Source organism: Heloderma suspectum, chromosome 5 (assembly GCF_057233095.1).
Source record: "Heloderma suspectum isolate Gila_16-S chromosome 5, 16-S_ref, whole genome shotgun sequence".
In the NCBI taxonomy this organism is placed as follows: Eukaryota; Metazoa; Chordata; class Lepidosauria; order Squamata; family Helodermatidae; genus Heloderma; species Heloderma suspectum.
This window is the reverse complement of record NC_139462.1, coordinates 95,080,288-95,224,466: the sequence shown is the minus strand read 5'-3', so window position 1 is coordinate 95,224,466 and position 144,179 is coordinate 95,080,288. Positions and strand designations below refer to the sequence as shown.

Sequence of the window (144,179 nt, the reverse complement as noted above, 5' to 3'; positions counted from 1 at the left end):
TTTAATGTAAGCAAGAGTAAAGTGTGATGCACATTGGGGCAAAAAAATCCCAACTTCAAGGCTCTCTTCACACCTGGCACTTTATCCCACTACAAACAGGTCCTTTTGATTCCAGATCCTTTCTGGGATTTATACTGGCCCTGTATACAGGCATCGCTCATAGCGCGTCCCTCTGCTCTATGCCTTTTCATGGCTGGGCCAAGCTGCACGGAACAATCAGGACAGAAGGGGACTGCTGGCCCCCTCCCCTCCCCTCCCCTCATCATTGGTTCCTGTAACATGATTGATGGTTCCGCCCCATCTCTCCACTCCTCCATAGCAGGAGGGAAGTCACAAGCCCTTCTAGTGATCTGGATAGTGGGCTATGGGAGCAGGTCCCCTCCTTCCTCTGACTTTGTGGCAAGGGTGAGAGAGTCAATATTGCTTGCACTACTGAGTTTGAAGAGTATACCGATTTCTGGGTTCCCAACTACAGAAATAAGAAATCCACCAACAGACTTGTATACAGTCAATGCACCAAGCCATCCCTAGCAGCCCGCCCCGCCCCCAGGCAACCACTTCACAGAGGACACCTTCTTCATTAGACCCAGCTTGCTTCCCCCTGCCCTGCGCTGTTGTTGCCCTTCCCCCTTATTCTGGCTTCCCAATGAACCTGCAAGGTGGGTTAGGAAAAGAGATAGTGTTGGCTAAGTGGGAGGAAGTACTATGGAAAACCACCTCAGCATTACTGCCTTATCTAAAGCAACTCCACACACAAAAAAGAAACCATTAAAAATGACCATTCCAAGCTCTGCATGATGAATTTATTCAGGGGAGGAGAAAAGGCACTTTTAATACCCATTGAAATCCTAACTGTCAAGCCTTTCTCCTGCATGGCTGAGAAGGGAGACTCCTCCATCTACCCTGAGAGGAAAAAAGCCTATCAAAGGGGTGAGCAAAAGGAGGAAGAAGCAGTCAGTGAAGTGGAGAGGGAGGTTCAAAGTAAATGCATTGAAGGGGATGGGAGATCTTAAGTCTAAGTAGACTTACAGTGCACTCCTATGCATGCCTACTCAGAAGCAAGCCACAGAGATTTCACTAGCACTTACTCCCAGGAAAGGAAAGCCTTACAAGTAATGAGTTTACTCAAAAGTAAGCATTGCTGTGTTCAGGGGGATCTCGGAGACGCATTTGGGATGGTTAACCACTTTATTTTATTTATTTATTAATTTTATTTATTTATTATATTTATTTATATCCCGCCTTTTTCCCAATACTGGGACTCAAGGCGGCCTTACAACATTAAAACTTCTACAACTAAAACCTATGAATAGAAATATAAATACAACTGTACAAAAGTTAAAAATATAATTAAATCATCAATATTAAAATTGTAAAAACATTAAAACATTAAAAGACAACCACAACAACAAACATAATATCCATACATCACATTTTCACAGGTCCTGACTAGTTATACCCAAAGGCTTGCTGGAACAAAAAAGTTTTTGCATGCCTACGCAAACATATCAAGGAGGGTGCCACTCTCGCCTCCCTAGGAAGGGAGTTCCAGAGCCTTGGGGCAGCCACTGAGAAGGCCCTCTCCCGCGTTCCCACCAGGCATGCCTGTGATGATGGCGGGATGGCGAGAAGGGCTTCCCCTGAAGGTCTCAGGGCACAAGTAGGCTCATAAGGGAGAATATGGTCTTTCAGATAACCTGGACCCGAGCCGTATAGGGCTATAAAACACTTCACAGTTCAAGTGTCTGTATTGGAATGGGAGAGAGGCAGAAACCTTCACTGGAACCATGGTCAGTGACCTGCCCCCCCTGCCATCAATTTGTTGTCAAGACAATGTTATTCAACACCACCCAGCAGCACCACCTAGCTCATGCCCACATAAAGCGGGGAAAAGCACTAAAGGGAAAATATACAGGGGGAAAATGGCAATTTCAATCACAAGCACAGAAAATGCCACGTTTCCCCCGTTCTCAGATAAAACGGGAAGAGGGAGGGGAAGTTGTGAGATAGCAGCAGGAGAGCAGCGGTGTCATTTAAAGCTCCCATGAAAACCAGTGATTAAAGAAGAATGATCCTGCTAAAAAAACAAGGTGTGAAGAGAGCCCAAGTATAACCTGATGGGATCTGAGCTAGCAATGACCAACCAAGAAAGAAATCTTGGGGTTGTGGTAGACAGCTTGATGAAAATGTTAATCGCATGTGCAGCCACTGTAAAAAAGGAAAACTTCATGTTAGGCATAATTAGGAAGGGAATTGAGAACAAAACTGCCAATACCATACTGCCTTTATACAAATCTATCATGCGACCACACTTGGAATGCTGTGTACAGTTCTGGTTACCACATCTAAAAAAAGATATTGTGGAGCTGGAAAAAGTGCAGAAAAGGGCAACTACAATGATCAAGGGGCTGAAGCAACACCTCTATGAGGGAAGGTTACAACAGCTGGGATTGTTTTGCTTGGAAAAAAGGAGGGTAAGGGGAGACATGATAGAGGTGTACAAAATTATGCATGGTGTGGAGAATGTGGACAGGGAGACATTTTTTCTCCTTCTCTTATAGTACTAGAGACCCCATAATACTGGGGTCATCCCATGAAGCTGATTGGTGGGAGATTCAGGACAGATAAAAGAAAGTATTTCTTCACACAGTGCATAGCATAGTTAAACTATGGAATTTGCTACCACAAGATGTAGTGATGGCCACCAATTTGGATGGCTTTAAAAGGGGGTCAAAAAAATTCTTGGAGGAGAAGGCTACTAATGGCTACTAGTCCTGATGGCTCTGTGCTACCTCCAGTATCAGAGGCAGTATGCCTATGTACTCCAGTTGATGGGGAACATGGGTGGGAGGATGCTGTTGCTCTTGTGGCCTGCTTGTGGGTTCCCGGTTGACAGCTGGTTGGTCACTGTGTGAACAGAATGCTGGACTAGATGAACCCTTGGTCTGATCCAGCATAGCTCTTCATATGTTCTTATGTTTGTTGTTGTGTTAAAACCCCTAGTTGTTTTTCCCTCAACAGCCCAGAGTTCCAGGTTCCGATAGCATGGTGAACAACCCAGGAACATGGCAAAGCAGAAGCAGCCAAGCAGGTGTGAGCCAGCACGCTTACTCACTCCCAACTACTTGCAAACAACCCATGGTTAACAAATGGTGGTTTGTTTAATCATCCAACCTGGTCACTGTCTGCCTTTTCTGAATGTGCAGATCAACCCTTAGATTCTATTGAAAACCTATCAGGCAGGGCTAACATCACTACCATCTTGTACCACAGTGCTTAGTATGCTGCTGAAATAAAATGATATTGATTTTAACAATTGATACTACTACTCCAGTATAATCCTTACCTTCTGCTTCTTTTTGTAAACGTAAAACCATTTCTTCAATTTCATCCTTTACCTCTTCTTTTGGAGGCAGAATCCCCAACTCTCTTAATTTGTCATTCCATTCTGTATCTTCATTTGGATCCTTTTGAAATAGAAGCCGAAAATATCGCCAGGAGAGCTGCTGGTGCAACAATGCTTTTCTGCCCCTTCCTCCTCCTTAGAGTCCCTGAAAAGCCAGTTTTGAGGGGACCCTCTGGAATGGTATGGAATGTGATGGGGGGGGGCAGCAAGAGGACAGGGAAATCAGCAGAAACCAGAGGGGCATGATGAGCAAGCATCTCCCACTTGCACAAACACAAGTTTGGATCCAAGCCTCCGCTGAGTGACTAGGGGCACGTGCTTTGTATATACAAGGGTCCCAGTTTCAGTCCCCAGCATTTCCTGTCTGAAACCCTGGATTTCTTGTCTGAAATCTTTGCTGCTTCTCCTGGTTTGGCATGGGCAAGCAGGGACAGCTTTCCCTGGAAAAGACAGTGGTGGGAAAGATTTCGCCTAAATTTATGCTACCCAAACTCTAGGTGGAGTTTGGAATGCCCTCTTCTTGGAGGCCCAGTTGGCGCAGACATTGGTCCCATTTCGGCGACAAGTTAAAACATGGGTTTTTACCTAAGCCTTTGAGGGCTAACTGCATTCCCTAAAGTAGCACACTGCTTTAACTGTTTTATTGTTTTAGAGTTGAATTGGTATTAGATTGTTTAATGATTTAATATGTTTTTAGCTGTTTAAATTATGTATTATTTTATATGGTTTAAATTGATTTTATCTGTACGCTGCCCTGAGATCTTAACGATATAGGGCAGGATACAAATGTTATAAATAAATAAATAAATAAATAAATAAATACAATACAATACAATACAATACAATAGGTCTGTTTCCCACCTCCCAGCTGAGCAGTGCAGAGCAGAGAAAGCTGCTCCAGCTGGTCCAGGGACTACAGAAGCAAGCAAGCTCCCAGAGAGCGAGCGACCAGAGCGAGCGAACAGGGGGAGAAAACAGGAGTTGGCCAGGGGAGGTCAAGGGGGAGGCCTAACTTTTTTTTCCCTTGTAACACACTTCCACACCAGTGGGACTCCGCTTTTAACCTCTAGTGAGTAGAGGAGCAGGCACAGGCTAGTCTAGAACAATCAGAAAGCTAGACACAAAAACAGAATAGAGGCTATAGAAGGACAAGACTCTCCAGTGGTGGTGACCTGCAAGGTGTGTGCAATGTTTGTTTTCTTGCCTGAGAACAACATGGCCTACACCTGCAACAAGTGCAAGTTGATCACGCTGCTGGAAGAAAAAGTAAGTGGACTGGAGCGGCGACTGTCGACCCTCCAGGAAATAAGAGAACACGAAGAGTTCTTGGATAGAATGGGGGAACTTCTTCACTCGCAGCAAAGTGAAGACCAGAAGCTTGAAGAGCAACAGCAAGCTGAGGCAGAAGTGGGAAATGCTGAGGCGAGGAAAAATGGAGTAGAGGATACTCCTTGGAAAAGGGTGACAGGAGAAGAAGAACTAGACGCCACTCTGCATCAGTGGAAGCAGTGGAGCTGTGGAAATGATTCCAGATACTTGAGGATGAGACTGGAGGACAGCCTGCAGAGGAAGAATCACAGGGGAACCTGCATGAGAGTGAACAAGAGGCTGAAGGTCAGTCAAGCAGAGGCAATGAAACCCAGGCTTACAACAAGAAGAGGAGAAGAGTAGTAGCAGTGGGAGACTCCTTGTTGCGTGGGATCGAAACCCAAGTATATCGCGAAGACCTGTGGACTCACCAGGTCTCCCAGGAGGACAGATTAGAGATGTGACTGAAAGGTTGCCTGCACTCATAAAGCCCATTGACAGGTATCCCTTTCTTCCCATCCATGTGGGAACAAATGATACTGCCAAATGGAGCACCGAAGAAATCATGTCAGACTTTGAAGCCTTGGGAAGGAAACTCAAGAACTTTGGGGCTCAGATAGTTTTCTCATCCATCCTTCCAGTAGTTAGAAGAGGGCTAGAAAGGGAAAGAAAAATACTCCAGGTGAATGACTGGCTACGAAGGTGGTGCTGGCACAAAAGATTTGGATTCTGGGACCACGGGCTATACTTCCTAGAAGATGGGCTGTTGGCAAGGTACGAGTTGCACCTCACAAAGGATGGGAAGAATGTGTTTGGCAACAGCATGAAGAAATTCATCAGGAGGGCTTTAAACTGAACCCTACGGGGAAGGGAGACATAAAGTTGGGGTAACAATGGATGAAGGCTCATGCACTGCAACAGAGACAGCAGCTCTAATAGCGCCCAATAATAGTCTTCAGACACATGTAGGAAGAAAGCCAGACTACAAAGCACATGGTCCTCAATGTCTATATACTAATGCCCAGAGTATGGGAAACAAACAGAACAAACTTGAACTCTTAATACAAGAGGGAAATTATGACTTGATAGGTATAACGAAGACTGGAATACAGCAATTGAAGGATATAACTTGTTCAAGAAGAACAGGAGAAACAGAAAGGGAGGAGGGGTTGCACTGTATGTGAAAAATACATATCTCTGCACAGAAATACAGGAGGATGAGCTTGGTAGCCCCATCGAGAGCATCTGGATCAAAATAAATGGAGCAAAGAATAAAAGGAACCTGGTGGTCGGAGTCTACTACCGGCCACCCAATCAAGGAGAAGACGAGGATGAAACTTTTGAAAAGCAAATAGCCAATGTTTTAAGGAAGCATGATGTAGTAGTAATGGGGGACTTCAATTTCCCCAATATTTGTTGGGAGACAAATTCTGCAAAACATGGCCCCTCCAGGAAATTCCTGACTTGTGTGGCGGATAACTTCCTCCTACAGAAAGTAGAGGAAGGAACTAGAGGATCGGCTGTCCTTGACTTGAACCTAACCAACAGAGATGATTTAGTGGATAAAGTAGCAGTTACAGGAACTCTGGGGGAAAGCGATCATGTTGTAGTTCTTGGTTCTAAGGGAAGGGAAAGCCAAGTGTAGTCAAACGCGTACCCTGGATTTTAGGAAAGCTGATTTTAATAAACTCAGAACAATGATCAGTAAGGTCCCATGGCAAGCGACTCTAATGAGAAAAGGAGTCCAAGATGGGTGGGAGCTTTTAAAAAAGGAAATTCTCAAGGCACAATCACAAACAATTCCAACAAGAAGAAAAGGTGGAAGACAACAGAAGAAGCCAATGTGGCTTCACAAAAAGCTTAGAGATGACCTGAAAACAAAAAAGGACACATATAGGAAGTGGAAAGAAGGCCAAGCAACAAAGGAAGAGTACAGGCAAGTAGCACAGAATTGCAGGGATGGCGTCAGGAAGGCTAAAGCTGAGAACGAGCTGAGATTAGCGAGGGATGCTAAAAGCAACAAAAAGGCTGTCTTCAGCTACGTGCAAAGTAAAAGACAGAGGAAAGAAATGGTTGTTTAGCTATTAAGTAAGGATGGAAAAATTATAACAGATGACAAAGAAAAGGTAGAGGTACTCAATTCCTACTTTGGCTCAGTCTTCTCCAAAAAGAGGGTCTATGAGCCCCCTGGCAAAGGCGAAGTACAGGCTGAAGGGGCAGGATTGCAGCTTGAGATCGATAGGCACATGGTCAAGGAACACCTAATTACTTTGAATGAGTTCAAATTTCCAGGGCCAGATGAACTGCATCCTAGAGTAATAAAGGAACTGGCAGAAGAACTCTCAGAACCACTGTGTATTCTCTTTGAGCAATCATGGAGGACAGGGGAAGTGCCAGATGACTGGAGGAGGGCTAATGTTGTCCCTATCTTCAAAAAGGGTAAAAAGGAGGAACCTGGGAACTACAGACCAGTCAGTCTGACATCAATCCCTGGGAAAATTCTGGAGCAGATTATAAAGCAATCCAGCTGTAAGCACCTTGAAAACAATGCAGTGATTACTCGAAGCCAACATGGCTTTGTCAGGAAGAAATCCTGCCAGACGAATCTGATCTCATTTTTTGATCAAGTAACCTCCCTCGTGGACCGTGGGAATGCTGTAGACATCATATACCTCGACTTCAGCAAAGCTTTCGACAAAGTGCCCCATGATATCCTGATGAGCAAACTAGCTCAAAGTGGGCTAGATGAAACAACGATCCGGTGGATCCACAGTTGGCTACAGAATCGGACTCAAAGAGTGCTTATCAATGGGACGTTCTCCAGCTGGGGAGAGGTAACGAGTGGGGTACCGCAGGGCTCAGTCCTGGGCCCAGTGCTCTTCAACATTTGTATTAATGACTTGGAGGAGGAGGTGCAGGGAATGCTGATCAAATTTGCAGATGACACAAAATTGGGCAGGATAGCTAATACCTTGGAAGATAGAAACAAAATTCAAAGTGATCTGGATAGACTGGAGCGCTGGGCAGAAAACAACAGAATTACATTTAATAGGGATAAATGCCAAGTTCTGCACCTAGGAAAAAGAAACCAAATGCACAGTTACAAGATGGGGGATACGTAGCTCAACAACACTACAAGCGAGAAGCATCTTGGAATTGTTGTCGATCACAAGCTGAATATGAACCAACAAAGTGATGTGGCTGCAAAAAAGGCAAATGCCATTTTGGGCTGCATTAATAGAAGCATAGCTTCCAAATCCCGGGAAGTACTAGCTCCCCTCTACTCAGCACTGGTTAGGCCTCATCTGGAGTACTGTGTCCAGTTCTGGGCACCACATTTTAAGAAGGATGCAGACAAACTGGAGAGGGTTCAGAGGAGGGCAACAAAGATGATCAGGGGACTGGAAACAAAGCCCTATGAAGAGAGACTGAAAGAACTGGGCATGTTTAGCCTTGAGAAGAGAAGACTGAGGGGAGATACGATAGTGCTCTTCAAGTACTTGAAAGGTTGTCACAGAGAGGAAGGCCAGGAACTCTTATCGATCATCCCATACTGCAGGACATGGAATAATGGGCTCAAGTTACAGGAAGCCAGATTCTGGCTGAACATCAGGAAAAACTTCCTGACAGTTAGAGCAATACGACAATGGAACCAATTACCTAGGGAGGTGGTGGGCTCTCCCACACTGGAGGCATTCAAGACGAGACTGGACAGCCATCTGTCAGGGATGCTCTGACTTGGATTCCTGCATTGAGCAGGGGATTGGACTCGAAGGCCTTGTAGGCCCCTTTCAACACTACTATTCTATGATTCTATGATTCTAGGTGGTAACTAGGTAAAAGACACATCTTGCTTGACCAGGCTGTCGGTGCCCCTTCACCTTAGGCAGTTATTTGCTCCTATCCTACGGAGATAGATTTGCTACAGTTATCCCCTCTTGCAACATCCAGGTTAGATCACTGCAATGTGTCCTGCATTTCCATTGCAGTATTAGTGGTAGATAATAATGCAGGATTGTGCTCTTTTAACATACTTCTGGTAACTGTTTCCAAATGTCAAATCCTCTTCAGAAATTCTCAGTGAATTCAATTCCTCCCCTTACCTGCACTTTTTGCAACCATACCCAGAGGAAAGGCATAACAGGGGAGAACCATGGAAACGGAATGAGAAGCGCTTTCTGGTTATATCTGGATTTTAATAAAATCGCTTTGGTCCATCAGGGGCACACAAAGCAAGAAAAGCAGAACATACACTACCTGAAAACCCACTTTCATGGGTCATACAGCATTTGAAATCCCCATACTTCTGGGTTGGGTGGGCAGAGGAGAACTTAACATCATCAGCCCAGTAAGTGCTGCTCATCAAATGAGAGAGGCTTGTTCCTCACCTCTGTCCATGCTCCCCTGCTCAGGGAAGTTTACGGGAAGCTCTGAATTAAGCACCTATAGTTTACCCCACATCTCTTCCCTTTCATCCACCATTGGGATATTGTGAAAGATTAAATGATTCTGTGCTATTGTGAATGGGAAAAACAGGCTACATAATCTGAATGGGTGAAGCAGCTACTCCGGTATTGTGAATGCCTGAAATTGCACAACTGCGCTATTGTGAATAGAAAACACAAGCTACATACTGTGAATGGGTGAAGCAGTTACTCCACTATTTTGGATGCCTGAAATTGTGCAACTGCACTATTCTGAATGGGAAAAAGAGGCTAGATATTGTGAATGGGAAAGCAGCCCTACTGCAAAAGGGGAAAAAGAGGGAATGAGGGGAAATGAGGGGAGAAGGGGGCAGCCTCACCCCTTGACCAAGGCACTGCCAGGTCACAGCCAGGTCATAGAAATAGCCACACCCAAGATTTAATGTGTGGGGATGGGGGCACACAGCAGCGGAACTACGAGGGACCTGCATTTAAGGAAAAAAAGACACACTAAAAGAATTTTCTGAAAATCCTGTTCTAGAGGGAAGCTGTGGGGTTGCTGCAGATTGGTGGTAGATTGGTGGTAGCGTCATCTGTCACAAACAACCCTGATGTGCTGCCACTCCGCACTAAATTGGCTGTGTAGACTGGGCTTTGATGAATGTCATTGATTGGAATGCAACAGGCAAAAGAAGGGGGTGGGGAGACCCTTACTCACACCCTTCAATGCATGGATGGGCATGCACACTTTATGTGATACTAGCAGAAGAGGGCCTTCAAGATGATTAGAGAAAGGATGGGCTTGATGATGTGTCAGTACCTTCTGGATGCATGATTTTATGATATTGATTCATTACAGCAGTACAATTTGTTATTGTTAAATGGACTGAAAGGAGTAATTTAACTGATCATCTAACTAAAGCAGTCTTCCCCAATTTCTTGCCCTCCAGATGTTTCTGACTAAAACTCCCAGCATTCTTAAGTGTTGACCATGCTGGCTAGGGCTGAGTGGAGTTGCTAGAAAATAGTTTGGACACTACCTGTAATCTACAATCATTTCAGTCATTCTCCTTTGGAGAAATGTTATTTGTGAAGAAGAGTTTGCAGAAATTATGCAGCTAGTCAAAGCTCTAGTTAGGAGATAAATTAAATCAGAGGCAATTGCCTGTTTTTTGTCTCTTCAAATAAAAATTCATACGTCTTCTCTTGAATGCTGAAATCAGATTACTTTGAGATAAAATACGGCTTCCCATAACTAAAGGTGCAGTAGGCTTTAAAGATAAAAGCATAGCTGGGTATTTAAATCCTAGGATTTAGAAACTATTAAAGAGTCTTCAGTTAAGCGTGCACTGGAAACTATGTAGAAGAGCACGCAGGTGAGACAGTCTCAGCACTATCAAAGGAAACGTGTGGTTGACTGAATATGGTAGCTGAACAAACTCTGTGGATTGGATAACTATAAATGCAAATTAGACCTGCAACAAAATGGTGCAGTGTGGAGTGCTCCTGTTCAAGGTTCCAGCCAGCCATGCCCCCTTCCAGGTCACTCCATTCCCCCTCTCCCATTTCCCCCAGAAATACATCAGCATTCCATGCTCAGTGAACATGCTCAGTCCTCATTGGGCTATATTGGGTGAGGGGGATTCCTTCTCTTAAAAGAATTGTACTTCTACCATGGGGTTCCGAGCTTGCAAATATGTCCCTCGTGTGTGGATGGTGCCATTGTGACTACATGAGGATCGACATTCAGATAATAAGTTCACAATTTGTATATAGCTGGGGTGGGGATCCTCAAACTCAGGGGCCAAACCTGGCTCTCTTGGGGTCCCAAGCTGGCCCTCTGGGCTTCCCCAAAGTGCCACGATGCTTTCCCCAACCACCTATCTTTTGCTGGTTTTTCCAGCTTTTGTGCATTTTCCCCCATTCTAAAAGGTTGAAAAGCCTCTCCAAAAGTTTAGTTATTGGCAGCAAGCGCTTTTAGCTACCATACGCAGGTATTTCTTGTATTTTCAGCTCTGCCTCTTTTGCCTTTGGCCCCACCCATCCCTGGACTGTGGCCCCAGGAGCTTCTTCGAAACTGAATTTGGCCCTCAGGCTGAAGGAGGTTCCCAACCCTTGAGATACAGGATAAAAATATGTAAAGCCATATGATAACCTAGAGTCAAAGTAGAGTGGACATCCTGCATTTTAAGGAACTTTTAAACATCCATCCAGTCTAGCCTATGGCACATGTGCTTTTGTAGATATGGGTACTTGCATATTTCAATGAATTGAGCTTGTAGTGGTTACACTGCTCAATGTTTTCACTAAATTAACAATAATTGCAGCATATCTGCACCTCTTTCAAATCTCTAATTGTCACCCACCCAGGAATCCTGAATTTGTAATTATATGAATGGACTAGGGACTGCAATGGCCACTGCTGCTGGGAGCTGTCCCAATACACTATAAAAGTATTATTTTCCCAGAAAAGGTGCCGCCCTATTTGTCCTCTGTCAGCCCATATGAGTTGAGATGGCTTCTGGCTAAATGCAGACTGAATCCTCTGCAGCTGATGGAGGTGAAGGCGCACTGTAGGGTTCACCATGGTGCGAAAGGATACTGCCCAGTTTGCTGTCCCAAGACAGAGGACATGGTACACTTTTTAACGGAATGTAGAACTGAGGAAGCAATATCTTGAGCCCTTAACAGTTGGGTCCAGTAACAAATCTTCTCTAAGTATAACTCTATTATTACTGGCTGGTACAGATTACTATACGTCTTGCAGGACTGCCAAGTTTGTCCAATGGGTTTGGGAGAAATGAAAATTATTGACTGGCATAGAAAATTAAGCCTGCTAATATATTATAATAGGTTAATAAATATTGTCTAGACTTTATGAACTGTTTTAATAGTCCCCTATGAAATGTTTTAATTAGCTTTGTGATAATCGTCCTCCTTAATATTTCTTATTTTGGTGTCAGTTTTTGTTTAAGAGGGGCGTTTTATTATGTTTCTGTATGCGTATGGCCTGATTGGTTAATAAGCAATAAACTGAACTGAATGGACTAGGGATTTCTCTGACAGAAAATTCTCAATGTCCTGACCACAGTACAGTTCCCAGGATGAGGGAGACAGGGGAGCCAATATAATTAAACTAGTATAAAAACAGTGAAACTTTGCAGTGTAGATAATGTGCCCTATATCTGTTTAGGAATTTTAATTCCCACAAGGAATGTGTCACAAGGAATGTATTTGCAGAACCATTGTGGGTGGCCCAGCTGGGCCACCCATTGTTATGGTTGGCAACACCATGTTGCACTTTTTCTCATAGGGGCGAAAAGTCAGTTTTGGGGGCATAACTAAGCTCTCCATTGTCCAGTCTGCCCCAAATTTTGCATGCAGATACCTATGTAATTTTCTAGCAGATTAGCTAAGGTTGGGGCATGACGAAGCTTATTATGGGATGTTATATGGGAAAAGGGTTCATCCTTTGTGTAGGGCCTCATGGACAGAAGTTAAAGTTGCCTTTTGAGATATAGGTCCTTGGGGAATTCTTCTAGTGCATACACCATGGTAGAACTTTTTTTTTTGGAGTGTGAAAATTTGAGAAAAAGAGTGAAAAGGTGTGACCAACTGCCTGTTGTATGAAATGCGGATAGAAAGCTGTCAGATTTGCCAGGCTGGGAGATGGGCCAACTAGCTGGGAGGCTGAAATCCAGCAAGCTCCATCAAGGATTGGGATAGATATGAGGTTCCCTCCAAAAAAACCCATTTGTTTGTATCGAGGGAAGTCAGTTGGAGCCTTCTGAATGTTCTCACAGAGCTGTGGCATGCTGGCAGAGGGGGGTGGGATTTAAAGGGGCCCTCAGGAGCCCATAGCAGAGCAGCTTGGTCCAGGTCAATCAATCAAGGCAGGGCGATTAAAGGGCCTGTGCCTTGCCCCTGCAGAAGGGTGGTTGATCTGCACTTTTTGCTTCCTTGGTTGTTGTGACTGAATAAATAGGGGTTAAGGGAATGCATTTAAGTCTGTGTTGCCACATTTTGTAAAAATGTATTTGGGCTTGATGTGTGTGTGTGTGGGGGGGAGGGATTTACAAATTGATAAATGCTTACGTGTGTGTTTATATATAGTGCTTGGTGCGGGTGGATTCTGTCTTTAATATAAATCCTTTTCAATGCATGGCGCTGCAACTTAAGGTGACACTTATTCTACACATTGGCATTATTTGCTTGTGTGTGCCAAGTGCTCACTGAATTCAGTTGTATTTACTCCCATGCAAGCATGTGTGTGAGAGAGAGAGAAATAGGGTTTTTCCCGCCCCACTCCCTTACTTTCAGTGTTGGAGAAGCCAGTTCTACTAGAAATTGTTTTATCTGTACTGTTACTCTGCATACATTGGGGGGGGGAGGGGTTGATGGCTTGAACTGTTTGTAAATTTGGGCCTGAAATTCATTTTGTTTTGCTGTGTAATGCATCTGAGTCACACTGTGAGCATGTGGTTTTAAAAATCCCCTTTTTCCTTTTGGTGGTGCAAATTAATACATTGTTGTTGTTGTTCAGTCGTTAAGTCATGTCCGACTCTTCGTAACCCCATGGACGATAGCACGCCAGGCCTTCCTGTCCTGCGCTGTCTCCCGGGGCGTGCTCAAGTCCGTATTCATTGCATCGGTGATGCTATCTAGCCATCCCATCCTCTGCTGTCCCCTTCTCCTTTTGCCTTCAGTCTTTCCCAGCATCAGGGTCTTTTCCAGAGAGTTTTCTCTTCTCATTAGGTGGCCAAAATATTTGAGTTTCAGCTTCAGTATCTGTCCTTCCAATGAGCACTCAGGGTTGATTTCCTTTAGGATTGACTGATTGGACCTCCTTGCAGTCCAGGGCACTCGTAAGAGTCTTCTCCAGAACCACAGTTCGAAAGCATCAATTCTTTGGCGCTCAGCCTTCCGTATAGTCCAGCTCTCACAGCCATACGTTGAACTGGGAAAACCATAGCTTTGATTATACGAATCTTTGTCGGCAAGGTGATGTCTCTGCTTCTTACTATGATGTCTAGGTGTGCCATAGCTTTCCTCCCAAGGAGCAAGCGTCTTTTAATTTCATGGCTACAGTCACCATCTGCGGTGATCTTGGAGCACAAGAAAGTAAAATCTGTCACTGCTTCCATTTCTTCTCCTTCTATATGCCAGGAAGTGATGGGGCCAGATGCCATGATCTTCGTTTTTTTAATGTTGAGTTTCAAACCAGCTTTTGCACTCTCCACTTTCACCCTCAACAAGAGGCTCTTTAGATCCTCTTCGCTTTCTGCCATTAGGGTGATATCGTCTGTGTATCTGAGGTTGTTGATAATTCTCCTGGCACTCTTAATTCTGACCTGTGATTCATCCAACCCGACGTTTCTCGTGATGTACTCTGCATATAAATTAAATAAGCAGGGTGACAATATACAGCCTTGTCATACTCCTTTCCCAATTTTCAACCAATCAGTTGTTCCGTGTCTGGTTCTTACTGCTGCTTCTTGACTCTCGTACAGGTTTCTCAGGAGACAGGTAAGGTGGTCTGGTAATCCCATCTCTTTCAGAATTTGCCAGAGTTTGTTGTGATCCACACAAAGGCTTTAGCGTAGTCAATGAAGCAGAAATAGACGTTTTTCTGGAATTCTCTTGCTTTCTCCATGATCCAGCGAAAGTTGGTGATTTGATCTCTAGTTCCTCTGCCTCTTTGAAACCCCGCTTGTACTTCTGGTAGTTCTCGGTTCACATGCTGCTGAAGCCTAGCTTGTAGGATTTTGAGCATCACCTTGCTGGCATGTGAAATGAGCGCAATTGTGCGGTAGTTTGAACACTCTTTGGTGTTGCCCTTCTTTGGAATTGGAATGTAAACTGACCTTTTCCAGTCCTGTGGCCACTGTTGAGTGTTCCAAATTTGTTGGCATATTGAGTGCAGCACTTTAACGGCATCATCTTTTAGGATTTTAAATAGCTCAGCTGGAAGACTGTCATCTCCACTAGCTTTGTTAGTTTCCTAAGGAAACTAACAGTTAGTTTCCTAATGCTTCCTAAGGCCCACCTGACTTCACTCTCTAGGATATCCGGCTCAAGTTCAGTGACTGCACTATCATGGCTATCAGGGACATTAAGATCTTTCCTGTATAGTTCTTCTGTGTATTCTTTCCACCTCTTCTTAATCTCATCTGCTTCTGTTAGGTTCCTGCCTTCTTTGTCCTTTATCATGCCAGTCTTTGCACAAAACGTTCCCTTGATATCTCCGATTTTCTTGAAGAGATCTCTAGTCTTTCCCATTCTGTTGTTTTCCTCGATTTCTTTGCATTGTTCATTTAAGAAGGCCTTCTTGTCTCTCCTTGCTATTCTCTGGAACTCTGCATTCAGTTGGATATATCTTCCCCTTTCTCCCTTGCTTTTCGCTTCCCTTCTTTCCTCAGCTACTTGTAAAGCCTCCTCAGACAGCCATTTGGCTTTCTTGCATTTCTTTTTCTTTGGGATGGATTTCGTTGCTGCCTCCTGAACAATGTTACGGACCTCCATCCATAGTTCCTCAGGCACTCTGTCTATCAGGTTTAATCCCCCAAATCTATTCCTCCCCTCCACTGTATATGCATAAGGGATATGATTTAGGTCATACCTGGTTTAGTGGTTTTCCCTATGTTCTTCAATTTAAGCCGAAATTTTGCAATAAGAAGCTCATGATCTGAGCCACAGTTAGCTCCAGGTCTTATTTTTACTGACTGTATAGAGCTTCTCTATCTTTGGCTGCAAAGTACATAATCAATCTGAACCCTGGGATTATGTAACCCAAACCCTATGTTAGTTATTAACTCTTAATTGCCTGCTACCTCAGTTTGCCTGTGTGTGAAATGGGTTTCCTGGTCTCCCATCTCCCATTAATTTAAATCTTGGAGAAGTGGGCTTGTCTACAAATGCCTTTCTTGTGTTGTAAATTGGGGTATGTTTTTAAGCCACTCTAAAAAAAGAAGCAGCCTGCTCACTGTTGATTCTATGAACTTAGCATGCTGTGTTTCTGTAACCCAAACTCACTCTCTCTTGCAGTCATTGACTTTGTCTGCTGCCTTAGTTTGCCTGCATGTGAAATGGGATTCTTCCTCTCCCCTCACCCCGCATTACTTTCAATAAGTGGGCTCTGCCACAAACTGCTTTCTCTGTGTTGTTATTCTGGAAAAATATGGTGGTGGGTGGGTTTTGAAATATGTAGCAAAAGGCTTGTGTATACCAAAATAGGTGCCCTTAGGTCCACCTCCAGTGGCCCCCTTGGGTCCACCTCCAGTTAGATTGGCCACAAGCCTCCACTCCAACTGCACCCCCACCAGCCTAGAGTCCCCAACCAAGCTCCCCCAAGACCCTCTACCCCTAGTACAAGCCCCCACCCCTGATACCCATCCCTGACATGAGCCCTGACCCCAGACACCCATCCCTAGCATGAGCCCCTACCCAGCAGACTCAGACATGAGCTCCTCCCCAAATCGCTGTCCCCAGCCTGAAGCCCCCACCTCCAGGCCCAAGCCCTCACCCCCCGCGTGAACTATGTCTTGGAGGGGAAATCAATTGTGATTACAGTATTCTTCTGAGCAAACCCATTGTGTGGGGGTAGGCTGGTGTAACCCCATGGTCTAGGGGCTCCTTCACACTCAGCTTTTATCCTGGCATTGAGATTGCTTCTTCACAGAAGTTTGCTCTTTACAGGACACCGTGATCATTCAAGGCGTCTCCTGCACTAAATGCCCTTTGTTCCATTTTTAAATGGATCGTAGATAATGATCTATCAAATTACCCTGTTGTGTTCCGCTTCAGTTTCCTCCGGGAAAAGAGGAAAAGCAGCAAGAAGAGGAGCGAGATCAATGAAAGGTAATGGAAGACTCAGATATGGGGGGAAGGGGGTGGGGGAAAGGAAGCATGTGAAAAAGGGAGTCGTTTTGAGCCTGCATTTAAAACGGGAAGCAGAAAGCCCCACTTTAAATGCAGGATTTCAGGCTCGTGTAGAGGTGCCCTTAATGTGGGAAAATCTTTTACAACTCCAGTGTTGGTAAACACCAGCATCTCCATATCTTTCCTAACAAAACCTATGATATCGGTGGCAAAACCTATGGTGGTTTGTGAATTATGGTTGAACTGAACACACAAAAGCTGGGAAGTCATTTTTTTCAACCATAATGCCAGCTCCCTTTCAAACCACAATGCGCCTTGGGCAAAGGGACCAGCACACGTGTGGCAAGTGACAAAGGGCAGGAGCCCACTGGGATGCACATGTGGCTGTTGAACCAACAGAGCTCTGGGAACTCAGTCAACAGCCTGAGTGCTTGGACCTGTGAGATATTATGCATGCCAAGTCAGAGTTGCCCCCTCATGCCTGAGTGAAAACAGCTAGGGAAAACCAGAAGTACAGGGGCTAACAGTTTGGCACCTACAGCCTCCACCCCATATTCCACTTCCCATTTGTTCCACACACACACCCAACCTGTGCCACTATCAGCAGTGAAGGACATAACAGCTTGTGGCAGAGAGGAAGTTGGGATGTCATACCGGAATAGAGAGGAAAGCCAGTGCCCACCACAACACAACGTTAAGTTTGGCCTCCATTGGGCTGCAGCAGTACGGCAAGGTCAAACAGATCTCCCTCCGGCACAGCCTCCCCCCATTGTACCTGCCTATAGGGGTGCAGGAGTTAATTTCAGGCAGCTCCACTCACTAGCTACAATAGGTATCAGCTCATTGTTGATGTGAATAGGCTATCAGTGGCTGAAAATACATTTCTAGTGGCTGTTAATCCTGCAGCAGTGATTCAGCTCAATGAGAGGGGGGGCAAACTGTTAACCCTTGTGCTGCTGGTCACTGGCTCTCTCTTTATATCCCAACTTCCTCTCTGCTAGCCAGCACTCAGGCTGATAACCCCTTCGCTGCTACAGGACTATAGGCAGCTTGATCTTCAGGTACAGATGCAAACACCAAGAGATGCTTGATCAACATGAAATGAGGGGGCAAGCACTCAGGCTGTTGACTGATAGGCCAACATATGCCATACCACCCCACCTCTCTGACCTGCATGTTGGCTTGCTTGTGTGTAGCAAAGGCAAGCCCTTGTCATCTAGCTCGGTAGTACCCGTGAAAGATGAGGCCAGGTATGCATCCAGTTGGCCTGCTGAGTATGTAGATCAGCCAGCCAACTGCTTCAGAATATTGCTGTTCCGGAGAACATGTGGGAGGAGCTAACAGAATTACTACAAGATGCCAACTGCTGGCCAGAGCGTTCCATTTTCTTTGTAAATATCAAAGGCGAGTCTCAGTATGTGAAATTTAAGAAAAGTAGAAGTAGTTATATAAAAGCAATATAAAAATGAGTAAAGGTTGAATGGAATGAATTGTGCATGATGGTATTGCAGTCATGGTCATAGCAACCTCTTCCACATGTGTGATGAGTGTAATCGTTGAAGTTGCTCTTGATCTTTAAAATGAGAGATGTCATAGGGCCAAATCTTGCCTAGAAGTCCTTCCTGCAGCATGAAAACCTTTCCCAATTCCCTGAGATATGGTGGTATTTTGTAGTTACTTAGTGGAGAGAGAGAGAGAGAGAGAGAGAGAGAGAGAGAGAGACAGAATACATGTACAAAGGCACTTTATTGTAACTTTATGTATTCCACAGTTATGTCCCAGCACTGCTACTAGCCTTCTGGAGATCCCTAGCACAAATTAAACACTGAGTGATGACAAATGGCTTAATAAATTTGTTAGTCTTTTAAGATGCCACAGGGCTCTTATTTCTCTAGAATAAACTTGCACAGATACCCCGCTGGAATGAGTAGATTTAGCTCCATAACAAAATGATTATTGTTAGGTATGATTTCTAAATGTGATCTGTATTCCTGGCACCCGATTCTCCTCCTTGTAAGGTTTTACACTTCTAAATTTCATTGACTATAGTTCCATTGCTTTCCAACACAATATGCAAGATGGTCCCATTGATTCCATGTTAGATATTAGCATACTAATTATATTACAAAAACACTTAAACTATAATTGCAAATTGTAAGACCCAAACCATGAAAAGTATGACACTAAAAACAGAAAAAATCTCATTAAAATATTCTCATTAAAAACAATTCTCTACTGAGTGCCTTTATTTACACCAATAGAGCAGTAGGGGGAGAGAACTATATGTAGTAATACTACCATTTACAAGGTATTTTGCATGCAACTATCTAACACCAACTATATTTTGTTTAGAGTTTTATTACACACTGTTACAAAATCATAGCATGAGAGAATAGAATTATTTCAAGATGCTTCAAGAAAGAAACATTTTCACTTTAGATTGCAATCCTGTTCACACTTACTTGGGAGTAAGCCCTATTAAACTCAGTAGGACTAACTTGTGAGTAAGCATGCATAGGATTGCATTGCACTTATAAGAAATTTACACTGTGGATAAAATATCTAAAAAAAAAGAGTTTTACATATATTAAAGGACAGGATGCCCATCTTGTCTGCAATGCTGTGATGATTCTAGGTCCATGGATGAACAATTCTGAGGAAAAGAAAAAAAATATTTACATAATATGTAGCAAGTTACATAACATTATTTCAACTGTTCCCTTTTTTAAATTAAGGGTGCAATCCTATGCATGTTTAGACAGAAGTAAGTCCAGCTCCCAGCATTCCCCAGCCAGCTTGGCTGGTTGGGGAATGCTGGGAGTTGTAGGACTTATTTCTATCTAAACATGCATAGGGTTGCGTCCTAAGTGACTTAAAATTGTTACAAGCTTGCTAAAGGATAGAAACACTTTCAGTATTGGGTGATGAAGTCCATTTCAGAAGTCATTGTTTAGTTCGAATGCAGTGTCACAGAAGTGACCCTGTAACCTCCTGAAATTTCCTAAAAGAGCCTTTCTGCCATCAGAGGTGCAACCCACCCAACAGCAGTGTCTTGACTAGAAGTGGCTTCAGGTGTCTCAATTATCCCCTGATTAGCTGGTGCTGTTTGTGCATATGGAGGATCCAGCTCTGCCATCGGATGGAGAGGGCAAACCTCTCACCTCCTCCTAAACTATACCACCAATGTCAAAGAAGCTGTGGGTGAAGCCCGATGAGCCTGGAAAACCAAGAACCTTGAGGATACAGAGACCATTGGTTTTTGAACCCTGTGATCTCAGTCCCCAAACTATGTAACATTCACCCTTACCCTCAGGGTGCCTTCGTACAATCTGACCTATAATGCAGAAGGAGTAAGTTACTGTGAAATTTAATAGTCTGATTCTGAAAAATCATCGCAGTAGTAGTGCTGAGAGCATTACTGGCCCAATGTGATGCATGAGTCAAGTTGTACCATGGCATGGTGAATATTACTACTAAAATATTTCTAACTGTTTATAAGAGCCACTGTGATGGCTTTTACGTTATGGCTGAAACATAAATTGAACATTCTTCCATGTTAAGGAGTGATGGTGCCGTTCAGCATAATCAGCGCCATATTTTAACCCATGCTATATATCCCATACCTGATGGCACAACAGTACATCTTGTCAATGGTGACAATTTCCAGTGCATCACTTACTGACCCTGTTCTACCAGCATGATATTGCAGGTTACTCATGACTCATTCCATGCAATAGGTCATGATTTGAGATTAGCTAAGTAGTACCCAGGTTCCATTCTAAAACACTTGGCTGTCAGGATACTTTGGGTCTAAAGTTGTTGGTTTGTGCCTTATGGCAGTGAGTTACCTCAGATATCTCATTTGATCTAGGATATTGAGTAACCCATATCCATCTGCTTGTTGAAACTCTCGTCCAATAGGATACTTAGGTATAATTTTTCTTTTAAAAATTCATGTTGATTCCATGGTTAACCAAATCTTATTCATACAATTTTCCATTGTAAACGACAGCCCTATAGCTTCTCTTTGTAAAAATGTGGATTTTGGCATATTTGTGTAAATGTAAAACAGACTTTGGATATTCATTCTGAGTGAAAAATTAAGATGAATACCATTTTAACGAAAAGTAGCTGATCTCCTTCCATTGCGTGGCTGGAAAAGAAATGTCAGAGATGTAGTGAGTATCTTTCTGAATGCTTTTAAATAATTTGTACCCTTAAGGTGTAAGAAAACTTGATGTTGATTCCAAAATACTTAACCATTTCTGCAAATTGGTTACATAAGGAATCTGCTATGTTAGACATTGATGGTCAGCTTTGTCTCTTTCAGCATGAGCTGAAAGGAAAGCAGAAAAGGCTGAGTAGAATTCATACCTTGAATATCTGTGATCTATGTCTTAATTAGACCAGCACACAGACTGGAATGCTGGCTAGACATATATAAAATTAATGAACTATCTCTGGTTCATTGACCTAATACATGCAGAAGGATGTGTAGTGAAAAGGTAGGGGCCTCCAGCTGGAGCAGGAATAAGACAGGTGGATGATCCACTCACAGGTAGTCACAAGTAGTACAGCAGGAATTATCAGGTATGTGGTCGATTCTATCTACTCTCCTTGCTTATCATTGCTCTTTCAGCAAATGTTTCTGTCATGCTGGAAGAACAGCATTTCAGTACTGCACCCTCCCTCAAGAAGTCTTATTAGATCTGCCCTCCCAGCGAAGGGCTTTATTTGCTCAAATCCTCCCGCTCCAGCCCTGTATGTTCTGTCTACTGTGTGCGCGCATATATATATATATATATATATATATATGGTTGGATCCAGGCTCTTTCTTCCATTGATGGAAAGGCTCTACTCCTGGAATGTGCCTCTGCCAAATTTGGGGGGATCCTCCTGCACAACAGTTCATCCATTCAACAGAGTCCTCCGACACTGTGTATAGCATTTTCAGGGGGCTGAAGGGGTTGCCATAGAGAAAAGGGCCTGGGGAAGTCTACTTCCACCTGCCCAGTTGCTTGCGCCTACATCTGGATCCAACCCATAGTAAATAAGGAAGGGTTCTTGGTTCCATTTTTCACCAGCCAGACATTTCCATGAATGAAACGAAGTTACACACTTCAAGGAGAGACAACCATTGTTCTCAGGTTTTGATGTCAGATTGAATTGTCCTGCAGCTGCATATGAGAAAGCAAGAACATCCTAAATTTACTGCTGGCATTACAAATTCAAAGGTGGGTCATAAGGATGATACATTTGGTTGCATTATCTACCATCCCACTATTGGTGGCTGTAATTATAAACCAACCCAAAGACTGTTATTGAAGCAACGTTCTCCCAGCTGCATTTGCTGCAGTTTATTTTCTAATATACCAGTGAGTTTGAAACAAACAAAAATCTACATACCCTGAAGATAAAGTATCCCCTACTTTGAATTCCTCCAGGTATTTGAAGTTCTTCCTGAAAAGAGAATAGATTTCAAATAACACATACTTGAGTGGGCAGAGAGATATATTGCAACCCAACTTAAATATACATTAAAAATTCCATATGATTTGGGATAATTTTTTTAACCCAATATTCTGGAGTATGAAATGCTGGAAAATGAGGATTCTTGTACTACTTGCACAACTATGAACTTACTCAAATCTATGTACACTACCAAGTGTGGAATCAGATTGCAGAATGGGAATGATAATATATATGAGAGGTGGTGTGGTGTCGTGGCTCAGAGCGTGGGCTGTGAAGTTCAAATCTCCGTTTGGCCATGAACCCATTAAGTGGCCTTGGGAAAGTCACTATTGTATTATGGTCTAATTACATGCTACACCCAAACTACTGTAATGATACCACGATGGTCTGTTTTTGTAGAAAGCAACATGCCAGCCAGCCTATTTTCCTAGTTCGTAAAATGACATTAAACCAGAGTTTCCAGGTTTGGAACTCTGGTTTAATGGAAACCAGGATCTTTGGGCTGAAGCCCATGTGCAAGGAGAGGAGAGGAGGGGTGAGGAGGAGCACCCATCCACTATGCTCATTCCCAGCTTCATAAACCATGATTCATGAAGCCTTGAACAACTGTCTGAATGCAGCCAATGTCTGTGAAGCACTTTAAAGAAAAAATATTATATGAAGGCTAAAACAATTAGTACATCTAAATTCTTCGTATTCTTAACACATATTAACAGTATTGTTAATATGAACAGTATATAGATCAATGGAACCCTTTTTCAAATACACGTTCAGCTGTGAGAGCTTTGGGCAAATCACTGTCCCTCAGCTTAACCCTACCTACAATAAGCCAAGCTGCTTTGACGAACTGTATGAAACAAATACACATTCAAGAACAAGAATCAAGAATACAGATGGCACTTCAAGATGCATACTTCTCCCTGTGCCACCAATGCCAGACATGAAGAGGGGGGAAAGCGTCACTAGGAAAGAGCACAAAGGGTTTGACAGAATGGAAGAAACTGCTTAACACAGAATCAGATGCATAGGAATTCAAGCCAAATAAACAGGCACATGACGTAAAGTGAATGTTAAGAACTGGAAAATATATGAAATTGCCTTGTAGCAGGTCAGACTCTTTCTCTCTTTAGTCAAGTTGTCTACTATGGACTGACAGTGGCTTTCCAGGGTTTCAGGCAGAGGTCTTTCCCATCAACTGCATGCGAAGTATGTTCTCTACCACTGAGCTGTGGTCCCTCTCCCTTACTTTTACACATTTTTCCATGCTGTTGATTTTTAACATTTTCATATGTTATATTTATAATAGAAGTCTTCCCAACTTTGCAGAACGCCACAGAAGAATCACATGAGAATGGAAAGAACGTAATTCTTAGTATTTCAATAACTTCTGCTGCATTCACAGGCAAGAAAAAAGTTCAAATAAGCACAACATCATTAGAGCTTTTTTTGCCATACAGGTTCAGACATTGATCCTTCTATTATCCTTTGAACCATGTCACCTACATTTTCCACTTCCTTGTTGCGGTTGGTGTCATTTGGATTCTCTAACTATAACAAAAATATAAAACATCTGTGTAAATAAAATTGATGTGAAAAATCCTTCTGATATATTTTTCCAGCCTTATTGAAGCTTTTAGTTTCCCTCAAGATTTCATTTGGATTTTGCTTTATGTAAACTCCAGTGACAACTTAGGGCCAAATCAGATGCAGATTTGCTGCAGTTCAGATATTTAACCTACTTGACACATACGCTTTCTGAAACTTTGCCCTCCAGCAGCTATTAGCTCTGTGGGCTGGGTGGAGGAAGTAAGGTAAGACAGGAACCATGTCTATACTTTTATGCACTTCCCACCCCCACCCCTGTGAAGTTAATAGCAGCATTGGGGGTGGGATTTTCATCAGAATCGTGGCTGGGCAAGGAATGGTTAAACCTCTGCTCCTTGCATACTCTGGTCCTAATGAAGATCAGCCCCTCTGTGCCTGGTAACTTAAAAAACAAAAACAAACAAACAAACCCTAGACATGGTTACTAACCACATTATTAAAGTAACGTCTGGTTTGGCCCAAAGTATGGAGTCAGCAACACAGCACTTGTGGGTACCACAACACCACCAGACAACTCCCTAGGTACTGGCAAGACCCGCTGCCCCTATTTTGTATTCTTCCTTTCCCCTGAATGGGCCCCATGTCACAGCTGTTTTGTGGTGGTGCCCACAACAGTTTATCAGATTTCCAAATGTGCCCATAGGCCCAAAAAGGTTGGGGATGCCTGTCCTAAGTTAAAGAATGCCTCTATATTTAACTCAACAATTGTCCTGGATCTGAAAGCCCCTATCCCAATGAAAACCCTAGTTGGCTTTAAGTATGGTTAATGCTGTTAACTGCAGATAAGGTGCGGGGTGTGTATTAATTTTTCCCCAAGAGGGAAGGTAGAGTGGGGCATATGTTCCTGCAGGCTGAGGCTCCTAACCTCTTAATAATGGTTAACACTGACCCAGTGTTACATCAGCCCTCTGCAATATTAGTCCCAAGATTCCCAGAAGTTAAGAAGCACATAGCTGCAAAATCTTAAGCACTTTTACAAAGTTAGGGATATATTTCAAGCAAAAAGTGAAATTCAAATATTCATCGAATGCATTATGTAAAGGGCGTAAGAATGGATTTTTTGTTGTTGACGTGCTGAAGATTATGCTATAAAAAGATCTGACATCTTGAATTAATAATAGAATTTCAAATACATCTGAAATCTCTTACTATTTCCTAACAGTGCACTGCAGGTTCATTTATATTCAATTGTTAAAGCATCTCAACCATCTTGTCTGGATTCCATTTTATTCCTCTTTAGTCAGACAGATACAGAGGTCTTTACAGTTTCTGCTAAGCTATCTGCTATCTGCTTTTTATTTAACTGCTTCCAAACAAATGTTCAATAATCTCAGATTGTGATAGTGTTAAGTATGTAGGGCAGGTTACATCTTTTTCTTTCTAAAGTGGCAAAAGAAGTTCTGCAGTATTTATTAGTAGGTTACATGCAAATTCTTTGTTCTGATCTCTCTCTTTTTTTGCCCTTTAAGGCAAGTGATGAGGTGTTGGATAGTTCATCTTTAATTATCTTTTGAATACCTCAGAGGATAGACCTAACTGAATCTGATACTTCAAATGCAGAGGAAGAAGGAAAAAGTTATTCACAGAAAACACATTCTGAAGTTTAATCAAATGAGCAACATCTTAAACATCAGTAGAATATGGCATATTCTACCTGTTCTAATGCTCTTACGCCTTGGGAGGCCAGCTGGCTCTGGAGAAGAACTGCTGCAAAATCAACCCTGCTGAGTGGCCAATCCTGTTATTTCTGCCCACCCACCCCAACCTGGAAGACTGTCATCAACACCTTCTGAGCATGCTCCGAGCTGAGCTACTAGCAGAGGTGATTGTCACCCAACAGGCACTGCTTGGGAGAGTAGTGAGGGCGGGCCCATTTCTCTTTTCTTCTGCCTCTGTTTTAAGCTGTGGTGAGAAGGTAGGTTTGACATGGGGGCTTCTAGTGCCATGGTGTCCCCCAGTGTCATCTGCTTTTATTATATCATCATGTGCTGGTGTGGTATCAAGCACCAGTCCTTATTGATTCTGCATCTCTCACGACTGTGTTCTTGGTTCTGAGAGTTTAGTTACTCTTTACCTTGTCATTGATATTGATGCGGTCTTTAGGCTCATTGGGCACTTGTGAGGACTAATGTTAGGTCCTTTTGGCCTCATTTTAAACCCAGTGAGAGGCTCTACCTGGTTAGAGTGTCCTGGGATAGCCTAGTCCTATTCTTTTTGGCTCCTTCTGGCTCTAGGGTGGATTTGTTTGCTTTAATACATGTCCCAATTTTTTGTATATTGGATGCTGGGACTGGGAGTATAAGAGTGTATATTTTTGACTAAAGTATGTGTCATATGTTGTATTATCCCCTTGTTATTTATTGAAATGTCATGCTTCATGAAATGTTCCGAAATTTTAATTGGTACAGAATGACATCATTAGGAGAGTGATTGTTGTTGTTGTTCAGTCGTGTCTGACTCTTCGTGACCCCATGGACCATAGCACGCCAGGCCTTCCTATCCTGCGCTCTCTCCCAGAGTGTGCTCAAGTTCATATTCATTGCATCGGTGATGCTATCTAGCCATCTCATCCTCTGCCGTCCCCTTCTCCTTTTGCCTTCAGTCTTTCCCAGCATCAGGGTCTTTTCCAGAGAGTTTTCTCTTCGCATTAGGTGGCCAAAATATTTGAGCTTCAGCTTCAGTATCTGTCCTTCCAATGAGCACTCAGGGTTGATTTCCTTTAGGATGGACTGATTTGACCTCCTTGCAGTCCAGGGCACTCGTAAGAGTCTTCTCCAGCACCACAGTTCGAAAGCATCAATTCTTCGGCGCTCAGCCTTCCTTATAGTCCAGCTCTCACAGCCATACATTACTACTGGGAAAACCATAGCTTTGATTAGACGGACCTTTGTCGGCAAGGTGATGTCTCTGCTTCTTACTATGCTGTCTAGGTTGGCCATAGCTTTCCTCCCAAGGAGCAAGCATCTTTTAATTTCATAGCTACAGTCACCGTCTGCGGTGATCTTGGAGCACAAGAAAGTAAAATCTGTCACTGCTTCCATTTCTTCCCCTTCTATATGCCAGGAAGTGATGGGGCCAGATGCCATGATCTTCGTTTGTTTAATGTTGAGTTTCAAACCAGCTTTTGCACTCTCCTCTTTCACCCTCAACAAGAGGATCTTGAGATCCTCTTCACTTTCTGCCATTAGGGTGGTATCGTCTGCATATCGGAGGTTGTTGATAATTCTCCCAGCAATCTTAATTCCGACCTCTGATTCATCCAACCCGGCATTTCTCATGATGTACTCTGCATATAAGTTAAATAAGCAGGGTGACAATATGCAGCCTTGTCGTACTCCTTTCCCAATTTTGAACCAATCGGTTGTTCCATGTCTGGTTCTTACTGTTGCTTCTTGACCCTCGTACAGGTTTCTCAGGAGACAGGTAAGGTGGTCTGGTACTCCCATCACTTTAAGAATTTGCCACAGTTTGTTGTGATCCACACAATCAAAGGCTTTAGCGTAGTCAATGAAGCAGAAATAGACGTTTTTCTGGAATTCTCTTGCTTTCTCCATGATGCAGCGAATGTTGGCAATTTGATCTCTAGTTCCTCTGCCTCTTCGAAACCCAGCTTGTACTTCCGGTAGTTCTCGGTTCGCATACTGCTGAAGCCTAGCTTGTAGGATTTTGAGCATCACCTTGCTGGCATGTGAAATGAGCGCAATTGTGCGGTACTTTGAACACTCTTTGGCGTTGCCCTTCTTTGGAATTGGAATGTAAACTGACCTTTTCCAGTCTTGCGGCCATTGTTGAGTGTTCCAAATTTGTTGGCATATTGAATGCAGCACTTTAACAACATCATCTTTTAGGATTTTAAATAGCTCAGCTGGAATACGGTCATCTCCACTAGCTTTGTTGTTAGTAATGCTTCCTAAGGCCCACTTGACTTCACTTTCTAGGATGTCCGGCTCAAGTTCAGTGACCGCACTATCATGGCTATCAGGGACATTCAGGTCTTTCCTGTATAGTTCTTCTGTGTATTCTTTCCACCTCTTCTTAATCTCATCTGCTTCTGTTAGGTCCCTGCCTTCTTTGTCCTTTATCATGCCCGTCTTTGCACAAAACGTTCCCTTGATATCTCTGATTTTCTTGAAGAGATCTCTAGTCTTTCCCATTCTGTTGTTTTCCTCGATTTCTTTGCATTGTTCATATAAGAAGGCCTTCTTGTCTCTCCTTGCTATTCTCTGGAACTCTGCATTCAGTTGGATATATCTTCCCCTTTCTCCCTTGCTTTTCGCTTCCCTTCTTTCCTCAGCTACTTGTCAAGCCTCATCAGACAGCCACTTGGCTTTCTTGCATTTCTTTTTCTTTGGGATGGATTGAGTTGCTGCCTCCTGAACAATGTTACGGACCTCCATCCATAGTTCCTCAGGCACTCTGTCTATCAGGTCTAATCCCTGAAATCTATTCCTCACCTCCACTGTGTATTCATAAGGGATATGATTTAGGTCATACCTGAATGGTTTAGTGGTTTTCCCTACGTTCTTCAATTTAAGCCGAAATTTTGCAACAAGAAGCTCATGATCTGAGCCACAGTCAGCTCCAGGTCTTGTTTTTACTGACTGTATAGAGCTTCTCCATCTTTGGCTGCAAAGGATATAATCAATCTGATTTCGATATTGACCATCTGGTGATGTCCATGTGTAGAGTCGTCTCCTGTGCTGTTTGCTATGATCAGCGTGTTCTCTTGGCAAAATTCTATTAGCCTTTGTCCTGCTTCATTTTGTACACCAAGGCCATGCTTGCCTGTTATCCCGGTGATTTCTTGACTTCCTACTTTAGCATTCCAATCCCCTATGATGAAGAGGACATCTTTTTTTGGTGTTAGTTCTAGAAGGTGTTGTAGGTCTTCATAGAACCGATCAACCTCAGCTTCTTCGGCATCAGTGGTTGGGGCATAGACTTGAATTACTGTGATGTTGAATGGTTTGCCTTGGATTCGTACTGAGATCATTCTATCGTTTTTAAGATTGTACCCCAGTACTGCTTTTCCCACCTTTTTGTTGACTATGAGTGCTACTCCATTTCTTCTAAGGGATTCTTGCCCACAGTAGTAGATATGATGGTCACCTGAATTAAATTCGCCCATTCCTGTCCATTTTAGTTCGCTGATTCCCAAGATGTCGATGTTCAATCTTGCCATCTCATGTTTGACCACCTCCAACTTACCTTGATTCATTGATCTGACATTCCAGGTTCCTAAACAATATTGTTCTTTACAGCATCGGATTTTCTTTTCACCCCTCCTTGTGAACGTATCACAAGGAGAGTGATTGGACTTGGTTAACTGGAATATGTTACTCCACCTGTGTTGATTTTCACTGGCGACCTATTTGTTCCCAAGTTCAATTTAAGCTGTTAGTTTTAATCCTTAAAGTCCTAAGAGAGCAATCCTATCGGCCTTAGACAGCACCTGGGGGCTATAGGATATTTTGGTTTCCCAGATCCAAGGTCAGAGACAGCACTCCAACCTCTGAAGGGGGGAATCTGCACTCAGAACCACGCTGGCTGCCTTCTGAGGTCAGGAAACTGACCTCAGAAGGTAAGGAATGGGGGCGTTTTGGTGGGCGGGGAGGAGACAGGAGAGGCCAGGATATGAGCTGTCCTGAGGACTTCCCAGCCTCCTTCTCTCCCCCTCCAAAATGCCCCAGCTAGATAAAAAAGCCTGTCTAGTGAAAATACAGAGAAAGAGAACAGGGAGGCAAAGACTGTCTTTGCCATGCCTCCTGCTCTGCATTGGATGATCTAAGCCTCTGAGTTCAGAGGCATCTGATCTCTGAGGGCGTAAACAGTAGGATTGCGCCCTAAATGGCTTGGGACCTAGATACCTCAGAGACTGCCTTCTCCCATATGTATTGCCCTGTGCACCTCAGCCATGGCCATGCTCTGGGTGCCTCTGCCTAATTTTTATTGATTATAGTTTGTTTTGATATCATTTCAAAAGAGCTTCCTTTAGGAAAGAAAAAGCAAATATTAAAGTGAAGTGAGATTAAAAACAAAATGCCTTAATTATTATAGCAACCAATTGATAAGCATTCTTGTTCAGAAAATAAAAAATGAGAAACTTGAAAGAAATTTGATTTCTATGATTTAGTAATCATTTAATATGATTTAAATCAGCTTTTTGGGGGGCTGGAGATTTTAAATCAAGAAGAAAAACATGATTTTCAATCAGCTACTCTGGTTCCTTTACTTTTAAAAATGAAAGGAATTCCACTTTTCAATTACTGGATTTTTATGCATAAAATAATAGGGTTGAATACCTTATCAATGAAGAGCTGATTTTATGCAGCTATTGACTTGGAAGAACAGCTAAGGATAGATTTGTCAGTAATATATACTAAAGTTTTTTTTCACAATGAAGCCAATGGCCTTTAAAAAAATCTCTATCCAGTCCAATGCCCGATAGTATGCTATTGATTGTTCCCAGTGGACCCTGCAAAACTGCATCAGAGTCTCTTTCAAGTTAACATTTTGCTTCAAGAAAATCTGGTAACTATTCAACACTGTAGTAAATATGTCCAATTAGTGCAAGAAATTGAGAGGATACTGAAAAACAATTTCTTATATAAAAATCTGACAAAGGTTGCAGTTCTATACCCACTGACCTCGGAGGAAGCCTCATTGAAGAGACCAGGACTTACTTCTGCGTAAACATGTACAGGATTGCAATGTTAATTGATCTGATAACTATTAAAAGTGCACTGTCATGCTTAGATTGCATAAACCAATAAAAGGGAGGAGAAATGGCTCCCCTTGCCAAAAAAAGACACAAGTAATGCACCGGATAGTGGTAAAAACACAATAATATTGATAATTTATTTTTTATTTTTATTTTTTATTGCATTTATATCCCGCCTTTTTTCCTGTTGCAAGGAACCCAAGGCAGCTTACATGATCCTCCTCCTCTCCATTTTATCCTCACAACAACCCTGTGAGGTAGGTTGGGCTGAGAGTCTGTGACTGGCCCAAAGTCACCCAGTGAGCTTCCATGGCTGAGTGGGGACTAGAACCCAGATCGCTGGGCTCCCAGTCCAACACTCTAGCCACTACACCACACTGGCTCTCCTATTTAATCCTATTTAATGGTATTCTAAAATTTGCCAGTTGAGACTACCATTTCACCATGCCAGAAAAGGACTGTCTGTTCTCCTGGAATGTAATATGGTGAGATCCACTGCCCGTTTGTTGGTTTGGGAATGCCTAACACATAAGACTGGAGTGACCCAGCTAGGCTGCAAAACTGAACACATCAATGAGGAAGTAAGCCTAGTTACTGAACTAGGTAGGGCTTTCTCTGGCTTAAGCTTGTTTGGAGTTGGGTTATTACCGAGTTTTAAGAACAAAAGACGTTTCAGCTGAACCTTTCCTCTGAAGCTGTCCATAATGTTCCCAATTAATTAATTTATTTCTCTCATAACTGTAAATATGAAAAGAAAACCTGAAACAAAATGGAAAATTGGTACGAAAACCCATGTCCTTGTTTTTGCTTTTCCAAGTGTCAAGAGTGCTATGACAGGGTACTGATTTCCCACAAATTACACATTCAGGCAGAATTTTTATCATTGTTATCACTGTTGGTTCACCACTGCTAGCACCTGCCTCTTTTACCTGCCCATGGCATTCCTACATACTGGCAGGGATCAATCATGGGTGCAAGAGGGATAATTGTGTCTTGTGCAGCAGTGATGCCAGGATCATACATCTCATCCTATAAGCTACTGTGCTGATAGAGTGGCTGATAGGACTGGGCCTTTGGACAGTATTGTTAAGGTAATTAATTTCAGCCAGGATACCACAACACCTAGCTTAACCATTTAGAAGGAAAGACAGTACAGTTACTTATGTATACAAAGTTATCTATTATTAGATTTTCCCTTTCATGTAACTTTTTAAAATGCCATATATCAACATACACTTTAACTCTTCTGAAGAAAAGAAAAAGTATGCAAAATATCATACTTTCAAGAAATATGAAAAGTGCAGTAATGTGATGACATTGGGTTGGATCCAGACTAGGTGAGTCATGCTTTAGGCCCATTGAAACTAACAGCTCAAGTTAATCACAACTAACCTAAGTCCCATTGATTTCAGTGGAGCTAAGGCTGAAATCCTTAACACACTTACTAAAGAGTAAGCCCCACTGAACACAGTGGGACTTACCTTTTAGTAATTAAGCATAGGATTGCACTGCAAAGCATGATCCAACCCAGTAAAATGATCGAGGAAAAATAAATACGGCATGAGAGTTTTTTTAAAGGAAATAATAAGGCACATGAAGGGAATGCTAGTGTGCATAATTAAAAAGTTACATACGTCCACTTTGTATCTCTTCAGTCTCCTCTCATGCAGTTGAGGAATAAGTTGCAGCAAAGGATGCAGGACAGACGACTGAGAGGACATGAATATAGACACATGAACAACAATGAAATCCTGGCCTCAGGATGTGAAAACAAAACAAAACCCCTTTACTGTAGAACTGACTAATAAACAGAACATGCAAAGCAAAGGATGGAAGACACTTGATGGGGCAATATTTTTAGACATTTTCAGAGCTACTTCTGATGTTGCAGTTTCCTTCTTAGATGTATACACCTTAAGTCTCATTGTGTCAAATGTTCTCATGCCTGTTTTTGTTTGCTAGTTTGACACGGGTATGCATGCAGAACAGCTTCCAAGGGGATGCACTAACTGGAGAAGCCTGAGTGCTCACTGCTAAGGGCCATCTCCCATCTTGACCGCATAGGCATGAAATAAAAGAACTATCTTAGGAATATGGAAAAATCTTATGATCTCCGGACAAGAGAATTTCACAAACCTGGACCAGGAAGAACCAACAGCATAATCTGAAGTATCCAGGCATCACTCAGTCAAAAGGAAGAACATGTCTCACCTTTCACTAATCAAGGAGCAGTGCCCCTTTGATCCCATGCAACACCTTGTGATTTATATAACACTGTTGAGAAGATTTCCATAGTACAGGATACACACTACAAGGAAAAACCACAGGCTGAAGCTTCACAGTGAAGCCAAAATGTTTGACAACGAAGGCTTTGATCATCCAATATGCCACAACAGTTAGGAGACACACAGCCCCCGGGCAGCTTTTCATGGCTCTGTACTGCTAAAAAGCAGGGGTTAGTTTCTGACTACAATTGATACATCCATTCCTGGGTTTCTCAGTGCTTAGCTCCTATTCTTCATTCTTTAGTCTTTGCCTGCTTGCATTCTGCTCTGTTGCTTTCCCTCCTCAGGTTACCTCAAGGCTAAACTTCTGTTGTCCCACTGCTCAACTGCTAGCCAGAACAGGCCACTTTACAGGTGCTCCAATATGCAAGTAGAATTCTAGACGGGCCTGTTGGTGGTCAGGGTGTTTGATATCACTGAATTGCACTATACATACAGAAGAAATTTCTTGTTTCTCATTGATATTTTTATTTATATTTTTGTTAAAATGATGTAAAGCATTTCATGCAGCAAATGTGCACAAAGCAATGTAAACGTTATTCACAAAAGGTATTATTGCAGAATTGTCACCATTGTACCAGTGGGGCTCAAAGCAAAATACCAAAACTTAAAACAAATCCCATTGTTCAATAGTCCTATAATGAGGTAAGCACAGTTCTAATATCAAAAGATTTACACAGAATACTCAAATAGTATGAGAAATCAAAATCCCCCCCGCCTTATTTAGTGCACCTTTTTCCATTTCCTTGCATTCCTAGAGGTACATAAACATGATGGGGCTGTAATAAGATGGGCATCATAGAAATAAACCTCTATGGGAACTTGATTTCTTAGGTCACAAAGCAGCTATTAAGGTGCTTGGCAAATTCACAGCAGTTACGTTGCCTTTAGCTACAAGGTAGTATTTCTTTCTTGCTTTATGACATTCTAATATATTCATTCCATTGCCCATGATGACGTAAACAACAGCAGCAACAAATGTGGAACATCATATGTTATGAAACTAACATAAGCCAATACAAATAGCACCAGAGTTAGATGCATGACAAATGACACATATATATGTATGACAAATAATGGTATTTGGTGGACTTTAAAAGTAGGACCTGATTAAAACACTTGTTTTCCCTGTATGTTTATACATAGGATATTGGATGTATTATTTGTTTATGATGAAACCCAAAACAGAAATTAGCATAATCCTGAAGAAACATTATTACAGAATTTATCAATATTTGTAGCTTAAATCCATAATAAATATGAATCAGAATATCATTTTAGAGGAATAACACTGATTTAGATGGATATCCACCCTCAGTAAAACTTTAAGATTATCCCAGATATGACCTTAGTCAGTAGCAGAGATGGTTTTCACCCATTTCCTTCCTTTAAAAAAAAAAAAACATATATGCAAGTTTTCTTAAATGTTGTACTTTTGCCTTTGTCAGACTTAGGTGCAATCTGCTTTTTTAGTTAGACTATAACCAAGATTTTTTCATTAATGAGTTATATCTAAATAACTAATTAATGGATTATTATCTCTACTTGGAGGGGTTAAATGAAATCCTAATAATAATAAGAAGAAGTTGATTTTGGATACAAGTGTTTACTCACAGGGAAAGGGGCAGTTCAACTTACCAGAACATTTGAGTTGCCTGTGTCATGGGTCTTAGAATAATGAAATAAGAACTGTTCAAAGAAATTAAAAGTGGATTTTACTTTGAGACAGATTAATGTGTTATGACTTTCTACATAGGTATAAAACAATGAAACAGACAGATGGGAAAACTTACTCTTTTGGTGTTGTCCTTTTCATCGAACTCCTGTGGAAATAATTGGCACAGATATTTAACAACAGAGCATGGATCATTTGTGGAAACAAAACACAGTAGTACAGTACTTACTGTTGCTGTTTTTTAAATATGTTTGCAATTGTTGATTTGAAATTGGAATCCTAAGTACATATGAGTAATCCTCATTAAACTGAATGGGATTTACTTCTGAGTAAACATGGATTGGATTGCACCATTAATGCTATTGAGATGTTTTCTGTCTATTTCCTCTCCAACTGCTACATCATTTTATGCTTTTATTACTACAGCGTTCTCTATTTGCTCACTACATTTGGTTCAGAAGTCTGAATTTACATGGAATATGCCAGCTCCTTTGCATAGCCAAAACAATAGACTTAGACATGGTGTTTTGCAAAATATTTCTAGATTGTTAAGACACAATTTCATTTTAAGGATGCATTATTGAAACACAATACTCTATCTAATACACTGGCAATGTGTCACTGTGTCTTATACATCCCTTATTGATGTAGCCTGTTAAGGAAGTTTCACTTTCAGTTTCTGGCAGCATGCGATGGCTGGAAGATGGCATGTTTTCTCAGAGAATTGTACCACTTTTCATAATAACTACAAGGTAAAGTAGAATTATAATATGAAATGTTTCAGAAACCATTGTAAAATACATTTTGGAACAAAGAAAGATTTGGTGCTAGTAATTACTGGTTTGTACCTAAGGCTCTGAGTACTCCATTCTTAAAAACAAATAATAATCTTGTGCCAATGGTCACATTCACACAAAACCATGGTTTAGCATGATGTACATGAACAGGAATGAGCTGCAAGGAGCTTTGGATTCACATGCTCCCCTCTCCTCCTTCTGGGCAGCCAAAAGGAGGGGGGTTTTTTGGAAGCTTCCACTTCTAGTTAACCACAGCTCCCATTTCAGACAACACAGGAAGCTGTGATTAACCATGGTTAATTTAAACAAGCCAGCTTCAGAAACCATGGTTTGAAATTGGCTTATTTTAAACTAACTATAGAACTGTTGGCATATTTTAAACTACAGGGATAGAAACTTCTTTTTTAAAAACATGTAAGCTTAGATAGTCTGACTTGAGCAAAGTGGCCCAACTTCCCACTATCCTGTCACTTTTACCCAACAGAAGAATTACTGAATTTAAACATGAAGTAATACATTGATTCCCAACTACAAAACATGTATAGATTAGAAATCACCAATTCTGTTCTGTAATTTAGCACAGTTTCTGATCTAGAAGACTCTCCAGAGCAAGATGGCAGATGGCTTTACATCTGTACCATTTATCAGACCTTGAGCAGTAATTTTGCTAGTCTGTGGATGGCCTTGGAGCAATCCCTGCCAGGGAAGCACACAGCTGAGATAGTAATTGTATGTAATGCACTGCCCTATACAAGGTATGCAGGCAATCAAGTTTCAGAAATTTAGTATAATGCCATTACCTGAGCTTTCTGTAGAAGTTCCAGAACCATAAAGCAAAGATCTTCCAACACGTTAGATGACTAAAGGCAAGGAAACAGAGTCTCAGGCATGTGATTACTGAACTGATAACACCTTCCTTGACAAATTTGGATGTATCTGACCTTTTTATAATGGACTGACCTGAGGCGGAGTATCCCTGGCCAGGTAAGCAGAACACACATCATCTATCTGTAAAATATTGACAAGTGAGCAGAATTAGCAAGGAGCTGAACTGAAAATATAAAAGGAAGTTGAGCTTTATGTGAGCTTCCATCATTTTCAATGTTAAGATGACAGTCAATAAAGCTTAAGGGCCAGCAAACTTGATACCCCTTCCTGGAGAGGAGTTCCAGCCAGGTTTGTGATGTACTTTAAGGAAACAACTTAGGGCTGGCTCAAGCATTTTGGCACCAGCAACAGAAAATTTGGCAACACCAATTCATGTGTATTGGGGCCACCACTGTAAGCTTATAAGCTGATACCTGCTGCGCACTCCACATCTGAGAGGCCGCTTCTGTATTAAAATCTTAGGGCTAAATTAAACGTTCTTCAAATCGTGCATAACAGAGCTATGCATAATTGATTATTTACTTCAGTGTAAGCACATATGCCCAGATTTGGATCAGGACTATGGCACTCCAGGAGGTTTCCCCACTCCTGTTTTGTCCATCACCCACCCTGGGGGGGGGGGGGGTTAAAAAAAGAAAACCATCTCCATTGATTCCAATGGAGACATATTTTCTTTTTTTAACAACCCCCCCCAAGGAGGGGGTAGAAGTTCAGGATGAAAATGGGAGGGGTGAAAACTTAAAACCCCCTCTCAGAGCGCCACAGTCCCAATATGTCATAAATTACACTGAGTAAATAATCCAGTGAAGAGTGTTTAGTTTGGCCCTTAAGGTATGGTAGGAGGTTATTTGCCTGATGATGATCCCTCCCACCTTTCCTGATCTGAAACTGAGTTACTCACTGAAGCTTGTCCAATAGGCCTGTGCTGCCATCTTTAGGGGAGAATAAAACAGCATGAAACTGCTGAGGTAACACATCAAAATGTTCTACTGATACTTTGTGAACAGTCACTGTAGTGCAGAACCTCTTTCAGGCCAAGAAAAGCTTTTGGGGGCTGCATTCCAGTAGTGGATGGAGCCAAAGGCAAAAGGAGTGGCAGCAAAATACCACATTTTAGTTTAAAGCTCTTGCGGCCTGCAACTAAGAATTAGGATAGACATTCCAAGCTTTTACAATGGGGAAAAAACAGCCCCAAAGCCAGGAAACCACCAAACAATTGGTGGTTGGGAGAAAGGGGCATGGTCATCTGGGGAATCCTGGTGGGCCAGAACAGGACCCCAAAGAGCCAGATTTGGCCCTGGGCCTGAGGATCTGCACCCTGCTTTAACAAAATTATCACTGTCTGCATTTCTTGACTTCCATTCCCCTCTGATTTCACTGCTAACATTTTTTTTGTTCTCTCTACACCCTTGGGTATGTATATGTATATATCTGTTAACTCAAGATATCATGAAGTGCATCTGGTGAAGTGGGTTCTGAACCATGAAAAGTTATGCCATAATACATTTCTTAGTATTTAAGGTGCCACAAGGTTCTTCGTTATTCCTGAGGGGAGAACAATTGCTCCTTCCTCTGCTGTGCAATCTTTTCCGAAGGCATTGCTCCCACACCCCATAGATTTGCAGTGGCTATAGCACTTCTGCTTCCCCTAGCTCTTAACCATGTCCTTATGGTTATTAGCGGTTATGTATCCTGGGGGGGCGGTACTGTGGCTTAGTTATTGTTTTGAACCTTGGCAGCTCCTGTAGAGCTGGGAGTTGCAACAGCGGGTGGAGCTTCTGCTAAGTTCTTCACTTCTGTGTGTGATAAATAAAGAACAGTTGTGTTTGAGGCCCGCTGATTCTTACAGTCAGTCCCTCTACCTATACAACATTAGCACTCTCAGCACACTGCAAGCTTCCCTTCACAGCATCCTGATGCTGAATTGCAGAAACATCCCTTTGCAGAAGTCTATCAACAGATACGGGCAATAGGCTCTGTTTCTCCACGAGCACAACAGCATTGTCTGGTTTGTTCTATGATACAGAAAAACAACATATCTTGACTTCTTTATGCTTGTTCCTTTACATGTGATCATTTAATGGATATTGCCAACTTATTTTCAAACATTCAATACATTTTAGGGGCTAGATATAAATGAGAAACACACAAATGCACACAAAATTTGAAATTCTTGGGATATTAGCAAAAGCTTGTGGTCCACATCAATGTTTATATGGAGTGTTCAAAATAAATTGCTTATCCATGTCCTACAAGAATCTTTAATTGTTAATCCTACCTTTGTTATATAAACAATACAAATGGCACTGTCATACCAATGTCAAAACTAAATAATAACAAAACAAGGAACATAGGCATATTGCTCTCTACCTCATTCCACAACTGCAAGTTTTGTTCTCCTTGTAGAACATGGGATGCCATTGGTGCACCTGCAAATAAAAAGGAATTCCCTGTTTCAAAGCCATAAAAGTTGCTATTTATATTACTCATTACACAGAGATCTCTGTGTGTGACCATGCGAGTGAGAATAAATGAATATTGCAAATAAGAAAACAGTGCTATGATTTAACACATTAGCACCAAAAGCAACAGATGCTGCATACACAATAGCACTCCCATTGAACTCCATTGCAGACATCAGACACACTCCCCCCAAAACTGCAGCTACACAGTGAAATCAAACCAGAGTATGAGATCATGGTAGTATTTTTACAGAGTTCCCATTCATTTCAGTGGGGCTTGTACAAGAAATCTTAATGGATTATACCCATAATCACAATCCAGCAGAGCTATGTGAACCTGGCAGTGCTATCCCATGCATGTTCACCCAGAAGTAAGCCCCAGAGAATTCAATGAGACTTATTCCAGATAAGTGTGTATAGGACTGAAGCCTGAGTTCCACTGAATTCAATGGAACTTAAGCATTCCTGACCCTGTCCTGCATTGCAACACTCCTGATTATAAATTGTAAAACACTAATACTTGCTTTTTAACCACTGATCTTATCATGGCGACATTAAATCAAAATAAAATAAATGTTCTGCTTGTCTGCAATTTTTGCTGTTGCCTAAAAACGCAACGTTTAACTAGATGTATTTGGTGGCAGATTTTTTCTTCTAAATCTGTCCTGTCAAAAGGACTTTGTCCTTTTCTGAATTATACTTGGTCAGGTATTATTAACAACTATTTTGATGATCAGAGACACTAAATTTGTTGTTGTTCAGTCGTTCAGTCATATCCGACTCTTCATGACCCCATGGACCATAGCACGCCAGGCCTTCCTGTCCTGCGCTCTCTCCCGGAGTGTGCTCAAGTTCATATTCATTGCATTGGTGATGCTATCTAGCCACCTCATCCTCTGCCGTCCCCTTCTCCTTTTGCCTTCAGTCTTTCCCAGCATCAGAGTCTTTTCCAGGGAGTTTTCTCTTCGTGTTAGGTGGCCAAAATATTTGAGCTTCAGCTTCAGTATCTGTCCTTCCAATGAGCACTCAGGGTTGATTTCCTTTAGGATGGACTGATTTGACCTCCTTGCAGTCCAGGGGACTCGTAAGAGTCTTCTCCAGCACCACAGTTCGAAAGCATCAATTCTTCAGCGCTCAGCCTTCCTTATAGTCCAGCTCTCACAGCCATATGTTACTACTGGGAAAACCATAGCTCTGATTAGATGGACCTTTGTCAGCAAGGTGATGTCTCTGCTTCTTACTATGCTGTCTAGGTTTGCCATAGCTTTCCTCCCAAGGAGCAAGCGTCTTTTAATTTCATGGATACAGTCACCGTCTGCGGTGATCTTGGAGCCCAAGAAAATAAAATCTGTCACTGCTTCCATTTCTTCCCCTTCTATATGCCAGGAAGTGATGGGGCCAGATGCCATGATCTTCGTTTTTTTAATGTTGAGTTTCAAACCAGCTTTTGCACTCTCCTCTTTCACCCTCAACAAGAGGCTCTTTAGATCCTCTTCGCTATCTGCCATTAGAGACACTAAATGCCTATGCCTAAATAATATGTATTTTCACTTCTGTCTGTCTCTCTCTCTCTCTCTCTCTCTCTCTCTCACACACACACACACACACACCACTTTTGGGCACATTTTCAAAACAGTAAGATTTATCAGCCAGTCAGTTGAAAGGGATAGCTGAAATTTTGCTTATTTTTATACTGGGATATTTGAATCCACAGACTGTGAACATTTCTGCATGAGGCTTTTATTGTATGCTCATGATTGATCATTCAGAACTGGTCATTCATGGAAGTTTGTGGGTCCTTTACACGAAGTTGTTAACCTCCAGGGCATCTCCCATGCTTTCTGACCTTTATTCCATTTTTTTTAAAAAATGGAGATAATGCAGCAAGGAACGTTAATCTGCTATATCAGCTCCGTGTAATTGAGCAGTATAGTGGCTAGTGGCTGTATAATGAAACATATAGAACTTGCAGACAAAGGAAGTCCCCGAATCAAAATACGTGTCCACCCACATAAAGGAGAGGAGCTTAATCCCGCAAAGAATCCGGAAGCAAAAGCCCAGTAAAAGTACGGGATTTTAGGCTCATGTAGAAAAGCTCTGTATTCCCCTTGTGAATGGAAATGGTAAGTCAGAACTGCTTTCCTCACTGCCCTGGAAGGCTAAACAACAACACCATACACAGATATAACAAGCCACACTTGTGGTGACACAATTTTTATTCCGTGGTCCATCTGATATACAGTGAAGGTCAATTGGATGTTTGGCTACATAAAGAATGCAAGTATCTTGGTATAGTATGGTCCAGTTTCCCTTAAAACCAATGCACATGAGACCTCACCCTTGCCTAATTTCCCTCTGAAAGTTTGAGGTTGGCTTGCTTTTTTGTAAATCACTTCGGGACTCCTTTTGGTTGTGTGAAGCAATATATAAATTTAATTAACTAAACTTAAAGGATGATAGCTGCTAAGAAAGGGGAGTGCAGAGGTTCAGGGTGAAGACAGAAAAGAAGGGGAGGAAGAGAAGAAATAGTAACAGTTTAGAAGACATCTCTGATATATTGAGAGCTTGACATAGAATTAGAAAAAACAAAAAGGAAATGTTCTAAAAGTATAGGATTATTTCAAATTGTCACTAATTCCACTTAATTTTCAGTACTCTGATCATTAACCCTGTTAAATTCCACATAAAGTGAAAGGTAGACTTTGATTCAATGTATCCAACAAGAATACCCATGGCCTGTTTTAGGGTTATGTGAGGGTTGTTAATCCTCACATAACCCATGGGCCCCAGGTTCGGATGACATGACAAACTGCGGCTTGAATATTCAAAATGGCTGCCTGCATGTGCTGCAACCCACTGTGGCTTAAATAAGCCGCAGTGGGTTGTTGCACATGCGGGCAGCCATTTTGGCTGCCCACCAAATAAGCCGCAGTGGGCGGTTTGATTGTGCAGACCAGCCCATTGTCTCAGCAAATGCATGTACCCAAAACCACATTTGCTGAGATAATAAAAATGAAGCCGGGGTGGGGGCACCTGGAGAGCAGAATTAGGGGTAGGAGAGAGGAGGGCTTAATCCCTCCCTAGCAAGTCCTCCCCTGCAAATGTCCCCCTCCCCTCTGGCACTTTTCTCCAATCAGGGTTTGGAGCCCAATTAGGCAAAAAATGACAGCGGCCTAGAAGGCATTTGTGAGAAAAATTTAATGGGTGGGGGAAGGATTAACCTACTCTCCTGCCTGTTAATTATCCCCTGAAAATTGCTCCCCCTTCATTAGCATTACTAGGAAAATACAGAATTGGCAGCATCCAATTACACCCTTATTCTTAAAAACCACAGGCTTTATCCACTTGCTACCTAGGAATATAAAATCCAAGAAATGTGCATTCTGAAATAGCTTTCTAGGCAGAATAGCTCTCTATCAACAATAAAGTGTATTAACTATTTCTCATCATATCAGTGGGAGTATATGCAGGCTAACACGAAAAAATACCTAGATATAGGTATTTTAATTACAGTGAAATACTGGCCTGGTGCACATGTCACCCAGAATTTTTTAATTGCTGCCCAATCACTCCTGCTGCAGGAGTTCCTGTTTCACACATCATGGCAAACAACCCAGGGATGGAGAGTAACTGAAGTTAACACTGTTCCATATTAGCCTATGATGTCTATATTCTTTATTGCTATGCAGATCACTGTCTCATGCAAACATGCCTAAGGAATTCTTTAAAATTACCATTTATATAGTGCCATCACTGTATTCTGAATGTAAAATCTAGTGCAAATATTTATGCATTAATACCTTTTCAAACAATTATATTTGGGTATAAGAATTCTCTATGATTCAAATTGCCTACAGAAGCTACATGTTTCTTTTAAAATGTATTTTAGAAGATAGCTAGGTGCTTTCCCATCAGGAGGGGTATTTTAGAGAAAATGGCAGAATATATGTAAACAAGGTTCTTCATGGGTCTGGACTCTTATTGCCATTGTGGATATATACCTAATGCTAACTCATGTGGCAAGGGATCTTCACTGGCACTGAATCAGAAAAAAAATCTTCACAAAGATATATCTGGGATGTTTACAATATAATCCCACACATGTAAATCCCACCATGGCCAAGGGGCTTTCCCCCAGCAATATAGGATTGCAGCCTTAGTAGCTTTCAATGTTGCAAAGTGCACTCAAGTCCTAAAACGAAGGACAGAATGGAAACATTCCTTTATATTTTGGTGGCACATGATTTATACTGTGCTCTTATACAGCAGCTCTTGCTGACTGGACTAAGTTGAAAAAATTATACTGTAATTACCATTTCCCCTTTCTCTATGCTTATTTGGATGTTAAAGTAGGTTTTAAGTATGGGTATTTCTTGACTTTTGGAGTTATGTAGCAAGTAATAAAAGTTAATCTATGCTATATATGAAGCTTTCATGTAATTTTATTTTGTGCATGTTGACTGGTACTATCATGGACATACACAGTCAGTTTAAATCTCATTCAAGTCAACAGAATATATAAACAGCTGCATTAAGGATTACAGTCATAACCTTGTCACTATTCCCATACTTCTTTTGTAAACTCACTGAAACAGACATTTTTTCCTAACTTTAGTGTACACAATCCCTTTGAACCTCAATAGTAGTAGCAACAGCAGTAAGTTCTGTTTGGTACAGAAGACTTTTTCTCGTCCCTCCGCACCCCCCTCCCCGCTAGGGTCAGAGTTAAGAGACATCAAATAGAAATGGCAATTCCTTTTTCTCTAGGATGTTCTAATTATGTCCATTTAAATTAAAAGTGTTTATTTAAAAATTAAATGAAGTTAGTACTAGTAAACAGCAGCAACAGTAAATCTGTTTGGTACAGACTATTTTCCTCACTTTTGTTACACCAAATTCTGTAGCTGAAAGAGTAATACCACGTAACAGAAACTCTCCTACATTTACTTCAGATTAGTTAAATTGCCGTAGATACCATGTGTCTCATTTTAATTTATATTCTAAGCCTACCACCAGCACTGTACTGAATATTTGATTAATGTGGACCACTTTGAGAGACAAGTTTTATTCTGTAAAGTAGACTAAAATATAATGCATAAAAATGCTGGTTTTCTTTTCACAATCCATTCTGTTTTTTAGAGACATTCAACCCAACTCCAACTGTTTTTTGTAGGGAGTAAAACCTTTGCATTTGAGGTGACATTCGATGGCTGGAATTACACTGGAATGAGGCAGGATTTTAAAACCTTATGTTCTCCTTACAGTATGTTGGTAGATAGTAGCTGCCAGATTTGACATAGCCTTTGGGACCATTGGTAACCCGACTTAGTTGGTAACCCGACTTAGCTCCTTTTTAAGTCAAAAGACAAAAAAATGAATTAAAAAAGATAAAATCAATTGGAAATACAACATAGATAAAATGTCCTCTTTTGCAAGACCAAACTCAGTTGGTGTAAAATTATGCTAGCTTTTGAGTTTCACAGAACTCATTAGGCACAATTATAAGATAATTTCAGTTAAGAAACATTCACATAAGAAAATGTCAGGTTTTCATAAAGTAAACTGGATTCCAGCCTGGATCACCCACCCGCTTTTTTCCACTCACAACATTTCTGTGCCTCTCAACCGCTGCCTGACAAGCATCTATCTGCGTGGTAGGGGACAGCCATATATGGGGATGTCTGCATAACCTGTGGCTGTTAAAGGCACAGAGTTGTCTGTCAATAAAGAAAGGGGGGGAGGGGCTTACCGCAAGTGACTAAAAAGGTTTGCCTTGCTAATCGTGCTGGATGTATAAAGTTGGAAACGCTGAAAACGGAATATGGTTTTTATTTTAAAAACAAAACAACACAGAGCTAAGGAGGGAGGGCAAGAGAGAGCGAGAGCGCGCGCGCGCGTGTTGGAAGAAGGAAGCTACTACTGTGAGAAAGTCAGTGAACACAAGCATTTTACAGACGCCCGAAGAGAGCAAGGCAAGAAAGGTAACAGCCAGCGGAGACAGTGGATCTGCGGCCCTCGTGACAGAGCGGGCGACCCGTCACAGAAGCGAGCGCTTGGGCGGGTAAAGCACGCGCGGAGGGGAAGGGAGAGCCCCCCGGGAAGGGGGAGGAGGCGGGCAGAGCCCCTCTCGGCCCTTACCTTTGCACGAGCCCACCCAAAGGGCGAGGAGGAAGAGGAGCACGCCCCAGGGGGTTCCCGAGCCAGGCTGCAGCTTCCTCCGGCTTGGGTGGCAGGTGCTGCTGCTGCTGCTGCCGCCGCCGCCGCCGCCCTGGCCCAAAGCGGGCGGCGCTCTCCGGCAAGCGCTGGCCCTTTGCATGGCCAATTCGTGCGGCAGCGTTTCTTTCCTCAGCCTCGGCGCGCGCGCTTTTCCCGCCGCTCTGCTCCCGCCTTGAAATTCCCAGTCAGCGGAGCTCGCGCGCTTTTAAATCTCCCGGACCTGAGGAAGGCGGCGGCAGCCTGACTCAGGCAGGCCGCGTCATTCCCGCGCCCCCCGCGCGCAAGCTCCCCTCCCTCCGGTCCTTCTTCGGCAGCCGCTCCAGCAGCACACGTGCCCTTTGCCGGTGACTCAGGCTGGAGTAACAGACCCCTCCGCGATAATAGCCGCTCAACGGCTTACCCGAGAAGAGGTGGCCATTTTTCCAAGTAGACCTCCTAACTGAACCCGTGGCCGCGCCACCACGTGGTAGTAATAGCGGGTGGCCTGCAAGGTCCTCGCAAAAAGCACCTTACCAAGGCAGCTGCATCCCGTTGGAGACTCAGCGAAGGGGGGAGGGGATGGTGAAGTTCTTGTCTGGCCATGGGGGGAGCGGCTTCGCCATGAGGCACCCCGGACAGCGGAGGGGTGTGTGGGATGTGGCGACAGCAAGCACGTGAGAGAAGCTGGTTCCATCCATCTTTTCTATCCTGTCTGGCAACTCTCCGCTCTTGTCCACGCGCTCAGCGGAATGAGGGGGCAGAATGGGCTGCAAGCCTTTCAGGCTGCAAGTGGGCGATGCACATAGTTTTGGTGATCCTTTGAGTTGGCCTAATAAAGGTAACTACGCTATATGGATTTTGAAATTTTCTTATGGCTGCCTTTTGTTTTGTTTTGCTTTTCTTTTTATTATTTGCTGAGTCCCCCATGTAAAAAGTCTTTGCAAAAATAAAATAGCACATCAGGGAGAACTGTGAACTGTTCTGTTCCAGCCTGCTCCCTTCTGTGTTTTCTACTTGCAGGGAGATTTCTTTCCTGTAGGGGAGCGTTCAAAAATGTGATCTCTCCCTCCACCCCTATAACACCGGTTCAACTGAGGGGCCAACATACCTCCAAGGGCCTCGCACACTACTGAGCCGGTGCGCCAACGCAAGCAGCGTACTTGGCATGAGCTCATGGAGCGGTGACAAGAGTACTGGGCTCCAGGCCAAAGGGCTGCCTCTTCAAGGCTCTTCTCCACAGCGGGAGAGCGTCTGAGTGATGTAGTCAAGCTCAGGGAGCAGAAAAGGGCTCTTGTTGGTACAAGCTGTCGGCTTCCTGGGCGCTGTCCAGGGTCCTGAAAGAGCTACCGCTTAGTTTTCAGAAATCCTGCACTTGACCAAACCCAGTCGGTTTCCTGCCTCTCCTTTTCTTCTGCCCCAGGTTGCTTCCTGGACTTGCACTCCCCTGTCCTGCCTATAGGATCTGCTTTACCAGGACAGGACAGATACCGAGTATTACAGACAAAGATCAACTAAAACATAAAGCCGCTGTAGCAAAGCTTTGCACAGAAACATCATAAGGCTCCAAATTATATACTTTCCCCCATTCATTTCTAATGTATGTTGGAAAAGAAACTCACTTTAATAGTTAATAACTTTCTAGTGCAATTACATATTTTTATTCAAAGCTAGAAAAGGACAGATTTGTCTTTTTCTTGAACTTGGTTCACTTTTAACATAACAACCTGTCTTAATGCTTTAGGAATAATTTTAGAATAACTGAAACAATACAGGAAACAGTGAAACAATCCACAAGAAGAAAACTAGAAGAAGAGACGAAGACAAATAACAGAGAATACATACAGGAAGAAAAATACGTTAAAAAACTTACTCAGCAAAAAGGTAAATCAGTGTTCACAGTCTGCTGCTTCGTTCTTAGGCCTGATGTACCGAAGCATGTGTACCCCAGTTTATCATTACTTGATACCAAGGGCAATTTCCCAAGAAAGATATATGTAAATCTATGGGCAAAACATGTACACCACGTTGTGTGAAATTGCTACAAGTGTTTAATGCACTTATGCATGTGTGAAAGGCAGATTTTCATTTGTGGTCAAAGTAAAGGTCATGTTGTGACTTGACAGTGTTGCTGAATTAATTGTCTCATTTGATCATCCCTCCTGACACCACATTGGAATCACATCAGCATCTGTACCTGTCTTCAGTATACTTCCAACACTTCTTCCCAGTAACTTCATTTCCTATCTGCCCCTTTGCATTTCTAAATGTCTGCTCTTTTATTTTTCTCCATCTCCTACTAGAACTCTTCCCCGTGCTGGTCATTTTCTTCTTTACTACACTCTAAGGTGCAATCCTATGCATATTTACCTAGGAGTAAGCTCCATTTAATTAAATGGGACTTATGTCTGAGTAGACATGTCTAGAATGTTGCAGTAACTCTCCTTTTAGTCAATTCAGAATATCTCTCTTCAAATCTGAGATCCAGTTTCCTCCAGGAATTGCAAGTTCATGGGTCATAGTCTTAACTACACTAGCTCTCAATGGCTAGAGTGGGGGTAATTGTTGCTGTATCTGGCCTTGTTTAATTACTTCATGAAATTAATTTGTAGATCTTGCAGGGATAAAGCACATCCTAATATAAAGGGCATTTCCAGTTTTGGACTTCCTGACATTCATTCCTCTATATGCTGTCATGATAGATATGAACTTCTTTTGAATATTTATCTTCTGTCTATTCTGTTGCTTGAATAGACATCAACACCGGTACTAAAAGACATTAGCCTCTTCACACACTGTGTTTTAGGTGTACACTGAAAATTGTAAAGTGTCAAACATGTTTGAAAACACATGTACCAGACAGGTATACTCACCAGAAACTTAGGATTGGCTTCAGATCCTTATTGAATATACAGTTGCTGGCAACAGTGGGTCTGATGTTATGTGATATTTGAAATGGTCAGTCATTCCAGGACCTAAAGATATAATGGTACCAATAAGAAGAATGAATGTAAAATGTCTTTGAACCATCACTTTCTTACTATACTGATGAAAAGGACTTACAGGAGTTCTCTGCTAGTAAGCAGTGGGGAAGGAAGGTTTAATTCAGTGATGGCTCAATTCTTGTTATTATTGCTTATGTTATAAGCAATAATACTACCTGAGTAATATCTAGTACTACCTGAGATAGGAAAAGGAAGAGGGCTGGAGCAGACCATGGCAATGGCGTCAAGTGGACACAGTGCAATTTCTGCATATAAAGATGCTTAAACACCAATAGCCTTTCATCATTACACTTCTACAACTGAGAGAAACTGCTTTTCAAGTGGTTTTGCAAAAGTTTCCTGGGGTGCCCCAGAGCCAGTATCTCTGCCCATACTGAGCTCTGCCTGCCACATGCAGAAAGGCATAGTGTTTGGCTCAATAACTCTTCGGTTGTCCTGAAATTGGACCCACATATTTCTTGGCTTATACCAGGTCAGACTATTGTCCATCTAGCTCAGCACTGTATATTTTGACTAGCAGCAGCTCTGCAGAATCTCTAGCAAATATCTGTCACATCACCTCCTACCTGACCCTTTGACTCAGAGATGCCAGGGACTGAAACTTGGGAAAGACCTTCTGCATGCAAAGCATAAACTCCATCACTGAGATATATGTGATGATTTACCCAATGATTTGCAGTTCATAGTTCATGCACATAACCACTATGCTATACTAGCTCTTAAGAGAGAACTTAACATTGTCAAGGTTTTTCTTTTAAAAATTAAAAAAAAATGATTTCCCCCACTCTATTGGCTGTCTCTACCAAAACTGTACTCGTGACCACTTCCATTTTTGCTTTTTAACATGGAAATAGACAAGTATTTAGAAGCTGACAGCCTGAAGAATTGGTCATAAACTATAAGCCTTTCTTGCCCCATTTATACCGTAGAATGTTTCAGTTTTCCTCCCTCTTCATTAATTTTACACACAGACAAGTCGTAGAAGAAAATGATGCATTGGCTTTGTAAAGGTTTAATGACCACAAACAAAGTTACAGAGTTAAATTTAGTTGGAGACAGAACAGGAAATGGTGATTCCCAACACTGATGATCCCACACTCAGCTCTGCAGTTCCTCTGGGGCTGCACTAGAGGAAAGAGGGGAACTCATAACAAAGTATTCCTTTTGCCTTCTGAAAGGTATGGGAGAAGTCAAATATTCAATTTACCTGTCCAACTATTGTCCAATGAAACCTAGGTGCCATTTGAATGATGCTATATCAAACTCAGCTAAACAGCTGTAATTTCTGCCTCCTTCCATTGTGCCACTCACTGTTGTTGAGATTTTAACCAAGTAAATCCCAGCTTCTCAGAACTGTAAGTCTGTGAAGCTTGCATGTTTTGACAAGCACCACTTAACATCTAAAAATATATATACTCTCAGCTACACAACTGCCCAAACCTTTCTTGCTTAGCACAAGAAAGGACTACAAGAGACAGCTGCCAATCTTATATGCCCCCCTCTAATGGAAGCACAATATAGATACCCCATGGACCATAGAGTCGGACACGACTGAACGACTGAACAACAACAACAACTTTCCCAAGTCTCCTTCTTGATTTAGGTAGTTTACCTAATCTCTTTTTGTGCCTACTGCAGGCCTACAGATGTTCCCTAGAGGTACTAGCCTAAAAATGGTTTTAGTAGCCCATCTGTCCACATGTATCTATGTTAGTTATTTCTGGTATCTGTAGATAGCTTGAAAGAAAATAATAACCTACCCCCCAGTTTGCATAAGCCTAGTAATCTGGATGTGGTTTGTACTCACCACAGGTGACAAAATGAATGGCTATTTACAATCCTGACCTATATCATCTCACCATATGCTTTGAACTTCATTCATAAGCCTACTCCATTTCCTTAGTGGAATCCCTCACATGTCCAACAGCATGTTAAGGTGCTATTTGTGGGGGCGGGGGGGGGGATCTTCACAACAACGAAATGAGAATCATATTGGAGTATTACCCAGATTTTCATAGAATTGGCTTTGGTCTGTCAGGGACACAGGAAGCAAGAAAAACTGAGTGTACCATACCTTTAAAATCTGGTTTTCAGGGGGTCACACAGCTCTTCAAAGGAACATACTTCCAGGTGGGGTGGAGGGAGTAGAACTGAATGTCATCAGACTGGCAAGGATTGCTCATCCAATGAGAGAAACTTGTTTCCTGGCCCATGTCCAGGCTACTACATTATTATGAATGGAGAGCAACTAATTTTCCCCCATGTGTGCAGATTTCCCTGAAGGAGCCAAAATCCCCAATTGTCCATTGCAGCACCTGAAGCCTCCCTATTAGAGCATTCCACTCCACCCCAATTTTGCTGCATTCTAACAATCTGCTGCAGAGTTATTGCTCCCACCCCATTTTTCCCCATGTGCACATTTTTGCCTTGAAAAGCCAAAACCCCTGATTCTGAAGGCTGCCCCTGAGAGCAGCCCACTCACCCTAATTTTGCCCAATTCCAGCAAACTGTTTTGGAGTTCTAGCTTCCACACACACACACGCACCCTCTCCTTCTCTGGGCACTTCCTCCTTGCTCACAAATGCAGGCTCCACCTGAGACTTTGCCAGATAGGTACTGTGATAAAGCAGAGAATCAGCATCAGATAAGCAATTTTACATAACATCAAAGAAGCGACTTTACAAAGCATCAGGGAAATGATTTAACATAACATTGAAGAAGCAAAATAATAGGTCAAGGATGAGTCCCAGCCCTTTCAGATGTCTGACAGCTCAGATTCTGAGTCAGAGATAGAACTGCTAGATCAAAGCATGGGGGAGGGACCCTCCCTAGAGCACCTAGTTGCTGAGAGAGATTCCTCCGAAGGCCTTGACAAACAGATGAACCAGGCTCAGTCCCTGCCCCTCCCTCCACTGTGAGAACTCAAGTTTTGGAGGAGGAGGAGGAGGAGGAGGGGCATGACTTGAGAGATGCTAGGGCACGTCGCAAAGCTAAGCGGGAAAAGTTAGGGGCAGGGCTCAGAGGCGATGCCCAGATAGCCACTCTTGGAAGCCAACGTAGGAGGGACCCACCCTAAGGGAGGAGCATCAATGAGAAGCAAGGTTCATACCCAAACTGCCGGCAAAGTCTCTATGCCCTGGGTTCGTCTCCTCTGCTTAGAGATTGTTGATTAGTTGTTTAGGGCCTGAGGCAGACTGAGAGTTTCCTTGAATCTGCATTTGTTAGAGAAGCTAGTTTCTAGCAAAATAAAGTCATATTAGCCTGAAGCTTTGTCTATTGTGTGCTGATTGCAAAGGGAAAGGGAAAGGACTATCCATTCTGACATAATGCAAACTGAGGCTAATTGCTCCCACTGGAGAAAAGGAAGTGCAGGACAATTCTGAAGACTCAAGGGAGTGTTCTAGGGCTTTGATGTGTGAGAAAAGCAGGCGAGTTTCTGTAGTTACCTAGGTTACTGAAGACACAGCCACACCCATAAGAACACCCCATCATACAGAATTTAAAGTGGAGGGATGGGCACACAGCAGTTGAACCACAGGGGAAACAAAGAAAAACATTAGAGTAAAAGTACTCTGAAAAATGCAGCTTCCTCACAAGTAAGCTCTGGGGTGGCTGCAGACTGGCCATGACATCATGTGTCCCTAATGACTTTAAACCACAGCAGCATCGAAGAAAACCTCCCATGTAGATGGGCCCCAGGTCAGCTGTGGCTTAACCTACCCCCAGTTTGCATAAGCCTAGTAATCTGGATGTGATTTGTACTCACCACAGGTGACAAAATGAATGGCCATTTACAATCCTGACCTATATCATCTCACCATATGCTTTGAACTTCATTCATAAACCTACTCTATTTCCTTAGTGGAATCCCTCACATGTCCAACAGCATGTTAAGGTGCTATTTGTGTGTGTGGGGGGGGGATCTTCACAACAACGGAATGTATGAGCTGTAGGCACAGATAAAAGCCACAACGGCACAGATAAAAGTCTGTGGCATTTTCATCCACACATTTTTATTGCAGAGAAGGTTGAACCAGGGATTCAGCCTTCCCAGGTTCACACTGGTATGGCACATCTACACTGATTCCCACAAGCTGTCAATGAGGACATGTATTAGGTGTGCTTTACACCAAATCATATGCAGAAATAAACCATAGCCACCTTTGCAAAACACACACACACATGCACACCAAAACCCTGTGTTGTTAAAGTTGGCGTAAAAGAACCAACACATGCAGTAAATAAGGCAAAGAACAATGCAATACCTTTCTTTCTAAGTAAGCCAAGAAGGAATAATTGTTCTAAAGTTTGAATCATCTTGTACCACATACATAAGAAAACCACACGCAGGTTTTTAAAATGACAAGATCAAGTGGTTCGTCGTGTTTTTCTGCCCTTTGCAAGATGATTTGTAATAATCTTCAGAACTCCAGTAACCACAAAACTGTCACAGAGAGTGGGCAGATGCTTCTTGGTCTTGCTTTTGCCGTCTTTGTTTCTATCCTTGGCAGAATTTCATTGACAGGGCAGGCGCAACTCATTACTTCAAGGATTCTCAGGTTTCATAATAGTTCTCAAGGAAGTGAACACCTTGAAATGTCATGACCTTTTCTAGTAGAGGAAAAAAAATGCCACTAAAAAGGGTGGAAGGCACAAGGGTGGGGGCATGAGAGGGAATGAGAAAGGGAAGAAAGGGAAAGGTTTTTTTAAGACAGCAATTTTTCAGCGCAGCAACATATTTTTGCGTGGTTGTCACTGAAGCTATCAGGGAGCGGGAATGTTATAGGAAAAAATGTTTTAGAAATTGTTGGGCCTAGAAAAAACCACATAGCATTCCATATTTAACAAAATGTTGCTAAGAATTTGGATAGCATTCCCTTCTGCATGTTAAAAGAAAAAATATATTCTGCAGTCATAAAATTCTTATTGACTCTAATAGGGTCAGGATTTCACCTGAAGACATTTATGAAATATGGGGTTTCTCCACGACAATGGAAGGAGATGGAAGGAGAAGCCAATTATGGCTTACCCGGATTTTTCAAGGAGCTGGCTTTGGTCTGTGCAAGGCTCCATGAGCAACTGTATCACAGTCGCTTCACAGAACATACTTCTGGGTGGGGTGGGGGATTGGAGTGACCATCATCTGACTGGCAGGGGCTGCTCAACCAATAAGAGAGCTCCCACCCTCCAGGTTCTCCCCGCTTTCTCCTCTGATAAAATCCTGGGAGGTTTCCTCCCCTGTATCCACAGAAATCACTCTCTCTTTCTCCCCGCCCCCCCGCCCTGACAATCATGACAGGAACACCGTGTTCTATCTGCCCTGCTGCAATCAGAGCTTTGAAGCTTTGACCTTAAGGCTCTCTAAATGCATTATTTTGATTCATGGGAATCTCGGGAGTGCGAGACTCATTGACCACAGTGGGAGTTACTCCTGAGTAGACACACATATGTTTGTGATGGGAAAGACTGGGAGGGGAAATGGATGGGAAACCAGCCCCCTTTCTAACCCAATGCTGCGCAGGATCGGGATGATGGAAGGTGGGAGTAGCTACTTCCAAATGGCAATAAACCAAACAATGGAGAATTGTAGCTTCAAGAAAGCGCTTTACAGCCTTTTGGGAATTAGTGCTTTAAAATGTTCTATTTCAATTGTGTGGGGGATCGCTGTACATTCTAATGTGCACATTCAGTGGACAAGTCTCACTGACCACAATGGGAGTTACTCCTGAGTAGACACTACTTGGTTTGTGCAGGGATGGGCAACACACAGGAAACACCCCTTGACTGGGGTCAGGGTGAAAGGCACACCCCTGGGCAGGGCTAGCATACCCAAGGTCAATGCGGGGGTTGGGACACACAGCAACGATACTGGGGAGAACCTGACTTAAGGAAAAGAATCAGACTTTAAGCAGCCTTGGGAAATCCAGTCTTCTGTGATAACCTTTGGGGTGGCTGCTGGATGGCCACAATGTCATATATTCCTAATGACCTCCAAACACAGCCAGCTTGGAGTATACCGCTCATGGAGACAGCCCTATGGATAAAGTGCAATAAGTGGTCCATGAACCTCAAACCACTTACTTCAGAGTATTGTTATGGAACCCAAGAAATGAAGCTTATGTGTATTTACTCAGAATACTCCTATTGGAGTCAATGGGACTACACTGGAATAAGAGGATTGCTTTTGCAATGCAGCCTAAAGAGAGGAATTTTTAATAGTCATGGATCAAGGACTAGCAGTCTTATCAAAGGGGGGATGGGTGGGAACGTAATGGTTTACAGAGGACTATATATATATATATATATATATATATATACACATATACACACACACACATACATACATACTAGTAGAAACGAGGCTCAAATTAATAAGCAGGGCTGAAGATCTCTTCATCAGGCATTGCTCGTAAGTCAAGCACCCTTATCTTTTTCCTAATACAATAGTTGAAATGGATAGTTTCTTCTCTTGTTTTTTCCCCTCTAGCTTTTTATTCCTGCACATTTTTCTTCATTCCTATTAACAGATGCACCCAAAAAAGGAAACTTCCACCAATTTGTAACACTGATTGTCCACTCTTTTGAGGTGGTGCTTTCTAAATGGCACATTATCTTTGCATATTCTAATTATCTACCTTTCTGCCCTCCTGACCTTGCCCTCTCACACTGATATTTATTAAGCCTAGTTCTTAACTTCTCACAAACAGAAGGTGAGGTGGAAAACATGTGTCTGGCTTGTACCACTACTTCCGATTCAGAAGGCTGCTCACAGGACTGAATTTCCTCTTTTTTTTTTCTTTTTTTTTAAATCATCCACATGGAAAGCTAGATACCAAGAAGAAGGATTCTATCTCACTTTCTCTCTGACAGCTAGGGATCTTTTTAAAAATTAAAAACAGGGTTACTTTTCCCTCTCTTGTTTGTGAGAGATTGTAAGCCTTTAGGCAGGGACCTGTCTTTTTAGACATTCTCTCCATATCACTTAGTTTATTTAAGCACTATGTTGTTGCTGTTACTATTACTGCTACTACTAATAGATAAAGCAGTTGCAGAAAACTTGATGCTTTCTATGCTATAGCATACATAGAGTCTTTACAGCAGACATGATTGGATTTATACACAGCTGTCCACATCACTTCCTAAAACCATAATGTTCAGAGAACTGGCAAAGTTAAAGAAAAACCTTAAACTTCTAGGGGAGTGAGTGAAGTTGCAGACAGATGTTCAGGCTGTCATCTGTAAGAGGTGTAAATGAGCCATTGGTCTATCTGACAGGGGCTGGCTGTTGTCTTGTGTGCCCCAGCGGAATGAGGGAGCACATGCAATTTTGTAAATCCTAATGTCTCAGAGTGGTAAGTAGTAACAAGCTTGTGCATGCTCAGTGGATCAGCACAAAATTACAAGAGGGTGTCAGCTTTTGTGTGCAAGATCCACAAGTGAGGCAGACAACCCCTGCTGCACAGACTAATTTAAAAGTGGTGTGTGTGTTTTTTAAGTGTACTTCAACCCAAAACCAGATCTTATATATATATATATATATAGCGAGAGTAGCCCCTCCAAAAGACAGAAATTGCAACCTAAAATAATCAGTCATCTTTTATAAGTAGGAAGAGAGTATTATCCACTTGACCGTCTCTTAAAAATTTTCTGTAAGTGGTCTTTGCCTTGAAATTCATGATGAAAGCAGATTAAGGACCTTGCAAGCCACTACGAAGTTCTTCTGTTCAAGCTCCATTGAAATGAATGGGAGCTGCTCAAGAGCTGAGGTGGTGAAAATAATACACCACTTGTACTGAGCTTGACATTTCTATTCCATTCCCACTGTCTCCTGCTTAGCCCATTAGGAAATCAATGAAGACCGTCCATAGGCTAGAAATATATATGCTAAATAAGAGTATTGTATCCCTCAAAAAGAAAGAAAAATTTGAAGGTATACCCCCTGTGTGTTTAGATTGGGATATAGGACAAATACTGCTAATGGGCCTTCTGCTAAGGTCATTGTTCCTTTCCATAGACATGATGCATCCAGAGGAGCAGTGAACTGTGCTCTGAAGAGAAAAACAAATTATGTTCTGTCTGGTTATATCAGAGACTGCACAAACCTAGTTCATTATTTGTAAGCTTGATGTACCATATTGTGCTCTTGCATTCTTCACTGACAGCAATGTAGTTTTGTAAATTGCTGCAGTGCAACCCATTAAGAAAGTGTAGTGGAATGTCCCCAGTATTACTAGAAGCAAAAAATATTTATCCTTTATTCATAATCAGAGGACAGTGAGGGTGTGTGTGTGTCTGTGTGTGTGTGCGTGCATTTAATGGAATTAGCAGAAAAGGAGCTTAATTTTTAATCCCTAATCATAGTTACTCAGAAGTAAGTCCTACTGATTTCAGTAGACCTGTTTTTCCAAGAAAATGTATTTGGAATCAAGAGATTAAACATACCAACAAATAAGGTATTTTTAATACTGATTTAAAATGTTGGATTTTTCTTATTTCCAAACTGGGGTGGGGTAATGGTGCAAAATCCAGGAGGTAGTATCTTTTATAAGAACACCTTTTATTGGTAAGGAAAGATATACTGCAAGCTGCTTCAGTAAGCCTAATAAGTGAGGGTGAGGAAGGACGAAGGAAGAAAAGTATGAGCATCTTGCACGCTTTGTGTTTGCATTTCTATGGAAACTGCGCAAAAATGGCTTCTGACAGAGGGCTCCTTCACATGGCGCTTTTATCCTGCTATGGAGATTGCTTACTCATAGAAGTTTGCAGGTCCTGTACACGATGCAATCCTCCTCCAGGGCACCTCCTGCTCTTTGTGAGCTCTGTTGCGTTGTTTTCCATCATGATGAACGTCCGGCATTTTCCATCCTCCCACCATGGAGTTGATGCAAATGAGGGTATACTGCTTAAAGTTGCTTTATTGCAACTAAAACAACAGCACCACCTAGTGGCTTTGTAATGAAACACATAGACCTTATTGAGAAGATTCGTTTTTTTAAAAAGCCACATGGAAAGGACCCGATCTAATCCCACAAAGATTCTGGAAGTAGAAACCCTGGTAAATTGCAGGGTTTTTAGCCTTGTGTGATGAAGCCCTGAGTCCCCAGCTACCCAAACATATGGCAATAATATCCTTTTCTTAGTACCTCTGCATGTGGAATATCTCTATGTCAGTGCAGCCATATCAGTGAGGGATGGGCCCTAATGTTGCTGTGGGAATACCTCATGTGATGATGAAGTGGGAACTACAGATTAGTTCTACATATTTTAGTGCTGGTAGTGGGAAGAACACCTAAATGGAGACAATTTTCAAATGGTAGTACAAGTAACATGTAGACCAGACTTCTATCTTGAATGAAATAGAACTTTTGCATCTTTCCCAGTGGTGGAACAAGTTTCCACATCTCCCAGTTAGAGATGCGAAGGCCCAGAAAAATTCAGGGAAAAAACAGGGGGGGTTCCATTTTTTTCTGAGGACCATTTTTGTTCCCCCCCAAAAAAAAAAATTGGAAAAAATTGAACAGTTTTGGACTATGACATATAATTGGATTATGACATATTTTCTTTTAGAATTTAAGACAAAGTATTTATATATTGTTATCCAGCCTTTACTCCCCATAAAATTATTTATAAAACTATGTAATAGAAACACTTTTATAGAAAGACTAGAGATATAAAAAGTCTGGGAATAATGAAGCCATGGGGGAAAATGTTTTTTTAATCTTCTCTGTAAGATTCCCAGCATAGTTATTTCTTTCATTCCTTAGTAAAATTATTGATCTAGAGTATATTTCACTGATAGACACTTATGCTCACTTTTCCAGCATGTGAGTAGAGTCACCATTGTGCATTCTTTACAGTAAATGTGCATTCTTGACAGTTTGTGTTTTGTTCTATAGATTCCTGTGTTTCTGATGTTGAAAGCAGTCATTTAATGTAGTTCTAATCTATTCAGACAACAATTACAAATTTACTAACTGAGTTTATCTTTAAAAGTTTTAAACTAAGTCATACATACAATAACTTTAGGAACAGAAGGCTGCTTTATGTTCCTAAAGCAGCCCTCCCCAACATGGTGCCTTCTGGATGTTTTGGGGTGTCTCTTCAGGAGCGATTTATTGCATGCTTGTGATTGGCCACTCATAGAAGTTTACAGATCCTTTACACAATGCCGTCAACCTCCAGGACACCTTTTCCCATTTATCCTGCTTTCAGAAACATCCTAGATAAGCTGGAATATTTTTAAAAAGCGGGATGTTGGCAGTGTGAAATGCCAGCACAGTGCTATGAACTTGCAGAGGAAGGACTTCCCTAGCTTCAAACCACATGTCAGCCATATAATACCTGAGCACATTTCTTGATCAGAGGGAGAAGAGGGTAAAATGCCTCCCTGCAGTGAAGGGAGACAAATCTGATCCTCTACCCCACCAAGCTCAGAATCAATGTCCTCTGTTGATTCAGAGTACCCCATTAAGGTCAGTGGGGCTTATTCCCAAGTAAGTGTGCTGAGGATTGCAGATTTACAGGGTGATCTTATGTCTACTCAAAAGTAAGTCCCATTAACTTCAATGGGGCTTACATCCAAAGTGTGCCAAGGGTTGCAGACTTACAGCACAATCTTATGCCTACTCAGAAGTAAGCCATAGCTTTCCTGGGGGCTGCGAGGAAACAGTACAGCACAAGTTAAGCCACAAAAACAAAACTCCCCCGCCCGCTCCTTTGCACACATGCCAGGAAGGGAGGGTGGCACTCCCTCTGTTCAAACGATGTGTCTGCCTTGTAAATGAGCCCCTCCTAATCCCACAAAGAAAACGAAAGCAGAAAGCCCCATAAGGATGCGGGGGGGTTGCTAATGTAGAGACACCCTTGGACTTCAGTCCCCAGCATTTCTGACCATTGGCCACCTGATGCTGATAGGAGCTGAAGTCCAAAATATCTGGAGGTCACCAGGTTGGGGAAGGCTGTCTTAAAGCAACAAAGTGATTTTAGATCTGTAAAGAGTGGGGGGAGGGGGGAAATATTGCTTATTTTTCAAATTTTCCCAGATTTCCATTTTTTTTCAAACAGAAAAAATGGGAAAAAACCATGGTTTTTTTCCATGGCCTCCAAATTACCAGAAATTTTACATCTCTACTCCCATTATGGACAAACTGCTAAAATTCTATTTTGGACAAGGCAAAGAAGCACACAGAAAGGAAGCACAAGAAGACTAAAGTGCTGGTTTTAGGAATATCAGATGCTTCCTAATTAACTTGGTGACGTTTCAAGACGAGGTTGGACAGCCATTTGTCAGAGATGCTCTGACTTGGATTCCTGCATTGAACAGGGGGTTGGACTCGATGGCCTTGTAGGCCCCTTCCAACCCTACTATTCTATGATTCTATGATAAGTAGGTAAGACAGAGAGTGATTTTCCCAGGGCCCACCATAGATTGCTTTATTTATTTATTTATTTATTCAGTCAGTCAGTCAGTTTATAGACTGCTTACCATCATACCAAATCTAAAAAGATATATTGAAGTGGTTTACTTTATAGCTCAATGGGGATTTGAACTTTGGTGTTTTGACCTTGGTCTAATACTGTCCACTACATCACGCTGTTTCACTGTAATGAATCACTCACAAAAGATTTAATGCTTTAAACACATAAAAAGCAGTTATTTGGGAGGATTATAGATGACAGATGATCAAGGAACTGAAGACCTCAGTTCAGTGTATTATATTGTCCTTTGTATCCAGCAAAGTTTAATTCCCAGATGTGTGTTTTTAAAAATATTGTGCATGTATCTTCCAAGGATGAGAAAGAAAGGGGTAATTTGTGTGACCATCTTGATGTGGCAAGATGTGGGTTACTGTGTTTAAGTTGGCTTCTGAATTTGCAGGGAAATGGTTGTCAAACACTGGTGCTGCCAATAGCTGCATCCTTTACTACAGGTCTCATGATGGTTTGGGGTATGTGGCTGCTGAGTCTACGGTGCAACAGAATCACATTTTAAAGCATTCATATTTTCTTTCTGTATGTATGTATGTATGTATGTATGTATTTGATTTATTAGCCTGGGGGAACAAAGAGTGATCTAATTATTCATGCATCACCTAAACTGCAAAAAGATAAGAAAGCTAAAAAGTGTTTCCAGATCTCAAAAGTGAAAGGTTGATTTGACATCTGCTTTCCCGTGCTTTCAGGCTACCGAATTGCACATTATACAAAATTAACCTTTGCGGTTTAGCAGAGAGCAGTGGCTTTTGTAGGGTAGTGTAGTGTATGATATACAATATTCTAACTTGGCTGTGTTGGGAAAGTGTGTGTTAAAAAGTGATATATGGGGAGAAGAAATACTGTATGCCTTATAGTGTTGTGATATGACTACTGAAAGAGTGACCCTGTTCAGACACACACTGGGGCAGGGTGGTTAAGCTAACAATGCTGCAGGGTGGTTAGCACTAACCACTGCGAGAGCCTCTGCCACACATGCAGTTAACCATGGCCTGCAGCATGGTTAGCCTAACCACTCCCTAACCACCCTCCCTCCTGCAGTCCTCCAACCGCTCTGTCATGCATCCCAGCAGCCTCGGCAGTTCACGCAGCCATTAAAGGAGCAGGGCTGCTTGATGGCTGTTGGCAGCCATTTTCTTCTTTCTGATTCCATTACAGAAAAAAGCAATAAATAAATAAAAATGGCATAAAATTGTGCAAAAATTGCCATATTGCTAAAATGCACTTGTACATTTGCACAAATACCATATATCTGTAAAACACACATTATCCCTGTATATCGCTTAAACACACATTTGCACATGTGCACAAAATTGCTATAGCGCTATACGGGGATAATGCATGTTTCAGTGCTATACGGCAATTTTGCACAAATGCACATATGCACAAATGTACATTTTCACGATGCGGTGATTTTTGCACAATTTTACACTGCTTTAATTTATTTTTCATTTTTTTCTGTAACGGAATCAAAAAGAAAGAAGAAAATGGCCACCAACAGCCATCAGCAGCCTCGCTCCTGTACAGGCCATTTTAGGCTGCTCTTGCCACGGAGCTCTATGGAAGCGCTCCATTAACCATGGGGGCCTGTTCAGACATCTAACCATCTTGCAGCAGGTGGTTAGTGAGCGTGGTTTGTGCATGGTTAATAAACCACCATGGCTGGGTCTGACCCCTGTTCAGATGTCAAGCTAAGCCACCATGGTTAGCTGAAAAGTCCTAGCTGTCATGGCTTAGCGTGACGTCTGAACAGGCTCACTTAGTTGACTGTTTTGTACATTTGAAAGAATATTAATTCAGATTAGTTACTAGAAACAATGCGTAGATGTTTGGGTGCCGATATTAATTTGAAATAGGGGAATATGCTTGTTTGATTTCATGAGGGTATATTCAAATGCCTGTCTCCTATGTTCAACCTGAGAAAACATCCTCATGGGGAAAATATCCTACACTAGGGGAGGAAAGGAACTTGGCACAGGAATGCCAGTTTTGGTAACAGACCCATTTTGTGTGTAATGTGTAGTTAGCACTTCTTAGGAATAAAAGCCTAGAAGCATTTTGTTAAACATTACCTGTTTTGTTCACATCATATAAGAGAAACAACAACAAAGCCTTGTGATCCAAGACTATAATGACAATACAAATCAAGTTAATGGGATAAAATGCTAGTTATTCAAACTACTTACTGACCAGTTCTTATTCTCTCCTCTCAAAACTCACAAAGGTTGCCTGAAATGATCGTTTACAAATGTGCACACAATCCATGTAGTTTTTACACTTCCCATTTTGCTTGAGAAACTTTATCTGTGGTAATGGTTACACCATGGCCCTTCATAAGCTTTAAGGATCAGTTCTGGAAAATTAAAAGAAGCAATAATGACTTTGTTGTATATTTTGGAGTTGCTTTAGCAACTTCGCTAATGCTAAAGTACTTCCAGTTTTAGACGTTATGCTGTTATTGCAATCACAATATGACCCTAAATGACTCTAGCTAAGCCTCTAGAGATCAGCAGTGTCTGCTTTTGCAATACTTGTCTTGTTTGGCAAAAGTATTTTATGAAATGGCGTACAAGAGAATGACTAGCATATTGAACATAATTTATTTTAATCCCTTTTAACTCCCCCCTCCGTCTTCATGCAGGCAAAAGGTACAAAAACAATCAGCAGCACTGTGCCAAATATTTTGGGCCCTATCTACACAGGACATTTATTCTCATTCTACTGTGCCCTCCAGACGTTTGTGGCACATGATGTATACCCTCTCCATAGCAGGTACGGTTTTTCATGTTGTAAAACCCATTTTTTTGCAAACTCATTTTCTGATGGATTTTCCCGTCACAGCGGCTTCAGTGCAGTTTGGGAGTCTGTGTGACCTGAACTGCCTTTGGTGTGGGCTGGGAGGAGCAGTGCTGATTGGTGGAAGGGAAAGTTGTGGGGTGGGCAGCAGGAGGAGAGCAGAGGGCTAAACATGTCTACCCAGAAGTGACTCATAGACTTCAATTGCATTTTGCCAAGTACAGGAGCAGATGAGAATTCTTTTCCCTGTTGTTTTAAATATTCATGGAGCGCGGGAGTGGGCGGGGAGCAAGCCCTGTTGCTTTAAAACTGTTCTGTTGCAAACGTGTGCATAACTTCAACGATTATTGTGGTTGCATTGTTATATTGTGGCTTTAATGTTCTATATATTTTATATTGTTTTATTGTTTGCTGTTTGGTTTTAATTTTTGTGAACCACCCAGAGAGCTTCGGCTATTGGGCGGTATAGAAATGAAATGAATGAATGAATGAATGAATGAATGAATGAATAAATAAAGATTATTAAAGGGATCGCCCACAGATGACCCTTATCCCCACTGAGGAATGGTGGACAGGAACAATTAACAAATTTAACAGACAGTGTACTCCAGGACCAAAAAGGTATGCCACCCTCCCACTGGGTTTACAGCAGGGGAGCACGCACATCAGAAAAATCTTTGGTAGATTTCACATATTATTGGATTCCAGTTGGGAGCCTGTAATGCAAGGTTCACAAACATGGCCAGTCTTCTTCAAAGTGTAGTGCATGTGTGTGTATGTTTGTCTGTTGTGCACAGTATCAATTGGCCTATGAGTATGTTCATCTATGTACATCGTTTCAGTTGTCCTGGCTCTTGGAACTTCCCAAATTCCTCCACCTCTGTCTTTTGAGAAGGAATTTATATGACCTGCTTTTAACTTGCAGTAGCTTGAATGTTTCTTGTTTATAAATTGCAATGTCTTGATTGTTTCAGAGAGGCATTATAACATGGAAATTAAAGCTGTCAACCAATTAAAGAAGAAGGGTTGTTAGTGTGAAGGGTAAAGATGAGGCATACCCAAATTATGACCTGGAGGGTGCTCTCTTCTGCTCAGAGTTCCCAAAACCATTGCCCTAAAGGAAGTGTTGCCAGCCAGTGAAAAGAAGCTGCCTGATACTGAGACAGATCATTGGTCATGCAAGCCAAGAAATGTCTCCTCTGACGGGCAGCCGCTCTCTGGGGTCTCAGGTTGAGGCCTACGAGATCATCTGCAACCTGATCTTTTTAATGGGAGATGCCAGGGACTGAACCTAGCAGGGGTATTTCTGCCTGTAAAGAAGATACTCTACCACTGATCTATGAACCCTCCAGTAGGACACAGGCTGTCTCCTGGTGTCATGGATGTATGATATGGGGCTTTTCTACAAGAGACTTTTAATCTGCACCCGAGGCTTCTATTTCCAGATTCTTTGCGGGATTAAGATCAGCTCCTTTACACCTTTTTCTTTCTGGAGGTTTTCTTTCTCCGCCTTTCTATATGTTCCGTTACACAACTACTTTAGGTGGAACTTTAGTATAGCAGAATTGCACAAATACACAAAGCTTCTATAACACCATTGAGAAAAACATCAGACTGCCCTTGTTAGGGGGGAATAAATGTGACAATGGTTGCAAAGCATGGGAGAGGCTATGGGGGATGACAGTGTTGTGTAAAGGACCCACAAACCAGCATGAGTGAGGAATCGCGCATACACAATAAAAGCCTCATGTAGAAAGGCTCATGGTGTGGTGCAAGGCTTATTTGGGGGGCAGAACCTGGCACCTTTTTTTGAAGATATGTTTCCAGTACAAAGGAGTGTCCTTCTTGAAGGCTGTCTATTTTGAGAGTGGTTCTTTTGCCAAAACAAAGCTCTGTGCTGGATACAATGCTAAGGCATCCTGTAATGTATAGGAGATAGTTCTCTGGTTTTCTGATTTATTTGGGCTTTCATTATCCATTTTCTTATTTGTAGGTGTGTATTGCCAGTGTAGTGATGCCTTTCCTGCATTAAGCCTGCTTGAATGTGCTTTATTCCAATATAAACCTCACTCAGACAGACTTCCCCTAAGAATTACATTGTCCTGGTTCAGATGCCATGACTATCCAGGGCTTGTTTAAACCCTGCATAGTTGTGAACAAGCAGGAGTGAGCAGGTGTGCTGGCTCCTGGCTGCTCGATCACTCCCACTGAGCTAAACAACACAGGGATGCTTCATCCCTGGGTTGTTTACCGTGATGTCCAAACCCAGAATTGTGGGATTTGGGGGGAGAGACAACCCAGAGTTAGAACCCATCATTTGTTATGGGGTTTGAATTCTGGGTTGTCTCTTCCCCAACAACCCACAATTCCAGGTTTGGACATCATGCTAAACAATCCAGAATCGAAGCAATTAGGCTGGGAGCCGCCACCTTGGGTAGCTGTGCTGTCTGAATGTTGAGCTACACTGAAAATCCACCGGCAAATAAGGAACTGTTAGGGCACCTTGCAGTGCACTGGCCCAAGGCATATTTTGGCCTGCAACATCTAGATACTTATTTCTAGTTATATTCCCAGTGTAAAGGAATGTAATAGTGCACAGTTTGTGGTGCTATGGATGTGAGGTGGCTGAGAGAGCTTATTGGGGGATAGAAACATGTTTATCCAATCCCAGGTACATTCCATGAGGGAACTGGAATTCTGGTTCAGTAGCAGGAGCTAGTGGGGGACCAAAGAGACCATATGATGTTTCTGAGAAGGAAGATGGAGAGCTGCTGGGGGAGACAGATGCACATTTCACACATCTCTCTTTCATTTGTGCCTTCAGGTTTTTATTGAAATCGAAGACTGTTGGGATTTGACTATAGCTAGATCTATAGGAAGAGCAGTCGATCTGTCATTTCAGCAAGAGAACAAGGAGGCAAGCTGCTGGGAATGAAGGAGAAATGAAATGAAATGAAGAAGACAGAGCAATAAACAAAGGGCACAACGGACGTTCTGTTAGGGAAACCAGGCACTGAAACACATTGCTACAGGCAGCTGGAGAACACATCCCAGTCCACAGATCAGAGCTCAGCAAAACTCACTGGCTAGGAGGTGATAATACAGCAACTTATTATCCTTCTGCAGTAACCCTGATAAGTGTACCCTGCATACACATAGTATACATGTGCAAGGTGATAAATAAAATAGTCTATCTAGTACATATTGGTTTTAGATTTTTCACCCTTTGGTAATTTATTATTGCATTTTTATCCTACCTTCCTGCTGAGAAGGTCAGTGAGGTTTAGATGGTTCTTCTCCCCCACCCCACTCCACAACAACCCTGTGAGATAGGATAGGCTGAGAGAGAAAGTGACTTGGCCAAGATCATCCAGTGTGCTGTACAGCTGTATGGGATTTGAATCCAGGTTTCTCCACTCACAGTCCAAGGCTCTAACTACTACACTGCTCTTGGCTTATGATATATATGTCTGTGTATTTTATATTAGTTATTAGCTGCTTTAGGTGATGAAAAATGGGATAGAAATATGTGAGCGTACAAATATATACATGCATTACTTGTATGCCCACACATTTAAAGTAGTGATGCTGATTTTAAAGTTATGTGATGTCTCAAGGGGTGCTTTTTACTTCTGGAAGCACACTGTAAAAAGGAATTAAATTCCTTAAACTTGCTCTGCAAGAAGCTGTTTTGCAGGCTCAGTGGGAAAATATTAATAATTTGGTTTTGTATCATTATCTCTTCATCAGTGGCATTTTTTCTTGAGAGTAACATTACTGTAGCTTGAATGTGACTTCTTACTGCCCCAGCTCTCATAGAGCTTCAAATAAAAAGTGAGTGTTTTTCACATCTAGGGTTGTATCTAATGTTAGCCCTACTTAGAGTAGACACATTTAAATGAATGGGACTTAAACTAGTCATATATTTTATAAATTTCTATACCACCCATTGGCTGAAGCTCTCTGGGCAGTTTACAAAACAAAGTTTAAAACCATAAAATACAGTAACATAGTAAAACATAATATAAAACCATACATTTAAAACAGAATAAAACCAAAGTCACAACCAAGATAAAAGACAGCAGCAGTGCAAAGATCTAAAAACACACTAACACAGTGTTTAAAACTGAAGGGCTAAAAAGCTTGAGAAAATAAAAAAGGGTTTCACCTGGTATTGTAAAGACCACAATGACTAACTTGGCCCATTCATTTCAGTGTATCTGCTCTAAATAGGACTAACATTGGATACAATCCCTAGAAAATATTCGGGACGGTGGGGGAGGGGAATATATCTGACTTGCCCACTAGTCATCATACATATTTCCATTATCCATTTCCAGAGGAGTCACTGTAAGTCTGTTGCAGCAGAAACAACAAAGAGTCTTGTGGCACCTTAAAGACTTAGGATGGCATAAACGTTTGTGGACTACAGTCCATGAAAGCTTGCCATACTAAATGTGTTAATCTTTAAGGCAAGGTTCCCCAACACAGCATCCTTCAAAAGTTTTTTAATTTAAAAACTTCAAAAACATTAAAGCGTCAGATTCTCCTTCCCGTTCCTGAACCTGCCACTGATCAGCTGCTCGGTGAGCAAAAAGAGAAGGAAAGAGTCCCTTTCTGGCCCCACCCAATCTTCTTCCATCCACACAGACCTTTCCCCTTTACTCTCTCTGGGGTTCTTCATGCAGAGCTTTTATCCTGCTGTTGAGACTGCTCACTCACAGACGTTTGCGGGTCCTTTTCATGATGTCATCAATCTTCAGGGCACATCCAGAGGTATTTCCTGGTTATTCCATCTAAAAAAGATCCGGAAATAATGAACTATTTAAGTTGGGATGTTGCGCTATTAAAACAGCCACTAGATGGCACTGTTTCACTGAGTTCTATGGAACTTTGGAAATTAAAAGCTTCCCCTCTCAGCAATCACGTGGTTGCCACTGTAAACTTGGAACGGCTCCACAAGAGGACTGCAGGTTTTATCTGTCCACTCCCAGCCTTTAGCCTTGCTATTTCCGCCCTCTCAACCCCTTTTCTCACTATTTGTCTCCCTTTCCTGTCTCTAGCCTTCCTCTTTCTCTCCCTTCAAAGCCCCTAGCCTTGATCTTTCTCTCCCACTCACCCCTTTTCTTGCTGTTTCTAGCCTTGCTATTTCTCCCCCTCCCCCGCACTAGCTTTTAAACTCCCTGTTTATCTCCCCCTCCTAGCATCTAGCCTCGCTCTTTCTCATCCCTCTACCCCTTTCCTGTGCTATTTCCCCCCCTTCCCAGCCTCTAGCCTTGCTATTTCACTCCCCCCACCTCTTTTAACTAGTCAGCCCCCCATGGCAGCCATTATGTGAATAGCCACATCCTCCATGGGAACTGTTTTGTGGTGATGCCCACAGCAGTTTCTCAAATTCCCAAAAGTGCCCATGGGTCCAAAAAAGTTGGGAATCCCAGTTTAAGGTGCCACAAGATTCTTTGTTGTTTTTATACATATTTCAGAATACAGTATATCAAAATGTGACTATAGGAATAGCTTTTGGTAGCAAGCAAGGTGTATATGTTTTTAAGCCAATGTTCTCCATGGGCAGTGCTGACATTATCGTAGAACTTCAGACTTTTCCTGGTCTCTCCTCTTTACCAGGCAGGTATTGGTAGTTCATTTTCTTTTGCGCATAAGCCCCAATGGGAGAACTACTATACCCTCGTGCCACTCCAACTCAGTGGGATTTGTGCAAGAGATCTTCCTAGAAGATTGTACCCACCATCTTCATATCATTTCACTAGGAAGAACTGGGAAGTGTGAATTTGTAATTTCTGCTGCATTTCCATACAGATCAAGACAGAAAAAAGTATGACCGTCCTAGTCCATTTGGAAGCCCCAAGACCCCAGTATCTGCTGCTACCAAAAAAAGAGAGAGAGGAAAATGCTCCAGGAATGGGTTCTATAATTCCTGCTATAGAAGCTGTGTTTCTAGAGCATCCTAGGAAGCAGTCTTCAAGGGTTCCTGGCTTTCTAGGACACTATAGAGATTCTCTAGCAAAGAGACTTTTATGGCAGGAACCATAAAGCCCATTCCTAGAACATTTGTGTGTCTGTGTGTGTTGGGACAATTTTAATGCCTTCACTCTCAAAATACATTGCATTCTGTTCCATGTAGGATTACTGTTGTATCATTTAGGGAACTTAAAATTCAGCTTTGGAAGGCCATTGCTGACAGATCCCATATGCAGACAAAAATCAAAGGAGCTATAAAGAATGGGTGGCATGCAGACGACGTTAGTGTCATGTAATTCCTATTTAAATCAGCGGGACTTAAACCAGTCATGACTGACTTTTCACATTAGTTTCAGTTAGCTTAAGTACAGCCTTCTTAGACTGTGTTCAAGCTTATGCCTGTATTAGGACCAACCCAAATTCACAATGGCTTGGCTCCTGAAAAATGTTCACAGAAGGGGTTGGCCAGAAGTGGTTTTCCCACCTCTCTTGCTCCTTTAGCCCTTGTAAAGCCTCTCTGGAAGGTCAGGGGACCGTCGTGAAAGGGATGGGCTGCAGGACTGGGGGCTGAAGGGAAAGGGGGGATCTCCCAGAATTGAGCTGAAATAACAACTCCATGAGGATACAATGAGTGTGTAGAACTGGCTCTAACTATTGGAGTGGCATGTCTACAGGTTCTAACCATGGGGTGACCCACATTTTACTGCAGTCCTGCAGCCATTCCTACCCCCAGGTATTGCCCTCCGTGCATGGTGAAAAAAGTGGCTCCGCACAATCTATATGAAGCATGGGATCACTCTGAAACCTATTGTTAGTGCTGTGCTTTTTACGGATTTTAGGCCCGTTAGGCATGGGTTGCCGCATAAAGAGTCGCCTGTAATCCTGCACAGTTCTATCACAGCACATTACTCTGGGAAAGCTGAGACTAGTGACGTTGTTATTTTCCTTGCCAGCATGTCCTGCACTGAAATATGGGAGGGGGTGAGGCTAATTAGGTGTGGTTAAAGAAGGCTGAGACAACAAGATCATGTCCATAATACTAGCCAGACATCTGGCATTTACAGGAAAAACAGAGAAAAACATCTGGCATTGTTCTCTCTCTTACACCACTAGGGGGTGATAACACTCAGTTCCCAGAAGCTTTGAGTTGACTCCACCCAGAGCTACAATGTTAGATGGTTTTGCGACTGCATCTATCCTGAAGCCCTGTTTGGTAAAGCAGGGATTCTCAGCGCGTTGTAAGGTCCTCAATCTGTTCCATTATAGGAGGTGAGGTTTATCTTTTCACTTGTAATATTAGCCTTTTAGCTGTCACAAGGGCGTGGAGAATCCATTTACACTGACCATTTGTTAATTTCCACGAAGCAGGTAAATAATTTAAAAGAGCATATACATCAGTGAATATAAACTGTTCCAATACAATTTTTTTTCTGTGTTATAACCTCCCCGCAAAAAGAAACAACCACTGGACATGACCAAACATATGTTTAGAAGAACCATTAGCTGTATTGCACCACCAGCAATTAGATGTATTAGACAAGAGATGTTGTGATGCCCAATGGACATGAAGCAAAAGATTTTGCTGAATAAGAAGCAGCCTAAGATTCATAGATGCGAAAGGTGGGTGCCAAAGTGGTGACTCACTGATTCGGCATTTTATGATGGTGCCCACAGCAGTATCTCAAATTCTCAAATGCACCCATGGGTCCAAAATGGGGGTGGGGGGCCCTGTGGTAAAGCTTGTGCTACAGGGGGTTGTCGTGCTTTTGATCCCATCTGCGTTAACCCACAGCACTGTGATCAGTACCTTTATGGAGATGGCAAGGGAAGGGAAGAAAGGGGGGACACAACAACTTACTTTTAATCCAGCCTTCTGCAATGGCCATGTTGGATAGGGATGATGGGAGTTGTAGTCCGATACTTTTGGAGGGCATCAGGTTGGGGAATGCTGCTTTAGTCACAGAACTGCATCGCTTGATATGTAAAAGCTACTTCCTGACATTCTTTCCCCCTTTAGCATGACCAAGAAACCAGTTCCAGGAAGGGGCTACACAGACAGGAGCAAGTTCCATTCTTTATGGCTAGGATCACCAGGGGCAGGGGACAGGTTTGGACTCCATCCTAGTGCTATCCTTTCTATAGCACATAGTTAAACTATGGAATTTGCTACCACACCAATTTGGATGGCTCTAAGGCTCTCTTCACACCTGGCATTTTATCCCACTACAAACCGGTCCTTTTGGTTCCAGATCCTTTCCGGGATTTATACTGGCCCTGTATACAGGCATCTGTCATAGTGCATCCCTCTGTTCTATGCCTTTTCATGGCTGGGCCGAGCTGAGCTGCACGGAACAATCAGGACAGAAGGGGGCTGCCAGCCCTATGCCCCCTCCCCTCCCCTCCCCTCCCCTGATCATTGGTTCCTGTAACATGATTGATGGCGCTGCCTGTCCCTCCACTCCTCCACAGCAGGAGGGAAGTTGGAAGCCCTTCTAGTGATCTGGCTATGGGAGCTAGTTTCCTCCGACTTTGTGGTGAGGGAAAGAGAGTCTTCCCGGTGGCTTACCTTGAGGTTGCTGGTGCTGCTAGTCCTTCTCTACTAAATATGTCACTGTGCAATGGAATTTAATCAGTATATTTCTTGCACTTCTGAGTTTGAAGGGTATACCGATTTCCAGGTTCCCAACTACAGAAGTAAATCTACAAATGGACTTGTATACAGTCAATGTACCAAGCCATCCCTAGCAGCCCCCCACCAGGCCACTGCTTCATGGGTGACACCTTCTTCATTACACCCTGCTTGCTTCCCCCCCCCCCCGGCTTCCCAACAACCCTGTAAGGTGGGCTAGGAGAAGACAGTGGCTGGCCGGCTTCCCAATCATGCAGGCATGAGTGCAAGTCCATTCAATGGCTGTATGCACGTACATGCCAACCCTGTACAGATGTCTGCCCCACTTTCTTCCATGCCATCCTAGATGGTTGCCACTCAGAAGGCCTTGTGGCAATGACTGCAGTGGTTTGCAGTAGGTGGGAGGGAGTACTATGGAAAACCACCTCAGCATTACTGCCTTATCTAAAACAACTCCACACACACAAAAGAAACCATTAAAATGACCATTCCAAGCTCTGCATGATGAATTTATTCAGGGGAGGAGAAAAGGCACTTTTAATGCCTGTTGAAATCCTAACTGTCAAGCCTTTCTCCTGTGTGGCTGAGAAGGGAGACTCCCCCATCCACCCTGGGAGGAAAAAAGCCCATTAAACTGGTGAGCAAAAGGGAGAAAAAGCAATCAGTGAAGTCAATGGGAGGTTCCAAGTAAATGCATTGAAGGGGATGGAGACCTTAAGACTGCTGCTCTAAGTAGACTTATGGTGCACTCCTATGCATGCCTACTCAGAAGCACACAGATTTCAATGACACTCCCAGGAAATGAAAGGGTCAGGAGTATTTATCATGCCACAGCCTGAGTTCCACTTCACAATACGATCTACAAGTCATTTCAGCAAAACTCCATCTTTTAATGTTGATGTTCTTCCTGTTGCAGTTGGAACTGACACTGGCCTCTAAACAGTTTGAGGATTGCAGCAGTAAAGCACAAGGTTTGTGGAGAAAGAGAAGACGTCCCTGTGCCCTTTAAAAAACAAGTACAGCCTTATAGCCAATGAGTTTACTCAGAAGTAAGCATAGCTGTCTTCAGGGGGATCTCAGAGAAACATTTGGGATGGTTAACCACCATCAAGTCTGTGCATGTCTACTCAAAAGTAAGCCCTACTGATGTCAGTGAGACTTACTCTCAGGTAAATGTGTATACCATTGAAGGCAAGAATGCAACCGCCCACATACCCAGGGAAACACGTGCAGCAGCACCCGTAGTGGAATGGAGAGAGGCAGAAATGGTCACCGGAAGTGGTCATTGACCTTCTCCCACCTTCCCATCGATTTGTTGTCATGACAACATTATTCAACACCACCCAGCAACACACTCTAGCACATACCCACACAAAGTGGGACAAAGCACTGAAGTAGAAATACATCGGGAGGAAATGGTGATTTCAATTGCAAGCACAGAAAATGTCTGGGTTTTCCCCATTCTCAGATAACATGGGAAGAGGGAGGGGAAGTTGTGAGATAGCAGCAGGAGAGCAGCGGCATTGTTTAACGCTCCTGGGAAAACTAGTGATTAAAGAAGAACCATCATGCTAAAAAACCAAGGTATGAAGGTGGCCTTCATCTTCTGGAGTCTTTGTGGATTTACAATGGGCACAATACACATGCTTCCCCACTCCCCTTGTTTTTTCTGGTCCCTTTGTGGGCACATTCTATATGTTTCATTTATTCAGACAGTAGATTGGGCTGCAAGATTTCCAAAATACCGCGTGATTCTTGAGTTACACCACCTCTTTGATGTGGTTTTTGGCATGGCGTGGTGGGGTTACTGCATTTTTGGCAGTTTTTAGAATAGTGGAATAAACCTAAAAAACAACGAGATGGGCACCGGAAGTTGATGACATCATGAAAAGGACCCACGAACTTCTGTGAGTGAACAATCACCAACACACAATAAATGCCTTGTGTAAAAATTCCTATTGACACTAGACACAAGTGTTACCCTCACCTTTACATTGAAATCTTTTACAGCCAGTGCTATGAACAGAGGCGGCTTGCAACCTAGGAACAAGTTTTAAGAAATGTATCATCATCTCAAGTGTCACAGATTCACAGGTGAGCAGTCACATTCTCGGCACATAATGCAAGCTTAAGGAAAATAAAATGCGATGCCCTCAAATGTATGGAGTTCTTAAACCTTTGGCACAGGAGCCACATAACATTCACACATAATGTTAAGCCATGGTTTATTTATTGCATGGTTTGTTGCCCTACTCAGGATATGTCTGGCAGAAGACTGAACAGACTGTGGTTTGCTTTCTCATTCTCAGGGTTGCTTCCCCCCCACCTTCTATTTTGTCTGCTTCCTCCCTGTATCACAAATACCTTTGCACTGCTGTAGTGCTGGCATGTAGAATGGCTGGGTTATTTTTTTTTTTACTACTCTTACTTGCCACCTTTGTAGCCTGGTGAAACAACCCATGGAACAACGCAACCGCATTCGCAAGTAACAACAACCCATGGTTTAAACAACTCAGAGTTCACAACCTAACAAACTATGGGTTCTTTATAGTTAACAAACCATAGTTTGTTAGTGCATCCATTTTTACACATCATGACAACCCAGAATTTAACAACCCACACCATGGATTAGCATTATGTGCAGACCAGGCCGCTGACAGGGAGAACTGGTCAAACCTCAGCTTTCTTGCCCAGTTAACTTCCTTTGAACCAGGGCTTCACCACACAAAAAATGTTTCAATGCCAAATCTTAATCCTTGAATCAGTAAAGCAATAACATTTGAAGACTATGCATCTCAGCCTCTTGCATTTCCCTAATTCATAGCTCACTCGGATTTGCGGATAACAGACTCAGGAGGCAGGCTGTGTGGTTTAAACTCTGGCATGTTTCCTTTAGAAATAAAACACTGTGCTCCTTAACAAAGGAGGTTTCATGAACTCTTTGCCTCCTCTAGGAGGCTCACCAAATACTTTGAAACTGTGGCCCAAAAAACAGTGAGTGGACAAAACCTACCAAATGGGAGTGCAGGTTCAAACACTTCCAGTCTTCTCTAGTTTTTATCCACATGCTCCCTTGTGAGTAATTGTGATTAGGGCAACTTACATAAATAGCAAGTGGTGGCCAAAAGTAATAAACAAAGGAATTAACAATTTGAATGTGCCACCTAACTGTCATGTAGTCCCTAAAATGCTTTATAATTGGTTAGTAAGGATGACAAAAACAAGAGACTGAACACCAGGCTGCTGACACGCACACAGCATCTGGCTTCCAACGGCCTCATTATGAATGTGACAGGAACTTCAGAGCTTCTTGGAACAAACTGCACTTGAGCATTATTAAGTTTACTAGCAAAATGGACTATGTAATGGACTGTGTCACTGCTCTGTTTCATTGTTGCCTTTGCTGTTATGTTTTTAAGTTATTATTTTATATTGTTTTGTATTGCCTTAGACATTTCAGTGTGAACCGCTTAGAGATTTTATACTTCTATTACTTCTATTAAGTGGTATAGAAGTATTGAAAGAAAGAAAGAAAGAAAGAAAGAAAGAAAGAAAGAAAGAAAGAAAGAGCTAGCCATCCATCACGGTGGGTAGCGTGAGGAAGGGACGGCTTCTATATTGCACTCGTCTGGAGGAACTCTATTGGTGAAGGATGACAGTGTTGGCCTGGAGGGCAAGTTGTGCCCTCATCACAACTTGTACACAAGCGCACACACCTGATTCTACCCTTGCTTTATCTGTTACAACAGCAAAGGCAACAGTGATGGTTAAGATGATAAGAAGGTGGGAGAGTTGTTCTTCCGCCATCCCCTGCCTGTCCATAACTGTCCATTACCAAGCGCAGAATAAGGAGTGGACCAGGCCTGCTTTTTCAGATCTGGCCCAGACCCCTTTTACTCCAAATCAACCACAGCTTCCAGACCCAGAGAAGAAGGTAAGGAGCATTCCCCCACCTCAAGTTACAAGTCAGTGGAATGGGGACAGAGGTCACCTTTCCCCTTTGGAATCTGGGCTTCTTCACATGGAGCTTTTATCCTGCTATTGAGACTGCTCACTCACTGAAGTTTGCAGGCCCTTTAGATGATCTTGTTAACCTCCAGGGCGTCTCCTGCACTAAATGACCTTTATTCCGCTTGTAAATAGATTGGAGATAATGCACTATCAAATTACCCCGCTTGTGTTCCGCTTGAGTTCCCTCCGTGAAAAAGGAAAAGCTGCAAGAAGAAGAGTGAGATCAATGAAACATATGGAAGACTCAGATCAGGGGGGCGGGGGAAAGGAAGCATGTGTAAAGGGAGTCCGTCGTGATCCTGCATTTAGAATGGAAGTAGAAAGTCCCATTTTAAATGAGGGATTTTCAGCTAGTGTAGAGATGCTCTGTATGTCAGGAGCACCCTAGCAGCCTCTTTCAGTCTACTCCAATAGCTAACTCAAGACACAGACAAAAGGATTCTTTTCAAGGCTTTAATCCTTTTACAACTTAATTACTCTTTCAGATGCTAATCACCAGCGACTAAGCAATGAACAGCAGAGTAGCCTATGCTCCGGGTTAGGCAGTTGGTCCCCGTTTGAAGGAGAATCACTTGCAGACCCTGAACTTATGGGCTAGGGAGAGTTCCTCCCTCTTTCCCTTGGGTCCACAGGACATGACCATTGCTTGCGCGCCAAACGGGCGCTACGCCTCCTTTCCGCGCCTTCCATTGCTCGTTGCTCCCTGCGTCTGCGTTGAGCATCTAGTAAGCCCCCCTCCCACACTCTCTCACTGCCAGGGTCACTATCTATGTCAGGAATGCTGGCAGGAGAAATCTCTGCCAGCTGCTGTGCCTGTGAGGGATGAGCTGGCTCCTCTCCCACAGATTGCTGTTCCTCCTCAGAATCAGAACTGCTCTGGGGTTCTATGGGCTCAGTTTCCACCCTGACACTGTATCTCTGAGGGCAGAGTACTGGGGAAGAGGTTTAGAAATATGTGCCCTCCCATTGCCCACAGTCCTGGAGCTGCCTTTACAAGGGATCTTGCTGAGCCCCCTTCAAGGTGTCTGTGTTTGTGGTGGCCACCCACTGTTAGGGGTGGTGGGCAGGTTCTACTCCTACCCATTCTACCCCGCCCTTAGATAAACAGTGCTCTGCATGAGGAGCAGTTTAGGCACCCCTCTTCCCAAGGGTCAGTTTCACAGTTGCTAAATTATGTGGCTTGTGCAGGACTGCAAAACCTAGCAGTGTAACAGGGCCTCCTGCCACCCATGTAGATGAACATGTTAAAAGTTGTCTGGTTTTGGAACAGAACCATTTTGTTAATTATTGGAACCAAAGATATCATTGTTTATCAGTTCAATAGGATATTTTGGGATTTGCTATATGGTTTTCATTCTTTGTAATACAGGCAAGATGTTTGTATTTTGGCCTTTGAAAATAGTTGTAAATTAGAAGGTTATTCAGTTTTTAAATTGACCTCTTACAGCTTTCCGCTTGATGATGATCTCAAACTGAATACTGAAAAAAGAAACATACCTTAAAGCTAATCGTTGAACGCTCATTTTTGTGGTTAGTACCCAAACAACCTGTAGAACTTGGGGAAAAAGCTTAAAGATGCTTACTGCTTTTTTTTCATCCTAGCGGACTGCGGGCAGTACATTCAACTAACATTGAGCTGCTGAGTATGGTTCAGTGCCCCCTTCAGCTTGACACCCGGGGTGAACATTCAGTTCACCCAGTCGTAAGGCTGGCCCTGCCCCCCACAACAGCTTTGTCTCCAAGTGCAGTGTTTTTCACCATAGAAATAAATGGTAGTCATTCTCTTAGATAGGAGAAAGTACATAGAACATAAGAAGAGCCCTGCTGGATTAGACCAAGGGTCCATCTAGTCCAGCATTCTGTTCACACAGTGTGTAAAGGTAGGCAGGGCCACCGTGACTCTACTAGTCACAATTTACTCTCTGCAACCACCTCTTAAGACCCCCACACCTGAGACTTGGAGGAACTTCTAGCAGGTGCCCCAGCTAGATGTCCTGATAACACTGGCCAATACCACACTGGATTAACCCCTCCCCCCCGCCTGCCCTCCCGCCCCCGAAAAAATAGCAGCACAAAGGATTGAGGTAGATAATTTATTTACAAGTTGGGGGTAGGGGAATAGGGAAGAACTGAATGGTAAGAAAGATACAAATTCAAAAGACAAACCAGCAATTGGAAACCCAATACAGCTAAAAACAAGAAATCTGCTAACTGGCCTATGCTATTTACTGCGCCATAAGGGTCCCTTCTGTCATAAGCCACATCAGCCTGAACACCTCCTCTGGACTGGATGGAGAACCAAGGGCCCAGAACTGGGAATGCAGCCTAGTTTCATGCCATGCCCAGCTTGCTTTGGCCACTCTGCTCCCAGCAACTTTTGGATGCATAATTCACACCTTGCCAGCTGGGGTGACGCTTCACTCCTTTGTAGGCTGAAATAGTTCATGGCCTTGGGCTGCAAATAACAGCCCAGCTGAAAATCAACAGCCCTGAGATAAACCAGGCCCATCTTCCCCATCAGGTGTCACAAGGTTGCAGTGCCAGTACCCTCCCTCTGCAGAGCCCTTCTTGGACCAGCAATCTCCTGTCCTAAGGTATATAGCAATAAATTCCTCAACTAAAAGGCAGCACAACACACTTTTAATTCCTTACCCTCACTCCCAAGGCACAATGCAGGATGCACTTTGGTTCTTTGCACAGTTGGCAACCAGCTACCCACAGGAAACCCACAAGCAGGACATGAGTGCAACAGCACCCTCCTCCCCATGTTTCCCAGCAATGGTTGTACATAAGCATACTGCCTCTGGTACTGGAGGTAGCAAATAGCCATCAGGACTAGTAGCCATTGATAGCCTTATGCTCCATGAATTTGTCCATCCTCTTTGTGGCTGTCTTCACACCTTGCATTTTTAGCAGGATCATTCTTCTGTAATCACTGGTTTTCATGGGAGCTTTAAATGACACTGCTGCTCTCCTGCTGCTGTCTCACAACTCCCCCCCCCCCCGTTATCTGAGAACAGGGAAAACCTGGCATTTTCTGTGCTTGTGATCGAAATCGCCATTTCCCCCCCTGTGTATTTCCCCTTTAGTGCTTTTTCCTGCTTTGTGTGGTTGTGTGGTAGGGGGTGTTGCTGAGCAGTGTTGAATAACATTGCCATGACAACAAATTGGTGGGAGGGTGGGAGTTTCTGCCTCTCTCCCATTACAGGCCCTTGAACTGTAAAGCAGGAACCATCCCAAATGCTTCTCTGAGATCCCTCTGAACACAGCAATGCTTACTTCTGAGTAAACCCATTGGCTGTAAGGCTTTCCTTTCCTGGGAGCAAGTGCCACTGAAATCTGTGTGGCTGGTTTCTGAGTAGGCATGCATAGGACTGCACCATAAGTCTACTTAGAGTAGCAGTCTTAAGGTCTCTCATCCCCTTCAATGCATTTACTTTGAACCTCCCCCTCCCATTGACTTTACCAACGGCTTCTTCTCCCTTTTGCTCACCACTTCGATGGGCTTTTTTCCTCCCATGGTGGATTGGGGAATTCCCCAATCTCAGCCATGCAGGAGAAAGGCTTGACAGTTAGGATTTCAGTGGGTATTAAAAGTGCCTTTTCTCCTCCCCTGAATAAATTCATCATGCAGAGCTTGGAATGGTCCCTCTTAATAGTTTCCTTTTTGTGTGTGGAGTTGTTTTAGATAAGGCAGTAATGCTGAGGTAGTTCTCCATAGTACTCTGTCCCAACTAGCCAGCCACTACCTCTTCTCCTAGCCCACCTTGCAGGGTCGTTTGGAAGCCAGAATAAGGGGGAAGAGCAACAACAGCACGGGGGTGGCGGCGGGGGAGATTGCCAGCCACTACCTCTTCTCCTAGCCCACCTTGCAGGGTTGTTGGGAAACCAGAATAAGGGGGAAGAGCAACAGCGCAGGGTGGTGGGAAGCAAGCCGGGTCTAATGAAGAAGGTGTCACCCATGAAGCAGTGGCCGGGGGTGGGGCTGCTAGGGATGGCTTGGTGCACTGACTGTATGCAAGTCTGTTTGTGGATTTCTTACTACTGTAGTTGGGAACCCAGAAATCAGTATACCCTTCGAACTCAGTAGTGCAAGCAATATAGTACATTTAATTCCATCACACACTGACATATTTAGCAGACAAGGACTAGCAGCGCCAGCAACCTCATCATCTGCTATTGCAGCAGTCGGGGTAAGCCACTGAGAAGACTCTCTCTCCCTCGCCACAGAGTCGGAGGAAGGAGGGGGGCGGGGGACCAGTTCCCATAGCCCACTATCCTGGTCACTAGAAGGGCTCCCAACTTCCCTCCTGCTATGGAGGAGTGGAGGGATGGGCGGAGCCATCAATCATGTTACAGGAACCAATGATCAGGGGAGGGGAGGAGGCAAGGGGCCAGCTTCTGTCCTGATTTTTACATGCAGCCATGAAAAGGAATACAGCGGAGGGAAACGCTATGAGAGATGCCTGCATACAGGGCCAGTCTAAATCCCAGAAAGGGTCCAGAATCAAAAGGACCAGTTTGTAGTGGGATAAAATGCCAGGTGTGAAGAGAGCTGAAGCCTCACTAAGTTTGCGGGATTTTTCCTTAATGTAGAGAAGCTCAACGGCTACAAACCATGATGGCTATGTGCTCCAGGATCAGAAGCAGCATGCCTCTGAATACCAGTTGCCAACAGAGAGAGCTATTTCGCTCATGTTTTGCACGTGGACTCCCCACAGGCATCTGGTTGGCCACTGTGGGAAACAGGATACTCAACTAGATATGCCTTTGGACCGATCCAGCCAGCTCTTCTTAAGTTTTTGTGTCCTTAGTCTGGGAACAAGAATCCAAGCTACCCCAGCAGCCACCAAGCTACTGGATCTATCAATTCTGACTTGCACTTGTTGTTGTAGGCTGGGATGGAGCAGTTCAGAATAGTTTTGGCCCGTCTCCCAGCAAAGGATTCCACTTAATTGCTAGTGCAGATTGCTGTTTGCTCTGCGGTAGTCATGGTATAGGACTGGGTCATTCTGTCCACACAGAGGCCAATCAGCTGCCTGTGGAAAAACCAGAAGTAGGACATGAGTGCAATAGTCCCATCACACTCATGTTCCCCAGCACTGGTGTACATAGGCATACTGTCTCTGATACTGGAGGCAGCATATCACAACCATGACTAGTAGCCATTGGTAGCCTTCTCATTGATAGCCTCCAGATGGAACATCTGTATGATAAGCACTGATAACCTTACACAGCCAAACTCACAACTAAGTTAGCCTAATGTATGGGGAATAAAATTGATTCATTCACATTGATCCCCGGCATTTTGAATCGAAATACATTGACATAACTGTACGGTCACGCTTGAGCCCACTCTTCATTTTATTATTCATTTGGAGGTTCTCTCTAAAGGGAAGAGCTGAAGGAAAACAACCCTCAAGTCAAAATAGTAATTTGAATCATGGATATTGCCCTTAGCCTCCATCTTCAGGTAATTTCAAGAACTTTTCTCCCATTGGGCCCTAATACTTTTGGAAAACCAAAAAACCCTGCAGTTAGTAACTTTTTTTTTTTTAAAGATTCCTGTTGCAAAGGTTCATTTTGTATATGAATTTATTTCCTATCTTGGTTCCCCCCCGCCCCAAGTTCAGATTTGTTCTATACTGCAGTTACTGTATGATGTTTAGAGGAAATATGTCAACCCCAAAATGAGTTTACCTTAGCTAGATAGGCTTGTTAAAATAAGGCTTACACTAATCCCATGAGTGTAGATATATCAGTGGCTATTAGCCTGAACCTCTATGTTCAGATGCAGTACAGCATCTGAACACCATCATCTGAACTGCAGCTCCATGGTTGGATGCAATATAGCCTTTGAATAGCAGATGCTGGGGACAAAAAAATGGGAAGGGTCATTACTTTATATCAGAGGTGAGAAACTTGATATTTTGGCATGCAGCTCCAGTCAGCTGTCACCATTGGTTATGCTGGCTAGGACTGAGGGGGCGGGGGTCTCCATGAGCGATTTACTCCAAGCTGGCTGCGTTTGGAGGTCATTAGGGATACATGATGTCATGGCCATCCAGCAGCCATCCCAGAGCTTATCACGGAAAAAACGGATTTTCTGAGGCTGCTTAAAGTCCGATTCTTTCCCTCAAGTCAGGTTCTCTGCGACATAGCTGTTGTGTGCCCCAACCCCTACGTTGACCTCAGGTCTGCTAGCCCTGCCCAGGGGTGTGCTTTTCACCATGACCCTGGTCAAGGGGTGTTTCCTGTCCCTGTGTTTCCTAGCACAAACCAATTAGTGTCTACTCGGAAATAACTCCCATTGTGGTCAATGAGGGTTGTTCCTGAAATGCGGGTGCATCTGGAGCTTCAGGGGAAAGGAGAAAGGGGGGGAGAGAAAGGCGGGGGGAGAGCCTGGGCGGGGGGAAGCCTCCCTTATTGGTTGAGTAGCCCTTGCCAGTCAGATGACTTCACTCCAACCCCCCCCCCCAACCTGGAAGTAAGTTCTGTGAAGTGATTTTTATTGGTGCAGAGCACTTGCTTGTGGAACCCTGCATGGACCAAAGCGCAGCAAAGCTGATTCCTTTTTAAAAATCCGGTACTCCTCCATTTGCTTCTCCTTCCGTTGTCATAGAAACACCCCCAGAAACTGTAGGCCAAGACATCTGGAGGGCTACAAATTGCTCAGCCCTGTTTGATACCCTGCAGGAAGAACTCCTGCATGATAAGCCACTAATAACTTTGCTTAGACAAACACTTAACCCAGAGGCATCTGGCTGGCCACTGTTGGAAATAAAATTATGGAATAGATCGGGGGTAGGAATCTAGTGTTCTCCAGAGGTTTTGGACTATAACTCCCACAAGCCCCAGCCAGCATGGCCAAAAATTATGGGAGCTGTAGTCCCAAACAACTAAAGGGCACTAGATTGCCTACCCCTGGACTAGATGAACTTTTGAGACAATCCAAAAAGCCAGCATTTTTTGTGACCTCTGTGCAAACACAGAATCTGGGGGATAGCAGAATCTGGGAGTAGAATGCTGAGGCACCCTTCATTCCTGAACAGAAACAAAGGGCGCTTCAGCAACCCCACACCAAAACCTGAAGAAGCAAATTCTGCCAGGGTCAACAGGAGGAAATGGGATGGTCAACAGGCTGCGATAGATACTAGTGAAGCTGCCATCTTTGCCTTGATGACAGGGCTGGTGTTCATGGTTCCTTTAGTCGTGGATGTCTCTGTAGAGCTCTCTGCTCAACTGTACAGGTTGCCAAACTCTCTTTTAAAGGTGGGAGGAGGTGGCCAATTGGGAGGGTTAATTTGTGCCCCTTCAAGTCAATGCTGTGGGACCAGGGATGGAGTAGAAGGACTTAGGGTGCAAATACCACCCTTCCCTTCAAGTTACTGGAGCAGTCTAGAGGGGGCTTTCTTACACACACCTTCTTCAACACAGATATAAAGTTGAAGCACAGCCAGGATCAAATTGTGCAGAGACAAAGAGAACACAAGACAGATGGTACAAACACAACCCAAGGTTTTCAGTGTTACCTCAGTGTTTTCATGTCTGCCAGATTCTAGCATCTTTGCTGCTGTGCTATCCTCTGGATCTATGCCAGTTTGCAACATCTTTGGGGAGGAAAAAACTTTCAGTAATATAGTTGATGAGATTACTCTTCCTTTCTGTTACTTTGCATGGAGTGTGAGCAGGAATATTACCAAAGAAGATCCTGATTTTTTCCAACTTTCAAGCCACACTTGAGACAAATGTTTTAACTTATTACAATATTTATATTTGTTGCCACTTGTCATGCCTGATAACCTCAGAGGAGATCAAGCATCTGTTTATGATATACAGATTATACATTTAGTAGTTGAAAAAATCAGGACAGGAAGGCCTGGCGTGCTATGGTCCATGGGGTCACGAAGAGTCGGAGATGACTGAACGACTGAACAACAGTTGAACAAAAACAGCATCTAACAGAATAAAATGTATCCTTTTAAAATTACTATATTTATATTTTGATCGAATTGCTATTTTGGAGGAAAAACTGGAAGGGAAATTATGAATAGTGACTCTCCAGATGGAGATAATTGGTCAGTGGAGAATGCCTCCTGGAAGCATAATAAATTACGGAAACAGATTCACAGCAATTTAGTATGGGTGACAATACTGTCTGAGTCAATGGGCAACAAACTCTGGGTAGGGGGTGGGGTGTCTTGGAAGAATAATAATCCCAGACCCATGACTTCTTTTGGGAGGAAATTGAATAATTCTGCACAAGGGAAACAGGCACCCAAACCTGCATATTAGTTGGGGAAGGCCAGCAAAATGTCACTCAAGTAATCAGCAGCCACTTACAAATTAAGGGTTTCTGCATGCAAAGAGGCAGAAGAGAAAGGACATACTATACAGTTTAAGTACCAATGTCTTTGTAGATTTAAGGATTTATATATGTTCCGATATCCTTCCTGAGCTTCCTGTAATGCTGGATACTGGTTGAACCTGATTCTCCCTCAAATAAGAGCTCCCTTTGTTGTTGGAGTGATGGTCACATGCATTGTATTGGCTACTGCCCATGCCAATATTCATAAGGAGGAAATTCTTGCCACAAAATATTCTCAAAACCGTCATGAAGCTATATGTACAGGATTCTTTTAGAGACATCATGACAGTTAAATATTGCAGACATACCCTCCCTGTGAACCTGCCTCAGCCAACAACCAATTCTAACCAGAATCGTAATCTCCACAATCTCTGGGCAGATGATAGTAGAAGCACCTAGAACTCCCATTCTAGGTTCTGTTGTCTTTCACAATCAGTAAACCAGGCCGGGCCAGACCAGGCCTCTTCCATCCTATAGGGCCTGGAAAAAGGACTCACAAATTTACTGAAGAAATGTTAGTTACTGCCAAGAGTTTTTGTTAAGATATATTGTTTTTTATATGTTTTCATATTTTATGTATTTGTGTTCAGATTTTGTGTGATGTGTTGACCAATATCTTAAGAATTTAAATAAATAAATGGCTCAACACAGAACCATTTGATGGTGTATAAAAGAGGCTGAAGTCACTTTGAATAGTTGTATTCATTTATTTTCACAAGTAAATCATATTTCCTTACCAATGCAGAAAATTGTGTTTGTCCACCTATTGGAATTAACACTTGTTGATGACTCTGGTTGGCTTAGCACGCCTTTCAAGGTGTTGTCCAAGAAGTTGGGCCTTGTAGGTACTCCATGCTTGTTGTATAATGTAGCTCTCTTGGATCATACTCTCTGTGGGGTAGCTGCTCATAATCTCTAGTGCTATCCTCCTGGATTTGGCAGGTGCTTCCTCCAGAAAAAGTCTTTTGGGAATAAATATGCACTCTGTACCTTCACTGATCTGTAGAAGGGGGAAAGTAGCCATGGAGAATTTAGAAGGTTGCACTGCTTTCTAAACAATACAGATAAACTATATTTGTATTGCTATGATCCGAAAAACCAGAAAATGTATTCTGATCTATATACATACATGCATGCCAAAATAATGAGGCCAAAATAATGACAACATGGAAGAGATTTTTAATCAAACAGATGAACAGTAAGTTTATTAAAACGTAACACTGTTTATCAAGAAAATGGGTTGTATAGGGAATATAGTAAAATCAAGGGCCTATGCAGAGGAAATGTAACTGGCCTAGGAATTGGTCACAGGATCATACACTTCTTTTAGCCCCATCACCCTTGTGGATTCTCCTTACTGCTCTAATCCATGATTAAAGGTTATGTCAGGACCAGTCTTAAACACAGAAGTCACTAATCAGGTTTTCTTTTAAGCAGGGATTTGAAACCATCTTCGAACCCTGGTTTTGAATCTTGGTTAGCAGCAAACCCTGGTTAATTATCAACATTCATACACTCCTTCAAACACTTTCAGTTTTACTGCTATCTCTTTAATATTGCTAAAAAAAATTATTATCTTAACTTGTTGACATTTTAATTGGCTATATTATTGTTTTGGTTCTCATTTTATTGTTTTTGGTGGTTTTATGATTGTAAACTATTTGGAGGACATTTGTCAGTTGGGCCACATATACATCTAACAAACAAACAAACAAACAAACAAACACAAATTCATATATGAACCAATCATAAGCATAATTCAGGTGCTCCAATTTAACTGATTTGTACATTGGGCTGAAAAATACATGTGTGATAATACATCTAGTTTCTGAAATAAGCCAGATTTTAGATGCCAAATGTGATGGAAGCAAATATAAAAATCCTTTACCTTTTCTTCTCAAAGTTTATGCCTTTCTTCAGACACAGTCTTTCTAGTTTGCTATTTCATGATATGTTAACAGTGATGCATTGATTAGAATTTGAAGCATGGCTACCCAGCAATATGGGATTGTAAAAATATTTCATTAGGGAATGCACATAAGTGTGCTTTGGACTGAAGCTTTGGTATGTTCTGCCTTGGTAGAACGTACTGCACAGTTTTTAAGTGAATAAGGAAAGGCACAACTATGGTGGCACTTAAGCATATAGTCTCGAGACAGTAACACAGTTCCTATACTATATTCTTCAGTACATTGCTTGCCCATCATTAGTTTCTTAAATGTATGAGACTGGGGGAGCAGTTCTATGATGAGCACCATGTAGATTTTCTTTGAAAGGACAAATGTGATCAGTCAAATGTAAAGGCAACAGGAACATTTTATAACTGAGGAACGCAAAACAAAGCAGTAAGACATCAAAAGGAAAGGTTTATCATTTTTAGAATGAACGCTGCCACCACAAAAATAATTTAATTCAAGAAGATCCTGGAATTCTCTAAGCCAGCAAGAAATTATCCACCTTGATGGAGTAGACCAAGAAATCCTCTCTATAGGCATCCATTTATTATCCTGGTCAGCAATAGCTTCACTAATCCCTACGAAGTTCTGGTCTGGATAGCAATCCCCTGCCAGTCAGCTAGGTAGTATGTACCCATCCCGTTTATAGCTGCCAAAGTCTGTTCTGCCCCATTGCAGGGGCATGGTAGTTTACTTAGGACAAAGATACTGGTAACATTGCAGCTGCATGTGATACTAGCCTGGTGGTGGTTTATGACCTTGGGGGAGCAGGTGATTTGCATCATAGAAGCAGGGAGGGATACTTAACCCTCTGCTTTTCCCTGAAAACATCCCTCCTCCAGCCACCTTTATCCCCACTGTGGTACCTTGCAAATGCAGGTCTGGAAAAGGGCATTTGAAACAAAGAAAGGGCTAACAGACTATAGCTGCTTGTAGAATTGGCATCAAGGATCAGTACTGTTGGACACCTACCATGTGTCCACATCCCAGCAGGGCCCCACTGACAAGACCCCCGGGGTCTATGCCTCCTCTTCATCATTGCAACCTGTTTGTTTGCCCTCCTCCTGCTCTGACTCGGACAACAGTGGTGGTGAGAACGAGGAGTAGTAGATGCCACTGCCTGTTTGCACATTGGCTGCCTTCCTGGAAAGCAAGCAAGCGGTAGCAATCGCAGAGGAGGAGGAGGAGGAGGAGGAGAAGCAGCAGCAGCTGGCAACAATACTGGTAAGAAGGGAGACTCACTGAGGGACTGGGCCCAGTAAGGATGTCTTGTCCAAGGGCCCTCCAATACCTGAAGCCGGCACTGGTTATGCGCATTTGCATGTAACATGAAGTTTGGCCCTTGAGGATCTGTGAAGTCAGTTGCTAAACACAGTATTGGGAGATGGGGGCAGAAAACCTTTGCTGGCCTTTTTCATGATATGAAATCACACTTTTTGTTGCAGCATTTTTTCAAGTTATTTATTTATTACATTCACACCCCATCTTTTTTTGTTCTTGCAAGGAACCCAGCAGATCACATGGTCCTCCTTCACTCCATTTTAACATACAACAACCCTGTGAAGTAGGTTAGGCTGAGAGCTGGCGACTAGCCCAAAGTTGCCAACTGAGTTTCATGGCAGAGAGGCGACTACAACCCAAGTCTCCGTGCAACACTCTAAACACTACACCACACTGGCTCTCCGTGTGGTAAGTAAGTTCAGATTACTTACATTCCTCCCCACTCCCGCTCCTCATTTTCCTGGAGAGTTTGAGCGTGTGACAGCTGGTTCCCAGCCCCAATATTTAAATTATTTTAATAACTTCAGTATGAGATATGAAGAAAACAAAATCCCTTTCATTATTCAAAATAATATCTTACCAAACTGAATTGAAGAGCACATGATTTATTCATTTTCTCTGCCAATCCCTATAATGGCAAATATATAGTTTAAGCAGATGAATGGGTTAATGCTAAAAACAATTTCTTCACTTTTACCAGGTAAATCTTCCCAAGGGTTTTGCCATCCAAAATGCCCAGTATATCCCCCTAGAAAGCCTTTTGCAACCTGGCAACATCCAGATGTTTTGAACCACAACTCGCATCATCCCTGACCATTGGCCATGCTGGCTGCGGCTGATGGGAGTTGTAGTCTAAAACATCTGGAGAACACCAGATTGGGGAAGGCTGCTCAAGAAAGAAACATTTGTCTTTTGAACGTAATTCTTCCCACTTCAGATTAATGCTACTGTTCTAGCCACCAACAGCAAGAATTGCTCCATTTTGGTTTTCATTCCTGAATAGATACTTTAAAATTAGCATTAAAAGAATAACTAAATGGCTTTCCTTGGTCATTCCGTTGATTTTAGAATATCCATGTATGTATGTATGTATTTGATTTCTATACCGCCCAATAACCGAAGCTGTCTGGGCGGTTCACAAAAATTACATGATACATACAACCAAGATTTGTTAAATCCAGTGTGGTGTAGTGGCTAGTGTGTTGGACTGGGAGCGAGGAGATCTAGGTTCTAGTCCCCACTCAGCCATGGAAGCTCACTGGGTGACTTTGGGCCAGTCACAGACTCTCAGCCCAACCTACCTCACAGGGTTGTTGTTGTGAGGCTAAAATGGAGAGGAGGAGGATTATGTACGCCACCTTGGGTTCCTCAAAGAGGAAAAAAGGTGGGATATAAATGTAATAAATAAATAAATAAATTGCAGATTAAGCGTTCAAAGATTTGTCTGTATTGTTTATTTCTTATATAATACGCATGTGTAGGAATGAATGTGTAGGAATGAATGTGTAGGAATGAATAGTCTGCTCCAACTGCTGAGTATCACCTCACATAAAAGCAGACTATAAAGTCTTTCTTTGGTGACCCCCCACGTTATCCTTGTATTGCTACCATGCTGCTTTTTCTGAACACAGTTGATTTTGCATGTTGGTGGAAAGTCAAGTGAGATGTGAAGTCCTCATTAGCAGACCCTGTTAAATTCTAGAGAGAAATTTATTCTCCAAAAGCTACAGGTGCCTTCTTAAGGACATGCCTGGAGCCAGTCTATAAGTCTGCCCACATTTGTGTGGCAGGAATACAAGCTACAGGGATATTAACCAGGAAAGGGCCGACTCTCAACCTTCTGTGAAGACTTCTATGTTAACATGTTGCACAGAACTCTCACGAGGCCAGCCTTTCCCCAACCTCATGCCCTCCATATGTTTTGGACTACAACTTCCAGCATTCATGTTCTTTGGTCCTGCTGGCTGGGGCTCATGGGAACTGAAGTCCAAAGCATGTGGAGGGCACCAAATTGGGGAAGGCTGCACTAGGCCATTCTGCCCTCGACTCTGACCTGGTTCGCATGAAACAAGAAGCCACTGTGGGTGAATTTCCCCGTGGGGCTTCTTCTTGCAGTGGCAGCCACCATTTTGAATATTCAAGCTGCAGCGGTGGTGTGCCATAGCTTGTCATTACATTCAAACCTGGTGAGGGTGGGTTGTTGGGCGGTTGACAAGCCACCCAGAACCCATGGGCTTTCTTACAGTTGCAGGTGGCTTCTCAAACACCCCAACAACCCTTCCCTGCCAGTTTGATATAATGACAAGCTACAGCACGCCCCTGCCACAGCTCACATATTCAAAATTGCTGCTGCAACGAGAAATTCATCCATGGTAGTTTTTCACTGCAAGCGAACCCGGCTTCTCTCTGGGAAGTTAAGTTACCAGTTCCTGCTTTGGGTACAGGGTGTTTTGAGACACAGAAGGGAAAGCTTTAGGGCTGTGACTGCTGCCTTTGTGTACGACAGAGCCCCAGGCCAAACATAGCTGATGGAGGAAATGAAGCTTGATATTATTAATGCAGGGACAGGAGAGCAGTTGAAGGGGAGAGCAGTTGACCAGGCGATGATGCTTAAACCTTCCCTCATCTGCATATTCTACACTGAAGAAAGCACCCTGTGACATTTTCAGCTGGTCACCGAGATTAGGAATAAGTTTGACTAGGGGAAATGGCTGAGGTGGCATTTGCAGGGTTGTATCAACAGACATAGGAAGGATGAGGCACTGCTGCATGAAGATTCTTCCCTATACATCTCCCTCCCTCCTGTATTCAGGTTACCTTGGGAACTAGGGTTTTGGAAATACACATTTGAGGCAAAATATAATTTTTGCCCAAGTCCTCTGTGGAAGTTGCTCATATGAATGCAGCAGAAGCCCCATGCTAAGCACTTATTTTCTGCTACAGCAGATCTTCAAACTTGGCTGACTGGAGCAATTTTTAAAATGCCTACTCTCTTTCCGTCTCAGCAGGCTTGTTCATCATTAATACTCACAAAAATATCACTTTGTTCAAGAGTCCTAATCTTCAGGAACCGGGGAGCTAATGAAGCTACCTGTGATGAAAAGAAATACGCTGCATAAGAAGCAATGGGCTAACAATACTTAGATTAATGTTAATGACCCAAATGCCAAGTTAACAACAGTGGGCTTTGCTTTGACTAAACTGAGGGAGAAGAAGGAAAAATCACTTTAGCTAGCATAACTGAATACACTAGAGGAAAAACTGTGTTAATTTATTTTAGTTACCATAATAAGAAAGGAAATGCCTTAGGGAGAAGAGAGTCTCAAACTTAAATGTCAGGTTCGGGGGGGGGGGGGGGAGCCAGACTAAAAGCATGTCTTCTCCTTGTTAAAAACCCCCCTTTCTAATTCTGTACCAAACCAATCTAAATTCTGCACACGAAGAGCTGAATTATGCAACCTATAACAATTCAAGTTAAGTGCATTTAGGTTGCAACCCTATACACACTTACCTGGAAATAAATTCTATTGCAGTCAACAGGGCTTACGCATGTATAGCATTGCATTGTGATACTGTTATTTTGCATAATATATTCTGCATCTTCTGGCTATGAGTAGGGGGCAATAGACTACGCGGGTCTCTACGTGATTATGAGAAATCCTTATTATGAGAAATCTTTTTTTCAGCCACTTCTTCGACTTTTGATATGCATCAAGCATTACACACTCCTTTTAAGGATGGCTTTCCTAGCTTTGGGAGGTATCCATATCCTTTATTAACATTACTGCTATATTCAATTAACAAGATATTAATGAGTGCTGCAGAATAATACATTAGGAGCTGGTTTATTTCTTTTTTAAAATAATATACATATAATAAAAATTAGTATGGCTCCAATTAAAAGCATGCCACTGTTAATTTTATTGTTTGTATTATTGCAAATGTAACATCTGGATAAGTATGTCAGAAGAAAAATTGAACTACCACATTTACATACTTCATATGATAATGTATTACATATTTTCCACTAACACATTTCTTTCTCAGATGCTGACTTTGGACAACAGACATTATAATCTGTTCTCAAATGTATCGACTAGTAACTATTTGGAATAGGGTCTTGTAGTTCTGTATATTTTAAAGTAACACTGCCTTCTGCTAATAGAGAAACAGGAAAATCATTGCACCATAGCCACATAACCATTAAATTAATTAAGTGCAATCAATTGGCAGTCTCCAAATTGTTCAAGGAAGCAGGTCTCATTTTTGAGAATCAGATCTCTAGGCTGTGTCCCAGTGAAATCAATGGCCACATAGTGGGAGTATATGCACAGACTGTTTTAAGACATATGACTATGTTCCAGCAGAAAGGGTGTAATATTTTTCTTCAGCAGCTCCATCCTCCCCCATCTTTTAAAAAATGAAACATGGCAGGAAGGGGAAATTAAATAGCAGTAATTCAGTTATCACTTGTGCCAGCAATTGGCATGGAACAAGACCCTGAATCCTCATCCTCAGAAGAAGTCTGAGTTTTCAGAGGTTGAGCTCAGTTACAGAAAGGGGTCATGAGGGTTTCACCTCCTCAGGACCCAGTTCTCCAGGAAGACCCCAGGGACCTGTCCGCCTGTGTCCAGAGGAAGTTGCCTTGCCACCCTCTGACTCTAGCCATGAATACAACAGCATGCCTCAGTCACCCCTGCATCATCGTAGCCCAGACTGCTAAAACAGACCTGGTGGTGGTGGTGGTAGTCTTCATGACAACGGAATGAGAAGCATGTTGGAGTATTACCTGGATGTTCATGGAATTGGCTTTGGTCCATCAGGGACACACCAAACAAGATAAACAGTGTCTTAAAGGTGTACTGTACCTTTAAAATCTGGTTGTCACAGGTCACACAGCAAGGACCATACTACCAGGATGGGTGGGGGGAGTAGAACTGAACATCATTAATCTGGCAGGTGCTGCTCAACCAATGAGACAGGCTTGTTTCCTGCCTCTGTCCAGGCTCCCCCCAGCTACCATGTTATTACCCCCAACAGCATCCGAAGGCTCCCAATGAGAGCACCCCACCAGTGCAATTTCACTCCATTCCAGCCAACAGTCGGGGAGATAGAGCTCCCACCCCCTTTCTCCTTTTCCAGGGAGTAAATACAAGGATCTAGCCGCTTCACCCATTGACAATTTGCAGCCTGCGTTGCCCAGTCATAAAACCCCAGCTGCACATTTCCAGGGAGCAAATACAGCAATCTAGCTGCTTCACCCATTCTCAGTCTGCAGCCTCTGTTCCTGCTTTCCCCACATTGAGCGTCTTTTTCCCATTGAGAAAATCAGACCTGTGCTGTTCCAAGTACTAGCTATCTAGCAAAGGAGTTGCCCAGGGTGGAAGCCTGCAGCCCTGGTATTTTGCTGTATCGATATGAAAACTAAAGAATGCAGGAGAGGGAGGAGAGAAGGAGGCCAGCAGAGACAGCAGCAGCACTAGCAGAGGGACGCAACTCCAGCCAGCCCCTTCCCTCTGTGCAGAGAAGCAATGAAGTAACATAAGCATCAGAGAGGTGCATAATCATGGCTCTCAATGGGGACTGGCTGGGAAATGGAGGCTAGTTACTCCCACTGGAGAAAAGGAAGTCTAGTGCAATTCTGAAGGAAGAGTGCTCTAGCGCTTTGATGAGTTGGAAAGGCAGACTAGTTACAACACTGGCCCCTAGGAACGCCCGATCATACAAATTTGAAGTGAAGGGATAAGCACGCAGCAGCTGAACCACAGGGGCACTGAATTAAAGAAAAACAACTGAGTAAAAGTACTCTGCAAAAATGCAGCTTCCCCACAGGTAAACTCCAGGGTGGCTGTGGACTGGCGCCACGTCATGTGCTGCAGAGGACCTCCAAGTGGTCCCAATCTGCAGCAAATCACCCATGAAGGGCCCTTTAAGACAAAATGCCTTAGGGGGCATCTACACAACAATGGAAGGAGAAATTCGTCATGGTATTATCTGCACTTTCAGGAAATTGGCTTAGGTCCATCAGGGTCACACAAAGCAAGGAACGCGGAGCATACCATACATAAAACCCAGCTTTTCACTGGTCACACAGCGCTTGAAATCAACATACTTCTGGGTCAGGTGAGCAAAGTAGAACTGAACGTCATCAACCTGGCAGGGGCTGCTCAACCAATGAGAAAGTCTTGTTTTCCGCCCCATCCAGGCTTCCCCTGCTACTACATTATTATGAATGGAAAATAATTAATTCATAATTCTGAAGGCTAGAAACAGTGCTATAGTGCTCTATGAATGACAACAGGCTAGATACTCGTTCCCCATGAGAGCTCCCCACCAGCACAAATAAGCCCCATTCCAGCAAACAGGGAGTTCTAGCTCCAACTCTGCTTTCTCCTTCACTGGCCACTTCTCCCTGCTTTCGGTGACAGGCTTCTCACTCCTATGATCCCTATACTGTGATAGATTACTACTCTAATAAAGCGCCAATATGCATTTGTTTAATGGCAAAGGACATTGCACATTTTTCCATGAAGAAGCCCAAATCCCAAATTATCCAGTATACCATCTGAAGGCTCCCTATGAGAGCACCCCACTACCACAATTTCACCCCATCCCAGGAAAATGTTGCAGAGTTATAGCTTCCAACCTGTTTTTACTGCAAGCATCAGGGAAGCAAAGTAACACAAACATCAGAGAAGCGCCAAAGTAAAGCATCAAAGAAGCAAAGTAATGCAACATCAGAAAATTGAATTGACATGACATAAGAGAAGCGAATTTCATGCAACTTCAGAGAAGCCAATCAATGCAAACATCAGAGAAGCACATAATCAAGGGTCTCAATGGGGAAACAGAGGCTAGTTACTCTCACTGGCAAAAAGGAAATGCAGTGTGATCCTGAAGGCTTGAAAGAGCACAAAAGCACTTTGATGAGTTGGAAAGGCAGGAAAATTACTCTAGTTACTCTCCTAGGGGATAGTAGTGCCAGTGGGGAAAAGGATTGAAGAGGGGAGGGGAGGGGAGGGAAGGGCTTGATCACATCACCGCCGGGTCACAGCCAGATCTCAAAGGCACACCCAGGCATTAATGAGGAGGAATGTGGCACAATGCAGCGGAACCTCCTGGGAGCCACTTTAACTAAAAAACCTGGAGTAAAATGACTTTCCAATAATGTGGCTTTTCAAGACAGAAGCTGCTGGTTGGTAGAGCACTGGCCACGACATGATGTGCTGCAAACGACCTCAAACACTCCCAATCTTCAGGAAATCCCCCATGAAGACTGCCCCTTAGTGTGGAGTAAGGGCTAACCAGCTTAAAGGAAGCCGAACACCTACTTAATGCTCAGTCATGATTTGCTGCTTGTTGAAGCAACATACAGACAAGCTTGTCTGGCTTCCAGCCTCAGCATCACTTAGACATCTCCATAGTACTGTCCCCTTCCTGGGAAACCTGACTTGCCCCAAACCCTGCACAGACCTGATCCATAGTATCCTGTAACCTAGGACTCAGAAGTCCCCAACAATGCCCAGCCTCTCTGTGAAAGAATAGAACAGTATTGCTCCCACTAAACATCCAAAACATGTTTGCCCCCTGCCCATACATACACTGCTTCAAAAACTGTTTGATGTTTTGTCAAGAACAGGGATGCATGAATGCGGAGCAGAAGTAAACATAATAACTCAGAGATCTATTTATAAAAGTATACTTTCCTGTACTATAAGAGTAAAAGATAAAAAAAAACATGAAAAAAGAAAAACAGGAGATTCAAAAGATTTACTCCAAAAACGTCCACTTGTATAACTAGATCACTGGACATAACTCAAATTAATGACTCCACAACAGTAATAGATCTCACTGCTGGCAAAATGTCAGTATGAAATTAGACTTCTATCAAAAGGCCTTAACTTCTGCCTGACACCAAGAGAACACAGTACAGCACAAATGAAAAGTTACATCAAAGCATTTGAAAGGAGATGCAGATTGGCTGAATTTTTTTAATGATGACTCTAGGAACAACATAGACCTCTACAATAAGGATCCTCTGCTAGAGTTTCTGCTACCTGGAACTTGGACCCCTAGTATTAACCGGAATCCAGTCCTAGAAACCTTTCTTCTATCAGTGAACAGAATCATTAACAGCCACACACCAACTCCTACTTATAATAACCTTTCAAAAGAAGAAAGAATAGCCCTAAGAAGCCTCCAGATAAGATTGTCATCAAGCCTTCGGATAAGGGTGGTGCTGTTGTGGTACTTAACACTGTAGACTACATAGCGTAAGGTCAAAGACAACTAAAGGGTGAAAAAACATACAGACTTCTTGACAAAGACATTACCACTGATCTTAATACTCATATAATTGCAACTATACAAAAACTTAAAAGCAGAGAACTTCTAAAAGAGGAGACTGCTATCTCTTTGTTAATCCTAATCTCATTCCTGGAAGGTTTTACATGCTATCAAAAATCCACAAAGCCAACAGTCCTGGACACCCCATTGTCTCAGGCAACAACACAGCTACTGAAAGGATTTCTCTATACACTGACTTAAACTTAAAAACATGGTGCAAAACCTCCCACCATATATCAAAGACATCAATGACTTCTTACTTAAAATTGAATTTCTAAACAAGCAATGTCAATTCCACGACAATACTATACTAGCTACCTTAGATGTCACATCTCTTTACACCAATATACCCCATAATGATGGTATTCAGACTTCAAGTGAGTTCCTTAACACCAGAAATTCTAACAATCCTCCAGCAAAGGTTATTACAACTTTGACAACACTAGTTCCTGAGTTGCAACAACTTTACATTCAGTGGAGACAGCTACCTACAACTACAAGGCACAGCTATGGGGACTCATATGGCTCCATGTTATGTGAATCTATTTATGGACAAAGTAGAACAAGAGATTCTCAAAAAGGCCATTAACAAATGACTTATATGGTGGTGATGCATTGATGACATCTTTTTGGTTTGGACAAATGGCAGACAGCTTCAAACAATTTAAAAATTACATTAACTCCATTCATCCAACTATTAAGTTTACATTCAATAGCACTACTGATAACCCACACATTCCTTCAAGTCCTTCTCACCATGGATAACAACAAAATAGCCACTGATCTCTACAACAAACCCACTGATGCCCACACCTATCTTAACTGGAAATCCTGTCACTGTAAACATATAAAGAAAGCATTGTTTATAGCTTAGATCTCAAATCAAATCAAATGCATGTGCAACAATGAAGATAAATACCAAAGAAGGAACTTAAAAAGCACCTTCTCCTTAGAGGAAATGTTCCATATATAATTGATTGCAACATCCACTGAGCCTCCATCATGTCTAGAGAAAACCTCCTCCATCAAAATGAGGTTTCAAAAAACAAAGAACAATGTATTCCATTTGTAGTAGATTTCCATCCAGCATCTCCTAACTATCACCTTGCAATCAGGCAGAGCTATCCATTGTTAATAAACCCTGAACGTCTTGCTAAAGTCATCAACAAACCTCCCGTTATAGCATTTCGCCAGCCTTCTAATTTACGCAAGCTACTAGTGAGAGCTATGATTAAGCCACCTATCAGCAATCCTGGATCTCATCCTTGCCACTCCAAATACTGTATCACCTGCGTGTGCCTCATGAAGACAACTACTATCAAAAGTACGAGGATGGGATGAACATATTACATCAAACAGAACATCACCTGTAGGACCTGCAATATAATTTATGTGATTGAATGCAAAAAAACAGGTTGTCATACCCAGTACGTACGAAAAACTACAGTTAACCTACGCACACACTTCAGAAACCACAAATTGGCAATCTTGACTAAAAAAAGTGGAGCAGCCAGTTGCAAAGCATTTCAACACTGTGGGCCATAGCCTGTTTGAGTTATCTGTAACAGCTATAGATATGCCAGCACATCCAGCAAAACTGATTAAGATCGAGAACTTCTGGATATACACCTTTGACATGTAGTGCCTATACATTGGCACCACATGGCCTTAACCTGGAGGACAGTACAAACATTGCTTAACATCTGCAATTGATCTGAACACTCCATCCTCACAGGTGTATAACTGCCACCTTGGAAATAGCATTTGTATCTTAACAGCTGATGAAGGTGGAAGCCAAAATGTTTTGTTAGTTAAATTGAAGTCTCTGTTGGTTAATCACAATTATGTACGTGCGTGCGTGTGTGTGTATCTTGCATCAACACAGTGGCTGCAGAGGTTTTATAAATAAGCAAAAAACAAACAAAATAACCTCAAACAAATATAATTTCAATTTAGACTTACGCCCATTTGCCTGGAACCAAAGTTTCAGTGAGCCAGTTGTGGGATATTACCACTGCTGGAAGGTAAGGGAGATTATTTTTGCTGCTTCCAAACTGTTGATGGGGCCCACTTTTCAGAATGCCTTACTAGCCTGTTTCAAAACACAATTGTGCATGATCACCTTTAAGTCCTAAGTGGCTTGGGACAAGGCTAGTTAGAGGACCACTTTCTCCCACATAATCTAGCCTCTTCATTTAGGTCATGTTTGGAGGCCCTGCTTCACATTCGAAGAGCACTGGCATGTGACTGGGGAGAATACAGGATGGGGCCTTTTTGGTTGTGGCATCTGGATTATGGAACTCCTTGCCCCGCAAGGTTCATTGTATCCCCTCTCTGAGGGTGTTTTTGGTGTCTGCCAAATATTATTTTATTTCACCATGCTTATGGGTTTGAATGACTGCTTGCCCTGTGCTAATTTCAATGCAGTCTGTGTTTCATTAATTTCATGTTTTATTGATCGGTTTTAGTGTTTTATCTTTGATTATTGCTACTTGCTTAGGGGGTCCCATTTGAGACCAAAAGGCAGGATATTTTTTAATAAACAAATATATTATTTATCTATGGCATAAAAAGTAACGAACTTACTTTTGTGATGCATTTCTCTTTTTCGCAGGCATCACATGTGTGCGTACACAGGCACACACAAAAGGAATAAAGCCAGTAGTTGTCCTACCAGGGGCCGCTGTTCTTCAGACTTATATCTAGGTGTCATTTTCCATGTAGCTGAATTCAGATGTCCATAAAGATGCAGCATATTATAATAAAAAATAGCTTTTATAGGTATTTTAATATTAAAAATGCTTTACAATATATATATTTATGAAACTCACAATTGTATCATTTGTCCTTTAAAAAAAATATTTTAAAAAACCCCTAAGCCTAAATGAATAATTTGCTTGTGACATGTAATGTGCAGGAATCAGTTTGATGATGTTCGCAGAACTTGCTTTAATTTTGTTTTAATTAAAAAGACAAGATAAAATCAAGCAGGAAATAGATTTGGCTCATTCAAGTCGCATTAGTGTGCCAATTAGGGTAATGCATGTAGTACTCGCTTTCCGTTCCTTAATGGGGGATTCTGGCCTCAGAGTCATCATTCGTAATAAATATTCTCATATCTCTGTGCATGAATTTGAAGTGATTAGTTCTTACAGTAATTTGTTCAAGATTTCAAGTTCTAGACTGAAATGCATTTCCTAAGCAGACATGCCCCAATGACTTACAACAAATATTCATTTTCCATCCATACTTCTGCACAATGTTCCTACACTAGAAAATATTTGACAAGTCCTGTATTGAATGCAAACGTTTATGATGCAACTGTATCTGTATTTAGAAGCAAGTCCTAGAAACTTCAGTAGGACACATATCTGCACAGGAGGTGCATGCTGAGGAGAGTGTCCAAAGTGCAGCTGTTCCATGTTCATAAAATACTACAGTTGACAATGTGGTAATTTCTCTGAAGAATGCGCTGAATAATGTTGGAAAGTGCCTGAGAAGTTAAAGCAGGAGTGTTGACCTCTTTCAGCCTGAGGGCTGGATTCCACTTCGGAGAAGCTGTCAGGGCCAAATTCCAATGTTGGGCAGGACCAAAAATACCAGCCCCTTTTAGCTTAAAGCTCCTACTGCCAGTAACTAAGCCTTAGGAGAGGCATTCCAGTCTTTTAGAAAGGGGGGGAAAAACTGCACAAAAGCCTTGAAATCACCAAACAATCAGTGGTCAGGGGAAAGGGAGTGGGGCCATCTGGGGAATCCTGGAGGACCAGGTTGGGACCCCAGGCAAGCTGAATTTGGCCCTCAGGCCTGACGTTCTGCAAAGGAAGGGGCATACCAAGATAAAGAATGCATCATAAAATGCATGTGGGTTTTAAAAACCTTCCACACACAAATTGTTTCCATTTTAAGGCACATAATATAGGCAGTCAGTGGCCCAGGGAGGATACCCCTTTCATAGATTCCCACTAGTAAATTGGCAGCAGAAATGTGTAACCGCATGATCAGTTGTCAATCCTTACACTTGTCCAAATTAATTTAGCAATTGCTAAAGCTGTGTTTTTCAAACTACTGGTGCCTGTTACTCTTTTCATAACGTACTGAAAATGAATACGGTAAGCATACACAGCAGTTGCCAATGATTGAAGTATGCTGAAGTATCTTGTGTAGGAGATACTTATTTTCCAAAGGCAGCCAGTGAAATCCATCTTCACTTTTGGAAATGGGAAAACTTTGATTAAGAATATTAGAGCAATCACCATCCTGGGAGCCAATTGCCTTTGGATCCAGCTTTGCCACTTCCGTGCAACAGCCCTACAAATATAAAGAGATGTTTGCATTAATCTGCTGTGTTTCCTTAACTTTAACCATTATTTCCTGCTGAATTACAACTTTGACACTTTGGGCATGTTCCAAAATTAAGCACAATTTTGTCTCACTGGCTTCAATGGAAAAAAACGAAGTCTGTGTTTAAAATCAACTGGACTAAAAATACTGGTCTTTGGCATCATGCTCTTGCTATTTTGATAAAATGAGGAAGAAGTTTGCACTTTGCATTAAAGAGCCTTCACTGGTACTATCTATATGGTACTTCACTGGTGCCATCTATTTAATTGCCATATTGTGCAGCCATGGGGGAGATCTTCATGACAATGGAATGAGACGCACATTGGAGTATGACCCAGATTTTCATGGAATCAGCTTTGGTCCATCAGCGACACACAAAGCAAGATAAGTGGAGTGTACTGTACCTTTAAAATCTAGTTTTCAGGGGTCACACCGTGCTTGAAAGGAACATACTTCCAGGTGGGGTAGGGGGAGTAGAACTGAACATCATCAAACTGGCAGGGGCTGCTCAACCAATGAGAGGCTTGTTTCTCACCCCTGTCCAACCCCCCCCCCACATTATTATGAATGGAGAGCAACTAATTTTTGCAGATTTCCCTGAAAAAACCAAAATCCCCTATTCTTGAGTTGAGCATCTTAAGGCTGTCCCTGAAAACACCCCACCCCATTTTGCCACATTCCAGCAATCTGCCAGGGAGTTATTGGTTCCAACTCCCCCTTTCTCCTTCTCCTTGCTCGCAGTGAGAAGCTCCCATAAACCTGAAAGATTGCTACTGCGATAAAGCCTTCACATCGGAGATAGATCTTTACATAACAGGGAAACAACTTTACATCAGAGAAACTGCAGAATATCAAAGAAGCACAGCATTGAAATAGCAATTTAAGAGAGCATTGGAGAAGTGAAAGAGCGCTTTAGGGCAGGTGTTGGAAAAGCAGGCGAGTTACTCAAGTTAGCCCTTAACCCTTTTAGTGCTTTAGCAAAATACTTGTCGGGTGTTTCTGAGCGCAGGGAGTGTAATAGCAGTTCAGATTCTGAAGGAGAACTGCTAGACATGGGGAGATGTTTTTCCAGGCTAGTCCAGACATGACTGGGCCGTCTTCTCAGGTTACAAACTCCCAGCTGGCTAAGGATGAGGGTCCCTCTTCACACACCCCTGTGAGAGACAGCGAACAGAAGGAGGTGGGGTTTGGGGAGTCTGATCTAATCAATGCTAGACACAGGTGCAAAGAGAGAGAAGGCAGGGGCAGAACTTAGATGGCCTACCCGATTGGCCTTGAATGAGAAGCTGCACTCGCCTCATGAGAGAGAGGGGCCTCCCCCCCTTAAGTTAGGCTAGTGAGACCGCCTTCCTCTTCAAACAGCGGGCAACTCTCATAACTTCCTTTTGAATTTCCCTGAAGGCATTCCTTTGTAGACTGAGAGTCACTGAGAATTTGCATCTGTATGACCCTGTGAAGTAATGGATTAAAAGCTGTAGGCTGAGGCCTCTCGTCTGTTTGTTTTCGGCATTGAAATGAAGTCAGGGCTAAAGGAATCCTGACAGCACTGTGGCTCCAAATGCATAGAAATATGTTAAAGATTCATTGCAGGGGGGTGAGATTTATTTCTTACTTCTGAGTAAACATGCACAGAAGGGGGGTATGTTAAAGCTTAAAAGCAGGCTAGCTAAGGTGAATGAGTGTCCCCATTACTGCAGTAACTGCGGTGAGGGGTTGCTGCTGCACTCCTGGGGATCTTCTCAGTGGGAAAAACTACTTAGACTGAGGATGTCAGGTCCGGAGTGTGAGTGGTAGGCGTTCTTGGCGAGAACACCGGGACCAGGAGGGATGGAGGTAGGTGGAGAGCAGAGGTTCCCTGGGCAAGGGTCAGAACCAAACAAGGCATGGCCAGGCCAGAGGCAAAAGCAGCCTCTGGCCCTGCCAAACAGGGCAAAAAGCAGCCTCTGGCCCTGCCAAACAGGGCCAGCGTCCAAACAGGCAGGGGTCAGTTACCAGCAGGTTTGAAGCAGGACAAAAGGCAGAAGCAGAGTCCACACAGGTAGGGATCAAGAACTGGCAAGGCATAGCAAAGATCAGGAATGAGCAACTGGGACATAATGCTGCCACCACAATGACTCGTGTTGCCGTGGCAAGGTTTGAATGGACGACAAAGCTCTTTATAGGACTTCCTGAGGCTCCCAGCTGGTCTGCATTAGAGGACCTGGGAGCACCTGCAGGGCCAGGGCCTAATCCTGCAAATACTGTGAGCCAGGCTGCCTTCTATGTCTGGCCCCCAGGTGGAGCTGCAGAGCTTCTGAGACTGAGCAGATCCTGATAGGGGCATCCCACCCCCTTGACCATGTCACTTCCAGGTCACAGGGGCACGTCCAGGATTTAATGCAGGGCGGGCAGGCATGGACACTGTGGCAAAACCGCTAGGGAGCTGCTTTCAGTAAAAAAAGTTGGAGTAAAAAGAGTTTCTGAAAATGCGGCTTTTCAAAAGGGAATCAGCTGGTTGGCAGTAGATTGGTGACATCATCTGCTGCGAAGGATCTCAGACTGCTCTAACTTCGCACCTGGTCTACCAATTTACATTTCCAAAATCATAAGACACATCCATGGTTTACCGCAGGGGTGGGAAATGTGTGTTCCTCCAGAATACAACTCCTGTCATCCCCACCATTGGCTATGCTGGCTGAGGGTTGATGGGAGTTGGAGTCCAACAACAGCTGGAGGGCCACAGATTCCCTACCCCTGGTTTACAGCATGCATCCTTTGTGGGTTGCCTTCCCCTCCTGGTTAATTTACCATCTCTCAATACAATATACAGTTATTGTGGTAAAGAGACATAAGAAGCTTTTATGAAGAGCCTTCAGTGTTTTTGGACCTAGAACCCCCCCCCCCCATCCCTTTTTAATACCAATCTGCAACATGAGACCTATTTATAACTTTTTACCATGTCTGTTTCCTTCTTCCCCTATATATTCCTCTTTCTCCTTCTTTTTCTCAGAAACTTTCTCTGCCCTCCCCTTTTCTCTTCTTAAAAAAACACCCACAAACCCGGGGTTATTTTAAGCAGGTTTTCCAACTGCACAAATGCCCCATTAAACCCCTCATACTAAAAAGAAGTGCCAAATGAACACAAAGTGTGCTTTGCTCCTTCTCCACAGGAGTCAGTAGTTCTTATCTACAGTACAACAGCAATTCATTTATGAATCTGCCTTAGTTCAGTAACAAAGTTATCTACCAATTCCATGCCAAAATTTGTACCTCTCAAACATTTTTTCTTAGTTCACACTAATCATAGGGTGGCCATGTCTCCTACTTTAAAGAGGTCTATTTGAAGGTAACCTCTATTTGATGGCCTGTCCAATCCTGGTCTGGTTTAAAGTAAAAAATAAAATAAAGAAACAAGCAGCAGCCTTGACATTGCTCATTAGCAATTGGTGCCTGGACAGCTAACTGTATTTCTATTTAAATTATAGTAATTATTTCAAAATGTGCATCTATACATGTAAGTTAGCGTATATAGATATTATGGAAATCTATGTCCTCTTTGCCCACTTTTCAGTGATGTATGTCCTCTTTTTTGATGATGTGCAAGTGGCCACCCTATCCTTGAATGATTATAAGCTTCTGCAGGATTTTTGCATGCTCATGCTGATATAAATTTCCATTCCAATGCCCTATCCCCAATGCAATGAAAGCATAACGGCAATTTTTAAATCTTTAAGCTGAGTGGTTCTTTTGTTAACTTTTAAGTATAGCTGAACCTTCCGTTCCCAGCTTCTCCAGTTTTCGGCAAGGCTGCCTGTTAAGCACAACTCATCTGGTGGAGCCAAGGATGGCATCAAGGGTAGACACCTGCTCAGTTGGCGCCTGCCAAGTCTAGTTTTTCCCCATTTCCCAATTACACATCTATGAACTTTTCAACTGCACAGTTTTTTCCCCAGCTGCACATAATGGCCAGGTTCACACAATCAGGGAGGGAAAATAAGCCGCCATGAGTTATTTTCCCACCCTGTGTGTGCCAGTTGCATGCCACCTAATTTCCATAACTACCCTTGGCGAGCATGGGTTGTCATGTGTTCTGAACCCAGCAAGGGTGGGTGGCAGGGATGACTTACAAACCACCCGAGAATCCTTGGCTTGTTCTAGGGTTGTGGGGTGGTTTGTAAGCCACCCCATCACCAGGTTTGGATGACACGACAACCCGCACCCGGTGAGGGTGATTATGGAAATTAGGTGGTGCATGACCGGCACATGCAGGGTGGAAAAACAAGCCACTGTGGATTATTTTCCTTCCCCAATCATGTGAACCCACCTCTTGTGTCCAACTTGGCATGCTAAAAAAACACTCTACCACAAATGCCAAATAAAAAGGTGTAAGTGATGGTGGTACCAGTGCTGCAGCTCGTCATAGGCTGTGGCATGACCTATTGCTTAACTATAAAATTAAATAGCATTCAAAAATCTGTAATAGTTTTCTACTCATGCACATGTGTATTTTCCATAAGAATCCGACCCTAAATCCTTAGATCTTGAAGTACAACTGCTACCTTTCACTAGGGCATGCACGACTGATTAATGAAAGAGGACAAAAATCTCTCATGCATTACTAGGATCAACTGTAATCTCTTTTCACATTACTGAGAATCGTTTCACATCCTTATGACCTTCCTTGTTTGTCTCTTCCATAGAACTGTTAAGTTATTAAAGCTGAAGCAGAAATATTGCAAATAATTCTTTATGTTACTACTATTTGTTTTGTAATATGTTATCTGTGCCAGAATACTTTTATATTGACCATGAAATCCTTGGCTGCCTAGAATAACTTTAGGAATAAGTCTGTTTTTAAAACAAAATGGTTGTTTAAACTTGAGGAAAGCACCTGCAAACAGCATGAAAGAAGTAAGCGAGAGGGAATTTACATGAATGTTTACACCCCATCTACTGCTTTTGCCCTGAAAAATTCATGGGCAAGAATTTGGTGCAGCCCTTACCTAAAGTCACCTTGGACTCATCGGACTAATTAGACTACTTTGGATCCTAACTTACATGACATTGTTAAATGGGAAAAACAATAATCTTGTGGCACCTTAAAGAATAACATGTTTATTTGGCTTTATTATTTGTTGGTCTTTAAGGCTAATCTTTAAAGTGCCACACAAAACATTGTGTATGTGTGTGTGTTTTGCTGCAAGAGGCAAACACGGCTACTGTTATGTGGTTACCCTAACTTTTCAAAGACACCAAAAGTGGCTTTTAGGGTAACAAAAATTTGTCGAGTTTTATTTTTCACAGTGGCCAATATTAAGTTGATTGCGGGGAGGGGGTTGCCAACAAGACATTACGATTATGTTGGCTTCTTTTAAGATACTTACCGATTTTACAATAATCAGAAAGTAAGAATTCAGGCTGTCAGTTAGAACAGTTGTACCCGTCCTGCATGAAGTGAAAAATGGAAATGACATCAGTTTCGATATCTATACATTTTAAATGCCCACAATTCATACTAAACATAGTCTTAATGTATGACTTGAGAGCGTTCCAGCCCTGCCAAAAATATTGTGTTGGTGGTGTTTGAGTTACTGGCTTTGCTATCACTAGCAGGCATGAGGAAATGGACTCCCCATTCTGGTTGCTTAGCAGAGCATGCTAGGGCAATGCAATGAACAATCTGAGCAGTTTTAATTCTTCCCATACACCCTGCCTGGTGCTGACATTACCGGCCATGCAGTGGCAAAAACACAGGCTGTTTTACTCCCATTACTTCCATTTTTGGCAGACTCTGCTGAGATTAGATTGCAAGCAAGAGAGGAACAGCTTCAGTCCCAGGTACCGAAAAGAACGCCTTTTCCAATATCAACTTGCCTTGATGTTAAGGTCAACTGAGCAAGTTTTATTTGCAGTTTTCTTGTCTGGGGGGCTTGTTGTTGTTTGTATTTGTTTTGTGTTGTAAACTGCCCTGAAATCTGTTATGATGAACGGCAACATAAAATGCTTTAAATAAATTAAAATAACTCAATAAATCTGCCAATGCTTTCCTTCAGGTCTCCCCAGTGTGAGAGGTGAGATGAGGGGCGAGGCAGGTGGTGATCAGGGAGAGGGAATTTTTGGATGTAGCCTCTCACTTATAGAAATCTCTCCCCCCCACCCCCCCACCCAGAGGGGTTTCCCTGGTGTCTACTCTGTTATCTTTGAAGTATCAGGCAAAAATGTTTTTATTTTCCCAGGCCTTTTAGGTATTTTGAATTTCAGTCTGTTGTTTGAATTAGTATACTGTTCTGCTGTTTCTATGCTAATAGTATTTTGTGTTTTTCTCAACATTTTCTTATGTAAATGGGATCTTTTTTTATGAAGGAAGGTAAGTAAATAAATAAACGTGGATTTAGCTGGAGGCTTGTAGGTACTTTCAGAGTATGTATAGAAACTTTGCTACCAGACTGAGAAACCAACAATAATAGTTACTCAACTCACAGGATCCTTGTGTGAGAGAACAAAGTAAAGCTTTGCTTAGCTTAATAAAAAGCATGATATAAATAAATGGTTTGAAAATGTGTGGTTCTACTCTCAGTGACACATAAGTAAAAAGTAACCCTTGTAGTTCCAGATTTGGAGACTGATTATTAAAAAGACAACATATAACTGTAGAAAATCTGCAATTCGTTATTAATTTTTTGGAGAAGCATATTTTATTATTGACAACCTGTAAAATCTCCGTAGACAGTGATGAACAAGAAAGTCTATTTTTCCTGGTGGCCATGCATAGAACAGCGGAAGTTTCCTGCAGAGAAAGAAGGCAATATATATAAGAATTGCTAATGAAATATCTATTCTATAGCTGAAATATGTGAAGTAAAAATCACACTTGATATCAGCCGACATCCTAGCTGGGAAAATTCTTGCTCTGGATGGGATCACGCACTCCCCTATGGAGTAAGTTTGTAGCTTGGAGTTACTTCTGAACTCATCTTTGCTGCTGAATTCTCAGGGGGTAGCTGAGGCTTCGAGTACCTTTAATGAGCTTAGGCTGATGCACCAACTGCACGTCTGCCGGAAGACAAGAGACCTGGCTGTTATAACCCATGAGGTGGCCTCATTAAACCTTTGAAGTAGTACCACTTACTCCTTAGGCTTTGTGATTTTTAAAATAACAATGCCTTGTACTGACATCTACTGGTTAAAGCTATAAAGGTATAAGCTATAAAGCTATGAATAGGATCAGAAATGAAGAACTGCAGGGAAATAAGAGGAAAGTGCAGAACATGATTGTATTAAATGCTCCATTGTTTTCTGACAGGGTGTCTCCTATTGACAGATACAAAGGAATACAGCAGCCTCTCCTACTGAAGTAATTCCACACTGTCACACAAACAAACTGGGTTCGCATGGTGGGCTGTGACCCTTGTTAGTGCCAGTGTGGCACTAACCATGACGTATGAACCCAGCATGGACGATTCATGCACAACCCACCCTGAGAACCCATGCCTTGTAGTAGGGTTGAGGGTAGCTTGTTCTCAGGGTGGCTTGTTGTGTGATGTCTGAACCTGGCAGCATAGACTGCCCCAAGTGGCTACAGAGTCGCCTGGCAAGAGCAACAAAAAAAGTCTGTGCCACTCTTTGCGATCTCAATAGTGCCACCTCTAGCCAATGACTGCTCCTCCACCAATGCCGAACTGGTACTTTGGAAGGACTGTAATTCATTCACCTCCTTTCCCCCCCAGTGCTTTGGAAAATACACAAATAGGATTGTAATCCCCCCCACCCCCCATCCTTCGCAAGAGCACAGATCTGCCTATGTGCAGTCTTGCCTTGTCAATTCCCTTGTATGTTACAGCTGTAAAGGGAAGCACTGAAGTTTCCTTTGACAGTAATATATACTATGAAATCGACAAGGAAGGTGAGACTGCACATAGGCTAATCTGTGCATGCTTGCGAAGGGCCAGGAAAAAAATACTAGCAGAAAGTACGAACCCATTTGCACAATTCAGAAGCACCGAAAAAGAAAAAAAAATGCGAGTGAAGGGAACACCAAAAGGGGGGGCAATAACTCCCACTTGGCAATGTCACCTTCTCGCTAGTACACCTTGAACTGACACTTGTCAGTGTCCTTTTCCCTTTCGACATTTCTTTGAGTCCCAATGAAGTTGACAAACGGCTTCCAACCTCCCCAGTGTGGCTCCTTTTTGGAGCAATTACTGCTGGGGTTACTGTACTTCAGTGGATTTGCACATATCTTTCCGACAGTTAAAAAAAAACAAAAAAAAACTTTAGAAGGTGGCTACATAGGACAGGGTGAATGGTGCACCTGCACCAGCAGTAATTACAACGGCCTGGCCTGATGGGGGCCCATTTCGGCATCAGTGTAGGGGAAGTCACTGGAAAGGGAGGTGGCACTGATGAGATCACAAAAAGCAGCATGGCTCTTATGTTCTCTTGCTTATCTGGGTAGGTGCTTTGTCCTATCAACCCCCAAGTTGTTGTTGTTATTATATTTCATTTCTATACCACCCCATAGCCGAAGCTTTCTGGGCGGTTTAGAACAATTCATTAAAAAATACATCAGCAGGATTACATTATGATAAATACAAACTATTTTTTTTAAACATATAAAATTTAAAATATAAGCTACTAAAAACAATTTTACTAAACAATTTTTTAATAATAGACCTGTTCAAGACAGCAGACATAATGTCCTGTCATATGCCTTTAAATGCCTGGGAATAGATGGCAGTCTTAACCTGGCGCCGGAAAGATGACAATGTTGGTGCCAGGTGGGCCTCAGTGGAGAGCTCATTGCTGGAGTGGGGTTCAGTGCTTGCATCCGGAGTCCAAGGCAAGGTACCTGTTAGTGTTCTAGGCAGAGACGTGTTAGCAATGTGCTCAAGTTCCCATGTGTGTTGTGAGGCCAGGCCGTTTTGTAGAAAAGTCCCCTTTGTGTGAAAAGGGCCCTTCTCCATAGTTCCCATCACCAGAGCCCCGCTTTGTGAGCAATACGTGTACTCAACATGAGGCCAGAGAGAGGTAGCCCATGCTTTGTGCTCTATCATCTGAGTTATGGTTTGCTTTGTTTAGGTTTATATACTGGTAGTTGTGTGCTGCAATTGCGCCATCATCTGAGTTATATACTGGTGGTGGTGTGCTGCAGTTGGGTGCAAAGTTACACCATATCCAAGCTCTGTTGTGGTGATGTGGGCAAGGAGGTTGTTGATGTAGGGACATACGTCTTTGATTCCTCTCTACCCTGAAGTCAATGGAAGGGATAATCTTTGCACAAGGTCTGAGGCTGGTGCAATGCTGCACCACTGACAGAGCTGTGGTCATGGATTGAAGGACTACAGGATATAGCCTAAGCGTACTCCTCCCTTACACTGCCAGTATATCTTTGCCATTCCACTGGTGTATTTTTCATGGCAGCAGTGTATTCAGCATTCCACTGGCATAGCAGGGCTTCTGCCAAACCCAACAGCCCTTCAGCTGGTGGATCTTCAGTATATAACTGCACCTTTAATGTAGCTAGTTTCATGTTAACATGGAAGAACAATGGAATATAACTCACACACATTTTTTTTTGCTTCTGCAATGAAATATTAATTCAACTGAGCAGGGTTAGGCAACCTTTTTGGCCTTGTGGACACATTTGGCAATATGAGAAACTACTGGGAAAAGAAGATGGGAGCAGCTAGAGGCCCTCACTTTACTTTGAAGCAATCCCAGTTGCCAGTAAGAAACTTTGTTGTTGTTATTATTATTATTAATAATAATTTTTAAATGGGTGGGGTAGGGTACATCAGAGGGTGCCAAGAAAAGTATCCTGGGGTGCACTGGTACCCATGGATGCCACACACTGCCTATCCCTGAAATGAATTATAAAATTTTTCCTACCTGACCAAAAAAAAAAAGGGATGATGAACAAGTTTTTCCACAGAAAACTTGTCATGCTAGCAAGCATTACTGGCATTGTGTTAGAGATACTTTACGCTAATGTGTATATATTGCAATAGTGCGGGTTAACTCAGAAGTTCAATGGGGTTTGCTCCCACATAAGTGTGCATAGGACTGTAGTCTCCGTTAGGCTGGCCAGATGAAAAGGAGGACAGGGCTCCTGTATCTTTAATAATTGTATACAGGAGGGAATTTCAGCAGCTACACCTTTTCTCACCTCAAGCTGCACCTGCCAAATTTCCATCTTCTAAAGAATTAAAGGTATGCAAATTATCTCCTCCTTTGCACATAGTCATTCTAAAATATGTCTTTCTCCCTTCTGTCCCACCCAATGTTATTTTATTAGATGGTGCCCAGCACCATCTAGTGGGCAATTTTATAACAAAAGAACAGATTATTTAGAAGACTGAAGGCACTGTGGTGTTCCATAAAATAAGAAACAATACTGATGGTGACTTCTATTACAAGTGAGCAAAATTAAATTAAAGTTTCAAAGCTGTATTTCAAAGTGATTTGTAAAACTTTAAAATCTGCTTTGCATCTGCATTTCACAAACAAGCAGGTGTAATAAAAAATTACATCAACAGGATCAAAAGTGGTATTGCCTTAACCAAAAAAACCAAGAGAACCAAACCAGTTAAGGAAAACTACACACACACACACACACACACACACTAACTTTTAGTATCAGTGACCAAGTGTACAGACTGAGCCAAAATATTTATAAGTAATCAGAGAGGAGTATATAACATATCACTGATGAAGAGAGTATTACATAATATACACAAATAAAGAAGTTTTGATAACCTCTATGCGTTTCAACCTGCTAGCAGCGGCATAGAAACAGCAATCTTAGATGCTTTTGCTTTTCTCATCCCACAGGAATCCTGGAAGCCGTTTGGCCACCGCTACTAGCGAATTGAAATGTGTTTGGGTTATTGATACTACTTTACCATAGCAGTGCTAGAGCACAGCAGTGCTAGTCCCCTCCACCCCCAGTCTAGCTGATCAGCTGGACTCTGGCAGAAAGTGCACCCACTGGCTTTGCAGACTAAACCAGGAGCAGTCAAGGGCCACATGCAGCCCATGGGTTGTGTACACTTCCCCTAGTGCCACAGTGATGGGAGCAGCCAGGGCTTCTGTGTTATGTCTTCAAAGCTACAAGCCCTCTCAGGGTTTTGGCCTAGCAATGCTATTAAAACCCCTTACATTCTTTAAAGCAGGGGTGGGTAACCTCAGGCCTGAGGTCCCAATCCAGACCCATGCCTCTTCCCCTGGCAATGCTCACCTTTTTCCCCAATCACCAATAGTTTGGTAGTTTCCTGGCTTTTGTGCAGTTTTCCCGCCATTCTAAAAGACTGAATGCTTCTCCTAAGGCTTAAGAGCTTTAGGGTGCAATCCTATGAAGATATCAGCAGTCTCCAAACTTCGAGGCTGCCGAGTATCCAGTGTAGGGCGGCTGGAGCACGAAGATGATCTTCACCTCCGCTTTCCAGCCACCCTGCATTTCTGCTAGACGGGCACTTTTGCCCGTCTAGCAGCAGCACTTCGGAGGGAGAGGGAAGGAGGTTGGGGAGGCCATAGGAAATGTCATATGGCTCCCGCCCCAGTCTCCTCCCCTCCTTGCCCCCAGGAACAACCCCTTTTCACATCTCCATGGTCTGTTTCCAAGTATGGAGACATGGCAAGAATCACACTGGCTACGAGGGGGAGGGGGCAGGGAGCGTGGTTTCTGGGCTCCAAGGACGCTGTCTGGGGGGACATAGGATTGCTCCCTTAAGCTAAAATATGCTGTTTTTTACTATATTTTTGGCCCCACTCCTTTTGCCTTCAGCCCCCAAGAGCTTGTCCAAAGTTGAATTCTGCCCTCAGGCTGAAAGAGGTTTCCCATTCCTGCCTTAAAGAATTGTTCATGATTATGACTGCTCTTTGGAGAGGAAAGGAACTGCCAGTTTTGCAATTTAGGAACACTGTGGAAAACTAGGCATAATTGAATCGTAAATCTGTATCCTTCGTAAGAGACCTTGGTTCATATTATACAATTTCCCCCCAGAAATCTGAACAGATGAATAAAGATTGTTAATAGAAATAACATTCAACAAGCCTGACATTTTTCTGACTTTCCCTTTGTTATTCCACATTAGTATTCCACAAAAGTTTACCTAAAAATTATAACTCATCCCCCACTGGATTTCAGTTATATCAGCTTTCTGTGAGTTTCAGAACAATGACAAAAGTCTTTCCTTATATTGCATTATTCAATGCTATTTTATTAACATGCGGATAAATAATTAAATGTTTAATAGAAAGAGCAGAGAAACTCATGTCACGAATTTAACACACACTTTACAATAAGTACCTTTAGGGCACAATCCTATGCATGTTCAGACAGAAAGAAGTCCTACAACTCCCAGCATTCCCCAGCTAGCATGGGAGATGTAGGACTTTTTTCTGTCTAAACATACATAGGATTGTAACCTTAATCAAAATAAAAAAGTAATCTAAACTATGAATGCTCTCAATCGGCAGATCTCAGAGCCCTCTTTCTATCCTATGCCTTATTGGCAGGAGCCAGGAAGGGTGGGAAGAGAGCAGTGATCCTAGTCTCTCCTCCTCCCTCCCTTCCCTACGCACCCTACCTCCTGCTTTTCCTTCTCACCAAGTTCTTCCAAGGCTGCTGTTGGACCCTGGATTCCCCCTCCCGAGGTCGTAGCAGTGCCTATGGGGTATCCGAGATTAGACCATTTCCCCTCCCTCTTGCAGCCACTGCAGAAAGCAACACAATGGCTGCTCTTCCATGGTCACAGCAATATGGGCCCATCATATCGTATGGTCCCTGAGACAATTTCCTAGGGACCATAGGATTGCTCTGCCTGAGTGGAATTATCATTGTACATCTGCAAATATTATCTGAGTTGCTGTTAGATATGAGAATATTTGACATACTGTCTATCAAAACAGATGTACATTAATTATGGACCTTAAGTCTTGAAGCAAAAATAACCCTGAAATATATGAAATATTAAACATATCTGAAAAGTATAGTTTACTGTGCAAGACAGTTTTGGCATGTTTCACAGTCTTGTCAAATTTCTAAGACTCTGAAAAGAGTATCAGACATGCCACAAGTCAGGAGGTGGGTAATGTATGATTTACAAGCAAGTTTGGTCTGTCCCTAGGGCTTCTCATAGAATCCCAGGGCCCATAGCTTTCATTTTTATAATCTCTTTCCTTCACTGTAGAAAAATTAAGTTTTAAAATGATATTGCAGAATTCCTAAAGAATGAGAAACAAGGAACAAGTTAAGAGAATTAGTCAAATGCATTGGGTTAAATAAAATGTTGTCCTTTTGTTCATGAAAGACTCTTTGATCCATTGGAGGTTTCCATGAATGGGAGGCGGAGAGAAGCAATTTTCACAAATTTATTCATTGTCTTTACCCATTGTGAAGGGGAGGGAAGGAAGATCCCAGCCGCCGGGAGTGGTCCCAACCTCCCTGCAAGGGAGGACCACTCAGGACACAATCCCGGGATCCTCCTCCTAAAAACAGGTCTGGCCAAACCCGGCCTTTCAGTCTCCCAAAATACCCAGTAACCACCCTCTTAAGCCAAGAGGCACTGAAATTAGCACTGAGGTTATGCAGAGAGATCATACCAACTAAAAGTTGGATCAAGTTTTATTAAGACCAAAAAAAGGTTAGAGGGAAAGGGAAGAATGGAAATAACAAGTTACACAAGAGGGTACAAAGCCAAATCACTTAACTATAAACAGAGAGCTTCATGAACGCACACGCAAGCAAAATAATAAAGCTACCTGGCCTATCCTTACATACCTAAGTATGGATCTCCCCAGATAGCAACCAGCCATCTGCAGGTCTTGGACCACCAGGATGAAGGGAGACACCATGCCTCGACCTCAGCCCTCTTTTAAAGCCCAGCCCTGGCAACCCAGGGCAGATTTTCCTTCAGCCATCCACTGGCCCAGGCCCTGGGTGGACCACCCTTGCCTCCAAGAGGCTGGAACTCCCCACCAACTCCAGCTGTTCTCACTTCCCAATTAGCAGGGGCTGAGCCCAGCCTTGAGCAAAGGGGCTGCGGAGCCTCTAGATAACACACAATCCCAGGTGGTTACATCAGACGTGACAGACTGACTTAATCTTCTGGTGGAAAACAGGCTGTCCTTCTTGACACGCATTTGTGCATAAAAACCCCAGCACAATGATATATCTGATCCTCGATAAACTTCCACAATGTGCTGTAAAATTTTGTTCCAGTGTGTCTGTATGTGTGTGTGTGTGTATGTATATATAATGTTTTGTGATTTATACTGTAATGGCCATTGGTTACAATCAATAAATTTGACTGACAAATTTGGCTGTTATACTGTCCCTGTACCTCAAGACAGGTTAGTGGCTAAGTTTCATGTATTGGCTCTGGTTGATGGTGATGTAATTATGAATTATGGGAGGATTCCACTCTTAAAGTCAGCCTAAACATTAATTTTAAATAAAACAAGAATAAAACAGATTTTCTCCTTCACATTCAGGCTGCAGCCCTCTAACTAGTTGTCACACGTCTATTCATTGATGTCATATGGCCTATGTTCATGTCAATAAGCATATGATTGTAGCCATAATCTAAAGGAAGGGCAGGCAGAAGGTGGATCAGGATCTCCTGTTTGTTATAATCCCTAATCTGAACTAACTCAGATAAAGATTTGTATTTGTATATGCAGGTTATTCATGTGTATGGCTGATGGGGCGCAGTTAGTAATTGGCTCAACCCCCATTTTGCTCCTGATTTTGGTTGCTGGGTTCAAATAAAAAAGCAAAGTAGATTCCAGCAGTCTGAATTTTATCCACACCTGTTCTAAAGCACTGGTTTTTAGAGGTAAAAAGTGTTACCTTAAAAAGTGACATGTTGCACGGTGCTGTTCACATCTCATGTTGGCAAGAATACATTTAAAATCCTGTTAAATGAAAAGTAGAAGTTATATTTAAGGAGGCAACTCTAAATGTCTAATAACTGCACAAATTGGTTGGGGGAAGATTTCCTTTCTATTTCAGCAAACTTTCATGGGTTAAATGCTGTGATTTAACATGGCCCAATTCCCCAGAGTCATATTTTGATATGATGAACATGTTGCTTTAGAATTGTTTTTATGCGTCTTTTATTGTTAGCTATTTGGAGCCTCCATAATAGTGGGGTAAAGACATAATCCATCCAAACTCTTCACTATGATTAAAAGATTAAGAGTATTCCATGGGTTACACACTCCTTTCCCCTCCTGCTATCTCTTCCCCATGTGAATTCTACCTACCTTCCCTTTTCAGTGTTATCCATACTGTAGTGTTGTAACTGCACCAAATTAAACTGTAACTATGGTTAACCTTGAAATTTAAAACCAGGGTTGGAGGCTGGCTTAAACCAAAGCCTTATTAGCATTAGCCATGGAGCAAATGCAATTCTACTGTATGGATAATGCTGAAAAGTGAAGGAAGGAGGTAACTGCATGGCAGAGGAGGGAGCAGGAAGGAACATGTAAGCCTGTGGATTACTCTCAATGAGAGTGGCGATGTGTCCTACTTTACAAAGGACGGTCTTCTATTTGAAGGGCTGTCCAGCCCAAGACCAGTTTAAAGATCAAGAACCAAGGAAGAGCAGGGGCCCTGACATTGCCCATCAACAATTAGCACCTGGAAAGCAGACACACAGGTCACCTGGCTAGTCTTTCCCACTATGTTGTGATGTACTGTATTTCTATTTAAATTCTAACAAATGTTATTTAAATTATAGCAATTATTTCTAAATTGGCATCTATACATACACATTAGCACATACAAATGTAGTTTTTTTGGCAATGTGTAATTGGCCACCGAACTCTCAATCTGGGTTTGGATGACATGCATATACAACCCCTGCCCAGGGTTTGTTGTGTCATCTGAACTCGGCGAGTGTGGGTTATGCAACAGTTAAGCAACTCTCACATAATCCATGATCTGTTCTAAGGTTATGTGAGGGTTGCTTAGCCCATGTTTGCAAAAGGGGATTGCATTTGCAAAATGGCGGCTACATGTGCCACAGCCTCCCCATGGATTAAATAACCTATAGTGGACTGTTGTGATGTGCAAGCCGGTTCAGTGTTTCCCAATCTCTTAACCTTCACTAAGAGATTGGAGCTGTTTGCACAACACAATAGCCCACTATGGGTTATGTACCCCACGGTGAGAGCACAGTGTGTGCAGGGCACATGTTGCTGCCATGTTAAATATGTAACACCCACTTGGAGGTTGTGTTGTGCAAACCCGGCGAGTCTGGGTTATGTGAGGGTTAAACAATCCTTGTATAACCCACGGTCTGTTTGAGGATTATGTGAGGGCTGTTTAACCCTAGCATAACCACACTTGCCAGGTTAGCATGACACGACAATACATGAACAGGGATTTGTCAAAGAAATCTTTATAGCATGATGAGCGTTCACTTCTTTATTGAAAGAAAACAAAAGAAGAAAGCAGTATGCGGAGATTCCTACAAGCAGCTTGTAAGGAGGTTTTCCTCGTTTACAATTCAAACAAAGCTTTTAAACATTGAATGAATGTAGCAAAGTCATGGCCAATGCTGATTGGATACAGAACACTACAGCAGCACTACAAATTGCACTGCAGTTTTGATTGGTTAGTATTTGCCACATAGAAAAACAGTGTTACTTGCCAGTGTGATTAGCAGTTCCTGCTGTTCTGGTTCTATCTGATTATTCAAGTGGCATTGAAGCTTGGGGCGTGAATATTTCTCTTTAACCCCAATATCGTGTCTGTTTACTTCGTTACATGTAGGGTCAGTGAAAGCTAATGACTTTTGTGTTTTTCTTGCCCACAGTATGGCTAACCTGAAGGGCAAAAATGTAAGAGAGAAGCTCTGATCTGAAGACAAAAGTGGAACAGCATTTCTACTTCTCCTAACTTCAGCCAATGTGCCAGGTGGATAGGCCTTGACTTGAATCAGGAAAAATCTTCATTTTCTAAAATGTGCCGTAACATCTATCAGCAAAACCCATAAATAATTAAAATTAATGCCTGGAAACTGGCAGCACTACAAGCATGATGACTCAACCACTTGAATCTTCATTCACTACACATTCAGCTACAAAAGCTAGAAGTTATAAAAAATGCATGGAGAAATTCTCCAAGCATTAACACTCTCATTCTTTAAATGTTCATTTCCACGTAAGTCATGTCAGAAGGGTTGGGTTTTTTTCAGAAGTCTTTTTCACCTACCTGACCTGATATTATTGCTGTTTCCTCTGAGAATTAAACACTTACGACATATAGGAGGAGTCTGTCACTTTTAAAGGTATGACATTGCTTGTGTCTAGCTGCTGCTTGGAAACACTGTAACTGGGTTTTTTTGTCAGACTGATTACATGGAATAGGAGTGCATAGTTTGTCACCGGCATATTTCTACTGGAACAGTTTTATATCACATTTAAATAGAATTATTCCATTCATGTTAGAAGACTGAATGCTAATGCTAAATAAAAGAAATTTTGGGTGTTTTTAAAATGTAAAACTGCCCCATAAACAACCATATACATAAGTGACTAGATTTAGGGTTACAGGCTAAAATCGTTTTGAGAATCATGACCATATAGATGAGTGGGCAGGCCCACCCACTGTGTGCTGGCATTCTAGAGAAGTGCCCACTAGCCAGCTGATGGTGCTTCTCTTACAGCTCTTTGGCCCTCCTGCAACACCAGGGTTGTGGAGGATAGGAATGGAGGGAAATTTCTTATTTGAATGTGTAACCAGATGCCTAGGGTGAGTAACAATCACATTGTGTGTGTTTTAAAAACACATAAAGCATACTAAATCAGATTAAAATATGATACTTACTAGAATTCTACATACCTATTGCCCTTAATCCCAGCTACCGCAAAACAATCCCCCCAAAAAGGGACTGGCAATAGGAATTGGAATGTATGAATGAATATATTTAGATGCTTGTGTCAGATACGTGCTCAGGCAATCAGCTTCTGGGGGCTAGGTCGGACAATGCACAATTTTTAAAGGCATGTCTTTTCTGGTCATTTCCTGACATTTATGTTACGAAAGCCTATCAGAAAAATTACTGTGAGAAACAGCCCTCAAAACCCACAATATACTTTTTTTATTTCCACAGTGTATCCCACAAGGGGATTGCTCTGCAACTACACTGTTTGAATGGCAGACCTGAGAATGTGACACAAATGTTCCCAGGGATTAATTTCCACTGTTAGGCTCACCAGCATAATGTTCCTTCACCATTACCATGCGCACATAGCACTTCTACATATTTAGATGCTTGCGTCATGGAAATCCTCTAATGAGAATCATTACAGAAATATATGAATAAGTTGTGCTAATGGAAAACTAAATATACCTGTGTGCAAAAGAGAAACCACCAACTTTCACTTCTAGCATTTAAGTGCATTTTGGATCTAGACCAGAATGGGATTAGAAACTAAAGGAAAGAAAACTCGTATTTTATTTTCTCTGAATGCTCCTTTTCAATCTCTTGGCAATATTTTTCTACAGTATAACAAACTTAACATTATATCATGTTATAATGATAATATAACAGATTCACAATTCATATCTCATAGTAACCACAGGAGGATGTTTACATTATGTCAAAAATGTTTAGAACATAGAGAACAATCAGCAAAATCATTGTATAATTCCAGTGTAATGGAACTGAACTTGAACAAGTCCAGTTCCTATCTAATGTGTTGACAACACAAATCAGGACCATTGCATATAAGCGCATTAACTATGTAACATTTTCATGAAGGAGATATATAGACATGAAGCATAAAAAGTGTATATGTAAGCTGTGTTTGCAAAGGAAAGGATAGTTCCTCCCACCAGTTTTTTCCCCCTATATGTAATCATGTTAAAATTCCATTCTACACAAAACAGTGTGTAAAACTGTTCCTGTACCACTTTAGACTTTGGACAGAAAATGTTTCTATAATATCTAGTTTTCCATGTGCAATTAGCTTTTCAAAGAAGGGGTAGGAAGAGGGTAGACATTTAGTTGTGATTTTCCCCATCTATAGTCTGAAGCGGTAAAGTCCAGGATAAGCATTACCACATAATGGGCTCCTTCATACTGAGCTTTTATCCTGCGATTGAGATTGCTCCTTCACAGCAGTTTGCAGGCTCTTTACATGACGCCGTGATCATTCAAGGCATCTCCTGCATTAAATGTCCTTTGTTCCATTTTTAAATAAATCGCAGATGATGAGCTATCATATTACCCCGTTGTGTTCTGCTTCAGTTTCCTCCATGAAAAAAGTAAAAGCGGCAAGAAGAGGAGCAAGATCAATGAAAGATCATGGAAGACTCAGACACAGGGAGAAGGAGGGGGAAGGGGGTGGGGGAAAAGGAAGCACGTGAAAAAGGGAGTCTTTGTGATCCTGCATTTAAAATGGAAGCAGAAAGCCCCGTTTTAAATGCAGGATTTTAGGCTGGTGTAGAGATGTCCAATGACTTGTTTGTCCTGCTTCCAGTGAAGCAAGCCACTTGCAGTGGGAAAACAGATGCCCTTAGGGACACTGTGCCAAAGGTTCTATATGGTAAAGAAAGAATCGTCATTCAAATGCTTCTTGATGGGTAGGGAAAGTTGGGAGGAGGCAGTGAGATTAGGGTATCTACTGTAACACAGACTAAGGATGATCATATCTTCCTAGCACATTAGTGAATAGTCCAGTATTGTCATTCAAACTGATTAGGGCTCTCAGATTAACCAGAACGAAGCAAAACTCACTAGTAAGGGAAGCTTATTTATTGAGGGCGCAATCCTATGGCCACTAGTCAGCAGTTAGATGGCCATAGGATAGGTCGGTTCCCTGAGAACTGACTTCCACACGTTCCTGTGCTGCCTCATAGACAGTGCAGATCGGCCCCACACTAGTAAGAGCAGCATGGATCAGCAAAAGCAGGGCATTCCTGGGGGCAGGTGGAAGTGCCTTTCTGATGCTTCTTATGTGCCATCTGGCCTCCACCACCACCACCCCGCCTTCCCACAGGTAGACGGCCAAAATCGGCTGTCTGGGTGCAAATGCAGGGCAGCTGAAGTGTGGAGAAGATCCCCTCTGCACTGCTCCTGCCCTGCATTGGGTAGGCAGTCACCTCTGAGTTCGGACGTGGCTGCCTATTCCAATAGGATTGTGCCCTTAGTCATATTTCTATCCTACACTTCCTCCAGCAAGCATACCATCAACCCATTTTATCTGCATAATAACTCTGTGAGGTAGGTTAGGCTGAGATAGCAAATGGCCCAAGGTCTCTCAGTGAGAGCTTCATGGCTGAATGGGGCACTACACTGGATGACAGTGAAAAGAAAGATAGGCCTGACAAATCCAGCTTTTACCATTTCTTTTATATGCAGCAGGTGTTCCAAAGCCACGATATGGATTTTATGAGATGAATCATAAAACATTTGTAAACAATTTTAGTTAAGTGTCTCTAAACAACTCTCCATCCAAATGTTTTCAAGAATAAACATCCAGGATCCATCAAGCTGATTAATAGACCTCTATAAAACATACTGCATCAACTTACTGTCAATCCAATCTAATTATTAGATAGCTCTTTCTCATCTTGAGAATAATCAGAATGACATGCAATCCTTACAAAGGCTTAGGGGTTCATCACACGGAGCTTTTATCCTGCTATTGAGATGGCTCTGTCGTTGAAGTTTGCGGGCTCTTTACATGACGCTGTTACCCTCCAGGGTGTCTCCCGCAATTTCCCCCAGCCTATCCCATGTTTTCCCCAAATGCAATAAATGTAGTATTTTTTCCAGCCCATGGAACAGGAACGGCATTACCGCCCCGTGAAATTCTCCAATAGCGGAAGAAACTGCTCTGTCCGCCTGCTGTGGGCGTTTGCTTTCAGTCACTGGGGACGCATGCGGTCAGGATGACAAAGGCATTGAGGATGGGAGTGGGGTGTGCAGGAACAGATTTCACAGGCGCGAAGGCAAGAGTTGCAATCACCTGTTGATTGCAACTCCTGCGTCCGCTCAAGTCTTGCTGAGGAAAGACTTTCCTCAATTCCCAGGTGTCTACCATGTAAATGATTGAGCACATTTCTCAGTTGGAGGGAGGAGAGGGTAAAATGCTTCCCTGCAATGAAGGGAGACAAATCTGATCCCCCACCCCACCAAGCTCAGAAGCAACGTCCTCTGTTGATTCAGAGCACTCCATTAAGTTAAGTGGGGCTTACTCCCAAGTAAGTGTGCTGAGCGTTGCAGACTTACAGTGCGATCTTATGTCTACTCAGAAGTAAGTCCCATTGAGTTCAGTGGGGTTTACTCCCATGTAAGTGTGCCAAGGGTTGCAGACTTACGGCACAGTCATACATTTTATGTCTACTCAGAAGCAAGTCAGAGGTTTCCTGGGGGCTGTGAGAAAAGAGTACAGCAGAAGTTAAGCTACAGAAACAAGAACCCCCCCACCCCACATTCCAGGGAGGGAGGAAGGCACTCCCTCAGTTCAAACCACGTGTCTGGTGTCTGCCGTGTAAAGGAGCCCTTCCTAATCCCGCAAAGAAATCGAAAGCGGGAGGCTTCAGATAGGCTGTGGATTTTTGTGGGGGTTTTGCTTAATGTAGAAACACCCTTACTCCTCTGAGGCAGGATTTGCCAGAGCTCAGATCTAGAACCACGGCTGGCTCCAGGTTTGAGGTAGCCACAGGCCAAGTCCCCTAGTGGTCTCCTCCTCTGTTAGTGGACCCTGGCAGGCTTCTTTGGGTGTAGTGGCAGTGCTTCAAGCAGAACTGGGTGGCTTGTCTAACCACTACCACCATGCCCTATAACACAATGCCCAGGTCAGGGGTATTGTGGAAAATTAAAAAGGGTTGTAAGGTATGGCTCGGACTGCTGGGCTAGAAAAAAAGGAGGGCCAGGGCTAGGGATGTCCAAGAAATACGCAACAGACTCAAATGAGTTTGGATTTCTGTGACTCTGACCTGCTTTTTCCAAGTCGCATGGATTCTGCAGACTTACGGACCATTTTTTTTTAGTTTTGAGGGGGAGATTACCGCAAATGTGCATTTGCAAACAGGAACGAAATTCTCATACCTCCCTAAAAAAAGTCTGATTCTATCAATGAGCCAATGACAAACTGAAAGACACCTGACAATCTGCAAAACACAGATGGAATGGATTTAACAAAATCTGCACATCCCTATCCAGGGCAGACATTAGCAGTGGGTCCCTAGGGCCCTGGCAGCTGCCCAGGGGTACCAGGTGCTGACACTGGCCCTGCCCAGACCTCAGCCAGGGTTTCAATATGTGAAACAATTTCTATTATTAAAATGAAAATCAACTCTTCAGATTGATGCTTTCCAAATGGTTGCTGGTTGTGTCAATTTGAAGCAATTTGCCCTATGTAATACTGTATGAACGGAAAGAAAAGCAAGGTATGGTAACATTAACAAATTATAGATAACGCATTTCAAATTTATCTTGCTGGTATCGTGTAACATTAAATTACTACCTGTGCTGAGTGGAAGAGAAAATGAATAGAATTGCTGAAGATCAGATACTGAGGGGAACTGTAAGGTGCTACAGGATTCTACTGCGTTTTACCATTTCCTGGCCTAGCTGTAATGTTACGGTGTGGGTGGTTTTTTCTTTTCAGTTTTAAAAAGTGATCCCTCTGGACTAAGCTTAGGCTATAACTTTGATGAACAGGGAAGGTCTAATCCACACACAACCACCATGTTAGTAAATCATCTTGGATAATACAATCAACATCCTTTAGAAAGCCCATGAATTTTGTTTTTGTGCGGCCATTCATTTGCATTGCTTTCAGTGTGAAGTGAAAGCATTTATGAATAACTACCCCCTCCCACAACCTCAGAAATTTAGAAGGCTTTTAAAGTACCTTTTTATTTCTTTATTCCATTATTCAATTCCCCTAAGTAGGCATCTTCCTATAGAGTTTAAGCTTCAGATGCTTGCAATATAAAATAAGATGACTGAAGGCATCACTAAGTCTAAAATTATTAATATGATATTAATCATACATAAAACTTAGTTGAGCTAGGCATTCCTATAGGTGACTAGCAGACACCTCCTTTTCTCGGAAGAAGTGAATTTGCAAAATCAAATTATTTGAAGGAGAGAGAGAGAGAGATGCAATAAGTAAAGAACATGTGGAAAACACATCCCATCTACTGTTATTGCTGCTGAACAACCTCAATTTGATTCAAAGTGGTGCATAAAAAAGAATGCTATAGACATTCTACTAAAATTTAAAGGAGGATGTGTAACGTCGCTGCTGGAATGATTCTGCCAATGATTACAAAGATTCCAACAGGCTTTCTTCTATGTTTAATTATATACGTGATATATCATTAAACGTGATATATCATTATATTAATGATATCTAGGCCATTTATTTGCTAGAGACTTTGCAATATGCCTCCTACCTCTTCGCTAAAATAGGAATTTCTGTTTTTTAATACTTTTATTTAAGGAGTTATCCCAAGGAGTTCATTTAATACCTGTCAATACTGTTTTCAGCTTTAAAAACAAAATAAAGGGTTGTTGTATCTAGAGATGTTAAGGCAAGGAAAAAAAACAGAATCCCCCCCCCAAGAACTGTTTTTGTTTCTATCTGAAAAATTGAACAACTTTGGATTATGAAATATGTTATTTTAGAATGATGAATAAAATATTTACTACGAAGTGTTTATATATCGTTACCCAGCCTTTACTCTCCACAAATGATTTCTAACATTTCTAACAACTATGTAATAAGATTTTATAAAAAGACTAGAGATGTGAACTTTATGGAAATAATGAAGCCATGGGGAAAATATTTTTTTAATCCTCCCTGTAAAATTCCCAGCACAGTTATTTCTTTCATTCCTTATTAAAATTATTGGTCTATTGTATCTTTTACTGATAGACATTTAGGGATGCTCCAAGTCATGCTCAGTTTTTCAACATGTGAGTAGAGTCATCATGTCATAATATGGAAGAAAATGTGCATTCTTGACAATTTGGGTTTTGTTCTACAGTGTCCTGTGTTTCTGGGCTTGTTCTGGTTGGATGCTGTAGCAGTCAGTGGGTGAATTCACATGTCATGAGAAACTACCATGGGTGAATTTCCCTGTGGGGCTTCTCATCACAATGGCCACCATTTTGAATATTTGAGCTGAAGCAGAGATGCATCATACCTTGTCGTTACGTGGGAGCACAGCAAGGGTGGGTCGCTGGGGTGGTTAACAAGACACCCACAACCCCAAAGCAGGCCATGGGTTCTGGGTGACTTTTTAACCACCCCCACAACCTACCCTTGTTAGCAAGATACAGTGAGCCCCCGCTGTGGCTCAGATATTCAAAATGGCAGCCATCGCCGCAATGAGAAGACCCATGGGGAAATTCACCCATAGTGGTTTCTCATCAGGTGTGAACCAAGCCAATGAATAGCTCTAAAACTCATGTAAGAGAAACACTATAGGTTATCCCACTCTGCCACCAGATGCAATCGAACAGCTATGGTTTTTTAAATTAATTTTGAGATGTGGGTGCACAGGACTCATTGCCACAGTTTAAATATAGTTCTGAACTAGACTTCACCACTAGGAAATGCTGCTTCAGCTATAAAACCTTTGAACTGCTGCCACTAGAATAAAACGTCTCTACCTAAAAGAAACTTGGTAGCCTAGTTCCTATGGCATAGGTGTGGGGTGGACACCACCACGAGAGACAACCTTTCAAAATGAACAAAAAAAATAGAATGTTCATTAACAGAAATTATTTACAAAAAGTGAATAAAACTTCACTCTTCAAATAACAGGCTGAGATTGCTTAAGGGCACAATCCTATGCATGTTTAGACAGAAAAAGGTCCTACAGCTCTCTGCATTCCCCAGTCAGCATGACTGGATGGGGAATACTGGGAGCTGTGAGACTTTTTAAATCTAAATATGCATAGGATTGTGCCTTAAATCTAAAACTAACTATGGTTGCTTACAATTCGTAAGCTGAGTCTTTCCCAGCTAAATAAAATCTCTATGGTTTTTTCAGACCAGATTTCCCTAACTCCATTCCACAAACAGGGACAGGTTTAGGAACTTCTTTACAAACATGAACAGATGCTGTACACCAGACTTCCTCTGCCTCCAGTTCTTCCTGTTCCTTCTGGTTTCTAGGATGATTAATACATTTGAGGGATTACTTGAAGTTCCCATTGGTCAGACATAAAATAGGAACTTAAAATGCGTTATCTATAACTTGCTTTGCTCATTAAATTATCATGTTTGGTATATTAAATTTAAATACATATTTTGTCAGAAAATAATTACAAAATTACTGTGTTTACTTTTAAATGTTTTTAATTTAAAAAATGATAATTGTATGAGCAAAGCCAATTATAGATAATACATTTTATGTTCCTAAAGCAGCCTTCCCTAACCTGGTACCCTCCGGAAGTTTTGGGTTGAAACACTTCTGACCATTGGCCATGCTGCCTGAGGCTGATGAAAGCTAAAGTTCAAAACAACTGGAGGGCACCAAGTTGGGGAAGGCTGTACAAAGTGACTTTAGATCTGTAAAGAAAGCTAAAAAAAAAAAAGTATTGTTTATTTTTCAGTTTTTCCCAAAATTTTCATTTCCCCTTGAACAAACTGGCTGTTTTTTCCCATGGCTTTAAAGTTTCCGGAAATTTCACATCTCTAGAAATTTTACATCTCCATTCATTTCAATGGGTCTGTTCTAAGAAGGACTAACATTGGTTACAAGCCAAAATGTAGACGCTTTGTAGACAAAACATGGTAGAGAGATACATAACAATTTCAAAAATAAACCAAATGCTTCTCTAATTTTTCATTTCTCTTAGCTAGTGTAGAAAGGATTGTGAATCACAGAGATTTCTTGAGAATAAATTTGGAGTAATATGCTTAGAAAATGTATAGGAAATTATATTTTTCTTTACACTATAGATAAGGGAATAGGTCCTTCCCAGTTAGCCAATAATAATTTCAATGTGAGGTGCAGTCCAGTCCTATGCATGTTTATTAAAAAATTACATCCCATTATGTTCAATAGGGCTTACTCTAAGGTAAGTGTTCAAAACTGCAGTTTTCATTACATAGTTTTTCTTCCTAATATGCCAAGAAAATCAGAAAAGTACTCATTCCATTCCTTTAAATATCTGTAGAGGGCTACTGCCAAAGAGTGTTCAAACTACCGTACAATTGCGCTCATTTCACATGCCAGCAAGGTGATGCTCAAAATCCTACAAGCTAGGCTTCAGCAGTACGCGAACCGAGAACTACTGGAAGTACAAGCTGGGTTTCAAAGAGGCAGAGGAACTAGAGATCAAATCGCCAACATTTGCTGGATCATGGAGAAAGCAAGAGAATTCCAGAAAAACGTCTATTTCTGCTTCATTGACTACGCGAAAGCCTTTGATTGTGTGGATCACAACAAACTCTGGCAAATTCTGAAAGAGATGGGAGTACCAGACCACCTTACCTGTCTCCTGAGAAATCTGTACGAGGGTCAAGAAGCAACAGTAAGAACCGGACATGGAACAACCGATTGGTTCAAAATTGGGAAAGGAGTACGACAAGGCTGCATATTGTCGCCCTGCTTATTTAACTTATATGCAGAGTACATCATGAGAAACACCGGGTTGGATGAATCACAGGTCGGAATTAAGATTGCCGGGAGAATTATCAACAACCTCAGATACGCACATGAAACCACCCTACTGGCAGAAAGCGAAGGGGATCTAAAGAGCCTCTTGTTGAGGGTGAAAGTGGAGAGTGCAAAAGCTGGTTTGAAACTCAACATTAACAAAACGAAGATCATGGCATCTGGCCCCATGACTTCCTGGCATATAGAAGGGGAAGAAATGGAAGCAGTGACAGATTTTATTTTCTTGGACTCCAAGATCACCGCAGATGGTGACTGTAGCCATGAAATTAAAAGACGCTTGCTCCTTGGGAGGAAAGCTATGGCAAACCTAAGCAGCATAGTAAGACGCAGAGACATCACCTTGCCGACAAAGATTCGTCTAATCAAAGCTATGGTTTTCCCAGTAGTAATGTATGGCTGTGAGAGCTGGACTATAAGGAAGGCTGAGCGCCGAAGAATGGATGCTTTCGAACTGTGGTGCTGGAGAAGACTCTTACGAGTCCCTTGGACCGCAAGGAGGTCAAATCAGTCCATCCTAAAGGAAATCAACCCTGAGTGTTCATTGGAAGGACAGATACTGAAGCTGAAGCTCAAATATTTTGGCCACCTAATGCGAAGAGAAAACTCTCTGGAAAAGACCCTGATACTGGGAAAGACTGAAGGCAAAAGGAGAAGGGGACGGCAGAGGATGAGATGGCTAGATAGCATCACTGATGCAATGAATATGGACTTGAGCATGCTCCGGGAGACAGCGCAGGACAGGAAGGCCTGGCGTGCTATGGTCCATGGGGTCACGAAGAGTTGGGCATGACTAAACAACAACAACAACTGTTATAGATGTATTAATTTATCAATAGAACACTGGGAAAAGCTTTTTCACTTTAAACATACCTAGAATTTGCAGCATATAATTTATAGCTGATCCTTCAGTTAAATGGAAAAAATAAAAGTAGGAGAGCACTAATAATCTCTGGACTTGGAAAATCTCTTATGTACTATAATACATATGAACAATGAGTTACCATAAAAAGGCTTATACATACACTCTCCTTTTTTCTTTTCTTTTTGCAGTATTTACCAGTTATCGATTTTCACTACTTTCTGTAAAGGAAATAGATATTCAATGGCAACAAACAGATACGGTCAAGCTGGGTTGACGTATGCACTCTTTCAAGACAAGAAAAATCTAGGTGGATTGTTGCCCATGTTAATTTTTAAATTTCCTTGCAATTTGCACCTAAGAATTATTCCACTTTTTCTATCCTCAGACTGGGCTACTGCCTAAAAAAAACATTGATAATGGCTGCTAAATATTTACCTAGACATAGTTTTTCCATCTCTTTATTTTGCTTGTAGATACAGTAACTGATCTGAATGGCCTATGGCCCACTATTAAATAAATGAATGAATAATGAATAGTAACTGATTTTGTAATTATCTGCTGCTTTCTTGGCTTGTTCTTTGGTAGCCTGTGTAAAATTTCAATCAAGGAAATTCAGGTAATAGTGGGACATGCTCATCACTAACTGACATGGCAATGTAAAGTGTGAAAGAGCAGTATGTAAACAGTACAGAGGAAATATTGATATTTGAAGCAAGCTGTAAGTCCAATAATGAGTATAAAAAGCAGTGTAACAAACTTAATGGCTGAAAAACATTCTTTACAGAAGAACCCTACACTGAATCCCAGGGCAAACTAGCATACAAACTTCATTAACTACAACTTCAGTTAATATCCACTGTTGAAAGAGTACAAATACAGAATCTATCTGTATAAAAGTAATGGGGAGAGCAATCCTATGCCCCCTAGACAGCGTCTGGCAGACATAGGATATTTTGGTTTCCTGGCTCCAAGCTTGGAAACTGTGCTTCCTGTCCCCTTGTAGCCAATGTGGAGAGAACCATGCTGGCTGCTGTTATGAGCTCACAAATGCAAGCTCATCAGGGGTGAAAGGAGGCATTCTGGGGCGGGGGGGAGGGGACATGGGGCTTCGAGGTATCCCCAGCCACTGCCAACCTCCCCCCCGCAACCTCTGCTACATGGGCAAAATTGCCTGTCTAGCTAAAATGCAGAGCAGGGTGGTGCAACACACCCCCTTGCTCTGCATTGGAAACTCATAAGGTTCCAAGTTCGGAGGCTTATGAGTATCCAGGGCACATTTCACAGGATTTTGCCCTAAGGTCATCATCCTAATGATAATGTAGAAGGAATGGATTCGACTCTTTTCATGCCAATGGGGGAGTTTCCATAGGCAGTATCTTAATCACTAATATAGACACAGGAAAAGAAACATTCAGGCTACATTAGGAATTGGTAGTTGTTGAAGTTTATCAGAAATCAGCAGTTAAAACTGGAAAGTAGCTATGTGCCACCTGGCCCATACTGGGTCATGTATGCACAAATGTTACAGGGTATTATATATACTATAGTACAATACTAACTGTACATGTCAACTATTAAAGGTACATTACCCTGTCCATTTTTTTTCAGCATCCGGTCATCCTAATGAGCTTATAGGATTGGGCAAGAAGTGGAGGTAAACCTAATAACAAAAGCTGTAGTTATGACACATATAATTGGAACGACGGTACGAAAATGATAACTGCAAGTCATGACTATAAATTGAGTAAGTTGCGCTTCTTGTACTGACATGACAGATAAGTATATTATTAACTATGAGAATAAGTCCAGATGTTAAAATGTGGCTAATACATATTTTTAATTGGAAAAAAAACAGTTAAATGTGCATGTAAATTATGACTGGAATAACAAGATGAAGCAATAACGTAATTACACTCTTTCAGTGAACTGCGATATTGAATAAGTCCTAGCCGTTGACAAGTCTCCATTAGCACTCAATTACCCTTTGGGGGAGAAAAAGGTGACTAGGTTAATGGAGTTCTCATAATTCTTTTCTATTTTATAAATAATACAATGAACAAGATTTTTAAATAAAGGAAACTACATCTTGGCCATTAATTCATTTCTAGAGCTTTTTTACAACAATGACCATACTGAAACATTGCAGCTAGTGCCTTTAATTACTACTTCTCCTGTAAAAACAAAAAAGGTAGAACTGTGGCAAATATTTTCGCTATGTGAAGTAGCTCTGGGTCCTTGCCCTAAAAGAGAACACAACATATAAACTTTAAAATATATGCCTGGGGATCAAAGTTTATAACCTTGTTATTTTTGAACAACTGTGAGTTAAATAGATGCTGTGATTTCCTGCATCATTACAATAATCTGTAAGCCACTACTGGTACATGCATTTCTACTCAAATACGAAATATTCTGTGAATAGATCACTATCCGAACTAACTAAAAATTTTGCATATATAACCAACCTTGATCTGTATCTTACTGACATTTAGCTACCATTCTCAATACAAGGGTCCATGTAACTTGCATATTTCTATACCAAGAGAGAAATTAAGGTGTAATGTATAATACTTTACCAATACTTTGTATTTCTTATTTTCTGGAATCAACAAAGCAGCAACTGCATATAATTTATTCCTTAGGCCCTTTCTATATATTCCACACGGGGTTGTTAATCCACTGTATCTACTTTCGGTTTTGTTGCAGAATTGCGATCCAAGCTCTACACAAACAGCTTTTCCTTTCCTGCTTTTCCACTACATAACCTCTAGGTGATGCTGTGGTATAGTGGAATAATGTAATTACACTAGGGATGTACAGATTCCCCACCGTCCGTTCCAGTGGGGAATCCGCGGTTCCGCTCCGTGAGGATTCTGCAGAGCCGAGGGCCGCCCCGTTCTGCCATCCGCATGCCCCAGATTCCCCTGTTTTTTTCCGGCTCCCCAAAAAATCCTTTCCACATGCCCACCGTCAGTCTCCATAAGCCTCGGGTCATAAGGAAAATGCATATTTATTTTCGTAAAAAAGGGTAAAGCCCTTCGCGGGGATTCCCCATGTAACTTCCGGTCACCTGACCACACCTGACCTCACCAGACCTGACCTGACCTGACCTCCACAGACAATAAACTGAAAATATGGAGGATTTCCGTGGAGTTCAAGACTCAGCCCCAGCGAAAGAAAGCCTAAGGTCACAGAGAAAATGCCTCGTAAAAAGGGTAAAGCTGTTCGCATTCTTCTTCCTCCTTTTCTGATTTACGGATTTCTTTTCGTAATTATTTTCGTAAAATCCGCCATTCAGCAGACAAAAAAAAAAGGGTCTGCATGAGCTCCGGTCCAGGTCGACCGGGCTGCTCCATTCCAAGGAGGATTCCGTGGACCAGATTTCTCAGAATTTGATCCCATTTAAATTCGTGCGGAATTCTCTGATGTCCCTAAATTACAAGTGGGGAAATGTGTTTTGTTTCGCTTTCAGAAATAATCCTGCACTTTCCCTGCTCTAAAGAAAATATGGGAAGCAGCTCTTTAAAAACAGAAGTGAAACTGGAGGGTCACAATGTCATCTAAAGAACCCATTAAAAAAGTGAGGAATGATGAGTGCACAATAAATGCCTCATGTAGAAAAGGTCACATTCATAAATATCCTTTCTTCATAAAAGAATAACATTGCATCCTTTTTATAATGATAACCACACTTGCATTTGTGACATCCTATTGGTTAAAGCTCAGTAGCTAAGACAGTAACCCATTTTGCACATAAAAACAACCCATGGATTGTTTACACTAACGGTTGTTGAGGCTGAGCGGCAGCGAATGAGCCTGCTGCCTCCCATGCACTTATTGCTTCTGCTTTCAATTAACAACACAGGAACAGCCCATTCCTGAGTTGTTATCATGATATCTGGACCCGGAAACTCTGGGTGTTTTAGGGGTTTAACAACTCAGAGTTAACCCATGGTTTGTGGTTGGGTTAACTCTGGGTTGTTAAACCCCTAAACCACCCAGAGTTTCTGGGTTCAGATGACTTAACAACCAAGGAATGGGGCGTTCCTGGGTTGTTAATTGAAAGCAGAAACGATGAACATGCAGGAGTCAGTGTGCATGCTCGATCCTGCTAGATACCAGCAATTCCTGGGTTAAACAGCCCAGGAATTGCCGTTACATGCAAACCAGGTCAGTGCTTTGGTTCATATGTTTAAAAATCTCCCTGTCAAACGATCTCTTTAGCTGTAGTTGTGGGTGATTATGGGCATCCAGCATGAGGCAGGCATACACAATTACATGCATGGCTTGCCCTACCATTAGGCAGGGTAAGACAGACATCACAGGCAGCTGATTTTAGATGTCATGGGAGGGCAGCAAATTCTTATTTAATTCATCTTATTATATTTTTACACCCAGTGAGAGGTACTTCTGGGGTTTTCTTTCTCAGATGCCAAAATAATTTGACCAGGCTTGGGTACTATGAACTTTGAGTTGAGGGTGGGGGAAGATGTCATTTGGTGTTCCACCTCAAGCAGCGAAATGTCTTGGGTTGGTCTTGCCAACACTTGATCCCAGGCAGGCCCCACTCATGCAATTCCCCCCACCTCTGCTACCCTTGTTGAGGAAAGAAACTGATGAGCAAAGCATCAAGAGGATCCATCACCACTGTTGATGTCCTGGCTCATACACTGCTTCACTCAAACAACTGCAGCAATAGAACTGCTTCATGTGGGGATTTTAAAATGCAGACATGTGTAATGTTCTAATATAATTAATACCACCCATTTCTGCTTTGCCAGGGAAAAATGAGAGTACACAGAGGAAAAACAGAGTGATTGATGCTGCTATATAAAATATCAAGATACATAAATCATTAGATCAGAGATTCATGACTTAAATAGCTTGAGAGAGCCATTTGTATTGACAAAAGAAACTTCTGGCACCCTTTGCCTCATGAAAACATGCTGCTTATAAATATCTTTTAAATAGTAAGTGCCCCAGAGCCATGAGTAAAAACTGCTGTTGTAAAAACAGCAAAAATTTCAACATAAGGAGTAACTCTTGTGTTTCACACAAATTGTGATTCACCTCACAGATACTGCACTACAGTATCATAAGCAGATATTTCTGGCAACATACTGGATAGGATGTCTAAAGTGCAATCCTAAGTATGTTTACTTAGTAAGTCTCATTAATTTGGTTCCCCTTTAATTTGTGGCTCTGTGACTGAATGACTGAACAACAACAACAATTTGCAGCAAAGGACATGTTTGTTTTCCTGTTCTAAAACTGTATCTGTTCAAAATAAGTTTCTCTTCCAGTTGTTAAAGGACTATGAGCATGGGTCCACTCTCCCCCAAATTTTTGTGTCCTAATGAAAATAAGCAGTTTATATATTTGCCTTAGTGCTGGCTCAATTAAAACTGAAAGTTGTTGATGCTCCTATGCTTGGTTGTCATTTGGATTAGGGATGTTAGAGAATTCTGCCACGGATCCCAGGGAGGCCGAATTCCAGTGAATTTGGCCCCCCGGAATCCGTGGCGGAACGGAGCAACCCACCCCACCACCCCGCGAAAGCCCCGCGAAAGGGAGCCTACCTGGCTGCGGCTCCGGCGGCAGCTCCAGCAGCAGCTCCAGCGGCTCTAGCCTCTGCTGGGCTGCAGCCGCAAATGGCGGCCGCTATGCCAGCCGCCATTTGCGTCCCCTGGCAAGCCGTGATAGGCTACGTAAGTATCTTTGTAGCCTATCACGGCTCAGAGCAGGGACGCAAATGGCGTAGCAGCTGCCATTTGCATCCCCGTTTTTGCCGTGATAGGCTACGTAACTATTTACGTAGCCTATCACGGCACAGTGAAGGGATGCAAATGGTGGCTGCTATGCTGGCCGCCATTTGCGTCCGCAGACCTGCTGTGTGGATGCACCCGGCCGGCGGCTCTGCGGAGTTCCTGCAGAGCGGAGCCAGCCGGGGTAGGATTTCGGGGGAGAGACAGAGCGCCTCCCCCCCACTGCAGATGTCCCTGGACGAAACCAGTAAGTGTTTTGTACATCCCTAATTTGGATCTAAGTGATGTTACCTAACGTATGTTCTCCGCTAACGATACCTGTTCCTGTATTAATTATTTAAAAAACATCATCATGTTTATATTTGCCTAGTCTGAATTTATGTCAAAGACTACTTGAAACATTGTTATGGCTTTTGTCTGAAACAAAAATAAACTTAACTTGAACAATATAACTTTGCAGATAATTGTGTGTTTTAGGATTGCTCTAACAGAAGACGTCCATTCAGGGTGCTAATAGGCTGACCTTACGAGCCACTTCTCTGAACAGGAAATGAGAGAGAACTTCTCCTTACCAGCTTGAAACACTGCCTTCCAGGTGAGAAATGGGATTTTGCACAGTGCTTTTGACCGGCCAGAACCATTCCAAAGCAAAATCACTTGGAAAAGTGCTGGACAGGCCAAAAGAAGTGCAAGAATCCCACTTTGCCTTGCTGGCTGAAATTGTTGGCCAACCCTGGTGAATATGCTTTGTCTTCTAAGATATTAATTCATAATTAACTCTGTCAAAAAAAACCCCACACCATTCATGAAGCTGCTCCTTATACATAAATTGCACTCTAAAATGGCTCTACGTTGAACCTTATATAAGCAACTGGTTTTACAATATATATATTCTTTTTTTCTGTGGTTGTACCTGCCCAGTAGTCTTGCATAGGATCCATTCCAGACAAACTTTAATATTACAATATTGTTAAATATATTTAAAAATGTTAGTAGAGAAAATCAGCTAATTTCACATTAAGCAAGAATGCATTAATGCGTAATGCATTTGGGGGATGATTTGTGTATGTACCTCCTTGTCTATCACAGCAAGTTCTGTATCAGTTTTACATATAACCGAAGCAAGACGTCTTGTATTAGTCAACAGGCAGGTTTCCTTGAAGAAAAGAAAAAGAGTAGTTTCAAGTTTACCTTTTGATAGGACTGCAGAGCGGTAGGTACAAGAATTTAATAATATAATAAATTATAACTGATAATTTTTTATACGAAAAACAAATACATTAGGGGTGCAATCCTATCAAGATAGGCGGCCGCCTCTGAAGTCAGAGGCGACCGCCTATCCAAAGCAAGGCAGGAGAGGCACAGAGGGGAGATTGTTCCCTCTGCGCCTCTCCTGCCTTGCTATTTTCACTAGACAGCTGTTTTCGGATGTCTAGCGGTGGCGGCGGGGGGGCGACCGGGAGAGGAAGCTGCCATTCGATGCATTGGATGTGCAGCTCTGCTCTCCCCGCCCCAGAACGCCCCCCAGCCCCGCCCCTTTTCAGTCACTTCATGCTCCTCTTGCGAGCGCGGAGGACGGGGCTACTCCGTGCTGCGTCCAAGCCAGCGCAGATGAGGGGGGAGGTTGGATTTCCGGGAACCGACCTCGGAGCACAGGCAACATCTAGTAGCCATAGGATTGTTCCCTAGTAGCATGTTAGCTGGTTGCACAACTTCATACATTTCTTTCTATATAGTCAATTATATTTAACTTAAAACAAACTTATAACAACAGCAACAACTGTATTTTAGAACTGGGCTTACTTCTAAATAGGCATGTATATGATTGCAGTGAAAATTACCTAATTAGAATTTTATTTCAAAAAAATTATTTGAGTGCTTCTGTCATGTTTTTCAAATCTCTACACTGAAAAGCGGTGTTTCCCACAAGTTACATGAAGAAAAAAATAGTTACCCCCAAGAAATCTCCCTCTTCTACTTCACATAATGTTTCAGGGGTGAACATCTTGGTTTTTAAATTTGCATCAGCCATGATGACTTTTAATTTTCCAGACAACACTAAATAACATTCAGTTGCCACATGTCCTTGCTTTATAATGATTGTTCGAGCTTCATACCTGTAGAAACAATTTGAAATATATAAACATAAATGCAGTAATGACTGCTATAAGTAAAATAAAGAGATGTAACTGCAGCTATCTGAGAGCAAGTAGTTTGGCAACCAAAATTTTTTAGAAAGATGTCAATATCAATAACTATTTAAAAAATAATTACTATCCTAATGGTGGCTCTTCCTACCCATACAAATGTTTTACTGTACAATCCCATACATGTCAACTTAGTTTTTGTTTTAGTTTTAGTTTTGTTTCAAACTGTTGCATTCTATTGTATTTATGGTTTTATTATAAATCATCTCAAGCATTCATTGAAGAGGGCAAAAGAACCAGAAATATATGAAGTAAATAAATATTCTGGTGTTTTTTTTAATTAACTGGAAATAACTGTTTTTTGCAATTTAGGGAACAATCCTAGGGGAAGTTCCCTCAATGATCGTAAGCCCCTGAACTCAGGGGCTTACGGTCATTCTATGCAGAGTGAGAGGAATGCAATCCTCCTGCCCTGCCTGGGGCAGTGTGGAGGGAGAGGGAGGAGGCTAGAGGAGGCTCTAGGTGACTAGAGGATTCTTTGTAAGCCAGCCGCCCTCATCTCCTCCCCACCTCACCCACAGAAACCGCCCCCTCGCTCTCTAGAGGCAGCTACCACAGTCCTTTCCGCACAAGCTGCAAGGAGGACAAGGCAGGGAGCTCTGATTCTCAGCTCCGAGATCTCAGCACTGTCTATGACATTGGTGCTGGGAATCCTAACAATCCTATGGCCCCCCAGACTCTCTCTAGGGGCCATAGGATTGCACCCTTAGGCCACAATCCTTTACACACATACCTGTCAGTAAGACCCATTGCATTCAACTGGACTTACTTCTGAGTGAACATACATATATGATTGCACTGTAAGTCGATGACACAGCCTGGGAGATCACTCATGGAATTCATCCACTGCTTTGCTGGATATCTGAATTTAGGCAAGTCACTTCCATTTGTGCAACTGTACAAATGTAGTGCTGCAAGAATGGTAGAGGCAGCTTCACTACTTTGTAAACAAGTACTTCCATTTGAGGTAAACTCTCAGGCCTGGTCCGCACATAACGACAACCCAGAGTATAGGTTGTTGTTGAATCGTGGGTTGTCATTATGTGTGAAATCTGTGCTATGGTTTAACTATGGGTTGTTAACCATGACCAACCCAAGAAGAGAACCCATGGTTTGTTGCTGGGTTGTGAACTCTGGGTTGTTCATGGTTAAAAACACATAGTTAAACCATAGCACAAGGTTTGCAAGTAACAACAACCCATGATTCAACAACAACCCATACTCAACCTGTACTTTGGGTTGTTGTTACAACTGAGCCAAATCTATATAAAAGTTGTGCAGTTATTCACTGGTATAGCTTGAATCAACCCTATTTGCTAACACCTATGAGGTCATCACTCTCACCCCATTCCTGGAACAGTTTGAAACGCTTTTAAAAGAATATGCATTTTTTAAAATAAACTAAAGGCTGAACAGATAAACTTGCATGCAGTGCTTGAATCAATTAATTTATTTAAAGGGCATGCAACCCATCTGAGGCATCAGATGAGTGGCAAAGCTGACCAGTATTTGATTACTAATATGTGTGTCTGTCATGCAAACTGCAAAAACAGGCTCACACCATGGATAAAGAACCTGCAGTGACTTCTCTTTTTGTATAGTATGCCTTCATCTTGACATTTTCTCATCTTCAAAATGAGGATTACATCATATTCCTTCAAAGAAGTGTGGTAAGAATTTAAAAAGCCTTGATTTCCATTTTACAGGAAGGGCCATATAGTATAAAGGAGGAAAAATGCAGTACAGTTTTAATGCATCTTTGTAGATTACTCCTTGAGAGCAGCAGCACCTATATTATTATTTTTCTCTTAGTCACCAAAGGTCCAGAAGCTCTCCATTAGAAGATGGCTGTTGAAATTACGGAATACCAAATAAGTATTGTGTAGTTTCCATTTGTCAATATTTTATTTTAATGGGGAAGGGCATATCTGATGTATTATAAATATTTAATCAAAAGGATTTCAGCCTTGTTGAAAAATGTTCACCTCCTGACCCAGCTTTCAGAAGGAACCTTATGGAATGGATCCCATCCTCAATATACATGTAGCGCCCAGGCTTCTTACTCACTTTTGGTAGATGAAAGCTTGGCACAACTGGAGTTGTGTTTTGCTAGGCAAGCACTGAAAGGCTCTGTTTGTCTTCAAGCATGCTTGTATCTGTGGAAAAGAGCCTGTTTTATATTTAATATTGGGATCATGGACAGGGCTGGATTAACTGTTTTGCTATGCACTCCATGGTAGGAACTTCATTTCAGGAATATTCCGAGCCCCTTTGCTCTATTAAGAACATTATTTCCTCATCCAGAAGATAGCTCAATAATTTGTGTGGCGTATGGTAGGGTTCACACTCTCCCTCCCTTCCCTGTAGCTTAAAGGGATATTGCAATGCTTGTTTATTTATGGATTAATAAACTTTTTTACTCTTCTCTCATCAAACAAAAAGGAGCATAGACCTGGATGCATATGCCTAACTGGAGAGAGTTGGGAGCAAAAACCTAACTAGACAGAAACCAAAATTAAGATAAAAAGAAGATGAAACTCAGTCTCTGACCAAAAACAACAAGGAGTCTTGTGGCATCTTAAATAACTAACAAATTATTTTGGCATAAGCGTCCACTTCATCATATACATGGAACATAATGGAAAGTTTGGCTGGGGGGGCGGGGTTACACAGTTCATATGGTACGTGCGTGCGTGTGCTGGGGGGGGGGGTTGGAATTGTAAACCATGAGGTAAGATGGAAATTCAGTGCAGAAAGTCCTGATAGTGACAATCACATTATTAACAACAGCTGCACTACAAATGACCACTGTTAATAATGTGACTGTCACTATCAGTACTTTCTGCACTGAACTTTCTTCTAGTAACTACTTATCCCAGCAAATAGTTGATAGCTAAATTACAAGACTGAACCTGAACACTGGTTATTTTTGCTTGTTTGTTTCTCAAGGAAAAACTCACAGAAGCGACATGCATCATAGATGATTAATGACAGCTATAAACACAACAAGGAACTAAACAGCAGCAGCCAGGAGCCTCCAAGTAGGAAGAACACCAGATGTGCCTCCCCAATCAGTTAGCTGCAGTGACACAAAATGTTGCCCTAATGCAACTAAAGCAACATTTTAAGCAGCTTGGCCTCACCTGCCACTGAAAATCCCTGACATGTTCTTAGCAGATCTAATTAGACAGATAAACAATACAGAAAGTTAGACCTTTTCTAGGGCTCACACGTGACATGTGCGGAAAATACATGTCAAAACGGAATCTTCCAGAGCAGTTTTCTTAGCAGAAGCATCTGAATAGCCTCCTTTATAAGAAGAAACTCCAATTTTGGAATTATACTTTCTTTAAATTGATTTCTAGAGAAAGTTAGTAATGGAAAGAATCCAAATAACTGCATTAGCAGAAGCAACCATCAATTGATGGCTGTTTTACTTTGTTAATATTGCTAATGGTTTCAAGAAATACTGATTTATATAGCACATGTTTACTGAGTCAAATAAATCTCTGGCATATGCTTTGATACAAAAGAATTCCTTAGCTTGTTGGTTACTGCAATAATATACAAAGCAACACCTCATGATGCAATGTTAAGAAAAAAGTTTTGTCAATATTTGTCAGATGGTTTACAATGACACTCGTGTTTACAAAAAAGCTTTTTAAACTGAAACACTTAAACAAAAAAATCTATGAGCTCTAAAAGCCTGTTTATTTTACAGATAGCTAACAAAGTGAAGTAAATGTTTCTTTATACATTAAAATATGAGGGCGATTATGCAGTTTACTTAAGGATGAAGAGGTAAAGTATCACCTTTGCAATAGGTAACTATAGAAACAGAGGGAATGAAGACAATGGGGAAATATCTGGTCCTATAGAAATACCCAGGTGTGTTCTACTATTATCTATAGCTGCTTACATCACACAAACACCCTTTGTTACAGACAGCATTGACTAAAGGCTGCTTATGATAAACAGCATCTCTTACCTTTCCCCCCAAAAGCAAGTTCCAATGCTTCTAGTACAAGAATGTGATCAAAACAGGTTCTGTGCCTGGAACCCAAATCCTGAACATATTACTTTGGCAGCCAGTCCTGCTGATTTTAGGTTTGGAATATATAGCTGTGTTCTTAATCACATTTACTTAACCATAAGATCCGTTTTTGAACTATGACCCTACTGGGCTATATTTTTCATCCTTATCGTCTTTATTTAAGGAATTAGCCTCTCCAAGGTTTTTTGTTAGTTTTTTTTAAAAATACAAATGCCCTACCCAGCAGATAGCTTTTCAAGTATAGATCACTTGCTGGATATGCTTTACACATACAAAACATAAAAACTTTAGCACTGAGATCCTCCTTGGATCCACATGTGCATCCCATAATAAATAACGTGCACTATCAGAACTTTTGTATTTTAAAATGGCTATTGTCTATCTTGGGATTTGGGGACAAAATGACATAGGACTTTTAAAACATGTAAGTAAGTATAATCCATGAGAGACAGATGTTGAATGATGCTGAAAATAGTCTGAAGGACTACTGCGAAATATTTGTGTACGAGCAAGAATCGTTATAACATATACCTTTTCATATTATTGCTTTGAATCACATAATGATCATATGAAGTATTTATTTTTTTCTTACCTGCAGGATGTCTTGCTGCCTTCTCTGTTTTGAACAAATATGTAACAGATGCTTAAGCTTTTCAAAACTGTAGTTTTGCTACACAAAGGAAATATAAACATTATCTAGTGCCTTCATCATTGACTGTAGTATAGCTATTCCCCTTGATACTCGGGATACCTCATACAATATAAAGGTGTGCACCGCAGTCATGGGTACCTCTTTCACCTCTGTATTTATCTTGGAGTGACTATTTTCTAGAAACAGGTTACTGTATACTTTAGAGATGTAGTTCTTCAAGAACATGTTCTCTCTCTCTCTCTGCATGTTTTCTTGGAAGCAAATCCCATTTTATTTAATAGAGACTATTTCCCAGTAAGCACAGAAAGGACTAAAGCCATAGGCTACAATCCAGTGCATTTTTACTTGGGTATAAATAGAACTGAACAGAGTGGGACTTAAGTCCAAGTAAACATGCGTATGATTAACCTACTGGATGTTTCAATCTGTTGCAGCAAAACAACAGAGTCCTGTCGCACCTTTTCATAGCTTGAGCTTTCATGGATAAGAGTTCACTTCACCAGATGCATGAAAAGCAACAGAAAATAGAGATTTTCTATCTCACCACAAGTACTAATTAACATAGCAAATGTAGGATGACTGTGTTATCACCAATTTCTGCTGTTGTGAACGGATATTATGTTTTTAACTGAATTGCTTCAGACTGTATGTTTTACATTCTGTTGTCATTTGACACCATGTTTACATTTTTCATCCTCACCTGCGTATATATACTATTTAACTTATGAGTAACTCTATTACAAAACTGTTCTTAGACCAAACAATAAGTAAAAAATTAAAAACATAAAACAGTATGTGTGTATATATAATCAAACTGAACACTAAAATCAACAAGTCAAAAGCAGCATAAACAACTATACTCATATCAATAAATGTGATTTATTGTATCGTATCTTTTGAATGTGTTTGAATTATTACCAAGGCCTTTGGCCATAAGCAATAAATGTTTGACAGTAAATACAGCTCAGCAAACACAAGAGCTTACCCACATTAAGGGCACAGTCCTATGTATGTTTACACAGAAAAAGTCATACAACTCCCAGGCTCCCTCCAGCCAGCCATGCTGGCTGGGGTATCCTGGAAATTGTAGGACTTTTTTCTGTATAAACATGCATAAGATTGCACCCTAAGATAATAAAACCTTTAAAAGTCTGGAACAATTAAAAAGGACTACTTGTCTGATGCTGAAAAGGCATCAACATAGGTGCCAGAGGAACCTCACTGGAGGGTCACAATGGAGAAGGCTGCCCTTCTCATGACTCCCTGGAAAAGACCCCAATGCTGGGAAAGATTGAAGGCAAAAGGAGAAGGGGGCGGAAGAGGATGAGATGGCTAGATAGCATCACCAATGCAATGAACATGAACCTGAGCACACTCTGGGAGAGTGTAGAGGACAGGAAGGCCTGGCGTGCTACAGTCCGTGGGGTCATGAAGAGCCGGACACGACTGAACAACAACAACCCTTCTCATGTAGTCACTCTTGAAATGTCCAACTAAAAAGGGTGCTCAAGGTGGCTTCTGATGCATCTGATGAAGTGAACTTTAGTCCACAAAAGCTTATGTCATCATAAATTAGTTTGTCTTTAAAGTGCTACAGGTTTTATTTATGCATAGAATTGGGCTTAGAGTCAGGGACGGCATTGTTAAAATAACAAGTCTGGTAATAACACAATTGTTTTGTAATTTGAATAAGATCTTCTGCTAATTAATGACTTGGATCTAGAGAACTGCAAGCAGAGTTGCAAACTCATGCATCAGGGCTTTCTCATCCCCTCCTTCCTAGTGCAGCCCCTAGTATTCCCAGAAACACCATTCCTGAGGGTCAGGAGACAGAGCACTCTAGAATGCGGCATGAGGAAGGGCAGGGCTACAGCTGCAGACACCTCACTTTACAGGGGCAGGAAGTACTCTCTGCTTGTGCAAGGAGTGCTCTGGATACAAGTCATAATTAGCTTATCGGGAGCACATCCAAGTATATGTGCCTCTACAAAATGCTGATCACCTTGTTCCCAAACAAAAAGAGGGTGTGCTTAAATTCTCCCACTAATGTATCCATCACCTTCTGGATGAAAATCAGAATAATCAAAGAAAACTCTGTGAGCCTTCAGGCCAAAGAGTGGGCTGGAAATTTTCTAAATAAAGAAATGAACTGTGACTCGCCAAAAGCCATATTTTCACTTTTTAAAAATGCATTAGCATTATTACACCTCACATGTGAATGCTGGCCATTAATATAGCAGTTTTATAGTGTGATCGTGTGATTTGCTATGCCTGAAAAATAAGTGCTTAGGATAGGATATGCCAACTATCACTAGATATGACATTACAAAATGTTATGTTCTGTACAAATGCTTACAACTGAGAAACTATCCTCTAAATAGCCCTTCAGGACTTGGCACTTTTACCTCAATTCTGCAGATAGTGAGGCTGAGAGTTCATGGCTCGCCACTCAATCCATGACAGAACACAGAACTGAAACCCTATTTTCTGGTTCCACATTCAACACTCAGAGGCTAGTGACTGTGAGACATGCTTGCTGCCAAACTTGGAGATGCATTTAACTTACAACCATTTAAATGAGAAAGCATAGTAGCTGTTCTCAAGTGTATGGGTTTCTGGGAGATTTATGCGAGAGAGACCACAGTTCAATGTTGTTCTTTCCCAACTGTACACAGCATAGGAATAATTATTTTATTTGAACAATTTGTGTACATCAAACATAATTCTTAATAATGAAATAATTATGTATGGTTATACAATGTGCCACATTTCAATGCAAAATATATTCTGCACCACAACTCTACTCTGAATGGCCCAGTAATAATAGTAGCATTTATTTCATCTGTAGAGAGATAGCGCATTTCAGGTTTTCCAACAATTCACATACACGATCTCACAACTTGTAGGATTGGCCAATATTACTTTCTTCATGTTACAAATGGGAAACTGAGGCTGCATAAGGCCAGCACCCTGGCTTTTAGAGATTAAAGATTCATGACGCATCAGAAATACTCACAACCTGTTGTTTAGAATAATCATTGACGTTGAACAAGAGGTCACTTCTGAAGTTCATCTGCCTCTTCAGGTGAAATGTTGCCCATTGTACTGCTGGACTCCTTTCAATATATCTACACAAGAAAAGTGTGCCATAATGAGCTATTCTGAATATACACATTATTTATTTATACACATTATTTATACACAGTATATACACATTATTTATTTGTTTGTTTTTGTCCTGCCCTTCCTCCAAGAGTTCAGGATAGCCTGCATATACATTATTTTATATATATACAAAAATAAATGAATCACCTAACTGTTCCTAACTTAGGTATTAGGTTAAGGATGCGATCCTATGCACACTTACCTCAGAGTAAGCCCCACTGGGGCTTACTTCCAAGTAAACATGCATAGGATTGGACTGCACATTTCTAGAACTCAAATGTGTCTGGAAGCCAGATGTATGGGATCTGTAGGTAGTTATTCTGTAATGGAGAAACAGACTCAGAAACACAGGCTTCTCTTCTGTTATCACTTCACATAACCAGGGTTGAGCCCGCTCATCGAAATTCAGGGCCAGGTCCTGGCTCAAATGAAGATCAAGTCACAGGAGAGAAAGTAAACTCTGGGTGTTCTGAACATGATAACCTATTTTTAAAATCTATCTATTTACCGCTGTGCCAAGGAACCACTCGAAGACAGGGACCAATTATATAAGTGCTATCTTTAGCCATGGCTTGTAAGGGCTAAAGAAAGGCATTGTTCTGAATAGTAGGCATCACGTGTGACAATGAGTAAACAAAGTGCCCGTAGCATGTGCAGAGTGCATTTCCTTCCCCACTGAGTAATGCCAGCCTTATATACGCATTCAATGAGGTAAGCCTTCCAAACTCAGCCTATGAGGCTTAAACCCCATATACCCATATTAAAGACGGGTGACTGAGGCTGCCTAGATCGATCTCTCTCTCTCTCTCTCTCTCTCTCTCGCCGTCTGACCCCAGGAACCACGAGAGAGTTTGGACCAAAAGCAGCCGAGCGCCTGGCCTGCGGAGGAGGTCGGGTTACCTTTTCCCGCTCAAGACCAGTCCACAGAGATGCGCGACGGTCGTGGCTGCTTGGCGGAACCGCTGCCGCCGTCTCGGCGACCCTCCCGCCGCTCCCTGCAAGGCAAAAGGCGCGCGTGAGGAGGGAGAGCGCGGGAGAATGGCGCGGGCGGGAAGGAGAGCGGCCCGGCCGAGGGCATGCAGAGAGGGCCCCTTCAGGGGACAAAGCGCCTACCTCCTCCGCCTGCTCTCCGGCGCCCATGGCTCAGCCTGTCTCTGGCCCCAGCACCACCGGCCTGGTCAGGAGTAGCTTTGGGCGGGCTCATTCCTGTGGTAACAGAGAACCAAAACGAAAAGATAACGACAAGGGAGCTGTCTGCTCTTACCCGGCGGCATAAGCAAGCAAGGGCAATAATGACCCTTCCTCAGCTTAGGCAAACATGGAAACTTTAGGCCGCCCGCGAAAGAAAAACATACCGTTGCTAACCCCCACACCTCGAGGCTGGGTAACTTAAACAAGAGCGTCTTACGGCTGTCAACTTCTCTCGGATGTCCGTTTCTATATTTGCACTGCATACACTAATACACATTAATATCTCTTATCTTTGTACAGTTAGCACTAGCCGAAGTGGGTA

At 42.2% G+C, this 144,179-nt stretch overlaps 3 protein-coding genes across 8 annotated transcripts in view; all 3 read right to left on the bottom strand.

The window, feature by feature from the left end:
• Positions 1-18,211, bottom strand: part of PDCL2 (phosducin like 2) — a 31,389-nt gene extending 13,178 nt beyond the window's left edge. The window contains exons 1-2 of the mRNA XM_084860312.1: positions 18,187-18,211; positions 3,347-3,467 (exon numbers count right to left, since the gene is read on the bottom strand). Coding sequence (XP_084716438.1) covers positions 3,347-3,467; positions 18,187-18,192 — 127 coding nt within the window. The 5' untranslated portion in view covers positions 18,193-18,211. The remainder of the gene's footprint in view (positions 1-3,346; positions 3,468-18,186) is intronic.
• Positions 18,212-18,744: 533 nt separating this feature from the next.
• On the bottom strand, positions 18,745-45,458 carry NMU (neuromedin U). Of its 6 annotated transcripts, XM_084860305.1 has the most exons (11): positions 45,060-45,371; positions 38,830-38,888; positions 36,532-36,579; positions 36,372-36,431; positions 34,893-34,922; positions 34,738-34,788; positions 32,449-32,523; positions 23,992-24,036; positions 22,423-22,476; positions 21,130-21,169; positions 18,745-19,669 (listed from the first exon to the last, which is right to left on the bottom strand). In XM_084860305.1, the coding sequence occupies exons 1-10, from the start codon at positions 45,235-45,237 to the stop codon at positions 21,134-21,136; spliced, it is 636 nt and encodes a 211-aa protein (XP_084716431.1). In that variant the 5' UTR covers positions 45,238-45,371; the 3' UTR covers positions 18,745-19,669; positions 21,130-21,133. The 6 variants fall into 6 exon arrangements, with proteins under 6 accessions (XP_084716431.1, XP_084716434.1, XP_084716437.1 ...); XM_084860308.1 differs by lacking the exon at positions 23,992-24,036 and having other exon boundaries at positions 45,060-45,458; XM_084860309.1 differs by lacking the exon at positions 32,449-32,523 and having other exon boundaries at positions 19,231-19,669; positions 45,060-45,312.
• A 38,626-nt stretch (positions 45,459-84,084) lies between these two features.
• On the bottom strand, positions 84,085-143,677 carry LOC146344138 (cyclic nucleotide-binding domain-containing protein 2-like). Its single transcript, XM_084856729.1, has 14 exons — positions 143,567-143,677; positions 142,518-142,629; positions 139,442-139,519; positions 136,863-136,951; positions 134,543-134,705; positions 133,661-133,744; positions 114,148-114,212; positions 106,006-106,083; positions 104,681-104,741; positions 99,230-99,284; positions 97,651-97,700; positions 89,662-89,721; positions 87,211-87,258; positions 84,085-84,394 (listed from the first exon to the last, which is right to left on the bottom strand). Exons 2-14 carry the CDS (start codon positions 142,572-142,574, stop codon positions 84,167-84,169), a joined length of 1,116 nt encoding a protein of 371 aa, XP_084712855.1. The 5' UTR covers positions 142,575-142,629; positions 143,567-143,677; the 3' UTR covers positions 84,085-84,166.
• Positions 143,678-144,179: the final 502 nt, after the last annotated feature.

Bases quoted from the DNA above. Each gene is read 5' to 3' on its own strand.
- NMU (XM_084860305.1), bottom strand. From the start codon at position 45,237: ATGCAAAGGGCCAGCGCTTGCCGGAGAGCGCCGCCCGCTTTGGGCCAG. The intron at 36,580-38,829 runs GTAGAGAGCAAT...AATATTTTACAG, and splicing joins ACTTGCAGTTGTGGAATGAG to ATAGATGATGTGTGTTCTGC. The intron at 22,477-23,991 runs GTAGGTGACATG...TTCTCTTTTCAG, and splicing joins GCAACAAGGAAGTGGAAAAT to GAAGAACTTCAAATACCTGG.
- LOC146344138 (XM_084856729.1), bottom strand. From the start codon at position 142,574: ATGAACTTCAGAAGTGACCTCTTGTTCAACGTCAATGATTATTCTAAA. The intron at 114,213-133,660 runs GTACATACACAA...TTCATTTAACAG, and splicing joins TTGCTGTGATAGACAAGGAG to GATTTTAAATGTATTCTTGC. The intron at 84,395-87,210 runs GTAAGATATTAT...CCCCTTCTACAG, and splicing joins GTGCTCTTCAATTCAGTTTG to ATCAGTGAAGGTACAGAGTG.